Here is a 137286-nt window from a genome sequence, read left to right as displayed (position 1 = left end):
AGAGACTCAAACATGCGTGCACACGCACACACACACATACACACAGTAACATCAGATATCATCCCAGAGGGACAGGGGTTCCCAAAAGCTGAAAACCCAGGAGCTGGTAGAGTCAACGTACTAAGTGCAACATGTGTTTCCCTGGCCCGAGAACTCAGCCTGCATTGGGGGAGCCACATTCTGACCACTGTGCTTTCATGTGGAGGCCTCGGGGTCCCTTTGGTTCCTGCAGGATCTGACATAGAGGGGAAGAAACAGACTGAAATGTACCAGCCACTCACAGGTCACAACGTGCTGCCTGCTCAACACCCCTATTAAAACCTGAGGTCCACCCGAGTGTCCTCTGAGGGTCTCCCAGGTGGACCTGAAGGATGCTGTGTCTAGGTAACAACAGGGACCAGAGAGACAAGAAACAAAAGGTGTGATTTATCCCTCCGAGAAAGTTTCCCCTCTTTTAATTATACATGTGCAAGTGAGATTTAATTGTGCTCATTTGTTCTTTTCTAAAGAACATACTTGGGCTCTCCCCACATCAGTGAAGTCTGGATCAGTCGTTCTCAGCCAGGGGTGAAGATTCTGCCCCCAGGGGACAGGTGTCAATGTCTGGGGACATTTTTAGTTATTCACAACTGCAGGGGGTGCTCCTGGCATCTGGTGGGTAGAGGCCAGGGATGCTGCTCACCGGCCTACAGTGCACAGGACAGGCCCACAGCAGAGAAGGAACGGACCCAAATGTCCACAGTACCGAGGCTGAGAAACCCTGGGCTGAGAGACAGTGACCCAGACCCACGGCCAAGATTGCAAGGACCCGGATCGTCACTTAGTTAAAGGTTAGGAGAGATGGAATTGCTTTCTGACTGGGGCGGTGGGGAGGCACAATTTCTCCCTCCCAGATGCATTCGAACAGGAAAGGGGACTGCTGCTCTTTGAAGCAAGGGCTTTGAGGTTAGTCTTTATTTGGCACTAAATCATCTTAAATTGCATGGGGAAATGGAATACAATTCAAGTTATATTACTAATCAATCTTCCAGTGGAATAAATCATGTGGAATGATATTCTATTAAATCTGTAAGTAATTAAAGGTCATGTGGACTTTGTGGGGAAAATTCTGGACTTTCATCAAGTTTCCCTCACGCTCACCCCCTCCCAAAAAAAACACACCTGCTTCTATCACAGGGGACTGTCTGGAGGTAAACCATGCTTATTATGTGACATATTGATTTATTAATCACTTCCCTTTTGCTCCAAGAAGTCATGGGAAGGGGCTGATATCAGAGAACGTTGAACACAGAAGACGGTGAAACTTAGGATCCAAATCTCGAGATTTGAGTCTCGGCCCGGCCAGCTGTGTGACCTTGAGCTACCTGCCCCTGCTCCCCCGAACCCTGGGTTTTCTCATCTATAAAAGGGGAATAAAAATAATTCCTTTCTCCTAGGGTTCTTACCAAGATTAAAATGAGATCCCGGATGCAGGCTGCCCTGCGTACTCCCCAGCCCCTGGGAAGAGGTCAGGAGACGCTGGCTATCTTTCTGGTCCAGCTTTGTCCTTCTGCAGGTCCAGGGAAGCCTGGGGTAATGAGGTCCCCCCTGTATTCCTGGGGCACCCCCCACCTCTCTACATCCACGTGATTATAGTAGCCATTAGACACTTGGGACTTGGAATCTGCCTTCCCCTCGAGAATGTAAGCTGTATGTGAGCGGAGCAGGTCTGCCTCGGCGCCAGGCACAGGCACACAGCAAGCACTCCATCAATGCTTGTGAAATGAATGAACGGTGGACAACATTGGACCAATATCAAGAGCCTGGACCTCTAGTCCTCCCTCTGCAAGCTATTAGCTGTGGACTTGGAATAACAAACACAACAGCCTTCTCTTTCTCTCTCACACACCTAGTCTATCAGCAGGTGCTGTCCCCTCTAGCTTCAAGGTATATTCCCACTCCACCCACTTCTCACGCCTGCACCCAGACCCAGGCCACCGTCACCTCTGCCTGGATGGTGGCCCTGGCCTCCTCCAGAAGCCCAGGCCGCAGTTCATAGCTGCTCTGCCTTTCTGGCTGCCCTTACTGCTCTTGCTCCATTCCAGATGTCCCAGCCACCCTGGCCTCCTCCAATACCAGCACCCAGACCACCCATCAGAAGAGCCTCTTCTACCTGCAGTGTTACAAACTAAGGGTACTGCCCCTGAGTTAATCACTCTCAAAATTCATTTTAGTTAAGGTTCTTCAGGAATCTGATGACACTGATCCACAAAATGAGGCAACTCCTTCACACTATCCCCCTTGGTTTCAAAAGTTTCTTGACTCTTCCCTCCTCTCACATAGACTACTTTCTTGGTGACTAGAGGCCTTGGGGGTACTCTCTGTGGTCCCCACATAACTTTTCCTTTTATGGGTGGCTTTGAGGGTGGTAGCCAAGCGCAGACTGACTGAAATCTGAGCTTTGTCTTGCATCAAGGTCCAACCGAGCATTTTCTTTTAATTTCATTTTAGCTCTTACAGACAACAATAACCAAAGCACTGTATTGAATATATTTTGCTTTTTTTCTTATTAGTTTACATTTCCTGATGCATCCAGTGAACCAACTCCCTTGGAGTTGGATCCAACTCTGTTCCATGAGCAACTTTTATCTTTAGTAACTGACTGTAGCATTCCTGCTGTTCCACACCATGGGGGACCACGTGGCCACCCAGGAATCAAAAGTTCCTCATCCCCCACCCTTTCATCCTCTCTCTTCTCAAGCCACATGTTTCCATGAGCCAGGGCTGTTCTAACAAATCCCACTTCTGACACCAACTATATGCTCTGTTTCTACTCCCAACACTTCTGACACCAAATGTGTGTGTGGTTTTTTTCCTGCACCAACCAATTCTCCAACTCTCTGGATACCAATTGTGTATCCTACAATTCAATTCAATTCTGACACTAACGACCTGGAGTTAGACCCCACAGGTTAAGGGCTCAGTCCCAAAAGACTAACCTGACATTAGATATCAAACACAAGTCCTGGACCTCCTGCACTTCTGACCAACCAGCTATAAGCTGGGGGTTCCCATGACCCCTCTCCTCAGGTTCAGTAATTTGCTACAACTGTTCACAGAACTCAAGGACTACTTACATTTGCTGGTTTATTATAAAGGAGCTTCTGTCCCTGTGGAGTTGGACTGCTCCATCCTCCCAGCGTGTGGATGTGTTCGCTAACACAGAAGGTCCCTGAATATCATCATTCAGGGTTTTTTATGGAAGTTTCATCACATAAGCATGATCAACTATTAACTCAATCTCCAGCCCCTCAGCCTTCCCCTGAGATGGGGAGCGGGGGTAGGGCTGAAAGTCCCAAGCTTCTCATCAAGATCCAGTCTTTCCGGTGACCAGTCCCCATCATGAAGCTATTCAGGGATCTGCCCAGAGTCATCTCATTAGAGCAAAACATGTTCCTATCACAAAATTCCAAAGGCTTTAGGAGCTCTGTGTCAGGAACCAGAGCCAAACACCAAATACTATAACAAAAGATGCTCCTATCATCCCTATTACTCAGAAAATTCCAAAGGTTTTAAGAGTTTCCCATTATACGATAGCCTCTCCACCCCACCCCTTATCTTCCTTCCTGTTACTGCCAGCATCTGTAATACTTTTTACTCATCTGCTGTATGTTGTCTTTCTCTCTCATAGGAGCAGGGACTTTATCTTCCTTATCACTGTATTCCCAATGCCTAGAACAGTGCCTGGCCCATTTTTAAAACTCAATAAATATTTATTGAATGAATATAAAGATTTTTAAAAAAAATAACTGATGATTGATTAATTAATGATGAAGAGCTTGGGTTCGGAAGCCAGACTGCTCGAGTTCAAATTCTGGCTGCTCTACATTCCACTGAATGTCCTAGGGTATGTGATTCTGGACATAGGAGCCTCAGTTTCCTCATCCATAAAATGAGGAACAGTCGCATCCATCCCTGGGGTTGTCGCAGGATTAAGCGGGGTCCACACAGTACGTGCCGACTTAGCCCAGTGTTGGCATCTCAGAGACACTCAGCGACTACCTGTGGGATGACTTGATGACTGTATCAGTACAACACTTAACCACTTTCAAGACACTCCCATGCTCTTTCCTTTTTAACTGATTCAGGTAGAACCTTATGGAATTACTGATATTTGGCCATTTTTGACCTACCCAAAAAAAAAAAAAAAATGAGTTCAGTCTCAATACATAGGCAGAACAAGTATATTACTGATCCTGTTTTGCACGTAAGTAAAATCATAGTCAAGCAAAAGCCAGGGACCTTTCCCCAGGCCACATAACGGGGAAACGCTGGAGCCAGTCTGAATCCAGAACTTCTGCTCAGTGTTCTAACTGGGACCCCGTGCGCCTTTAGAAGAAGTTGGCATATGGTGCCAAAGGAACTTCAGAATCCCTTTGTTCTCTCCTGGGTGCAGGAAAGAGGCAACCGCCGAAACAGAGGTGCCGGCAAGGGGTGGGAGCAACAGGGGGAAGGCCTGGCAGGGACCACTTTCCAGCTGAGTGGGAAATGAGCTCATTCTGTGATAAGAAGAGATGTTCCCCCCACCCCCGCCCCGGGAGAGCCCCGTCCTCTAAAGCACATCTCACGGTTTCCTCTCTTCCCTCCCCCATCCCTCCTCCATCCCTCCTCCCTCCCTCTTTCCTTCCTTCCTCCCTCCCTCTTTCCTTCCTTCTTTCCCTCCTTCGTTTTTTAATTAAACAATGACGGGATTCCTTTCTAGCGGTTTCACAAGAGGTGAAATCACGTAGCAACCTTAATTATTTTCAACTTAATAACTTCCTGGGGTTGGGGGAGAGGCCAAGCCCCTGGTGGGTGAAATGCCTTGCTGGGTAAGCTGCTCAGAGGACGGCATTTGACCAAATACTTCTCATATTTTCCCTCTCCCCGGTAAGCGCCTTTGTTTGGAGTGAACCTTTTTTTCTCTTCGTGATAAACAGGAGTGACTACAGTTGACTACAATTTTTTCAGCTGGCTCTAGCTTCAAAGGTTTGCGGGTTTTGAATTCCAGGCTTTTAAATTACTTTTTTTTTTTTTTTTTCTCTCAGATACACCTATAGTAGATAGTAGAAATATGAATTTCATCTTCAAATAAAAGAGAAACAGGGAGGTGTGTTTTGGGGAGTTGTTATCAATGGGGTCAGATCGGCGTGAACAGTTTCTAGTGATGGAAACCCTGTAGATCGCTGTAACCCTCTGAGGAATGACGGGTGTGGGGACAGAGGGGGCCATGTTGCCGGAGTCCAGCCCGCCGCTGCCCAGTTATCACAGAAAACAAGTACTGAGCCCTGACCATGAGCCCCTCATGGAGATATAAAGTCATGGAGCCTCAAACCACCCTAGGAGGTAGGTGGCAGGATTACCAATCGAGAAGCTGAGGCACAGAGAGGTTAAGCAACTTATGCTGGGTCACACAGCTCCATAGTGAAGCTGAACCTGAAAGTGGTTTGCCCCAAAGCCGGCCTGCCTCCCCAAAGTCACTCCTTGTACCGAAGGACTAACACTCTATGAGCAAGCAGCTATAAATCAAGACTAATAGAATACCTACTTTGAAGTGCTGCCATAGTGATTCAATGAGATAAAGGGCATGAAATATTCTGATACGTGATTCTTTAAGAAACATTTGCCCATTTCCTCCCTCTCCCAGCTGGCAGGATACACTTTTAAATACCAAAGACAAAGATTCAGACAGATTAGGGTTCAAACTGGGCACCCATCCTCTCCTGGCCATGTGATTTTGGGTGTCACTTAACCCTTTCTGAGCCTCAACAATCCTCATCTGGAAAATGGAGCTGATGGCAGAGCAGACCTCATGGGGCTGGGGTGAGAATCAAGGGAGAAAGACGAGGTGGTATTGGATAAATGTCATCTGTATTTTTTTAAAAAACAGTAACAAGTTGGCAGAACTCCAGAGAAGGGCTGAACCTGGAGCGCACTGCCCAGATGGTATCTTTGATGAACCAGGAATTTCATGAAACAGCCTGAATATACCCCCAAAGATCCTTTATTCAGCATCCACTTGTGCCAGGCACTGTGCTATGCTCCACCCATGAACTGACCCAAGAGCTTTGCTATGATTCTTTCATTGAACCCTGGCAACAACCCTGGAACTAGGTCCAGGTGTCAGCTCCGTTTTACAGGCAAGGAAACTGAGGCTCAGAGAGAAGTGACTTCTTCAAGATCGCACAGTGAGGGCGGGACGGAGGGAGAGTTTAAACCCAGGCCAGTCCACAGCACCCCTCCCACTGCCCACCCCCAGCTCTTGGTCACTCCACTGTATCACTTTCTGCCACGTTTCTATTCATTAAAGGTTCATTAACTGGCATCAGACGGCACAGTCGTGACATCCTTACCCAACCCCTCTGCTGTTTAGAAATGATTCAGTAAGGAGCAGATTTGAGGGAAACTTCTGGGATTCTTTTTATAGCTACTTCCTTCCCAGTACAGCTTGCAGTGCCGCTGCCAGAGGTGAATGTGGGTCAGGGTTCTCAAAAAGACCCAAATCCCACAAAGCAGCTGGCCTTAAGCCTGGGCAGATATGCCCCACACCCCACCCCAAGCAGAGTCGAAGCAAATCCCTGAATTCCTGGAGCCCCCGCCCCACTCCCCGCCCCCAGAGCACAGGTCTGGTGGGATCTTCCAACCTCCTAGCTGGTGTCAGGAGACCAAGCCGTTCTTTGTCATGTTAATGAGTCATGTTAACAGGGTGTTTTAACAGAAACATTCATCACCTTTTGTGCAACAAGGCTTTCCTTTTTTGTTCGACTTAAATGGTTAAGTAGGTAATAAACGCCTATCAGCTCCACCACTGCAGGCTGGTAATCCCCCCAAACCATAAATCATCCGAAGATTATTATTGTCCTGATAAATCAGCACTTGGAGGAAACTGGTAAGTCCGGGTTGGAGGCTGTCTGTCCAAAGGAGCAAGGAAGAAAAGCTGGGTTTTCTCTGAGACGTTGATCTGCTGACCAGTGCGGGTCTGGGAAAAGGAGGCCCCAGCTCCCCCGCCCACTGAGGCTGCGATGCCAGCCCAGCGATGGTCACGTCTCTCTCCCTGCAAAGCCCGCTCCCTTCTGTCAGTTACCAAAGGCCCTGCAATGTGCCAGGCACTTTGCTAGGCCTGAGACAACAGAGAGAAGGAACCAGATGGCACGCTCGTCTGCCAGAACGAATGGTCTCCTGGGGAGCCGGCAAGGGTGCCCAGTGACCCAGCGCCACTTAACCATGCACGGCTGGCACCAGGAAAGGGCTGGGCAAGGGCCCGGCTCAGGGGTCCTGGAGGTGGCGACGTTCATCTAGGAGGCTGGGCGGCTCTGATACACGGCCGTGGCCAGTCTGGGACCTGTTTCCTGGAACTCCCTTCTCTGCGGTGCCTGGGTAGGGGGTTGCACTCACTTCCTAGAGCTGCTATAACAAAGCACCCAAAACGTAGATGGCTTAAAATGACAGGAACTTATTCTCTCAAAATTCTGGAGGCTAGAAGTCCAAAATCAAGGTATCAAATTAGGGCCAAAGCCTTTAGGGGAGGATCCTTCCTGGCCTCTCCCAGCTTCTGGCGGCTCCGGTGTTCTGGGCTTACGGCTGCACCCCTCCGATCTCTGCCTGCGTCTTTACGTCGTCTTCCTTCCATGTATCTGTGTCCACCTTGCCCTCTCCCTTCAAGGACACCAGCCTTACTGGATTGGGAGCCTACCCTACTCTAACAGGACTTCAGCTTATCACCGCATCTGATTACCAAATAGGATCTGCATCGACCCCATCTCCAAGTGAGGTCACGCGCTGAGACCCTGGGGGTTAGGACTTCAGCCTATCTTCTGGGGCGGACACGGTTCGACCCATAACAGGGGGCTGCCACTGGCCCCCCTCTCCTGGCTCTTCCTGCAGGTCCTCCAGCTCCTGGGCCAGGCGTGTGTTCAGCTCCTTGGTGAAGGTCCCGGCCGTAGCAAGACACCCCCATCACCATGGTCAGAGGGAACAAGAACCAACACAGGTTCCGGTCCATCCTCGTGGGCTCCAGCTCATGCTTGTGGGTTCTGGCAGGTTCCTCCCCCATTGAACCTCCATTTTCCTGGTCTCACTGTCTGCCCTGCAGATCCCAAGTGCCAGCGTCTGCCTGTGCCCCCTTGGATCCCCCTCTCTGCTTCTGTGCTCCCCTCCTGCAGCTGCTCCTGCTGGGTCACAGGCCCAGGGAGCCAAAGACACCTGGCTGTTGAGGTCCCAGCGGCCCTTAGCCAATGACCGAGAGTCCAGCCCCTGCCTCCAGGTAGGCTGAGCTCCGAGTGTCACTCACACCCTGGACAGAACTCCCACCAGGCGGGGTCCTGAGCTTGGCATTGGGCACGCCTGACAACCCCCCATGCTTGGCGTCTTCCCGCCCCGTCCAGCTGCCCTGGACACACATCCTCAGGAAGTCACGGGCATGTGAATCCACGTCTCAGTGTCTGCTTCAAGGGGACTCGGTCTAAGGCAGAGACATTTAGCAAAATGGTTTCAAACAGCAGGTTACAGGTCAAACTGACTGTGTTAAAGGTTTGAGAAGCCAAAACCAGAAGGATCAGTGAGCCAACGAGTGTGTGTTTTGAGCCATTTCTCCATCGGGCCATGCTCTGTATCGGTGGGGGCCACACGGGGCTGGAGGACGGACAAAGGAGAGACCCTGACCCACAGGTCCGATAGGTCCATTCACACAGGTTGCCCTGCCCTGGGGACAGGAAATCAAGCCCAGTAGCACAGAGGAAAGGGTGCCTTTTCTTGTTAACATTTTGTTTTGGAAGTAATTTTAGACTTGCAGCAAAGTTGCAAACACAGTACAGAGGGTTCGGCGCGCCCCTCACCCTGCTCCCCCTAACGCTAACATCCCACCTCATCGTGGTACAGGGGCGTCTCGTACAAATTCACACAAGGGTCCCCCTGGCTGGCAGGGACACTCTGCCCAGAGGGAGGGGTCACTCAAGGAAATTGCTGTTGCAGGAGGGGCTAACCCTACCCTGTCCCTGGGGCTGGGGTGAGGGGTGGTATTCTGGGAAGACAGACCAGCTTGTGCAAAGGTTCGGAGGAGAAAACATATGGTCAGTTGGGTGCAGCTGGAGGCTGGGGTGTGAGCGGAGGTGCGGGGATGCTCCAGGTGGAAGGACTGTCAGCCCCAGGTCCACCATACTGAGCAATCTGGGCTTGATCTTAGATAGGGGGACACCTGGCGGTCTCTCAGGGCATCACCCGCACCCCAGAGCTTGCTGTCTTCACTCCGAGACAGAAAGAAAGAAAGAAAGTGGGCAGGTGAAGATGTGCCAAAGAGGAGACACAAAGAATCCACTGAGAAGCTGGGTACACAGGACCCATTGCATGCGGTGGGGTCACATCCTAGCTGGGGCAGCCGTGGGCCTGCCTGACCAGTGCAGGAGTGACCTTGCCACCCTGAGGGTTTTGCCGGTCCCCTTGGGGCCCAAGCCATCCCCAGGCCTGGCACCTTCCTCCATCCGTCCACCCTCTCCGGTTAACTCTACCCTAATCTCCTCCCCACGAGTGGCCGGGAAACAGCCTTGCCCTCTTCCTCCTGGAATTCCTGAGGTGAGCTCTGGCTCCTCCCGTCAGCCTTGGGCTACCTTCCCTCAGAAATAAGTCTGTCTCCTCTCCTCCCATAAGCCCTCGGGGGAGGTTTGGGCGTCCAGGAGGCAAGGTGCTGATCTAATTAGCTGAGTAAAGCAATTGACACTCAGGTGTGAGCGACTTAGTGGCCTCACCCAGAGGTGGACGCCTGCGGGCCCCAGAGGAGTCAAGACCACTGTGTGTGCTGGGGTGGCGGGACAGCGGATGGGGAGGGGCACGGAGGTGGCCGCCCCAGGAGTGCTAGAAATTCCCACAAAGGACTCACGTGGTTGTTTCTGGAGGTGGAAGGTCACTCCCATCTACAACCTTTGCAGGGGTTCTCTGCCCCCACCCCATGCTCCTAACCCTGGGAAGAGTCTTGCCTTTTCATTCAGGAAACTCAGCCCAGCTCTGCACCCAAATCACTCCCAGCCGCCCCCAAAGACCTCCAAAGGCACTGTCACTGCCACAACCAATGACTCAAATCCACCAACGACGTGTGCAGGCAATGACTAGGGAGAGGGGTCACCTGGGGGGTCCAGGAAGCCCTTGGGTGGCCATGGATTTCTTAAGACCATTTGCACATAAATTGTCTTTAATTTGGAAATGAAACAGGCGTCATCATCCCCACTCCCCTTGTGCCAGCCGGTGACCTCCAGCAACCATGTAACCTCTGTGCCTTGTTCCCCCATCAGTAAAGTGGCGTCAGTTCCTGTTCCATGGGGTGCTTTTGAAGACTGCAGTGGGATGACACATAGAGCGCCGATGAAGCTCTGGGTAAATGTGAGCTCTGGTTCTCAGTTCCTGACAGCAAGGTATACTTGGAAACGATCTTTCTGGAGGTCAATATCGGAATATAGATAAAAATTTATATATTTTATTTTTTAAACTTATTTATTTTTATTTATTTATTTGGCTGCGTTGCATCTTCGTTCCTGCGTGCGGGCTTTCTCTAGTTGCAGTGGGCAGGGGCTACTCTTCGTTGCGGTGCACGGGCTTCTCACTGCAGTGGCTTCTCTTGTTTCGGAGCACGGGCTCTAGGCACGCGGACTTCAGTAGTTGCGGCACACGGGCTTAGTAGTTGTGGCTCGCGGGCTCTAGAGCACAGGCTCAGTAGTTGTGGCGCACGGGCTTAGTTGCTCCGCGGCATGTGGGATCTTCCCGGACCAGGGCTTGAACCCGTGTCCCCTGCACCGGCAGGCGGATTCTTAACAACTACACCACCAGGGAAGTCCCTAGATCAAAATTTAAAACACAGTTCTTACTAGCTATGATCTCATATATACTTAACCTCTCTGTGATTCAGTTTCCACACCTGTAAACGGGACTAATAGTGACTGTTTCAAAGATGGCTGTGAGGATTAAATTAATTAATAAACGGAAAGCACCTTAGACAATGCCTGGGACCTAGTAAGTGCTTGATTAACATTATCATGGTTATTTGACCTAGTGATTCTACTTTTCCGATTCGAATTCCAATTTTCAGTTTTATGATTCCTCAAGTGCCTCACAATACATGCACGAGGCTGTTTGTTGCAGCAGTATTTGTAACAGCGAAGAATTAGCAACCACCTAAATAGCTACCCATAGAGGAGGGAATAATATACTACAGATCATCCATACAACAGATTCTTTGCAGCTGTTAAAAAAGAATGTCTTGATTTAGACAGATGCCCAAGATGTCCCTAAAGTTAAAAAAAGGAGGTGATGAAATAATATGCAGAATGTTATCTCATTTTTGTTTAAAAAATATTGTTGGGATATGCAAAAAAAATTCTAAGAAAATTTTCACAGAATGCTGATTTCTTTGACATTCATGTTTCAATATTTTTACGATAAGACTATATGGCTTTTATAATCTAAAAATAGTAATATAATAATAAAGAGACATTGAAATGCAGACGGCCGTCATTGCCCTCCTCAAAGGAGGCAGAGGCTGAGCTTCTAGGAGGTGGTGGGAACGGACCAGGCAAGAGCCTCGCTCTGGAAAGGGGGAGAGCGGGGCTCCAGGGGTCAAATTCCACTGCAGTGACCTGGAAAGGGCTGTCGCATATTTTGCAAAAGGAACGTCAGCGCATCAAGTGTGACTTTGACCTCGGAGATCCGAGGGCCAGCCCAGGAGATACTTGCTATTCAGAGGTGCAGGAATGGGACATGCAGTGCCCTGTGTCAGCCAGCTCTGGCCACCTAGAGAGACCTCCGGGCTGCTCAGACCAGGGAGACCTTGGGCTTAGAACTGGCAGACCAGGTTCCTCCACTTTGGGATGTGGCTGCTTCAAGGTGGGAGAGGAAAGAGCAGACAGCAGGACAGAGGGACAAGGTGGTCACAGTCCTCCCTTCCTTCCCTCTCCCTCGGACAGTCCTTCCCCTGCAACCATTCAGAATCCACTAGACAGCACAGAGCTGTCCAGGTCATAGGCATAACTAGAGTGAGAGTTACTGTGGGCTTTCTGCGGGCAAGCACTGTGTGCTAAGCACTTTTCAAGGCTCATTTTATTTCCTCTCCTGAACAAGTCTGTGGGTTAGGTTATTATCTCCCTTGACACAGTCAAGAACCTGAGGCTCAGAGACTTTAATAATTTATCCCAAACCACACACATTGTAAACTGCGGAATTCACAAATTTGTAATGTGTGCGTCTATTTGTACATATTACAATTTTTACTACTTGTAAAAGCTGGAATTTAAACTCATATGTTGAAACCATCACACACACACACACACACACACATGATAAATCAACCAACCAATATCTAAGAATGTCATTGCTGGAAAGTTCTCTAGAGATTCATTTCATTGCCTGACGAATATCGATTGAGCATCTTCTACATACAATGCACTGCTCACCTGTTCTAGTCTTGAGATGCCTGCTAGTACTCTGAAGAGTTTCTGACTCCTAAAAGGACTTCAACCAGTGTTTTTGAATGAATGAAGGAGTGAAGGAGTGAATGAACAAATGTGAATGACAACTTTTACATAGACTTTTAACACTGAAAAGCTACCCTAAAACTCCTGGGTCAAAAATCTGGTAGATGTACCCTCTGGATGAGTAGGGAAAGAGATAGACTTGTCCTAGAAGACTATCACAACACATAGTCCAAAAATCTAAATGAATGAATAAAATAACTCTCCACTCTAGTCCTATAACACCTCAATGTATGAAACTTTAGCATTTATCTAAAAACTTTTCACAATAACTTTTAAAATTGGGCTGTCTTATACTAATGTCTGCGAGCAGGACAGGTAATGAGGAAAAGCAAGTTTAGTAAATGTTAGTTGTGGAACTTAGGCCACGGGGATACAGGCATTTGCTATCAACTTTTCTATAAAATCTATAAGATGTCAGTGGAAGTTGCTGGGTTCAGCGTCAGGAGAAACCTTTGAAGAGGACCAGCTGCCCTGGCTCCTGCCCCTCCTCCTCCTCCCTAAGGAGACTAAGGCTGGGATAATACTCCATGCTGGCCAGGCTCCCATATACGCTGCTGGTGGTACAATTCCTCTGGAGGGTCATCTGGGACTATCCATCAAAATTCCAAGTTCACATGCCCAGCCATGCCACTTCTAGAAACTAATCCTAGAGATCTCCCCTTGCACAGGAGCAAGACCATTTTTGTACATGGTTATTAAATGCAGTCCTCTTTGTAGCAGCAAAAGATCAATCACAATCTAAATATAGCCAACAAGGGAGGCTAGTTATGACACATCCGCAAAGTGAATTTCTTCATGTGTTAAAATCAAGAGCTCTTCAGAAGATGGTTAGAAGGAAAAAAGCAAGATGCAGAAAAGTGTGCATAATATTCTACCTTTTATGTTAAAATGGGGGGAATATATATTTGCATTGCCTTTTATCTATAAAAATATCTGGAAGGATAAACAATGAACTACTAATAGGGCTTTCCTGTTGGAATGGGAATTGCGTAGACAGAGAGTTGGGTGGGAGGAAGACTTTTCACTGTTTACGTTTACACAGGTTTTGAATTTTAAACTGTATGAATGTAGCTATTCAAAGTGTTAAACAATTTTTAGAATTAAAAAAAAAATTTGGCCACACCTCGCAGCATGCGGGATCTTAGTTCCCCGACCAGGGACTGAACCCGTGCCCCTGCTATGGAAGCGCGGAGTCCTAACCACTGGACCACCAGGGAAATCCCAAAGTGTTAAACAATTTTTAACTACTCTTGAAATTCTTTTAGGATAGCATAAAAACACCAAAAAACTTAAAATATCAAGTGTGGGGCTTCCCTGGTGGCGCAGTGGTTGAGAGTCCGCCTGCCGATGCAGGGGATACGGGTTCGTGCCCCGGTCTGGGAAGATCCCGCATGCCGCGGAGCGGCTGGGCTCGTGAGCCATGGCCGCTGAGCCTGTGCGTCCGGAACCTGTGCTCTGCAATGGGAGAGGCCACAACAGTGAGCGGCCCGTGTACCGCAAAAAAGAGAAAAAAAAAAAAATCAAGTGTGGGTGAGAATATGGAGCAACTGGAAAGCTCATGCATTGCTGGCCTGAAAGCACAGTAGGTTGTACATTTTGGAAAACTTTGGGCAGCAACTACTAGTGCTAAGCACATCCCTGCCCCACTCCGGGACCCAGCCACTCTCCCCGTGGCATGTGCAGGAGCATGTGTGTCTATCCCCACAAAAGATAAGCACAGGACTGCCTAAAGCAGCTTTGTTCCTAAGAGCCGAGAACTGGAAACAACCCAAATGTCCATCAGAAATAAAATGGATAAATTATGGCATGTTCACACAGTAGAATACTACACGGCAATAAAAAAATAAACCAGTACACAACACTGATGAATCCCACAGACATTATGCCGAGAAACAGAAGCCAGACACAGAAGAGAATGTGCTGTGCGAATCTATTTCCATAAAGTCCCAAAACTAATCTATGGTGAGAGTGCTGGGGGGACGAGGAGAGGTACTGCCAGGGAAGAGATCTGAGGAAGCACCTTGGGGGATGGAAGTGGTCCATATACGTGGAAAAATGTATCAAGCTGTGTACTAACAACGTGTGTAGTTAATATAAAAGTTGTAACTCAACTGAAATGAAAATCCCTCAGAACAGTTTGGCAGTTCCTCAAAAAGTTAAACATAGAGTTACCATATGACCCAGTGATTCCATTCCTAGGTATGGACACAAAATAACTGAAAACACATTCAATTCTGGACCCAAACAAACACTGGACACTAGTGTTCAGAGCAGCACTATTCACAATAGCCAAAAGGTGGAAACAACCCAAATGTCTATCAACTGATGGATGGATAAACAAATCGTGGAATATCCATACAATGGAATATTATTCAGCCACAAACAGGAATGAAGTACTGATACCTACTACAGCAGGGACGAACCTTGAGAATAATATGCTGAGTGAGAGAAGCCAGACACAAAAGATCATATGTTATATGATTCCAATTATATGAAATATCCAGAACTGGCAAATCTGTAGAGACAGAAAGTAGAGTTGTGGCTGCCAGAGGCTGAGGGAAGAGGGGAAATGGGGAGTGAGTGCCTAATGGGTGTGGGGTTTCTATCTGGAGTGACGAAATGTTCTGGAACTAAATAGTAGTGATGGATGCACAACACTGTGACTATGTTAAAGGCCACTGAATCGTTCACTTTAAAATAGTTACTTATGTTACATGAATTTCATCTCATTTTTTAAAAAAGTAAACAAGCAAAAAAAACTATGTAAAAAAAATCTCTCCAGAACATACACTGGTGACGACTCTGCATCTCCGGAGTCCAGTATAGCCAGATTTTCCCCTGGGGATGGACAAGACAGACACTACGTTGTCCAGAGAGCCCCAACTCACTAGGGGCCTGGCCTTAGGGCGCATGTTGTATGAAAGTTCCTCGTCTTCAGCCACAAGGAGCATGAGCACTGAGGGGACACATGGGAGATGCAGCCGATGGGCAGCGCGTCACATACGCTGCGTGTGGTCTCCTCTGGAGCTTACAGATCCCAGCTCTGCAGCTCTAGCTCGGTGATCAAGGGCAAGGTCCTTCCTTAGTCTCTCTAAGCCTCTTTCTCCCCTTCTGTAAAATGGGAGTAAGAACAACACTTACCTCACTGAGTCCAGGAGAATGCAGTGGGCTAGAACAAGTAAGGCACTTGGAACGGATTGGCCCATCCCGAGCTTGCCATAAATGGACCCAGGCTAGGTTAGTCAGCGTCAAGGCCACTCAGTGCTAAAGTTCCTGTTGGAACTCTTGTGAGATGCACTTCTTTCCACCGGAGTTGCTGAGAGCACCGGATCTAAGCCTGGGGCTGCTGACCACCGTCTTTCTTAGAGACCATCTGCCTAGAAAAGGAGACAACATAGAGAGAAGCATTGTTGGAGCACCCGGACACAGCCTTGCCTGAAGCTATCGACTGCACTTTTATGTTACGTGAGCTGATATTTATTTTTCGGTTAAGCTGGTTTGATGAGGTTTTCTGTCACTTGCAACCTAGAAAGTCCTGCTGATCCTGAGGCAGAACACACAGGATGGCTTTTGAAGTTGCTTCAGTGCCACACCTCCGTCATTTGCCCTGGGAGTTCCGTCGCCGGCTGCCAGCGGACACTCCTGCCCGACAGGCTCGGGCTCCTCTGGGAGGCTTGGGGCAAATCATCAAGGCCACCCAACCTCACTCCTTTACACCTGAACCCCTTTCTCCCCCTGATCCTCCTGTGCCCTCATTTCTTCTCCCGCTTCCCCTTCTCAGAGACTGTCTTCTTTCCTGCTTTCCTAAGAGGATGAATTAAGGACCAATTAAGGCTGAGTGTGGAACTTGGAATCATCCACCCCAGACATCAGAGATCAAGCACCAAGTAACCTCTGCTGAGATTATTTAACCTCTCTGAGACTTGCTTTGCTTTTCTGTAAAACGGGGATAATACTTCCTGTTCATGAGTCTTACAAATACGCCGTGCGCACCGTATGGCCCATAGGAAGTACTCATCCACATTGACGGCTATTATTAACCCTTACCTCCTCTCCCCAGTCCTTGGCCCATGAATGCCCATTGCCATAGGTGACCTTGAGGACTAAAGAGGAGACCAAGCCCCTGCCCATCTCCCGGGTGGTCTCCATGAAATCATCTGCAGACACTGTTAGCTGATGACTTAACTCTTCAAACGAGACGCACCCCAGTGAAACGCCTGCCTGCTCAGCCAGGTTTTAAGAATATAAATACCACCATCGGCAAGATTCAAAGCCCAGGGCCGGGTAATGACTACCCATCTTGGGCCTTAGTCTAAGGCAGGTTCCAGCCTGCTATGCAGGGCCTGGAGCTTCTCTTAGGTGAGGGTGTAGCAAACAGCCTCGCCTTGCATGGAGCATTTCACCTCCACTTAAGGAATAGGAAGCACGTGGGGACTCTGCTGCCAGTCCTCTCAGTCCCCAGGCTCAGCACTCTTACAGAAGAAATGGAACAGTCTGTGTATGAATGGACATTAGCTAGAGATGCTAGGAAACCCATAACTGAATTTAGCCTGTGAACGAACTGGAACAGTATGCCCACCTTAAACCATCACTGGGGATGCTCCTGGGCTGTGGTATCATTACTGGAGACATTTCCATTCACAGAGCACTCTTCAAGCATCCTGCTGCTTGTGTCAGATGCTTACCATCACGTGATGCTGAGGTCACACCCCAAGCGTCCTTGCATAACTGGGATTCTCTCGAAATGACACAGATCAGTCCAAGGCATTCTGGAAGTCATGTAATATAGTTTTGTGAGCTGGGTGTAGCCTCTGGAGCCAGTCCCTCTGTAAGGATTGGGAACTGAGTGGTGAAAATGAAGTACACTGTCTGCATTTGACTTTTTTAAGCGCAGTGCAATGCATAGCAGAGTTTTTTGTACCGTTGTCTCCTCCTCTACCCTACACTGCAAACCCTTGAGGGGCAGGGTGGGTCTCGTTTGGCTTTGTCTGCTAACAAGCTGGCTTAGTTTCCTATTCTGCTAAATGGGGATCCTAGTGGTGCCTGCTTAGTAGGGCTGCTGTAAGGATGAGTGACAGCTGCCTCTGCTGAGCCCGTATCCCGTGCAGGGCATGCTTCTAAGTGTGTTACAGGCATGACCTCATCTAATCTGGGCAACATCCCAATGAGACAGGTACTAGTGGCATCCCCAGATAAGAGGGATTTACAGATGAGGAAACTGACGCAGTGGGGGGCCTGAGGTCACAGACCTAGCAAGTGCTAGGGCCAGAACTGAACCCAGGCATTTGGACAGTGGAGCCCAGCTTTCTGACCACCAGCCCCACTGCTCCCTGGTTCAACACGATGATGGATGTGAAACACACACATGGCACAGCATCTGCACCCAGCTGTCCATAAACTGTACATCTGATTGTTATTCATGCCCTCCCCAGGACTCCACACACATTGTGGGACATCCACTAGTCAGTATTTAGTGAATGGATTAAAGCAATTGGTCATGAAATACCGGTTGAGCTCATGCCATGCCCAGGGTACTATTCTAGACACAGAGAATGGAGACTTGCAAGGCCCCTGACCTCCTGATGCTTCCATTCCCATGGGAGGGGACAGGCAGTGGCCTTAGAGTCAGCTAGAGTATCAGATATAGTATAATATCAGAGGGGATGTGAAGCAGCCCAAAGGGAAAGAGATAGACAGGAGCTGAAAGGGAAACAATTTATAGTTTGTCTGAAAATGTGGAATTTTAGAACCAGAGGGGCAGTGAGAAAAGTCCCAGAGGGGATGTATTTGTGACTCTGTCATGCTTTGGTCAAAGTAAATGCCACCACATAGCAGTGAAAGTTATACCAGGGGTTTTGAAATGGCAACAGAGAGGGATGGTTGATGAGGTCGACCTGGGGGTGGACTCGTTACACACACACCCCTGCCTGCCCCGGCTTTCAGAGCCCACGGCACAGTGTGAAGACAGGACCAGGCAGCCCCCAGCAGATGGCATCCACGCACGCGTCCCCTGCCGGCTTAGCTGACCTGGGAAGGGGCCTCCCGAATCCTGTATTTTGCCTTCTTTTGAGTGAGTGGCCAAAAGCTCAGCACAGTCTCAATTAGGACATCCTTCATCTGTGACCAGTACATAAGAACCAAGAACACCGGAATGGAATTTCAACGGGGTAAATAAAATGTAGATGCTAAACCCTGAGTTGCAGCAGCTGGACGAGTGAGAGGCTAGTGGAGATGGGGATTCACAGGTACAGGACAGTATGGCCGGCTTTCCTGGGTGCAAATCATGCAAAACGGGCTGGGTAGATTTGCAGAACACTGGACAAGGAGAAATAGAACTCAGGTCTGTGTGCAATTGTCCTCCGACGCCAAGTCTTGGGCCGCACAAGCGGCGTCCCCGAGGAGGCTGTGATCTGCAGGCTTCAGCCTCCCAGCTGCTCTCGCCCCTGAAGCCCCCCGGGGGCTCGGTGGTGACCTCATTAGCATGCAGTCCTGTGCTCCGGAGGGAATCCGCTGTGCAGGGTCCAGGTTGAAGCCGGCCAAGAAATCCTTGAAGAGAGCCAGGGGCGGAATTCAAAGCCAACAGAAACAGCAGTTTCTGACCCAGGGTTCCCCACGGTCTGTGGAATTCCATGAAGGAGGTGATGTTCAGATAGTCAAGGAAGACCACGGGGGGCTCCTACCCCAGATCAGCACCTCGCTGTCCCTGTCTTGGGCTGATCAGACCTCCAAAGGGGGTAGGGGTCACCACATCATGCCATGTCCCAGCAACGGAGCTCTTGCAAGCTGACATGGAGAGTGGCCTCAGAAGGAGGGGAGAAATGACAGAAACATGGGAGGAAAGCCCAAAGTTATCAAAATTATCAAAACTCCCCCAGTCAAGTTGGATCTGGAGTGCAAATAACAGGCCCCTCTTCTCACAGGCCCAGCCTGGCAGACAAAGTGTCAGCTGTGGTGACACATCGTGTTTGTCCTTTGCCTCTGGCAGCTGAGTACTGGCTTGCTTGGCCATCCGCAGAAGAAATCCATCTTGACAAGAACATTCTAATTCTATTAGGAGGCGTCTGAGCCAGGCATTTTTGGCTCTTCCCTGCCTCTCTGGGGAGCACGTCAGGACCAGCCATAACACAGGCAGGGGAAGAGAAAGGACCGGAGGCCCTGAGCCGGGATCTGCAGGAGCCGAAGGGCACTTCATTCTGCAGGGTTTGTTGATCGCACAAAAGTGCTTCCACATGGGACGGGAACCAGCAGGGCTCCTGTCCCAGGACAACCGGTCCAGCACTGTGGACAAGCTCCGGAGTTTGGGAGACAGGCCTGGATTCAAGTCCCAGCCCCACCACTTTCTTGCTGGGAGACTCAGCCTCAGTTGAGGCCCTGAGGCCTCTCTGAGCCTCAGTTTCCTGATCTGTAAAATGAACATAATAATAGCACCACCCGCAGATGATCTTTAGGAGGACTCGGTGAGATCATGCTCATCCAACACTCACCAGAGCTTTAAACGTTGTATGTGCTCCATGAGTGCCTCTGAGGCCCTGTTAGCTTAACTGCGGTTGCCACAGTGAAGGGCTTCTGTGCTCCAGTGGCTGTAGGGCTGCCCTTTGTCCAGTGCTCTCAGGCACCAGGGACCGTGCTAAGTGTTTTACAAACATCGTTACCTCACTAATTTTCCCAGCAAACCTATGACACTGGGACCATTGTTGCGTTAGTCAGAACACTTCTGATAGCAGGTCACAGGTCAGCCGATTCAAAGCGGATCAACAAGGGGGAAAGTGGGTTTTCTCCCAGCACTCCATGTCTGCTGGCAGGCTGTACCAGGCGGGATTGGTGTCCCTGTGAACTCTCCAAGGACCAGGCTCTTTCCATCTTCTTGCTCCCCCACCAACTGTAGACTGGCTTCTTCCCTCATGGTCACGGAATGCTGCTGCGGCTCCAGGTGTCCCACGCAGATGTGACAACAATCTGACGAGCGGCATTTGTCCTGTCCATCTCTACTAGGAAGGGAAGCCTTTGCCCTAAACCGAAGGCACGCAGGCCGTCGGGTGTCATCCGCCAGGACTGGGGCAGAACCCTCCACCTAGCCCCACCGTTCACTAGCAAGGAATTAGCCCGACTGCTCATCTCCCATGGTGGGAGGTGGGCTTTGCCAGCAAGGAGAAGGACTTGAGGGAGGGAGACAGTTGATAGTGTCTTCTCAAATGTTCACCCATCCTTGACGAGGAGAGTCAAGGTGAAGAAAGATGAAGCTGCGTGTCTGACATCACATTGCTGGCAGGTGGTGACTCCAGACCCACAGCCTGGCCACTAGTCTTCCTGACCTTTCCGACCTACAGCACTAAAGAAATCCTTCCCTACCCAAAGTCATGTGCTTTCTTTTTTGAAGTTTTGTTTTTCATACACAGGTCTTTTTTTTTTTTTTTTTGATGTGGACCACTTTTAAAGTCTTTATTGAATCTCTTACAATATTGCTTCTGTTTTATGTTTTGGTTTTTTAGCCCCAAGGCATGTGGGAGCTTAGCTCCCTGACCAGGGATCACACCCGCACCCCCTGCATTGGAAGTCTTAACCACTGGACCGCAGGGAATTCCCACACATAGGTCTTTAAACCACTTTGAAGTGAATTTTGAGTATGATACACAGTAGGAATCAAAAAAAAAATTTAACGTAGAAAAATGGTTCTCACAGCACTATTTTTTAAAGTAGCACATCCTTTACCCTTATCTTCAAGGTCACCTGAGTCATGGAACAAGTCTCCACTCATGGAACAAGTCATGGAACAAGTCTTTCACTCATCTACTTAGCCATCACTGTTTCAACATCAGCTTCTCTCAATAACTAGAGCTTTGTAACAAGTCTTATGTCTGGTAAGTTAAATCGGCCTAACTTCTTCTTCCAATTCATCTAAATTATTCTTGCCCCTTGTTTCTCCATACAAGTTTTAGAATTGATTTGTTAAGTCCATTGAGAATGCAAATTCCAAAAAGAATGATTGGAATTTCATGGGATCTAGGTTAATTTGGACACATTCTTCTTTTTATAATACTGAGTCTTACATCCACAAATATGGCATATGTCTCCATTTATTCTGGTCTTCTTTCATGACCTTAAATAACGTTTTATAATTTTCCCTGTAAAGGTTTCATCAATATTTTCTTAGTTATATTTCAAAAACCCACACTGGAGTGAAAAGGATCTTAGACGAGAAACCGAGTAGGCGGCCAGGTCTGCGTATAATATTCTATGTGAGGGCTTCCCTGGTGGCGCAGTGGTTGAGAGTCCGCCTGCCGATGCAGGGGACACGGGTTCGTGCCCCGGTCTGGGAAGATCCCACATGCTGTGGAGTGGCTGGGCCCGTGAGCCATGGCCGCTGAGCCTGCGTGTCTGGAGCCTGTGCTCCGCAACGGGAGAGGCCACAACAGTGAGAGGCCTGCGTACCGCAAAAAAAAAAAAAAGAAAAAAAAAGAAAAGCCACCAAATAAGGTAGCACCAAACTTTGTTTAAAGACAGGTGGGCTGAGCACCGGCACAGGACAAGTGAAGAGAAATGAGCGATGCCCTCATGGCGGATGGTAATCAAACCGACAAGACCCAGTTACTCCATATTCAGCAGCAAAACAAGTTCCAAAAAGCACCAGGAACAAGGATTTCTGCTTTAAGAACCCAAAACTCTTTGAAGCCAAGTCTGGGAAGGAAGGAGACCAAGTCACAGAAATACAAAGATCCTTGCTGACTGTGATTACACGAGACTCATGTCTCTTTCCCTTTTTCCTAAAGACAAAATAATCCCTATCTTATAAAATGGTTCAAACATTTCAGACATATAGAATACAGAAGATGAAGTCCCCCAAAATATAATGTACTCAAGTGGGATCATGTGACACAGCCAGCCTTTTCACCCAACGGGTAGCCAGGCAGTACACACTTTGTTCCTGTTATCGGCTTATAGAGTTTTCCACTGTGTATATGGAAAGCATTGCCTCAATCTTGCAGTGGAGAATATCTGAGGGTTTGCAAGTTTTCTGCATTTCCAAACAGTGAGGCAATGAAAAACACTGCCGATTTTTATAGACACCGAATGTTTTAGCAGAGAAATCTGATACCACCAGAGGCCTTCGAAGTAACGATTGCTTCCATTTATTGAGCACTTACTGTGTGTGTCCTAATAGTGTGAACGCATTTTATCCTCACAACCCTCTGAGACAGGTATGATGGTTACCCCGTGACAGATGAGCAAACTGAGGCTCAGAGAGGCTAAGAAACATGCTCAGAGTCAGAGGGCCAGTAAGGGGTGAGGCTAGGGACCGAAACCCTGCATGCACTTCAGCCGTATGATTATTGCAACCATGCGGCCACACAGGTGTGACAGAGGGTAAGGAAGGGGTGGGGGGTGGGGGATGGAGCCCAAGGTGAGGTGAGGCACCGATGGAGGCAGAAGTACAAGCATGTGTGGGAAGAAAACGTGAAAATTACTCTACTTCTCTGAGCTGGAAAGACAGAACTGCCCCTGCAAAGCAATAAGGCAACGTCCTGCATTAGACCTCTATCACGGGGCTTCGCAAAGTCGGGTGAGGAAAGCTGGTCCAGCTGACTGCTGAGGGGCTGCAGGTGGAAATAAACGCATCTTTCTCGATGTCCTGGTTGCACAGGTCGGCTGGGAAGCGGGACAGCCGTGAGGTCTCCAGCCTCCACGTCTGGATGACTGGGGCCAAAGTCCCACCGTCCCTTCGAGCGTAGCAGCACCCTGGAAAGTCCTAGCACCGCCTCAGTTTCCCCCTCTGCTCAGTGGGGATTTGAACACTTGCTCTTGTGATTTTTTTGAGCATGAAATAAGATGTGCCTCCCTGGTACCCACTAATCCGTGATACTTTTATTTCCTTTTAGCCATTGTCACTCTATCTTCTGCACGTGCGCCCAGTCCCCGTCCCCGCATGTGATGGACACTGAGTTGCTGTGCCTGGATGTTGTGACCCTGCTCCCTGGTCATAAGCAGCTGGGCCCAGCAGGACGTCTCAGATCAAGAGGCTGGCTCTGCCCACCAACTGTCTGTGTGACCTTCGGCAAGTGTCTCAACCTCTCTGAGCTTCAGTTTCTTGTATGGAAACTGGCAGTCATCATAGACCTACATCCCCCATAGGACTGAAATGAGGATCGCATGAGTTAATGCATGAACAGTGCCAGGCACACGGTAAGCACCTTAGCCATTAACAATTTGTGTTACTACTGATCCACTTAAATAACATTTATTTGAGAACCTTTTGTTTACCAGTCAGTGTTCTAAGTGCTGCAGGTACAGCAGTGAACAAAACCAGACAAACCCTGCCCTTACGGAGCTTAGATTCTAGGGGAAGACGCAAACAACTAAATATAATATAATGTCAGATAGGGAGCAGTGCAGGGAAGGGCATTAAGGCAGGGTGGGGTGAGCAGATGTAGGGTGATTAAGAAAAGGGGTAACACTGCGCTGTTCACCGAAAGCTTTTGGTTCTCCTTCTGGATACTTGTGACCGGCTTTGGCCACGAAACGTGAATGGAAGTGATAGGTGTCACTACCCGGTGGGACTGCAGGGCCACTGTGTGATTCTCCACACTCCCGTCCTGTGGCCACTGTGACCGTGAAAATATAAGTAGAGACGGAGCCTCAGTCAGCCTGGGCCTCTGAGTGACCACCAGAGCCCCCAAAGGATGACACCAGACATGCAGTGTGTGTGAGAGATGAGCATTGGCTGTGCCTGAACTTGGAGAACTGGGGCCTGTTTGTTACTGCAGCAAACTGAGCCTGATCTAAAAGTCCTTAAGGGGGCACTTGAGCAGAAGCCTAGGAGCAGAAGCCTAGAAGCAAGCCGCAGGACGATGTGTGATGTGTGGGGAGTGCTGCAGGCAGTGGGAACAGCAGGTGCAAAGGCCCGGAGACAGGAGTGGACTGGTGGGTTTCAGGAACAGCACAGAGGCTGGTGTGGCTGGACCAGCCCCAGCAGGGTCCGTGTGGAAGGGGAGAGGGGGCCTGGTGACGTCCTTGAGGTCACTGTAAGGCCAAGCACAATGATTACTGGTGTCTGGGAAGGGGAGGCTCTCCAAACCAACCAGCACACCTGTCCTCCCGGACCTGTTTCCAATCCTGCCTTTCAAAAGTCACAAAGAGGGCCTCCCTGGTGGTGCAGTGGTTAAGAATCTGCCTGCCAATGTAGGGGACACAGGTTCGAGCCCTGGTCCGGGAAGATCCCACGTGCCGCGGGGCAACTAAGCCCGTGAGCCACAACTACCGAGCCTGTGTGCCACAACTACTGAAGCCCGCGCACCTAGAGCCTGTGCTCCACAAGAGAAGCCACCGCAATGAGAAGCCCGCGCACTACAACGGAGAGTAGCCCCCGCTCGCCGCAAGTAGAGAAAGCCTGCGTGAAGCAACGAAGACCCAATGCGGCCAAAAATAAATAAGTAAATTAAAAAAAAAAAAAGTCACAAGGAGAAGATGCAGCCCTTGGTGCCCATCCCGACCCTCCACGCAGGCAATGGGTTGGAGCGTCCTGTTGGACCCTCCCCCGGCCCAGGGGCTCTCCTCCTCCCTGGCTAGGGACCTTCCAGCTGGCCTCACGTTTGGCTGTGGGTCCTCATCTGTTTGGGGCTTGGACGGACTTTCTGAGTTGCTCCTCTCAGTGCCTGTCTGTTTGTGACAGTGCCTCTCTATGGCATGAGCCTCCCAGGGCTGCTCCGTTGGTCCAAGCCTCTGCTCAGCTGAGTTTCTTTCTCTGGTTATTTCTCCCGTGAACAACCGGGGCAGAGGCAGGGTTCTGTGGTTTTCCTACGACTCCCAATACCTGCGCCAAGACCTAACAGGATGCAGAGATGATGAGGGGAGGCACGAGCGCCCTGTGATCTGAGCAGAGCACGTGCGAGGTTCTGGAATCTCCATGCGGAAGCTGCATCCTTGCTGCAGGCGCCCACAGTGCCCACGGCACCCAGAGGCATGGACGGAGCTGGCTGCTCTAGTGGACATCTGCTGGCTTTGCCCCCCAGCATCCAGACCCTTTTCTGCTGCTCACAGCACCCCAGCCAGCACCTAAAGGACCCCAAAGGACTCTCCCTCCCTTTCTCAGTTCAGGCCTGCATCCCCGTGCTCCCCTCCCCTCCCCTGTGCTCCACGTCCTAGAACAGGTACGTGGCAGAGGCCTGACCACTGAATTTCTTGTACCCACCCACCCCCGGCCTTTGTGACTGGCTCTGCGGTGGTCATGTGACCCAAGCTGGGCCAATGCTATCATCCCAGGACTCCTAGGGAACCATGCAGGAAAGATGGGATCACTCTGTGTGGGATAACACGGCAGGATGTGAGCTCACAGCTGCTGCTAACCGTGTCAGCCACCACGTGGGAAGAGCCTGCCTGAGAATGGAGACAGCAAAAGAAAGCAAAGCGGAGGGATGGAAAGATGCAGATTTCTGAAAGTATTCAATAGTATTTGAGCTCCTGCATCCAGCTAAGCCTGAAGTCCCTGGACTTGGGGGTTAGGTAGTTTGTGTTGCTTTCCTGTCACTCCCAATCAATAGCGCCCCAAATGATTCACACATCGGTAGAAGGACATCAGGAACTGGGGTGTGGTGGTGGAAGGAACACTGGGCAGGATGGAAAATGAGAGGAGACAAGCGTGGGAGCAGCGGGCGAGGAGGGCTGAGAGCTTCATGCTTGTGGTGGTTCTCTGTATCCCTCAGCACAGATGCCAAAGTCCTCACCACCACCTACACAGCCCTGTGGCATCTGGCCCGTCGTTACCTGTCGGGCCCCATCTCCTCTTTCGCCCCACCCCCGTCCTCCGTTCCAGCCACACGGCCTCTGTATCCATTTTCTCTGCTGTGTAACAAATCACCCCCAAAGTGAGCAGCTTAGAATAACACCAACGTATTAGCTCACAGTTCTGGAGGCTGGAAGTCCAGCAGGTCTGACTGGGCCCTTCACCCAGGCAGAAGTCAAGGTGTTGGCCAGCTGTGCTCTTGTCTGGAGCTGAGGGTTCTCCTCTGAGCTCCTGCCGGTAACTGTCAGAACTCCGTTCCTGTGGTTGTAGGACTGCAGTCCCCACCTCCTTCACAGTTTTCAGCTGGGGGCAGCTCTCAGGTCCTAGAGGCCACCTTGCACGTGCCTCCCTCCACCTTCAGCAAGCAACAGCACATGGCATCTTTCCTGTGCTTCAGTCCCCCTTGACTTCCCTGCCAGAGCCAGAGAGAGCTCTCTGCTCTTAAAGGGCTCAACTGATCAGACCTGACCCACCTGGCTCATCTCTGCATCTCAAGGTTAACTGACTTGGGACTTTAATTACCAATGTGGAGTCCCTTTACAGCAGTAGCTGGATTCGTGTTTGGTTGAATGACCACAGGCTGGAATCTTGGGGGGCTGCCTTTAGAATTCTGCTGACCACAGCTTCCTTGTTCCTCACACATCCCAACCAAGCCCCCGCCCCTCCAAGAAAGCTCTCCCTGCAGGTGCCACGTGGCCCGCCCCTCACTTCATTCAGGTCCCCGTACAAACGCCACCTCCTTCAGCAGCCTTCCCCACCTCCCATCAGAGTCATCGCCCCCGTCACTCGGCAGCCTCTTAACCCTGCTTCGTTTTTCTCCCTAGAGCTGAAGTGCTCTTACAGATTTATTTGCTGTCTCCCCCGCTGGACTCTAAGCCCTGGGGACAGGGACTTTACTTTGTTTGCAGCATCTGGCACAGAGTAGATGCTCAATAAATGTTTGTTGAATGAAAGGAAGAGCATGTTTCTTAAATTTCTTAGTGGTCTTAAGTAGTCACCCCGAGGTCATTCTCATGTTCGCCTGCCAGTCCTGGCTCCACGGGAAGCCGAGTGAAGCTACAGCTGAGAGCCCAGGCGGCAGAGCCAGACTGCCTGCCTCCATGTCATAAGGGCCGGCCCCCCCTTCATCTGCGGCACAGGGAGAATTTTCGTACCTGCCTCACAGGGTGTCTGTAGGTGCTAAATGAAGGAGTCCAGGTAAGGTGACTGGCACCCACATTAACACCCTAAGGTGGCATGGCTTCCTACCCTCAGATAGGCAAAAAGTAAAGAATGCTGACATGATCAAGGGTTGGCAAGGATGTGTGTGACAGGGGCTTCCACTGAGACTGCATGGCAACGCAATCACTTAGAGATTCATTTGGCAGAATCTAGTGGAAGTGAAGAGGAGGAGCCTGTCCTATTCCTCCTGGGAGGCAAGCACAGGACTCCTGGTAATGACACTGTTTGCAATCACATCTACCAATATATAATGCTTATACTGATACGATCTTACCAGCACACTCACAGATGCTGCTAGCAAGAGTATGGCTGCAGTTGATGGCCAGACATGAGAGTAAGGACGTTACATAAATAATCTCATTTCATCTGTATCTCCATTTTACAGATGAGAACATGGAGGCTCAGAGAAGTGTAAATTACTTGCTCAAGGCCACACACAGCTGGGGAGTGGCAAAGTTCTGACCCACGCCCTAGATGGTGGACAGGGTGGGAAGGGTAGGAGGGGCAGGAGGAGGAAGGAAAACAGCAGAGAAGACAAAATGACAGCATCCACACACTCTCTTCTGCCAATGCTAAACAGAGCTACCACACGACCCAGCCATTTCACTCCCACGTACACACCCAAAAGAAAGGAAAACACACACCCACACAAGGTTCATCCACAGGAATGTTCACAGCAGCATTAGTCATAAAAGTGGAAATGATGTAAGTCCCTCAACTAATAAATGAATATATTAAATGTGGTATGTCCATACAGTGGAATACTATTTGGCCATAAAAAGGGATGGAGCGGGCTTCCCTGGTGGCGCAGTGGTTGAGAGTCCACCTGCCAATGCAGGGAACGCGGGTTCGTGCCCCAGTCCGGGAAGATCCCACATGCCGTGGAGCGGCTGGGCCCGTGAGCCGTGGCCGCTGAGCCTGCACGTCCGGAGCCTGTGCTCCGCAACGGGAGAGGCCACAGCAGTGAGAGGCCTGCGTACCGCAAAAAAAAAAAAAAAAAAAGAATCCCGAAATATCTGCCTTCTCTCCAGCTTCAAGGCCGGCACCCTGGTCCAGGAGCACTTCCCTCCTGAGCAAGTGCAATTCCTTTCCCAGCCCCCCAGGGGCCTCCTGCTGCCTGTGCACCAGGGTTTCTCAACCGCGGCACCGTTAACCTTTGGGACTGGCTCACTCTGTGCCGGGGAGGCTGCCCTGTGCCTTGTAGGGGGCTTCACAGCATCCCTGGCCTCTCCCTGCTAGATGTCAATAGCATCTTCTCCTTAAGTTTGACAGCCAAAAATATCTCCCAACATTGCCAGATGCTGACAGGGACAAACTGCCCAGGTCGGAACTGCTACCTTAGAAGAAAGTCCCAATTCCTCACTGTGGCTGAGAAGCTCCTGATGGGCTGGCCTTGCCCACCTCCTCACCTACCACCTTCCGGTACCCACACCCCGCAGCATCGGGGGCCTGCCCTCTGACCTTCTAACTCTCCAAGCGCGGCCCTCCTCAGGCTCTTTGCATGTGTCCTTCCCTCCGCCCTTCCTCCTCATTATTCAGGTTTTCTCTGTCCACCTTCTTTGCTGTTTTCTACCCAGTCACTCACTCCCCTAATACTCGGATTTGTTTTCCCTGTAACCCACCATTATTTAATTTATGATATGTATTTAGTTTTTTCCTTATAACCTGCTCTCCCCACCAAAATACCAGCAACGTGTGTGCGGACGCCTGGTGACCTTGTTCGTTGAATCTCTGGTGCCAGGAAGAGCCTGGGTACCCGGCAGCCACTCGTCTCTGAGTGCTGGATGAATCATGAACCTGTCAACAGGTAAATTGGGAAGCCCTCCTGGCATGTGCCTGGGCACGGTCAAGACTGGCGATTGGAGGGGAAAACACCTGAGGAGTTTTATCAGTTTTATCACCGTGGCTGTGGGCATGGAACATGCCTTCTGGTCTTTTGTAAAAGGTCTCTTTCTTTCAAAATTGGTTGCCAAGAGGTCTTTAAAACGGAAAACACACAATACAAGAAGGAAAAAAACAGCAGAAGAGGAAGACAAGGATTACTTTAAAATTTTTCAAGTCTTCTTAAATGAAAGCAAGTCTCTGCTTAGTGTCGGCTGATTTTCCAAATAAAGCAGGGACTAGACATTGGAACGGGAATGGAAAGCAGTGGTGGGGTGTCTCTAGGTCACAGCTTCAGCAGTTCCGACAACAGGGGGTGGGTGGAGGAAAGTGATGAGAAGTCCACTTGGGGTGTGAGGAGGAAGGAAATACAAGGCAGAGAGGGTGAGTCAGCCTGGGCTGGGGCCACCCTGAGCACCAGCAGGCAGAGAGAGAGCCGGCTTGAGGAACCTTCCTGGCAAATCCACAGGATACCTCTATGCACTGGAAGGAACTTGCAGCTTCTAAAGCTCTCCCCAGATTTCCTCCTCTGGGGTGGTCTTCTGTGAAGGGATTTTGAACTTTGCAAGGATTTTGCTGCGCACAACTAAGCCTCCTGAGCTTGGCTTCTCCTTCTGTTAATGAGAGGCTCAGGCTTGCTTGGAATGTCTCGACCTGGAAGCCCCCGCCACAGTGGCCCTGGGAGGTTAGACTGGACGCCCTAAATATTTCCAACCACCTATTAAATATTTTTATAAAAAAAAAATCACGGGCTTCCCTGGTGGCGCAGTGGTTGAGAGTCCGCCTGCCGATGCAGGGGACAGAGGTTCATGCCCTGGTCCGGGAAGATCCCACATGCCGTGGAGCAGCTGGGCCCGTGAGCCATGGCTGCTGGGCCTGCGTGTCTGGAGCCTGTGCTCTGCAACGGGAGAGGCCACAACAGTGAGAGGCTCGCGTACCACAAAAAAAATAAAAAATAAAACCAGAAACAGTCAAGTCCCCAAGTCTAACCACCAATTTACAGGAACTACCAGGGATAGAAAAACATGTTAAATGACACCAGAGGGATGCAACCCACAAACTCTCAATTGCACAAAGCTCTCTGGGACAAATGACTAGCTGTCTCCAACAAATAAACTGCAAGGAAGGAAAAGAGGGAATCCTGTGGAATTAAGGAGTCTTAAGAGACACATCAACCGGGCCTCCCTGGTGGCGCAAGTGGTTGAGAGTCCGCCTGCCGATGCAGGGGATACGGGTTCGTGCCCCGGTCTGGGAGGATCCCATATGCCGCGGAGCGGCTGGGCCCGTGAGCCATGGCCGCTGAGCCTGCGCGTCCGGAGCCTGTGCTCCGCAACGGGGGAGGCCACAACAGTGAGAGGCCCGCATACCACAAAAAAAAAAAAAAAAAAAAAAAAAGAGACACATCAACCAACAGCCATGTATGGATGCACCTTGCTTGCATTATGAGAAGAACAAACTGTGAAAACAACTCATGAAATGGCTGGGGAAATTTCAACGGTGATGGGATAGTCAGTGATATTAAAGGATGACTGTGAATGCAAGTTTTGGTATGATAATGGGATCATGGTTATGTTTTAAAGAATCCTTATTTTTTAGAGATATTTGTTCACATACTTGTGGAAGAAATAATATGATGCCTGGGGTTTGTTTCTAAGTAATCTGGAATGAGGTGGGGGAAGGGGAGGATATAGATGGAGAAAGTTTGGCTGTTTGGCCGTGATTGACCAATCATGGCAGCTGCTGTTGGGTCTGTGGTAGTGGATTACATACCTCTCCCTAAAGACAAACAGACATGACTTCATCAGTCAGATGACCTACTAGCTTACAAACAGTTTGGTGCTCTTACTAAAATTCAGTTTAACTTTCTTTATTGCTCTGCGTTACATCATACATTCAGGCATATAATTCCTGGCTATGAAAAATGGGTGAATTCATTCATCAGTACTAAATTACCTTGACTTGGAGGCAATATCATAGAGTGGCTGAGAGGAGAGAAACTATTCCTGTCCGTGCTTTGTCATTTGCATCTCTAGGAAACCCAGTAAATATACTTCTCGGAGCCTCAACTTTCTCTCCTGTAAAATGGGAGGGAGTAAGTGAGATTTTGCATGTGGAGCACTTGGCCCAGTGTATGACTGTCAGAAAACTGCAGTGACTATTATGACCAGTGGCAGCAATACCAGAAGAATGCAGAGTAGGGTCTATTCATATAAAAAAGTATGCTTATTCAGGCATCTGCAGAAAGATGACTGGGATGAAATACTACAAAGAGATTACAGAGAGATAATCCCACAGAGAGTCATTCATTCATTCAACAAACACAACTGAGTAAGTACCTTCCATGTGCCAGGCACAGGGGAACTGGGGCCACTGCCTGAGCACAGCCCCTGCTCTCCTGGGAAGAGAAAGGAGGGCATGTTGAGACAAGGGGAAAACAGGGGTCCATACTTAGGGGCAGTGCAAGGAGAGGTCCAGACCAGATCTGAAGGACATAGGAGAATTAGCCAGGTTGGATTTAGGGAGGGAGGGCGAAGAGGTGGGAGAGAAAGAAGGACAAAGCATTCCAAGCTGTTAAGGGAAGAGCAAGTGCAAAGGCCCTCAGGGCAAGAAGGACTAATTCCAGGCTCAGAAGGATCAGAGTCCCAAGCAGGACAAATGGAGGTGGGGTAGTGCGTGGCTGCAGCTGGGCGAGAGTTTCTTTCATTTTTACTTCATACCTTCTGAATTACGTAAATATTTTATGGAAGTATGTGTCATTCTTATAATTTTTTAAAAGTTAAAAAAACACGTACAAAAGTAAAACACCTTATAAAGCCCCAAGAAGTAAAGAAATTATGATAGCATTTTCTCTACTCTTTTCCTCTCAAGAACTCTACAGTATGTTAAAATTCATTCACATTTGCTTAAAAAAAAAAAAAACACTTAAAAAAAAATCTAACAGGCACAGCATCCTCTCCCATCTGGCTTGCTGGAAGGGCCGCCCCATCCTTTCCCACCTCCTCTCCCTCTTTTGGTGCGTTAGACATGGAAACGATAATTGCACCTAATTTCAACGATGCTCTTTCCAACCCTCATGGAGGCTCTGGCCCTCAGACAAGTTTCTTTTTTTTTTTTTTTTTTTTTCCTTTTTGCGGTATGTGGGCCTCTCACTGTTGTGGCCTCTCCCGTTGCGGAGCACAGGCTCCGGATGCGCAGGCCCAGCGGCCATGGCTCACGGGCCCAGCCGCTCCGCGGCATATGGGATCTTCCCGGACCGGGGCACGAACCCGTATCCCCTGCATCGGCAGGCGGACTCTTAACCACTGCGCCACCAGGGAGGCCCTCAGACAAGTTTCTAAGTGACAGGCTGGGCTTGGAGGAAAGACCCACTAGTAAGGTTTGGGGAAAAGCTTTTCATTTTCCCAACGGAATGCAGTTTGAACACAACTTGGGGAGTCCCCCCACCCCCTGTCCCTGTGTGAACACAGCCGGCCAGTAGGAAGAAAGAACTTGGTACTGGGACTGCCCTGCAAAGTGGTATCTGCAAGTTTCCTCTGCAATCTGCTGCTACGGGTGGAATCTGTTTTTCTGGTTTCCTCTCAGCCCGGGGCTGGGCTTCACTTTGATGTGAAGGAGGTGCACGGTGTGCCTGTGAGTTACCTGAGTGGAGGTGGAGACCTGAGGGCAAGGCTGCAGCTGCCTGGGAGGAGGGCTAAGGCCTCCCCCTCTGGTCTGCGCAGTGGGAACCCCAGTGAGGCCCTTTCAAGTCTGCACCTTGCGGTTTCTCCCCACAGGAAGGCCAGCTTTATTATGGGTTTGTTCCCTTCACTGTTTTGATCCCCTCCCTGGGCCCCCGCCCAGCTCAGGACCTTGCATTTCATGTCAGGTTTAGTGAGGCCTCTGGCTCCTGGCTGAGTGCAGCGCTATGTGATACAGAAGGGTCTGCCCTCCCGAGAGACAGAGATCAGTGGTCAGATGGTTTCTGTCCCAGGAGAGAGGTGCCTCCCAGCAGACAAGCCTCAATGGTGTCATTGACTCAGCCTCTCCCTTCAAAGGCCTTTTATTTGTTTCTCATGGAGAACCCACCTGCTGCAATGCCTTCATCTGAAAGATGAAAAAGCTGAGGCCGGAGGGGTAATTCCACCACCAAAGAAACCCCCGCAAAATTATGATGCATTCCCGGCCAGACCCTCAGTGGTGCCTCATAATCTAGCGGTAAGAGCTCCACTGGGGAGTCAAGGTTTACCTTCCAGCTCCGTCGCCGACCACAATGCAATCTTGCCCAAACTGCTCAGCCTCTCCAAGCCTCAGTTTCTTCACCTGTGAAATGGGGAGAATCATTTTTACAGCTTAGGGTTGTTGATTTAAGTCACCCTGCCAATTTAATTATTTAAGTGTTCACCTATTTCTCCTCAATCCCCCCCTCCCCCTAGACTGTGAGTCCCTTAAAGGCAAGGACTCTGTCCACCTTGCTCACAGACGTGACCTCAATAACTACAACTGCCTAGTGCAGGGTAGGCGGTGAGGAAGTATTTGCGTTGATAATAACGAAGGCCCTCAGCACCGGGCTCAGCACAGACACTCATCATTATGAACAGAGGGAGTTTGTTATTTATGATGGGAAAGCAGGTTTTGTTTCAACACTATCAAATCACCAGGAACTGAGGGAACAAAACAGCTCTCTGGAGAGGGCCTGATGTCAGGTGGCTCTTCTGGGGCAAAGCCCCCAGGACCCCATCCATGAAGGACCTGCCTCCACAGGCTTCAGAGCCACCTTGCTCCAGGGCCTCTTCCCGCTGTCCTCTCTCTCACAAAGAAATTGTCCCCCAGAGGCAGGACTCGTCCCCGGGGCTTCAGAATTCCTATCTTCTGCTCTAGAAGAGAGCAGGGGTAAAGGCTCAGCTCACCAAGCCTGCAAGGGCAGGGCTGCTAGGTTAAAATACTGGACGACTAGTTAAATTCGAATTTCGGATGAATAATGAAATAATTTTTTAGTAAAAGTATGTCCCAAAGATTGCATGGAACCTGGTTATCCTTAAAAAAAAAGTATTCACTGTTTATCTGAAATTCAATTGTAACTGAGGGTCCGGTATTATAATTTGCTAAATCTGGCAAGCCAACAAAGTGATGGAGCTGGGATGTTAACCCAGGCCTGCCTGAGCTTGTGGACCTCACTTTCTCCTCTCCTGCAAAATCCCCATGATCATATTAGGAAACTCTTGGCGTGGTTATGAGAATTAAAAGAGAGAGGCTGAGTGAAATGGGCTTTTAAGCCCTCAACTACTTCACAAATGTTGGCAAGGGCAGGAATTTTGTTTGCCTTGATCCTGAGATGAACCCAGTGCCTAGAGCTGTATCTGACACACAGTTGGATAGCCATAACTATTTGTTTCAGTGAAAAATCGCTGGTAGTACTTTCCATAACTAGCCAAAAAAAAAAAAAAAAAAAAAGACATAAAACCATTTCAAGGTCCCAAATCTAGGTCCCACATTCCAAGCATACCCTTCTGGTCCCTTAGGCTGGCCCCTTATGCTGGTCCCCATACCTGCCAGACGGCGCCCAGGAAACGGTCCCTCAGTTTCACTCCCAGGTAGGATGGCGCCTGAGAGAGCCCCGAGCATGCACGCCTCACTCAGCGGAGGTGCTGTGCGCATGCGTTGGTCCAACTCTGCCTGGGGAGGGGGGTGAGGAGTGCACATGCGCAGTCAGCCCTCTCCAGAAACTGCGGGAAAGGAGCTCCATCTTTTCCTGGAAGTGCTCTGTGGGTGTGGGGAAGGGCGATATCCGGCCAAGTCAAGTTCCTGCTCTTGGACACTTTCACTGCCGGGCGGTCCTCATGGCCTTTGCACCCAGGGGTCCTGAGGCCTCGTTCTTCCAGGTTTTGGACCAGCACAGGGCTTCCCTGCTGGCCGCCCTGAGGAAAGGCAGCGGGGAGCCCGCTGGCGGGGGGACGCACCTGGCCACTAGGTATGAGGCCTCCTTCTGGGGCGTAGACACCGGGACTTAGCGAAAAGCTTCCTCAGCGCAGCCGGGCTTGAGGTGTTCTGTGGGGAAATGCTGGGCCCCCTTCCCGTCTCCCACTGTGGTAGCCACAGGGTGAAGCCTGTTGGGCCCGCCAACCCTGAACCCCGAGAAAGGCCCTTGTTTAGCGACCCCATTTCTCTGCTGTTAACTTATTTTGAACTCAGAAAGCCTGGTGACAGACCACCCTCCCCCCATGTCTTCTAGAATGTTCCCCTTCTAGAATGTTCCAGGAGCATCCCCACAGCTGGGTTCACGAGTTTCTTGAAATCCTAACAGATTGGGGGAGTTTAGGGCACAGTTTGGCCTTGTGTTTGTTTAAAAAAAAAAGTAAAAATTTAACTTTAGAAGTTTTCAGGCTTTTTTTTTTTGGAAGAGGGGAAAATCAATGTTGTGAGTTCTCAATAAGTGTGTTTTATCAAAATGAACAAGGAAGTCAACACATTTTAAATGGTTTCTAGTGAGACAATGGGATTTTTGACTTCGAAGTGAAGAGAATGTATACATCTTTAAATCGATTAAAGCAGTTAGAGGTTAGCTCAGAGTGCGGTGCTGATAAAATCAGTTATGCGATTCTCCAGCTGCCCAGCTTGGAGTTAACTACAGAAATTATGTTTACATTATTCACCACTTTTACTTAAAATGCTCTGTTGTTCTGCTTCCTTGATCTGCTTTTCCCATTTATCAGCAAACTTTTTCACTTAAACAAATTACTGCCTTTTACTTTTAAGCCCAAACCAACTATCAAAAAACCAAAAAGCTGGAAAAACCCACAAAAATTTTTTTACAAAAGGATTTAGTTTAAGAGAGAATTGAGAGTAAAGGAAAGAAAGGGATGGAAGTCCCATTTCAGATGTAAATCTGGTTGTTTTAAAGTTGGTCATAATGTTATCGTAACTTTTTTTTTCCAGGCTGGAAAAATGAGATATTTGAATCAGGTTTTGCGTCCTGCCATTAGAAAATATGGAATGTTTTAAAATTTATTTTCTGATACATGCATTTTCAATGAAAACTCTGATGTTTCTGTGGAAATTAGAACACTACATTTTGTGCATTTTCTAGATTTAATATGAGTTCCCTTCCTAGGCAATATTCTTACGGTGTTTATAACAGAATAACATTTTTTGAAGCTGATGGCTTGTGAAATTAAAAGTCAGCTGACAGAAAACTGGGCTAAGTCTTAATAATTTTCTGTGGTGTAGTAGTTGCCAAGTCCCTTTATGGTAGTGATTAAACTTTTTTCTTTTTGTGTCACTAAAATTCAAAAGGGCTGATTTATGGCATGAGATCAATTAAGGTAACGTGCTACAGCACGAAGGTTTTCTTTGGAAATATTTTCGCTTTGCATTTTGGGGAAATTAATTCAAAGCAAGTATTACATCAATTTTAATTAAAAGATTTATCAGTAGTATTTCAAGTCAATGAGTTTGTATTTAAAGTAGGTTGATACGAAGAGTAGATAAAAATATATTTATAAATTATATTGCCTAGTTATTAATTTAAAAGGGAGATATTACTTCAATTGGTAATTGAGAAGTAAAATTACAAGCAAATGAAATTTCTCTGTAATTCACCACTATAAATACAGTTGTTGTTTTAATGCATTACTGTTGTAAAAATTTAGTGGGAGAGAATATTATTGACATGTATCACCTAGTCTTAAAAAACAACCAATGAAACTAAAAATTACTTTAATATTGATCTGGGGAAATGTTACATACTGTAAAGGTCTAATTTAGAATTAAGACTGAATCATGGTGTATTTATTGTTTCAGTTCTGAGGTTCTTGCATCTATAGAAAATGTTATCCAAGACATAATCACAAGCTTGGCAAGAAATGAAGCACCTGCATTCACAATAGACAACAGATCAAGCTGGGAAAATATAAAGTGGGCATTTTGCATTTTTTACTTTTAAATGCAGTATGTGTGTCATTATTTGAGTTTGAGTTCGAGTTCTAGTTGGATTTAATTCTTTTTATTGCCTTTACCTTGCCAAAAAGATCTAAGGAAGTTTACAAAATACTTACCATACAGGCAGGTTTTATAAACTAGAAGTAGGTGTGAAAGATAAGGCAAAGGGAAAACAATGCTAGGAACAAAAAATGGAGCACCAAAAGGGGTTAGAATTCAAAATGCATATGATAAAGTCTCACAGTCCTGCTAAAAATAGGCTCCAGCCTTGGATCTAAGCTTTCTAGCACTCAAAAGGGCGAAATAGCGCCAGTGGAATTCTCATCTATACTGCAAAAGCAAACCACTTGCTCGGGGGAGCTACATCCAGTCCTGATACTGAGACCAAAATAAATGTATCCTGAACATAGAGCACATTTTGATGGCTCTTTCCCCTAGCAAATCTCCCCCTGCTGAGTCCTGTGTCCAAGAGGGTAAAATCAGCAAACAGCTTTATCAAAGTCCTGGAACCTAGTGACATAGTTTGCTTCTTTCAGATCGTCAACCTGTAGACACTTACCACTTAATAATGAAAAACACTACAAGAATAGTCTTCAATAAGAGTTACAGAAACAGAATTAAAGTAATTTTAAGGCTCTTTAGGCACCAAGTATTCTTTTATGATCAATGTAATTAATGTAACTGTAAACTTTTGAATCATATTTTGCAAGATGGATCTTGAAGAAGCTGTCATCTGGCCTATTTGCCTGGTGCCTTCTGCCACCTTTAGGACAGGCTTGGCAGTTCAATTTAACAGCCTAGTATAAATTGTTATTTCATTTACTGTAACTTGGGGGTAAATTAAAACATTTCAAAACTTATTATTAAATTGAGTAAAATTATTAAATAAACCAATCAATTAAATAAACCAATCAAGAAAATGAACAAAATGCTAATAAAATTGTGAAATATTTGGTAATAGTTCACATACCCTAAATATCTTCCTGAGAAAGAAATACGTACACACGCACACACATCATAATTAAAAGTATTTAATTCGTGTATTTTACACACTTGCTTTTAGTGCCTCTCTATGTTGCAAAGCTAATTACCTAATTACCACCTGGAATTATCTAAGCTTATAAACGAGGTTATCATAATATAATACATCAGTGCGTACATTGAGAAGAAATGGGGATTTAAATGATGTTCAGAAGAGGACATTAAGTGTATATTGTTTGGTGTTCAGAAGTTAATTCTTTTTTATTCTATCCCCTTGCTTTAAACAAAATGACAGGTTTGAAGATTCTGTGGGACTGCACATGGTATCTCATTGTACCACAAGAAAAATCAAAAGTGATTCAGCAAAATCAGTTAAAACTTTTGGTAAATTAATCTTTCTTAGCTTTCTGTAGTAAAATAAATAATTTTAGTTACCTTCTGGGTTATAGTTTTTCGTAGCTAAATAATTTTACGTGTTCTTTAATAGGCCACCCTGTACTTGAAATACATTTATAGAATTTTGCATTGTTAATAACCATGGAAGTAAAGTATTATTTCAAAAGAAATTTTCAAGATGCATGATTCAGTGGAAAAGTATTCTCTCAATTTTGCTGTACATAGAGCAATTAATTTTATCTGATTCTTCAGATAATTAACATTTAAATAATTAATATCTTCAGATAATAATTCTTCAGATAATTCAGATTCTTCAGGCAATTATTATTCTGTACTTAACACTTCTATTCTGGGAAGATAATTTTTGTAATATTGTGGAAAGTAACTGAGGACAGTTAAAATCCTTGATAGCAGTATGTTTTGAATTTGTAAGAAAAATGATGAGTAACTTGTTTATTGCATCTTATTTTCCAGCACTAATTCTTAAAATATTGTCCATGATTTATAAATTAGTACAGAGCAACACTTACGCAACCAAACGGTAAGTACATTGTTCTAATAAATTACTCTTTAAAATGCAGTGTGAGATTTAGTGGCATTAACTTTCGTTTTATGTTTTGAAAAGTTACATAAAACTAGGCTATGGGTAGTAAACTACTTTGCTTATATATTGCCTTCATCCAGTTAAAGCTTTCTTCAATTAATACTCCAATACTTATATTCAAAGAGAATATGGTTAATTAAAATATATATTTTTAAAATTTTCATAGAGACATATATTACACCGACAGCCAACTCTTTGGTAACCAGACTGTTGTGGACAATATTATCAATGATATTTCCTGTATGTTAAAAGTGCCGAGGAGAAGTCTGCATATAGTAAGTAGCATTTAATACAAAACATTTTAAGACAAAACATATAAAAATTGTAATAGAAGAATAAATGTAATCTGTGCCTTCTTTCCATATTTTTGATACTATGCTTTTCTCACTATGAATTTAAATAATCTATTCTCATTGTATTCTCTTGGATAAATGAACCAAAACAGATGAATTATCAAATATTTTTCATTGCTAAATGCTCTTACATATTTTCTCCTTTACTTCTTAAATTCCAGCCTGAGCCAAAATACATATAATTTAGCAGGTGAACATGAGAAGGGACTTAGAAGCATAAAGTAAACTCAAGAAAAAGGTTTCAGATATGTCTATTATTTTTTCAGTTATCTACATCAAAAGGTTTAATTGCCGGCAATTTAAGGTATATCGAGGAAGATGGCACCCAGGTGACTTGTGCATGTGCAACAGTAAGCATCAATGTTTTCACGTGTTTTAACTCCATTTCAGATCGTTTGTTTTTGAAATGCATTTTAGTTACTGCCTTGTTATGTAGTTTGGAGCTTAAGATTTTAAAATAAAATCGATGAATATGTATGTGCTGTACCGGGTTGTACATTACATCGTTTCAAAATATGCCACTTGTCAAATGTCATATTGAAAGAAACAAACATACACATTCCGTTTTAAAATGCACTGTTGTTTTCAGGTAGAGGGTGACCTGACCATTTTAGCATGGTTATTTATGTAATCTTCATAAAATTCTCTGGTTCTGAAATTAATGTTTGTTACTAAACTATTTGTTAGGCTTGGTACGTAGGAAGCCCACAGTACTGAACTAGCACAGAAGTTTGGAAAGGGCCAGCTCACCATTTTGGAAAGAGGAGAGTGACACCTATGAGATCCTGCATAAGGAAGTCTTTCCTTCATCAGTTTCTGCTTTTTAAGCCACATATCTATAAAATTTCCAAGAAATTCTCACCTTCTGGGAAGTAGTTTAGGTTATATGTCTGCTTTCTTACTGAAAAGTGAATCTGTGTCCTACTGTTTTCTTACTGAGGCATAGACCTCTGATAACAGGTGTATTTTTTTTAATGAAAATATAGGATTTTTGTGATAAATTTTTAAATGTCGTTAAACTTGCTATTTATTTAAAATAAAAACTGTCTTGTTTTGTTAACTTAGGCTGTTGCTGTGCCATCTAATATTCAAGGAATTCGGAGTATCCTTTGGGAAAACTATTTAAAACGTCTAGAATGTTCATTCATCCATGACTTTGATAAATCAAGCCTTCATAATGTGTAACCAGCAAGCCAAACCCTGTAGTGGTCAAGATGAGCACACCATGGTCCCTTTTTAAAGATCCTTTTAGGAGCTCACCATCTAGTAGGAGAGATAGATATCTAAATACTGTGTGTGAATAGATATCTGTTTACCTTCAAATATAACCGTTATTTAGTTAGTGGTTAAATTGAAATACTCGTGCCTTAAATTTATCAGCCTTAACTTCACAGATTTAATTACAGATGCAAAATTTCTATTAATTGTAGAAAAAGATGCGACATTTCAGCGGCTCCTAGATGACAATTTTTGCACCAAAATGTCTCCGTGCATCATGGTTACGGTATATTATCTACCTTTACCACAATTCCAAGACTAACATAACATAGTACATTGGTGATTGGTAAGACGGGTTTATAACATCATCCATAAGCTTGGACAGCATTCTGTTATCAATATGATGCATCCTTTGGGATTATAGAACAAGAGTTTCCAAGGTGTTTATTTAACCATCCTCAAATCTGACTGAAATCAAATAACGCCCCTCAGGAGGCATCCTGATGTAGTGTAAATATCAGGTGCTTACAAAAGTGGATTGGTGAGAAAGGAAATGACAAGGATTAGTGTGGCAGTATCATCTGTTAGACGGAGAAGAACATAACTGGATTTAGGGAGCCTGTCCAGAGGCTCTCAGGTGGTTGCCTGGGTGGAAGGATGCCAGGGGAATGATTAAGGAGAAAGGGCTTAAGCAAAGGGCATTTCCAAGGCAAATCCAAAAGGACGTGGTGACCATGGGATGAGGGGAAGGAGTCAAAATGACTCTGGTGTGTGGAACTTTACCATGATGTCACCATCGATACTACAGGACAACTGGCGGGAAGGCTCAGTTCTTCGTGGCAGAAAGATGTTGCATGTAGTTTTAGAAAAAAGAATTTGAGATGACAGCAGGGAATCCTAGTGGCCTCTGCCCAGTTTGAAGTGAGGGGAGAACAGTTGAGATGGAAAATGCAGACTGAGAGCTCATAAGTTAAAAAGGCACTACCTGAACCCCTGAAGTGATCTCTCAGTGGGGGTGTCCTGTGGCTCATGCTTTGGTCCAGTCCTTCTCTGCTTTCACACCTCCCTGGTGAGAGTGCATGCTTGCTGGGCTGATAGGAAGCCAAGCCACTACCGACAGAGAAAGCTGCCCGGGCCCCGGCCTCTGTTCAGCTGTTGGCGTTTGAATCACAGCTGGTATTAGCGCATCGGAGACGCAAGTAAAGCTCGGCCCTCTGTCACATTTCTTTTTCTACCTTGTCTTTCCTCTTGTAGGCTGCCTCCTAGTCCTTGCCTACCTACGCATTGGTGCTATCATGGTGTCCACTGATAATTGCTGTCATTGCTATGGTGAAACACCCACAAGCAGCTGATCTGTAGTAGCTGTCTCTGCAGAGGGGAGCTGAGAACCGAGGGCCAGGCTAGGAAGGAGCCTTTGGTACTCCTCTGTGGTCTCCTCTACCACATACATGTGTAGTCGTTCCCAAAGGAAAAAATTAAAATACACTAGCATTCACTAAGTGCTCATGATGTGCCAGGAGCTCTGCTGGGCACTGGATACAATAAGGGTTCCCATTTTAGTGCTGTTTTTCACATATCATCGTGTAAAGTCTCTCCAACCTTGTGAGGTAGGTATTATTATCATTCCCATTTTAACAGTAGGACAGTGGGACCCAGGAAGGTATTTTACCACAATCTTAAGGCTGGTCAAAACTAGGACTGGGTTTCAGGCAGTTCAGCTCCACATCACTCTAGTCCCATAACTGTGTGGCAGGCATATTTATCCCAATTTTATAAATAAAACCACAGCCTAAAGACACTAAGAAACCAACCCAACTTTACCCACTAATGATTGGCGGAGAGGGAGTTCAAACTCAGAGCGGTCGCGTGGAAAGCCCATTCTTCTCTCTGCTTGCTTCCTTCTCTGCTCCATGTTTCATTTGGTTTTCTGCTTTTTTCTCCGAACACCGTTGTAAAGCTCTTTAAATTACTTTTCCACATAATTATTGTTTTAATGACTTCATAATACTCTTCCACTACTTAGGTTTATTAAATTCTGAATGTAAGCCAGGTACTCTTTTAAATGCTTTATAATCATTAAATAATTTAATTCCTATAGTAATTTTATAAGGTGTTAAGAAGCCCCAACTTCAGAGAGTCTTCGTGACTCTTTCAGGTTCATGCTGCTAAGGAGTGGCAGGGTCAGATGCCAGCCCAGGCTGTCTGGCCCCAAAGCTGGTGCATATCAGCACCGTGCTCTGCAGCCTCTCCGTGTCCCTGTTGTGAGACATGTTGGCTATTTATCATAGTTTCTGTCCTGTTAAATAACCCTGCAGTGGACATCTTTATGTATGTCAGATTTTTCTTATCTCTGTTTCTGCTGAAATATTTCCTTAGGATTATTTTCTAGGACTGGGATAATTGTCAAAGGTATGAAGTTATGTGGGCTTTTTCACCCTGTTGTATATAGTGTACATTTTTTCACAGTCAAAACCAGTCTTCCATCACCTGAAATTTAAGGTGAGGGGATCTAACTTTTAAGTTATTAACAAAATAAGAATATAGTTTTATCAGTTTCATCCTACTAAATGACTTTAATACTTGCTTTTAGGGAAAGGGAGTACCTGATCTGAACACAAGACTTTTAGTCAAGAAGCTGTGGGATACATTTCACATTCCTATTTTCACTCTTGTAGATGCTGATCCACATGGTAATTTATTGTTGGGCTATTTGAAACAATAGTCATAATAAATCATATCTGTAGTTGTGTTTTTCTGCTCACTGAACACTTTCATAAAAGATTCTGGGACTTCCCTGACCATCCAGTGGTTAAGGCTCTGCACTTCCACTTCAGTGGGCACGGGTTCAATCCCTGATCGGGGAACTAAGATCCCACATGCTGTGCAGCATGGCCGAAAAAAAAATTTAAAAGAATATGATTAGTAGATTAAAATGAATGACTGTAATCATTTGGGGCAACTTATCGCTGTTTTTACTGTATTAAACTGAACCATAAATTTTCCATTGGTAATGTCCACAAAAATAAAAATTGCAGATGTTAAGTATAATTATCTAGCCTATAATATGCAAGAAGACTAATTTTAAAGTTAACTTTCTTTTAACAGGCATAGAAATAATGTGTATCTATAAGTATGGATCTATGGTAAGTATAGAAAAATATTTTTCCTTTTTCACTATTGAGATATTTTATATTCACTGAAGTGACTTCTGCATTTACTTATCAGCCCCTAGTAAGCTAAGGGCCCCCAAAATGTACCAGGGAAGCTACTGTCCTAGTCTAGGGCCAGTCTATTTCAGACCTGTGATTCCAGCTTCCAACATGACCAGTGTGACTGCCGATGACAGAGTGGGATTACCTGGGGGCAAGAGACATTAATTATCCTCCATTTTCCTGGCCTGCTGAAGTAACTGTGGGCCCTCAGCATAGCAACATTGATCACCAGTTATACCCTGAAAATTATATATAGCCTTGAATTCTGACTTTTCCAATTCCAACTATAAGGAGAAATGAGAAGATCACCAAACTTCACCACCAGAGACTGCAACTACCACACATCAATGGTTGTCAAAAATGTGGTCCTGGACATCAGCATCACCTGGGAACTTGTTAGAAATGCAAATCTCAATCCCCATCCAGACCTCCTGAGTCTGGATTTCCAAGGGTGGGCCCTCCAAGTGGTTCTGACACGTGGTGAAGTTTGGGAACCATTGGTGTACACCTTGAGTGTCCTGATGTATAAGTTTATAGCAGATGAAAAGGATGGTGGAGCAAGGTGTTAAGGTATGGGATCACGAACAACAGTAAATGCAGGTCAGAGGGGTCATCTGTAGTTTTACTTTATAGAAAACCAATACAGAAATACTACAGAGCAGTTTTAAAACCTCCACTGAAAGTCAAGTTTAGCTAAGCCCCTGGTGATTTTCTTCACTTCTGTGGTCTCTGGGGGTGTGAAGTCTTCAGCACTGGTCCTTCCTAATAAGTTAAAAAATTTGCTGCAAAAACCAGTATGCTAGTTCTCTGCATACCTTAGCTAATATACTTCTGCTCTTTATTTTAGGCTATGTCTTTTGAAGCCCATAATCTCACAGTTCCAGCTATTCGATGGCTTGGTCTCCTCCCATCTGATATCAAAAGGTTAGGCGTTTAGCAGAAGTAGGATATTTAAAATGATGATTCATTGTAATATGTAACACTCAGCCTAAAAAGTCACTACCAGGGAAAGCACTTAACGGTTTTTACTTCTTGTGTTCACAATGACTCGGGATTATATAATTATGAATTACATTTATCCATGTTTCTGTTTCAACTACTAAAATACTTAAATATATTTGGTTAATTGAACCTTTAGCTAGCTAGAAGACATTTTTTGTTTTACCTTTATGGTTAAAGTGTTTAGTAATTTTTTTTATACTTAGAAAGTATGAAGACATTGAATCTAGTTAAATGGTAATCATTGACAACACCATTTGCCATATGAATTAACTTTATCATAGATTTAAAATTTTAACTTCATTTAAAAATCTCATTTTAAGATTAAAGTTGGGAAATCTAAATTTTGTCATTTTTAATATATATATGTTCATTATAGCAAAAGTATCATTAAGTAACAAGATAAAAGTCACCTACAGATGAACAGCTTTACCCTTGTTGATTATTTGCTGTGCATTGCCATAACTTCTTCCAAAAGAATGGAGTCATACTCTATTTTGTAGTCTGCTTTTCTCACATAACACAATGTGATCGCTTTTCCTTATCAAGAAATACATTCCTAAGACCTCATTTGAATGTCTTCTTCTGCTGAGTTCCAATTCTGAGTGTTTATTCAGTCAGCCCCTTGCAGCTGAACGTTTAGGTGGTTTCCATGTCTCTGTTCCAATGGATAGTGCTTTGATGGGCCATCTTGTAACTAAATCTTTGCCCCGTATCCTTAATTAGTCCCATAGGCCGAATTCCCAGAATTGCTGGGTCAAAGGGTATGCACATTTTTAAGGCTTTGACTGCCCTCTGGATAGGTTAATTATTTTGTTTTCCCTGGAGAGTAAGAGCCCATCTGTCCTTCAGCATGAGACGTTATCACTTTATTCATCTCTGCTAATGTGATATTTTAAAATATTTTATTGTCTTAATTAGCCAGTGAGAATGAAATTAAATATTTATTGGATTTCTTTAAGCAGTGAGCAAACCGTGGTAACAGGTGCTTATTTTATAAATCTGGAATATGAACAGGTTTTGGGTAATCACTGCTTCTTACAAAATGAGGGCACCAGAGAAAACATTCAGTTTTTGATTTTTGAATGTTTACACTCTAATGAATCAAAGTTTTGTCAATTTAGTGTGTACGTCATGGTCAGAATCCCTTGGGGGTCATCTATTTGTAGGAATATCATTTCTAACACAACTTTAGGACAGAGGGTCTGATCATTGAGGTGGAAAACTTGAAGAAACTCTAGCTGCATCTCATAAGTTCCATCAGTTCCCTCAAAAGCCACTCTAAATAAATGTACAATCAAAGACAAAAGTGTGATAGCAACACAAACATGGCTTCAAGGGAAATCCTCTCGGCCCCCCTTTCAATCAAATTGTCATCCTACTCAGGAGCTGCCACTGGCAAATGGTCATAATTATGGGGACATTGAAAAAGACTGTTTGAAACTGGAGCTCTCCTGAGAAATCCAGGATTTGTGACTTCAAAAAGCAGTTTACAACATAAATCCTGGACCTCTCATGTTCTATTTTTAAAACACATACCAAGATAAAATTACAATCTACTTTTTAAAAGTGTAAAACTAAATAGATGTGTGCATGTCTGTGTGCATGCATGAATGCATAAGTGAAAATTGATAGACTAACTTCTTCGGCCCAGAAAATTCTCAATGAATTACGGAGAATTAAGTATTCAGTGGAACCTAAAATCCCACAGTGGATCTTGCTGCTGGCCACACATACTGGCGCTCACCGCTTCAAAACTGCGGTGCTCTGGGGGCTGCCTTGGTGTTGATACACATGATGTTAGTGTTCTTGGCATTTGTTTTATAACCAATGTCTGTCTTCCTGTCATCGTCCTGTGAGTGTGGCATGAAAGAAAACAACAACTTAAAACAGACTTCTGCTATGATCTTGAACATTTGCTGGTCTAAGACATGCCAGATCCCCCAAATTCTGTATTTAAAAGTGGATCTGTACTAATTTTCTCATCTTTTATTTCTGAGTCTCTTGAAATAGTATGATAAATAAAAATGAAATATATATGATCTTAAAGTTACAGGAGCACTTTGTTTTTACTGATTTTTTTCATCTATTTTTTTTTCCAGATTAAATATACCTAAAGGTACTTTAATTCCACTGACAAAACAGGACCAAATGAAACTTGACAGTATCCTGAAGAGACCTTATATTACTTGCCAACCATTTTGGAGAAAAGAAGTATGTTTCTTTTAAAAATTCAAATGTATGTTTTATTGCCTTTTACTTTAGCAGTGGCTATTTACATAATATTTTGGAACTATTCTTCTTGAATTTTTTTTTTTTTTTTTTTTTTTGCGGTACGCGGACCCCTCACTGCTGTGGCCTCTCCTGTTGCGGAGCACAGGCTCCGGACGCACAGGCTCAGGGGCCATGGCTCACGGGCCCAGCCGCTCCGCGGCACGTGGGATCCTCCCGGACCGGGGCACGAACCCGTGTCCCCTGCATCAGCAGGCGGACTCCCAACCACTGCGCCACCAGGGAAGCCCCTTCTTGCATTTTTATATAACCAACAACTAATGTGTGTGTTGTTCAGCCGTAAATGGTTGTAGAAACATTGAATTGTGAATGCTAATAGATAAGATCATCTGGGTGGAGCCGATCTAGTTTATCCTCATCATAGTTATATACCCATTGTCTATGGCTGTATCCTAGTTCATGGGGGAAAAAGGAGAGAAGGAAATTATAAAGCTCCCAGACCATTCCTAATTATTGAAGGAATCCATACTAATATTTGTAGCTGTAGCAGCTCCAGAATATTCTGGCTGACCTAAAGGTTATTGCCGACGGCTTTGGAGAATAAAACAAATCTAGATTTACCAGTTTGAGTTGACAGAACTGTAGCAAAGGACTCTGGTATGATTACATTTTACGTTTATTGACAGATGGAAATAATGGCAGACTCTAAAATGAAGGCAGAAATTCAAGCCTTGACCTTCCTATCATCCGATTATCTCTCCAGAGTGTACTTACCCAACAAATTAAAATTTGGAGGATGGATATAAAAACATATCAGCATATATCTTGTGATTGCAAGAGGCTTTTCATTAGTTTTGTTTTCAGCAGTGGATGCTATTGTGGAAAGAACATATGGTCTTAATAAAATAATTTCCGTCAATTGTATTTTTTGTCAAAAAAATGCTGCGCTCTAATTTTCTTCAGAAGGCTTTATTTTATCCTTCTCTGTAGAGACTAATTTCTATCCTATGTTCTAAAGTAAATCATAAAAGAATGTATGTTATTTTGACTTTTAAATTTTGTTTGGAAAAAAATGTTTACACATGTCATCAAAGTCTGCAGAAATATTTTATTTACCTTCTACAATACAAGTAATGTTAAAGCATGGAGTATCTTATTAGTAACAAAAATAATAATAACCTAACTTTGAGAGGTTGCAAATGAATGAGTGCCCAGCAGCTTCTTCTTAGTTATATTTCCTTTGTCTTCATAGTATAAGGGTCATACCTCATTCATCTACTGTGAAATTAGTAATGTTTATTATGAATAAATATTTAGATTGATGTAGTCCTCAGTGCTTTGTTTTGATTTTGAGCATACTTTTTAAAAATAATATACTTATTTGAAAAATTTCCCCAAGATTGTATCAGTTCTCACCCAAATTCAAGTCACCTGAATTCTTCTCTAGTCTAGGTTTAGAGAACAAAGAACTTGTTTTAAGATTAACAGAAACCTCAAGTTTTTTTTTTTTTTTTTTTTTTTGCGGTACGCGGGCCTCTCACTGTTGTGGCCTCTCCCGTTGCGGAGCACAGGCTCCGGACGCGCAGGCTCAGCAGCCATGGCTCATGGGCCCAGCCGCTCCGCGGCATGTGGGATCTTCCCAGACCGGGGCACGAACCCGTGTCCCCTGCATCGGCAGGCGGACTCCCAACCACCGCGCCACCAGGGAAGCCCCGCAACCTCAAGTTTTAATAAGGCCTTTCTATAACAGTAAAGATGTGATCTTTTCCTCTCATAAACTTATCTTAATTTTTCCAGAGATGAGTTTTATGATTTTATTCTGTACTTTTAATAAAGTTTTAACTGCACTGGAAAGCTTATTGTAATTGTAAGCAAGATTATGTATTTATAGGAGAAGTAAAGAAATGTTGGGTTAGCTTTTTTTTTCTTTTTTTTTTTTTTGCGGTACGCGGGCCTCTCTGCTGTGGCCTCTCCTGCTGCGGAGCACAGGATCCAGACGCGCAGGCTCGGCGGCCACGGCTCACGGGCCCAGCCGCTCTGCGACATGCGGGACCCTCCCGGACTGGGACACGAACCCGTATCCCCTGCATCGGCAGGCGGACTCCCAACCACTGCACCACCAGGGAAGCCCTGGGTTAGTTTTTTATTGAGATAAATATTAATAATAATAATGGATATTTCTGAGAACTTGTATGTGCCAATCACTGCTTACACCTTATCTTATTTAATTCTCCTGAGAAGAGCCTTGTCAGGTCAGTAGTTACACTTATAGTTTACAGGTGAGAACACTGAGGATGTTGCTTGTCCAAAGCCACACAGCCAGATGTAGCAGAATGGGGACAATAACACTATCTACCTCAAGAGCAGTGCCGGGTGCCGAATATTTGGGGCCCAGTGCAAAAGGTAAGTGTAGGGTCCCTTGTTCAAGAGTTATTAAGAATTTCAAGATGACAGCAGCCGAGAATTAAACCGAGCATGGGGCCCTTCTCAGCCTGGTGCCCAGTGTGACTGCACAGGTAGCACAGCCATGAAGCCAGCCCTGATCAAGAGGTAAATAAGGTCAAATATAATAATGAAAGAAAACACTTGTATAGCACTTATTATGTGCCAGGTATTTTTCTAGGTGCTTTACAAACATTAATTTCATTTTCACAGAAACCCTATGAGCTAGGCACCTTTCTTATCATCCCCATTTTACAGATGAAGAAACTAACATGCAGAGAGGTTAAGTAACTTTCCCAAGGTCACATAACTATCAAGCAGTGGAGCTGGGACCTAATCCCAGAGAGTCTGACTCCAGAGTTCATGCTGTAATCACGATACAGGTACATGTAAAGTGCTTCACGTTTGGCCGGGCAGGCACACCACTCAGGAGGGGTCTACAATTTCTATTGTTGGTGAGGTGTCAAATCAAGGCTCCCTGATATCAAGCCTGTGAGGTCAAGCTTGTTATGTTATATTCTCTAGTCACATCAGAACCAGGTATTTCATTCTGAGAACATTTTGGTAACTCTTAATTTGACTTACTTGCGAGACTATTGAAAATTCTAAAAACATTTTATAAGTCTCAAGTTTTTCTTTGAATTTATGCCATACTCCCTCCCTTACCAGCTAATAATCATTGAATTTTGACAAGTTTTGTAAAGGAGAAAAATACTAACTTAGAAATATATGGTTAAGCCACAAAATCTCTGGATTAGGATATACTGTCAAAATGGGAAAGAATTAAAAAATCTATAATAGTCATTAAAATTTGAAAATAAATTTGAAAAAGGCTTGCAGATACATTCAGTTTGGATAATTAAATTCATTTCAAGTTTGTATTTGGAAATTTACTTAAAATAATTTTCATTTATTTGGGAAACGAAAATGGGAGGAGAGCAAAATGCACTGAAGTTTGGCTTTGCTCCCCATCTTTATTAGATGCAGCTGAAAAGTTAATGTTAGTAGCTATTTGGGACCCAGCTAGAATTCTCATTCTTACGATTTGTTTCTAAAAAGTATTACTGTAAAATAGGCAGCTGTTTAAAATGGCAACCGACAACAGACATCCCCTCTACCATGTGTATTTATTATTTGTTTATTTTTTATAGCTCACTTTTATATTATTAGATTCAACACATAAAATAGTCAACTATAAAAGTTTCTAAATGCTTAATCTTATTTTCTGAATGTATCATGGACAGCTAACAATTTGAGGACAACACTGACTCCGTTAAATACACTTGGAGTAGCACTATTCTATGTCACATTTTGAGCCATTTCTTGAATGAGCTTTCTAAGAAGTCTCTCATAATGAGTTTTAACCTATATAGATCTCCCTTCCTCTGAATCTTTCTTTCTTTCTTTCGGCTACATTGGGTCTTCATTGCTGCGTGCGGGCTTTCTCTAGTTGCAACAAGCGGGGGCTACTCTCTGTTGCGGTGCTTGGGCTTCTCACTGCGGTGGCTTCTCTTGTTGCGGAGCACGGGCTCTAGGCGCGCGGGCTCAGTAGTTGTGGCTCGCGGGTTTAGTTGCTCCGTGGCACGTGGGATCTTCCTGGACCAGGGCTCGAACCTGTGTCCCCTGCATTGGCAGGCGGATTCTTAACCACTGCGCCACCAGGGAAGTCCCTGAATCTCTTCAGCATCTGCTAGTGTTGGAGGGTCTCCTGCAGAGGCGGGGGGTGGCTGTGTCTCACCGTGAGGACAAGGACACTGGCAGCAGAAGTTCTGGGAAGTACTCCTTGGCGTGAGCCCTCCCAGAGTCCACCATTAGCCCCACCAAAGAGCCCGGGTAGGCTCCAGTCTCTACCATCTGTATTTATTTTTAATATTTCCATAATTTTAGTCAAGAAAGAACATTTGGATTGGAGTCTGTTTATAATTAAAGTGAATAAAAACTGGTGCAACCAAAAGATGTTCAGAGAATCTTGGTTTTTTCCTTAAGGGCTCATAATCACCCTCGTAAAATAAAAGCTCTCGTAGTATCTCCAGGTTTCTGGGAAATGTAACCGTCATCACTGATGATGCTAATTGATTTCATAAGTCATGATTTCATGAAAAAAGAAACCCATATTGCACTTTCTACAAAATAGGCAAAAAACTCTCCAGGATTTCTATCTATAACTTCCCTTAATGAATGTCTCAGTTGAACTGTTTGATGTAGATACCTGTTCAGTGGTGCTGAAAAGAATAGATGCTGTAGAAGCTAAGCCACAAGTACATGTATACTAAACAGTATTTTCAACAGGATGTTTTTGTAGTAAACTATTGAGAAACATTACTTTTGTTTGGACTTCTGTTCACCATTTGAAGGTTATGTGTCCCAAGAAAATCTTGTAAAAACAAGCCAAGGTCTCCCTCTGCTGGCAGAAGCTCTACGTTCTCTCAAATCCTCCCACTGTTTTGGATGGACATTTCTTTAAAATATATTCGTCCCAAGAGGGAGGGGATATGGGGATATATGTATGCATATGGCTGATTCACTTTGTTGTACAACAGAAACTAACACAGTATTGTGAAGCAATTATACTCCAATAAAGATCTATTAAAAATATATATATATATTCAAGTCCTTGTTTTCAGGAATGGGGTAGAAGAGTCTGGGACACAACAAGAGGTTGGGGAAACCATGAGGATTTCTGTGTGAGTCTGAGCACTTCTAGACAGGAACCCATTTTGTATTACCATCTTTGGATGCCCCCAGTTCCTTGTAAAGCTACACTTAATGTGTGCTTTGTTGCAACCAAGCTATTTACAAAACCTTAAGACAACATATTAGGACTTTTTAATTAAAATAACAGAATTAAAGATCACTTCAAATGAAAAGGAACTGATACTAAAATTACAAACATTCAGTTTCTATTTACCTAGAAATGGAATATAAACTGTGTAGTCATTCATAAATACTCCCTTGTGTAAAAAACTGCAGAAGGGTATACTAATGTGAATAATAGCCATGACCAAAATTTAATTTAATTTTTTATTTTTAAAAATTTTCACCTAGACTTTTGGCTTAATAATCATACCCATGGATACAGATTGTTTTGATCCCCCTTTTTGTTTCTGAGGGAAAAAGTGAGGTGAAGCCACAGGCTGCCATCTCTAAAGTCATATTTTGAGGGGCAGACTGCTTGCATCCCAATTCCACTTCTACTCACTGCCTTTGTAGCTGGGAGAAGTTACAACCTGGCCTTCATTTCATCAACTGTAAAATGGGGATAATAGTGATAATACCTAACCTATATTTTATAACAGGGTCCCGCGGATCCTCAGGCTCCCTGAAGATGTCAAGGCTTTTGGTACGCAGCCCACGGTGAGTAGTAAAGGAGAAGGGTCAGTGTATGTACCACAACCTCAGAAGATCCCTTGCTCTTTTTTTTCCTTCAGACATTCTTAAAGGGGGAAAAAGCAACCAGCTGAAATATTCGGAGTTGGCACGTGTGCGTCGTAACAGTCCCTTAATATTCCTATGGAACCTTACACTTAGCAAAAGGCCTTCATGTGTGTTACTTTTACTTGAACCTAATTCAGAATAGCCCCGGAAGTTAGGCATCATTATCCCCATTTCACAGCTGGAAACTGAAGTCCAAAGAGACCAGATGGCTCAAGATACCCCAGTCGCAAATAGGGAGGCCAGGGCAGGAAACCAGGTAGCGCCCCATCAGCTTCTCAAAGGATGGCCTTGAGAACTGGCGGCAATCGTAATTTTTCTAGACTTGCCATTCACAGGAGAAAATTGTTAACTAACCTTCACCAGACGGGGCCGCGGATTTATAAGAGCAGTCGCTGGACAGCTGCGTCGGCTACCCCAACTTTCCACCAATCCGCAAACTGCTGGCACGAGGACTTCTTCTTGGCGTCAATAGTGCTTCTGCGCATGTGCAATTCCCTTAAGGGAGGAGGAGCCTTTTCCTTCCTTTCCCTGACTTCCGGACAATACAGGAAGTGGCTCGGAGACGCATGCGCAGTGTCTCCACGGTAATTAGGGCCGTTTCCTCGCCCGGCGTGAGAAGACCTCAGGCTCCCGGGATTCCTGTTCCTTCCACCTCGCTACCGCCTCCTCCGCGCCCGAGCGGGGTCGCAGGCTCCCGAGCTCCTTCCGCTCCCCGCCGCCGGCTTCCCTCCGCGGCGCAACTCTCAGGTAGGCCCCGTGCCGCTTCCCCCCGTTCCCCGCCGCCATGGCGCCGCAGAGGCCGGGTCCTCCCGGGCGAGTGCGGCCCGCCGCGAGGTGCTGGGGCACGAGCAGGACTGTTGGCGAACTCCATTAGTGGCCCCTGGGAGGGACGTCAGGGCTGCAGGGGGCCTTACGGGTCACCTCCGGTCTAAACCCCTCGTTTTTCTCGTGGGGAAACCGAGGTACCGGGAAGGGTCACAGAGTGGATGGCAGCCTCTTTCGCCTCTGCCCTTCCTCGTCACACGTCTGGCTTCTCATCAGACACAAGCCGCCACCTCGTTGACCTTCCCGGACCGTTCTTCTGCGGAAGGCCATCCCCCTTTAGTCTCCCCCATGGTAACCGGTTTCATCTCCTTTGTCGTATTTATCCGTCTCTGAAACTGGTTCTTTGTTTCTGTTTCCTCCGCCAAGTAGTCCAGTATCCACGTGCACACACTGTGCCCGGGCAGGTATCTGTGAAGTGCCAGGCGCTGTGCTGAGGGCCAGGTGTGTTTTGGGGGAGCGTCCAGGTTGCTCTTCGCCGTGGTGGAGCTGGCACTCTCCTGGGGAGGCGACTGACTGCCAACAAGTTCCAGATGGGGACAGGTGCTGTGAAGAAGACGGAGATGCGATGGAGGCTCCAGTATGTTACATTAGGAAGGCAGGGAAGCCTCTGGGAGGGGCCTTCCTTTAAGAAGATGCCTTTAACAGCTTCACTGAATGTCACTTACACACGATAATCCGTTTAAAGTGTACATTTTGATGATTTGGGGAAGTTTAATAGAGTCGTGTAAACATCATCACAGTGCGGTTTTAGACCGTTTCCATCACCCTCAAAAGTTCGCAGGAGGCCCCTTTTGAAGTGGGACCTGAAGATTCAAACTGAGACAGCTGGGGGTTTGGGGGAGGGCGGATCATCCCAGGCTGGAGGAACAGCTGGTAGGAATGCTCCAGGGCTGGGAGGAGCTTGCTTTGTTCACAGGCAGAGAGGAAGCCATCAGAGCTGGAGTGCAGCAAGGAGGGAAGGAGTGCGCGCTTGTCTTCCGAACTTCTAGAGGGTTCTCGGTGTCCTGCACAGCATGTGGCCCGCGTAGGCTGATTAATGCTCGATGGCCCTTGTTCTTCTCCCTTAGTTCATCCCTAATGGCAGAAATGCTCTCTCCCAACTTGCTGGTTGAACAGAGGAACGGACAGGCGTTTCAGGCACTGTGTGTCCAGCCTCACTTGGTTTTCGTAACTCTGTGAAGTGGATTTCAGGGTCTGTTTTTACAGATGAGAAAATCCAGGCTAAATAATGTGCCCCCAGTCATATATTTAGTTCCTGGACTTGACTGCAGAAGCCCTGTCATTCCTTTGTTTGCTTGTGCAGTTAACTGGTGTTTCAAATACATCTCCAACATTGGAGGCAGACGTGGTCAGCCAGCACCGCGGCCTCGCACGGGGTTGCTTTCTGAGATACTAACGCTTTCATAGGCCTACTAGGTCGACACTTGATTATTTTTCATAAAGCTCGGGAAATTCAAATACCTCCCCAGAATTCCTCACAGTTTTCCCATTCTGTGTTGTCTTCTTAAGAGACGCTACTCTTGTTATCTCCTGTCACATGAGCTGTATGTTATTGGGCTAGTCACTTTTGTCACTCAGCTGCTAGCCTCCTTTGGGAGAGGTTGCTGATATGGTAGGCCTCTGGGTGTCAAAATTTACTAACCAATGACAGAATTGAAAATGTGGCACCAATGTATGTGAGGCATCAGAGTTATAATACATAGACTTTCTCCTTGGAAGGAAAAAAGGGAAAGTTGTTTATGACCCACTATGCACTAGACACTGCACTTTCTTTCTTTTCTTTTTTTTTTTTTTTTTTGCGGTACGCGGGCCTCTCACTGTTGTGGCCTCTCCCGTTGCGGAGCACAGGCTCCGGACGCGCAGGCTCAGCGGCCATGGCTCACGGGCCCAGCCGCTCCGCGGCATGTAGGATCTTCCCGGACTGGGGCACGAACCCGTGTCCCCCGCATCGGCAGGCGGTCTCTCAACCATTGCGCCACCAGGGAAGCCCTGCACTTTCTACATAGATAATCTGATTTGATCCTCAGAGCAACCCTGGAGAAGGGGTTATATTCTCTATGTTTGCAGAATAGGGAAAATGAGGCTTGGTGAGATTAGGGTCCCAGCTCTGGTGAGTGGCAGAGGCATGGTTCTAACCCAGGAGGGCCTACTAGACTATGGTGCCCAGGATAAAACTCAAAGTGGGGGGATTCTTGCTGGGCAAATGTCGAAAACATAATGCCAAACCTTTTGCTACTTAAGCGGACCAAAATGGATTACTTTTTAAAACTCCTACGATCGCTGCCAGGGTTGGTTGCTTTTCTAAGTAACTTCATGCAGAGATACTGACCTAATCCAGAGTGCGGAAATTAGTACGAAGACAGTGAACTGTCACTAAGTGGGAAGCTGGAAGAATGGGGCCTTCTGCTGGTTTCCAGTTGTGTTCCTGGTGCTCAGCAGCGTGTCTCTAACTGTGTAAAAAGAAATGAGCGAATTTATTTTTTACCTGGTGACTGAAAAATACTCTGCTGTAATGTGTCAGTATTGGTGAATTAATTGTGACAAAGTTAAGAAGGAAACTGGATGTGGGGTGTTTGGGAACAATTCTTTTTTTTTTAAAAAAAATTATTTATTTATTTATTTTTGGCTGCATTGGGTCTTTGTTGCTGTGCGCGGGCTTTCTCTAGTTGCTGCAAGCGGGGGCTACTCTTGGTTGCAGTGCGCGGGCTTCTCATTGCGGTGGCTTCTCTTGTTGCGGAGCATGGGCTCTAGGCACGTGGGCTCAGCAGTTGTGGCTCGAGGGCTCTAGAGCACAGGCTCAGTAGTTGTGGCGCACAGGCGCTTCGTTGCTCCGTGGCATGTGGGATCTTCCCGGACCAGGGATTGATCCCGTGTCCCCTGCATTGGCAGGAGGCTTCTTAACCACTGCGCCACCGGAGAAGCCCAGGGAACTCTTTTGTCTTAAGAATTTTCCATTAAAAACTATTCTAAAATAGAAAGTTTATTTTTAAAAAGCACTCTGCTTATCGCATATTTAGATCTCTTCAGAAGAGAGAAGCCTGACATCAAGCCATTTATTTATTTACGCTCTATTTCCCTTCCATAACTTAATTATCTTTATCTTGCCTCTCAGTGATGTTTATTACTTAAGAGAGGACCTGTCCTTAACTTTTCCCATTATGTTTTAGGGCCAAGATGAGCCTGTTTGGAGCAGCCTCCGGGTTTGGCACTGGGGGAGCCAGCATGTTCGGCAGCGCCGCCGCAGATAATCACAACCCTATGAAGGTACCGCCTAAGGCTTCGTGGGTTCGTAGAGACACTGCAGGGGGCCCCACGCTGGTGACAGCGAGAGAAACCCAGATGGCTTGGGAGCCTCCTTTGGGGGTGAAAACTCTGAAATTTTGTCCAGGCTGTTTTCTCAAATACTGGAGCAGAGAAACTATGTGTCCCCTGGACCAGTGTCCTATTCCCCCTGACATTCCTGATCACTGGAATCACTCGAGATGCCTGTTAAAACTGCACGTTCCTAGGGCCCAGCCCACAACTGTTGACTCAGAATTTCTGTGGCGGAGGGAGGCAGGTGATGCTGTGATCGAGCACTTCGGGGCAGGAGTGACCGGGTGGGCCATGATCTGGGAAATGTGGTTGTGGGCCTGCCTTTGCGAGTGCTGCTTGTAGTCCAGCAGCACCAGTGTTTTCACTGGCTTAGTTACACTCCCCCTTTTTATCAAAGTAAGAAAGGTCTAATTCACTTAGCTCTTGACACAAGGGAAGGCCACCGTGAGGTGCTAGTGAGAAAGGAGGCAATTTTGAATTGAATTGTGACGATGTATACATTTTAACATGGACTTTTTCCACCCCAGGATATTGAAGTAACATCCTCTCCTGATGATAGCATTGGTTGTCTATCTTTTAGCCCACCAACCTTGCCAGGGAACTTCCTTATTGCAGGATCGTGGGCTAACGATGTAAGTGCTCCTTAAACGCATGTTCTCTCTGTCATATCTCTTTGTATGGGCACGGTTAGCTTTTTTTTTTTTTTTTTTTTTTTTGCTCCAAGTGAATGAGGCAGAGAGTTCAGGCTTATTCATGGCTTTTTGTAAGCACCGGGTTTAGAGTGTGAACCCGTCTGAATGGCAGGCATCCCTTCTTGTGCCGATTTTTGTTAAGAAAGCAGGATCATATGCGTCATTCAGAAATTCCTACTCTGGTTCAGTATCTTGAAGTATATTCCCAGATCTGTAGTATTCATTGAAAATAAAAGTTGTCCATGACGGTATATACAAATTTCCCTTCTAGGCATCCTGCAAATGTTCTTCAGGTTTATGTTAAAGTTTTTTCACCTTTAGATATAGCATAAATCCTGCACAGACACTATACTTACCAAAAAGAAATCATAGCATACGAAAAGAAAGATAAAAACTCTGGTAGAAAAATAGGCGAAGGGTGTTTAGCGGCACTTCACAAAGGAGTGCAAGGGGCCTGCTGGAGTGACCTTGACACACTCAACCGCACTCCTGATCAGATAAACACATAGTGGCTTTGCCACGCTCTTAGATACGGGACCTGGGCCAGTTATCTTCGTTAAGCCTCGTGTCCTGTTTCATGAGATGGAGATGACGGTAAGTTCACAGAGCTTTAGCTGTTGTAGAGATTAATTCAGATAACGCATGTAAAGTACATCATGGGAAATCCTCAAGTCCCAAAATAGTTGAGGCACAGGGTACAGACTTAAGGATTTCAGATAAATATCCTCCAGAAGAGCTGTAGCAATTTACACACCTACCAGTAGTACAAGTTTCAGCTTCTCCTTGCTGGCGCCAAGTATTATTCGTTTTATTTTTGTTCATTTGATAGGAAAAAAGTGTCTATAATGTAAATTTATGTTTATCTGATTATGGCTTGGAGCAAAGGGCTTAAAATGCATATAATGTATCATTAATTGGCTGTTTGTGTTAATTTGTTTTATTACTATAGGTTCGGTGCTGGGAAGTTCAAGACAGTGGACAGACTATTCCGAAAGCCCAGCAGATGCACACTGGGCCTGTGCTGGATGTCTGCTGGAGTGATGTAAGTTTCATTCAGTTTTTTCATGTTTTCAGAGTGTATATAAATGTACATATGTTTTTATATAACCTGAAACACAAATAGCAAGTATGTATACACATTGTAGAAGTGCTGTTTCTGAATTTAAGTATAGTTATTTATTGATACTCATAATGTAGTCAGTTAACTTTAGTCATGTTAACTTTAATCTCTCTGAAAGCTTTTCTTGCATTAAAAAATCCATTAATTTATTGACATATTTCCTTGAGCAAGGGATTAGACAATTTTTTAAAGCCTTTCCTACCTCTACATGTGCCATGAGCTTCTGTTGTTTTAAAATTAGAAATTACTGTACCAGAAAATAAGTCCTAGGGGAAAAATTAATCCTTTTCCATCATTAAACTTCTGAAATATTTCATTTTTTTTGAAGTCTTTTTCCTCCCAAATCCTGAATATCAGCAATGTAAGTAAATGTGTTCAAGTTTATTCAGCTCTGAGCTCTTCTTTCTTTTTCTTTTTGGGGGAGTGGATGGGTGATTGGGGAGTTTAATGAAGGTACCATTTACAAAGAAACCAGCAGGGATGGTGAAGTCACGCACAGCAAGAGCCGCAGCTGTGGAGGACCCACCCCTCCCTAAAGGAGGAGCCCAGGATTGACGGCCCAGCCTTTCTCTCCTCCCTTCTGCTGAGGGCTGAACCCTGCAGAAGTGAGAAAACAAAGGGGCCTGACTGAGAGTCTGGGCAGCTCTGCTGAGGAAGCTAAGCCTCAAGGTCCCTCCTCAGGCTCATGCAAATTTTTTTTTTATTAGATGGGATTTGCAAACAGTAAAATTGAACCTTTCTAGTGTATGATTCTGTGAGTTTTGAGAAATGCATAGAGTTGTGGTCAAAATATAGAAGAGATCCATCAGCCCAAGGATATCCTCCTGCCCTTTGTAGTCAAATCCTCCTCAGCCCCCAGTCCCTGGAAACCACTGATGTGTTTTCTGTCCCTGTGGTTCTGCCTTTACTAGAATGTCATAAACAGAAGCACTTTGAATCGGGCTGTTTTGAGCACACTGCGTTTGAGGTCCATCCAGGTGGTTGTGTCTGGCAGTAGTTTGTCTTCCTTATTGCTGAGTAGTAATCCATGGTGTGGATGTATCACTCTTTGTTCACCATCCACCAGCTAAAGGACATTTGGGTTGTTTCCCATTTTTGGAAATTACGAATAATGCTGCTATAAACATTTGTATATTGGATTTTCTGTGAATATAAGTTTTCATTCCTCTTGCATTAATATCTAATAGTGGGCTTGCTGGGTCATATGTAATATATGTTTAACTTTATGAGAAATATCAAACTTCTCACACCATTTATGTGATCTTACTTAGCTTTCAAATAGGAAATGATTCTACTATTCATAAATATTTTGAGATGGTTAAGGAGCCAGAGTTGCTCCCATTTTAATCATTAGTTCTGACAGCCTTCTCTAAAGCATTTTTGTTACCTGTAAAATGTATTTCTGACATGTCTGATTGGGTTATTATGAGACTAATAATAGTTTTAATTTACCTGTAGAAAAACAGCAACTTGAATCGATTTTAAATATTTCTAATTTATTTTGCCTGTCTTTCTTAACTGATCAGTTAACAGATCAGAATTGTAAGTTTCTTATCAAGTGTGGTAAGAAATAGAATTAACTGACACCGGAATTCTGTTGCTCAGATGGTACTGAGCAGGCTGTTGGCTTTTCCAGAGATGTGTACCGCCTATTTCCTTTCTCCATCGCCATTAGAGTTGTGCGCTATCTAGTAGAGGCATCGAGACATAGACATGAAGAGTTCCATTTCAGTGAGCTGAGTTCTGAGAGAGGCAGGATGCACTGTGCTGGGTGGACAGAACCCAGAAGGCAGCTGTAAAGTTTGGGAAGGGGGCTGTGAATGCTCCACAGAAGAGGCAAGAATTAAGCTGAATCTTAAAAGTAAACCATTTGCTTATATAGCTTTAGAGCATTGTCTCATCCATTCCAGGCCTGGGTTCAAATTTCGGCTATATCTCCACTTTTTGACTTTGCCAAGTTATTTAATCTCTGTGAGTATGTTTTTTCACTTATAAGATGACGGTAATAATAGTTTTACAACAGGTAATAACATTATTTAGTTCAAATAATTGTCAGGCACCTATTGTATGCTAAGCACTTGGGATATAGTGGAAGTCAGAGTAAGCGAGGTAGGCAAATCCTGTGCTTATGGAACTCATGGTCTCTTAAGACAGACGTAGAGGAACAGAGAAGGATTTCAGGTAGTGGAAATCAGTGACAGCTAGATTCAGCCACGTAAAGACTAGCGGGGCACCTGTGGGAAGGGGTTAAGAGACTTGTTTGAGGGAATATAGGGGGTGAAAGGCTGAGCCCAGACCTGGACCTTCCTGGCTTCAGAGCCCATGCACTTAACAGCCTCCCTCACAGGGGCTTACAGGAATAGGAGCTAGCCTGGGAGAGGAAGGCATGTGTGGAAAGGCACAGAAGCACAGAAGAGCCACAGTTAACGCTTGAGGCATAAAAGCCACCACTTGGTGAGGGTGATTCTCTGGCAGTCTGAGGACGGTCGGTCTGGCCACAGCAGGTGGACCTGAGAGGAGCTGAGTCAAGAGCACTTGGGAGTCTCGTTTCTGTGCCCCAGCCATTCGATAGACTGGCCTCTGTCGCAGTATGTCCACTGGGGCCTAGCGTCCTGCAGCTGGTAGGATTGGCATTTTATGAGATTAAGGGGCCAGTGTTTCACTCAGCCTCGGGGCATCCCGCTCCATACATCAGCATCTTTCCAAGGATTTGTGGAGTTGCCCTCATAGCTTCATTAATAGAGAAGAAGGTTTTCTCTCTTCTTTCACATGGGGAACTGGCGACTTCAAATGGGAAGAAGTTTTTGCTAGGGGAAGATAGTGGTAAATCTTTGAGCTGTGGAACCAGAAATGAAGTACTGTAGGGCAGGGGTCAGCAAATTATGGCCCATGGGCCAGATCTGACCCATTACCAGTTTTTGTGAATAACCTTTTCTTGAAACACAGCCACATCATTCATTTACATAATGTGTATGGCTGCTTTCAAGCTACAACAAGAGTTAAGGAGTTGCAACAGAGAACTTTTGACCTGCAAAGACTAAAATATTTACTGTATGGCCCTTTAAGAAAAAAAATTTGTTGACAGCTGGTCTAGAATTTTCAACTCAGTACTTCTTGTTTTTAAATTACCTGTGCTTCATGTTGACTAACCTACTTTATGAATTCTGTATGTATTTTAAAACCACTATACAGCAACTGCCAATTTTTTAAGCTATTCTGTAGTTTACATTGGACCAGTGACTATCATAAATTAGTGTAGTTTTATTGCGTGCCCTTTCGAATGCTATGAGATACTGAGCTGAAACGTAACCACGATTGTACGTGTGGTACAGAGTGGGAATGGGGGGGTAGAAAGAGATACAGTAGATGTGGCAGAGTGTTGACAGTTGGTGAATCTAGGTGGTAGGTTTATGCGTATTCATTGTATTATTCTTGGCAACTTTTGTGAAGGCTTGAAATTGATGAAAATAAGAAAAAAAACTTGAAGTGGCTCCTGGTAGGTAATACACATCGGTAGAGGTTGTACAAAGGCTGCTCCTGGAGGACATGCCAGTGGCCTTGGCTGCCTCTGAGCGGCGAGCTGGGCTCAGGAGAGACTTCGTTTTCACTCTGTAATTCTAAATGCTGTTCAAGTTTTTTTAACCTCTTTACATATTATCTCTTAGAAAAAATTAACAATTAAAAAGAGCAGAAAGTGTGTTTTGTATATGATACTGTAGCTTGCAATACTCTGGCCCGCAAATAATTGGAAAAATTAAAATTGCAAAATAAAACCTGCCTTGATATGTTCAGTCTGATATCTAGATGTTCATATAGAGGTTTTATTTTTCTTAGACTGTCACATGTTTTTCTTTTTTCTTTTAGGATGGGAGCAAAGTATTTACGGCATCATGTGATAAAACTGCCAAAATGTGGGACCTCAACAGTAACCAGGCGATACAGATAGCACAGGTAGTAAAAACTTACCCTCTGTAGGAAGGCTGGGCAAGGCTGGCGCCCAGGGTTGCGATGATTCCTTAATTACAATAATTCTCTGTTATAGGAAAGATGCAGTTTGACCATTCCAAATCGATTAGATTTAAATATACCAGAAACCTCTGTAGCACAAAAATGACACCAATTTTGTACACATTCTCGTTTTAACGAGTGTTTCATAAATTGTTCTGTCATGGGTCTTCTGCAGTGTGTGGGTGGGGAGGGCGTAATAAGGAGCTGGTGACATTAAAACCTGTAAATGGTACAGCTCACCCTCAACATTCTGACACCCGTGTGCGGCTTGCCTTGTACCGACTGCATTTGGTCACCCATTCATTCGACAAGTCTGTATTGAATGAATGCCTGTGGTACTCCAGGCACTGTCCTTAGGAGTAGAGATACAGCAGTGAGTAAGAGGGACCCTTCCACATGCCAGGAGCTTTTACAGTCTGCTCAGGACAGCAGGCAGGTTCTGTGTGAAGACTGCTAAGAAAAGCAGAAATGAGGAAGATGAGAGAACCTGGAACCAGAGGGTCCGGCCTGGTGAGGAAGAGCCTCTTGACACCGAGACATTTTTAGGAAGGTGTTGTGTACTGTGAGATCGCAGTACTGTGTGCTAGAAGCATCTCCTCAATCTCTTAATGCGTGTCATCTAAGTGATACAACTGTGGTGGAGTTCCCTACGAGTTATTCCTGACTATCTCCCCCTTTCACTCTCACATGCTAGTTAATTATGGTTAAAATCAAATTAAATTTTGTTAGAATGGAAGGTAGAGACATGCGCTCGATGTTACATTGAATGTTTTGGTCACGGGGAAGAGCTGAACTATCCTTTGGTTTTTGTTTGGTATGACCTCAATATTTAAGGTTCCTTCTCCTTGAATTTCCAGAACCAAAGCTGTGTAGCATATTATTACATTCACCTTGGTGTATTTTGGTTTTATCTTGAAAGCACGATGCTCCTGTTAAAACTATACATTGGATCAAAGCACCAAACTACAGCTGTGTGATGACCGGGAGCTGGGATAAGACTTTGAAGGTATAATATACTGTTGAGGGACTGCATGGCCTGACCAAGATTGGCATTTATTTTATTATTATTTTTAAAATTAATTAATTAATTATATTTTTGGCTGCGTTGGGTCTTCGTTGCGGTGCGTGGGCTTCTCATTGTGGTGGCTTCTTCTGTGGCGGACCACGGGCTTCGGTGGTTGTGGCACACGAGCTCAGTAGTTGTGGCGCACGGGCTTAGTTGCTCCGTGGCATGTGGGATCTTCCTGGACCAGGGATTGAACCCGTGTCCCCTGCACTGGTAGGAGGATTCTTAACCACTGCGCCACCAGGGAAGCCCGACATTTATTCTTGCACTATTTGGACTTTAGCTCTGAATAGTCACTTATTGGGTTTTTGTGGGGTTTGTTTTTGTTTTTTTTTTTTGTCTTTTAGTTTTGGGATACACGATCATCAAATCCTATGATGGTTTTACAACTCCCTGAAAGGTGTTACTGTGCTGACATGGTAAGGAGTTTTTAACTTAATAATAATTACTTCCTTTAAAAAAAAAAAAAAGGCACTTCTTAACTTATGATATCTTGCAATTAGAGGGTAATGTAAAAACCCTTCAAACTTTAATAATAGATGTGGGATGTAGTTTGGATTGCCTCAGTCATCTTAAATCTGTAGATTTTTGTGCTGCATATGTTCTAGAATTACAGAAAACTAGATGTCGCACGTTTTTAGTCACTTGTATGAACATACACAGATATCCACATGCCATGCTGTCCCCAGAATGACGTGCACTGTGTGGCTGTAGGAAGACTGGCAGTAACTTGGTGGTGTGGTGCTAGAGCTTTGGTGACTGTCTCTGAGTGAGCGGGATAGAAAGTAAAGAACTTTCTCTGTTGGTTTAGCAATAAGTTGAACTTTATACCAACTGCCCCAGTAATTCCACTTTTTGGAATTTATCATGAGAAAAGTAAAGATGCAAATGTTTTTTGTTCTCTATAATATAGTAAAACATGGGAAGTGACCCAGTGGGCCAACAAGACAGACACGGTTAAGTGAACCCTGTGGTGGGTTCATTTGAGGGAATGTTAGATACGTGGCCACTGCTAGTGTTCTCTGGAAAATGTGTGGGGCGGTGCTCACTAAACATGCTTTGAGTAAAGGATCAGCATTATACAGAAGCATACATATACACACCTGTATAATGTTCAGGAAAAAAGACGGGGGTTAACATACCATAATGCTAATAACAACAGTTATCATTTGATGGGGTGATAGAGGTGATGTTCATTTCTTCTCTATGTCTCAGTACATTTTCTAAATGTATGTTTTGTAGTTTTAAAAAACGAGTCTTTTAAAAAGATATGAATGTTCTTCTTTCAAATACGATTTCTCTAGGTTACCTTGAAATGTGATAATATCATTGAACTGTTAAACTTGAAAAAAAATTCAGACTTACTTTTTGCGACTCTAAAAAAAATTGATCTAATACGTTGGTATAAAAAAGAGTACAGTCCACTTTAAGCAGGTCTCTGCTTTCCTCTGTTTCCCAGATATATCCTATGGCTGTGGTGGCAACTGCAGAGAGGGGACTGATAGTCTATCAGTTAGAGAATCAACCTTCTGAATTCAGAAGGATAGAATCTCCGCTAAAACATCAGGTGAGTCACAAGTCAAATCAAGAAGCTCGTATTTAGCACTTGTCGCAGGCAATCTGGCCATGTGGCCACATATGGAAATCGTTGTACTTTCAGACATTCAAAAGGGGTGAATTTAAGGATATAAACACACATATTTAGTGAGTAAACGCCATCTTCTGCAAACACCCCCGGGGGCGCTGCATGCTGCTGAACGGGTGCACACCCTGGTGGATTGGTTCCGTTGTGAACACAGCTTCCGTCTTTAGCTTGGTCTTCACCTGCCACGGATTCTTAGATCTCCTTCACACTCTTCAGACCCCTGGACACTCCCTCCGAGAACAGAGAAGCTGATGGTTGGGAACTTCCCCATCTTCCTCCTGCTGAATCTAGAACTCTGGCTACACCTGCATCTTCCCTGCCTTTTCCCAGCTGTTAGGTGAGCCTTCTCAGGAGCCTTAGGTTGTCAACCACCTGACTCTCTCCTGTGTCTCATCTCCCCTCTTCCTGTACTTCATTGGCACTGAACCAGGCTCAAGTCCAATCCTAGGAAACAAGCCTCTTCTGACCCCCACATCCTCTGCCACCTCTGTCCCTTTTCCCCTTTGAAGTCAACTAAGTGTCTTACATGAGCTTCCTTGGTTCCCTTACCTCCCACTCATCTCTCACCCTCCTTTGAGACTTCTGCCCCCATTACTCCACTGAAACTGTTTCTGGCCTAGCCACTGATGGCTTTCTAATCAGTAGCTCCAGTGGATACTCACAACCGTCATCTTACCGTGGCCGCAGCATTCGCTGCTGTTCTTATTACATGTTCTTAAAACTCTGTCCTTGGTTTCTGTCATGCCAGCCTCTTACGTCCTGCCTCTGGTTGCTGCTTTGTCTTCCTTGCTGGTTCTTGCTGCATGTTGAGGTTCCCCAGGCGTCTGCCCTTGGCCCCTGCCTTCTCTACATCTGCCGGCCGTTGCTGTTGCTTAGGTACGCCTTGTGGGCTGGAGACCTGGATCCCCAGCAGGCCTTGCCTCTGTGCTCCTGACAAGGACACCCACAGTCTGACAGCTCCTTTGCAGCCTCCTCATGTTGCAGCCCAAGAGCATCCCGTGCCAAACCCAGGACCACTTTCTGCAGATCATGTTACCTCTTCTCAGGATCCTCCCTGATTATTCTCCCCAGGCTGTATGTATATAGATATGTGTGTGTGTCTTAATATATACGTACGTGTAGATTTTACTCATCTTGGTTTTTGGACCAGAGCGTAGACTCGGTGAGAGCAGGGATTTTGTGTTTGTCGCTGCCTCATTCCTGGCCCCTGGAGCCAGGCCCGAATAGAAGGCTTTCTGTGTTGGCCGAGTGAGCAGTCTTCACCTGCCCCTCCCCACCACCCAGCCTGCTCCTCCCCGTGTGCTCTGCATCTCACCAGATGGGACCCCCGCCCCTTAGTTGTGTCTAAGCCAGAAATCAGGAGTGTCCTTGATCCCCTCTCCCTCCTTTCCTCCTCTCCCATCTCATCAGCCACCCAGCTCACTTCTACCCTGCATGTGGTTTCAAATCTGTTCATTTCTGTCCTTCCCTCCGTCCACATTTAATGCACCTCTTCTTGAATGACAATAAGAATGTGGATCTGTGCTCCTTTGCCTCCGGAGGCTGGGCCGTGGGCTGTTTCTGTGGGATCTTCTGTGGAGTCCAGGAAACCCTCCTTTGGGCCCTCAAACTCAGTGTTGGATCGAGTGCAGTGTCTGGCTCTTGCATAGCTTATTCACGGTTTAGAAAGTTCTGGCCGTGTCCACTGTGTGCCTGACCCTTGGTCCCCCGTGCTCCACAGGCAGGCACTACTTCCCTTTTCCAGTTGGGGACGCAGAGGCTCTGGAACGTTGGGTGACTTGCTGGAGGGCACTCGCCTAGTCAGTGGTGGGCTGTGAATCAAAGTGACATGTTCTCCCGACGCACCAGGGGCCCAGCGCCAGAATAGGACCCGGTGGGGCTCTGAGGGCCGCGTGCCCCGCGTCACTGCAGCGGGGCCTTCAGGGTGGCAGAGGGAGGACGGTGCCTGGATGGAAGCACTGGGTCTGGGGTTTATTCGTAACATCGTGTGGCTGAGTGAAAAGAAAACGATGCTTACTGGAGGAATGGAAATGACCTTCTCTACCATATTTAGAAATTCTGTTTCTGGTTCTTTCAAAACCCCAAAATGGGGTAAAAGCTGTTTACAGTCACATTAGTTATGGAATGTTACAGCTTATGTTGTGATGATATACCTTTTTCCCCCCAACTGTAGCATCGATGTGTGGCTATTTTTAAAGACAAACAGAACAAGCCGACAGGTTTTGCCCTGGGAAGCATTGAGGGCAGAGTTGCCATTCACTACATCAACCCCCCAAATCCGTAAGTGAGGCCTGATCAGCTTGAAGATTTTCACTTGAGGCTTTTTTTAAAAAAGGAGAGCTAAGTTGGGCCTTTGTTTTTCAGAGCCAAGGATAACTTCACCTTTAAATGTCATCGATCTAACGGGACCAACACTTCAGCTCCTCAGGACATTTACGCGGTACGTTTTTAGGAACTGTAACCCTGAGAGTTTGTCTAGAAACTAGACTTGGAGGCGGGCAGCTGAATCATTATGGGGTCGGAAAAGATCGCTGTCACTGTGTGTGTTCGCGTGCAGAGGTAAATGGCTTACGTGAGAGATTTCAGTTTTCTGTTTTTATGAACGTGTTGACCGTCTTCGTTCTCTCTGTTTCTTTTTTTTTTTTTTTTTTTTCTTTTTGCGGTATGCGGGCCTCTCACTGTTGTGGCCTCTCCCGTCGCGGAGCACAGGCTCCGGATGCGCAGGCCCAGCGGCCATGGCTCACGGGCCCAGCCGCTCTGCGGCATATGGGATCCTCCCAGACCGGGGCACGAACCCGTATCCCCTGCATCGGCAGGCGGACTCTCAACCACTGCGCCACCAGGGAGGCCCGTTCTCTCTGTTTCTGAATGCAGGCTTAGGAGTTTTGGGGAGCGACTTCCACCTCTATGAGTGCTGGTAGACAGTTGATACACTTAGCTAAAACCGAGAAATTGCTGTTTGCTGAAAAAGAAAAAGGCATTTTCCTGAGGTTCGCTCCTTGGTGTCACTAGCTTACATACTTATTAACCTCTGCTGACTCGTGTTTTGAGCAAGAGACGAGATTCAGTCCTGGGCTGCCGATTGGTTCAGGAAGTGGGGCTAGTTTCTCCTGTCATCAGCGGGCCGCCAGCTCTGCTGAACTGACGGTCTGTTGCATTTTGTGTCCTGACTGAACCAGGAAGTCTGCATTGGCGGAAACCTGATTTCTCCTCCCTCCTCTGCCTCTGCTTCTCATTGTGCATCTCCATCATTTGTAGGTAAATGGAATTGCGTTCCATCCTGTCCATGGCACCCTTGCAACTGTGGGATCTGATGGTAGATTCAGCTTTTGGGACAAAGATGCCAGAACAAAACTAAAAACTTCGGAACAGTTAGATCAACCGATATCGGCTTGCTGCTTCAATCACAATGGAAACATATTTGCATATGCTTCCAGCTACGACTGGTCAAAGGTGAGAATTCCCAAACCTGCGTTGGGCCCCTTCGGGCAGCAGAGCCAGGCTCTGGAGTCGGAAGGCCTGGGCTTGAGTCGCGAGGCCTCCACAGACATGCTGTGTGTCTGCAAATGGCATGTCACCGTCACCTGACCGCAAAGGGAACAGCAGGGCCTCCCTCTCATCCTTTCTCTGAGAACGTGCCCACGTCAAGTGTTTGGTCACTGTAAACCCAGCGGCCGCCACTCGGGGGGGTCCAAGTCATCCAGTGATGCCAGGGGTTGTTGGGCGAGAGTGAAGAGGGCTCAGCAAGGCCGTGGGGCTTCCACCAGAGGCTTTGGCTCTTTGCTTGTTTGCTGTGTGGGGAGGAGGGAAGTTAGGGACTGACAGGGTCCTGGCTGTGTTTTGGGGTCATCCCAGTGTGATGGTAAAGAGAGCAGACCTGGGGACTTGGGTTCCAGAGCCGTGGTGCCTTTCTTGTTCACATCCACACGTGTCTGTCTTCACTGGCCCTGCCCCCTCCCTTCCCCGAGACACACAGCACACAACTCTCTCTGTCTCTCTCTGTCTCTCTCTGTCTCTCTCTCTCTCTCTGTCTCTCTCTGTCTCTCTCTCTGTCTCTCTCTGTCTCTCTCTCCGCTCCGCACTTCTTGTGGTGTCCCAGTCCCAACGGGATGTCCGCCCCTGGCTACCCCCTAAGCACCTTAACCTAGGAGATCAAAATCCGGTGGATTCCACCCCCCTGCTTTTTACCCTCCCGCTTGCTGCTTCTCCTGTGTTTGTTCCTCTTTGAGGCAGGCACCTCCTAGTCAGTGGGGTGTCGGTCTTGGAGTCGCCTTTGGTTCTCTTTCTCAGAAGAGCTGAGCAGTCACGGAGCTCTGTCCACTTCACCTGTGGTACATCTTGCCTGCTCAGCGCATTTTTGTGATGCCTTCTCAGGCCTGTGGGAGGCGCACTCTCTCTGAACATTTGCTTCTATGAGCTGTGTAGCTGCCTTATTTTTCCAGCAACTTTACTGAGTTGTAATTGAAAGGCAGTAAATTGCACACATTTAAAGTGTAGTTTGATCAGTTTCAGTATCTGTGTATATACCTAGGAAACCTTCACCACAGTCAAGATAACATACATTTTTATCTCCCCCAAAAGTTTCTCTGTGTATCATTGTAATGTTTTCCTTCATGCACACATTGATCAGCTTTTTGTCATTATAGGTGAATTTGCGTTTTCTAGAATTTTATATAGGTGGCCTCATATACTGTGTACTCTTTTTTGCTGTTGTGTCACTAGTTTGTTTTTAACTGTTGAGTAGTATTTCATGGTGTCTGGATGTATCACAGTTTGTTTATCCATTCACCTGTGGAAGCCATGCACTCAATTATGCAGAGTGTGCTTTTTTGGTTCTGCCTGGCTGGGGTTGGACCCAGATTGTGGCCTGAGGCCTCAGTTTCTCTGTGGGCCTCTTCGATGGATCTCCTCTTCTTCACCTGCTCAGCCTGCAGCTGCATTAAAACTCCGTGTTTACCTCACATCACACTCATGGCTCTGTGTGTTTCAGGAGTTGAAAAAATAATTGTAAATTGAAAGCAGTGCAAAATCAAAGCTCATCGCTTTGAATGCCACTCAGAATTAATTCATCTGAGCGATTAATGTCATCTTAACCGTGGAACACTTAAATTATAATCTTTTAACTTAAAAAAAAAGTTGCTTACGAGTTTTCCATTTTTCTTAGTTGAAGGACAGTTATCCCCACATATGATTAATATAATTAGCTTGTTGCTTGAGCGTAACTGTTCCGAAAAGCTGCACTTCGTGTATTACGATGAGACTTAATGGTCATTGGGTGAGCAGAACTTCTAGAACTATCTTGGCGTAACTGTCAAGGAGTGAGAATAAAGCATATCATTGCACTGCAGGCGGCAGAACGCATCCAGAGGCGCTTCCCACCTCCCTGTTCCAGGCTTTTTGGTTACCTCGGGTTTCCACTCATCTGTCTTACCCCCACCACTCTGCTGTCTTCCTGAAACATAAGTCCTGTCATTGTCACTTAGCTTTGTGGCTGCCATTCCTTTTCCCTGTGGGACAGTTTTCACAGGCCTCGGCTTGTTCCCAGCCCTTCCTAGCCTGGCCTGAGCTGGGTGCTTCCGACTCCCCCAGTGTCACACAGCCCCCCCCCCCCTCCTCAGCACAGGCGCAAGCAGACACGCTGACACCTGCACTTCACCTCCCTCCGCGTCTGGGATGGCGCATCCTGGGACTTGCCCCGCTCCCTGTGACGTCACAGGCCGGAAGTCTCCTGTGCTGAGAAACCTCCAGCTCATCCTCCGCCATCCTCCCCTCCCCAGGCTGTGCTCACTGAGGGGGAGTCATCTTGGCATTAAAGCGGTGGAAGGTTGACAAAAGTCTCAGTGCTGCAAAGATAAATATGTAGACGATCATCCTTCTAAGGGGAACATTGAAGGCATTTCCTCCAAGTCTTTAACCTTTACTCTGAGGATTAAAGTGTTTGTTTAACGTTTGACTTTTATTTCTCTCCATTTACCTGTTTTACTCCTCCAGAGAGATTACACATCATGCATGGAGCACAGGACTTGGCATGTTAAAAGTGCCCACAAAATGCTAACCTGATTTTTAATCAATTTTTAAGGTACTGTTTTTTTTCCCCTTTAGGGACATGAATTTTATAACCCCCAAAAGAAAAATTACATTTTCCTACGTAACGCAGCCGAAGAGCTAAAGCCCAGGAATAAGAAGTAGTGGCTGGAGACGTGTGGGTTGTCCAGAGTTGTCTTCTCTCCACTCTGCCTCGTCTCTGTACGAATTTGGGTCCCAGCTTTCGGTGGGTTGTCAGCCATGGATATGGATTCCAACCCCTGGAGAAAAGGATGTCACTGTTCAGCAGTCAGGAGCCTGGCGGCCGCGGTGACTCTCCGTCTCTCCATTCCACTGCCGGTTACAGGTTTCGTCTGTAACTCTAAGGGGATTAACATTATTATAGAAGTTCTTAGATTCATGTGGGCAACTGCCAGGTATTTTGCAGTGCTTCGTTCAGCAGTGTATGTATTAGAGAACATTGGGAAACATTCTACGAGCCCTGTACTGTATTTTGCAATAAAATATTTAGAAGATTGTCTACTAAGCTCCTTTGTCCATCTCTCCCCTTGCCCACCCCGTAAGCTCTGAAGTGGTTGCCCTGCTCAGCATCATCATTGGGTTTTGATGTGTGATTGCAGATGCCCTGTGGGAAATGCAGAAATTTTGCCCCTTAGGAGAGAGGAAATCCTGAGCTGGGAGTGTTTCTGCTGTGTGGATTGTCTAGCAGCAGTCTCTCCAAGCGTTGTTGGGCAGAGTTTGAGTGTGTTTTTCTTTTGCTTCCTTCATTCCTGTCTTGGACATTCCAGTGCTTTTCAGTTCTGCAGGGCAGATGTCCTGGTGACTGGAACAGGGGTGTTCCTGTTCTGAGTGACAGGCCTTTGTGGGCAAAGCCCAAGTGGGGGATGCATGTGTGGCCTTCAAGTTAGAACCCAAGTACCCTGCATGGGAAGTACTTGGAGCTGGTGCCCCCAGTAGCCATAGGTTTGGGGTGTTGCTTTTTTATTTCATGTAGTTCAAACTTCCTGATTGGAAAGTATCTGAAATGGGAGTCTGTTGTGTTTTTACCCTGCAATCCCATGTGCTTTTTCTGCTCCACTCTTTGGGGCTGGTGTGTAAATTAACTTCCTGAGTGTGGAGCTCTGGTATCGATAATACTGTAAGACATGTTTGCCTACTCTTAAAAGACAAAATAAAGTTTTCTACTGAAAGACATTGCCAGCGCTCAATGGTTTAAATTCTTTGGTAGTCAGATCACAGATGAATTCAGACCGTTAACTCTCCGGTTCTTTTGGTCTGAAAAGTTTTGTTTTGGGTTGGTTATTTTTTTCTTTTATTTTTTTGAGAGAGAAGGAAAGGCAAGTGCACTAGAAAAGTCTTAATATTCAGGTTAACTGTTTACAGCTCACTTTTTCCTTCCCTTTATGAATCAGCCCCGCAGCTCTGCGATCTGTGTGTATCGGCAGATACGGCGAGTAGGAAAGATTGCCGTGAGGAGAGCCAAGCTCTAGCCAAGCTCAGGCTATTTCAGTAGCTGACGTTCGTTGGAGGGGAGAATAGATGGATCACTTTTAGTTTAGCCGCGGTTTTGTTACTCTTTTTTTACAAGCTAGTGACTGGCTATGGTTGAAAATGACCACAAAACAGTGAATCTTAAGTCATGAGCCTTTTAGAGTGTTCTTTTCCAAGACTGGGCCTTGTCACATCACCAAGGGGATGGTTTTTCTGATTGGCAAATTTAAAACATTTGCTTAAGTCCGGGGTTGGACTTGGGGCTGCCAGAAACCAGGAGTAAAGTAAGCTCCCTGCTGGGAGATGGGCTCAGTTCTCTGTCGGCCTAGAACCCAGAACATAAAAGTCTGCTGTATTTTTTCTAATGATGAACCTGTAAATATTTGTTGAAGTCATTAAACTTCTTAAGATACTTGTTCTCATGTTTCCTAAAAGGTATGTGAAGTCTGAGGAACTCTCCATCTTCAACATCCTCATCCCTGTAGGCACCAGTACTGTATGCTGCATACAGTAGGTGGTCAATAGGTAGTCATAAATTTGGTGGCATCTTCTAGTTTGGGAAGATACAAGTGTAATCTTGACTGTGCTTTAATAAGCGTCAAGTCATTCTGCCATTAAAAATTTACACCCAGTTAAAAATAGGGTTCCTGCTTTTGCTGAAGGTGGAATATGTAAACCTCATGGAGAAGACAAGTTTTGTTTTCACTTATTTTTTTCCCAACATTTTTAAGGAAAACTTTCAGACATACAGAGGAGTTGGAGATTTATAGTGACCATATTTCTACCACCTAGATTCTACAGTTAACATTTTGCTTCCATTCAGTTTTGCACTTGGTTTTATTAGGCTTCTTCTCATCCCTATTTATAACATAACTTTCTTGGTTAACTGTGGACATGATCATATTAAGATGCTGCTCAGGACCTCCGTGGCGGTCCAGTGGTTAAGACTCTGCGCTTCCATTGCAGGGGGCGTGGGTTCGATCCTTGGTCGGGGAACTGAGATCCTGCATGCCTCATGGTGCAGCCAAAAAAAAAAAAAAAAAAAAAAAATGCTGGACAAGGTGTCCTTATGGGTTTTCCCAAACCTGAGTACAGGGAGGAGCATCTCTCTGATCCTGTTACGTTTGGTCTGACCCCAGGTTCAGAGGGGCAGATCCTGGAAATGGCAGGGCGCTGTGGTTCTCCGTGTGAGAGTGCAGGTCTACAGGCCCGCGTCTGAGCCTGCCTGGGAGAGTCCCGCTCAGGCAGGGGGGCCTTCCGAACCCTCCCTGCCCAAGGCTGCTTTACGGGCGGCTTCATCTGTCACCAGCCCTGGACAGGAGGATGCAGGGGTGGGGTAGGGTGGAACAATGTGTGTGCCCGACTCCCTGCAGGGAGGGATTGCTGTCCTTCCAGAGAAATGGCGGTTCCAGCAGGGGAGGAGCACCTCGGAGGCGGGGCCCTGCGCTGGGCGGCGGGCGTCAGTGCAGCTTCCCAGGCAGGCTGAGCCACCGCTTCCACTGGTATTTACTGATTTTTCTTTAAATCGATCCACTTCTTGAAAGCATAGTTACCTTTCAAAAATAAATTTGTTGTCATAAATTTAGAGAAAAAATTTCAGGATATGGAAAACTAATATCTCTTGCCCAAGGTATTGTAGAAAGTAACCATAAAAAATAATACAGTGAAAAGAAAGCAATGAAAATGAGACAGGAAATAATACAATGGAAGTTGAAACGTACACCTGAAAGTCGTCTTCAAGGTGTAAACATACCTCGCTGGAAAATTCCGCAAAGGTGACATTATTCCATGTGTTCTAGGCTACTTGGTAGAGTGGAGGGATACTTTTTTTTTTTATTCAAAACTTGAGTTTCCTTTTAAGGAGGGGCTCTGTAAGAAATGAACCTTGATGGGCCTCCCTGGTGGCGCAGTGGTTAAGAGTCCGCCTGCCGATGCAGGGGATACGGGTTCGTGCCCCGGTCTGGGAGGATCCCATATGCCGCGGAGCGGCTGGGCCCGTGAGCCATGGCCGCTGGGCCTGCGCATCCGGAGCCTGTGCTCCGCAACGGGAGAGGCCACAACAGTGAGAGGCCCGCATACCGCAAAAAAAAGAAAAAAAAAAAAAAAAAAAAAAAAAGAAATGAACCTTGAATGCATATAGGAACATCTAAGCTAGCATTTTCCAAATTAAATCATGACCCATTCATAGGTGGTACAATGACTGTAGTTGTAGCATTTTTTAAAATGGAGCCACAAAAGAGGACAGAACCCATTCCAGTACATTGCATACAGTAATGGTAAGTATTGTTGTGCTACCATTACATGTGTATATATGAATCTATGCATGTATGTATGATATATTTTAATAATATCGGAGATGGGCATTTTTCTCTGTCCCTGTTACTTTTTTTTTTTTTTTTTTTTTTGCGGTACGCGGGCCTCTCACTGTTGTGGCCTCTCCCGTTGTGGAGCACAGGCTCCGGACGCGCAGGCTGAGCGGCCATGGCTCACGGGCCCAGCCGCTCCGCGGCATGTGGGATCCTCCCGGACCGGGGCACGAACCCGTGTCCCCTGCATCGGCAGGCGGACTCTCAACCACTGCGCCACCAGGGAAGCCCTGTCCCTGTTACTTTTTATATGGTTTAGGGTGAGTTCTTGAGGTTCAGTAATAACCTCAAGTAGTATTGCATGAGTACCAGTCATAAGTATGTCCTTGCATTCTCTCCAAAATGGGAGGGGTAATTATAACAATTCTAATGTGATATTTGAAATGCCTGTACAACGTTATAGTTAAGAACATGCACTCAGAGTTGGATTGCCTGTCTTCACATCCCAGCTCTGTCACTTACCAACTCTGCGACCTTGAGCATGTGATTAAAACTTCTCTGAGCCTCAGTGACCTCATCTGTAAAATAGGAGACATTAAAAGTAGCTACCGCAAGAGGTGGGTGTGAGTATTTAAAGAGCTAATGCACGCCAAGGGCTCCTGTGGCTGGCACGTAATAAATGCTCCAATGTCAGCTGCTGCTATTGTACCCTCACGGGGATGGCGTCGGTGGGAAGTTTCCTATCCCACGGAGTCTGCTGGAACGAAAACGTCCCTAAGAGGATTGTCGCAGTGGGAGGCTGTGTTTCAGTGTGGCCAGCAGATGGCGCCAATGAGGCCCATGGCAGTATTGGGGGCAAGGTTCTGTATTCAGTTTCACCGACTTAGCTGACTAAAAGAAGTGGCATGTTTACTCTCCGTTTGCTACTGTTAGTAAGCTTGTCAAATAGTTGGAAAGTGGAGTCAAAGATTATTTATCCTGCTAGAAGACTATTCTTTAAAATAATACACTTTTATCTTTAGAAGATTGATGGCCTCCTTAGGAAATGCTGAAGGGGACAATTTTTCAGTGGTCAGATTCCTGACTTTTCTACTTAAAATTTAATGTCCCCATTGGTTTCCTCCTGGGACATTGAAGCCTTGTTGTGTGGGGTGCAGGGGGCTCTGAGCACCTGCTCACCCTTCAGCATCCCTGCCCTGGTTTGGGAAGGAAAGATTTGGAAAATCTCCATCCCAGATGGGTATTGGAGGCAAACAGCCCATTTTACAATGAGTTTTAGTAACTTTGGATGCTCTAGGCCTCTGCGTGACTAGTCAGAATTGAGATGTAAATGTAAAATTTGGCACAGAAGATTTCAAAAACAAAAAGCATGTAAATATCTCATTAACTTCTTATATCAATTATACGTTGAAATAATATTCTGGATGATAAAATTAATTTCACCTGATCATACTTTTGTACCTGTGGCTCCTAGAAATGCAAATCTACTGCTTGCAGTGTATTTCCCTGGGACATTTGGGGCCCCAGGCCCTCTGACTCTTTGTAGGTTTCCCCACTCATCACATCATATGTTAAAATACACCCACATCCCTCCTTAAATACACATTCTTGCTGCAAATTTTCTGTAAATTTTTGTTTCATGTGTTACTTCTGAAATTATTTGGCAGTCTTTCATTTACACTTGGCAATGATTTCTTAATGATCACCTTGAATACCAGGAAATTTCTCATACATGTTTTCTGACAAGTTTTTGGCACACTAAACCGTTTGATAGTATTACATTTGTAGACACAATGAAATGTTAATTTTGGGTTGTTGTTTTTATATTTTGAAGCCAATTTCCTCTCTTTCTCCCCCCTCTCCCCGTCTCCCCCTCTCTCCTCCCACCCCCAGACACTTTTGTAGGCCCTTGAACAAGCTGTATAGCCCCAATCATTGCGTCCACAGTGCCTGGTGGGAAATCTTCCGAGGCTGCAGTGTTCAGGAAAGGCAGTTTCAACACAAGCGTCCTATTTCCTTGAGAGGTGCTGCGTTGATACCCAGAGTTGGCCACTGTTTCATAGCTCTGCAGGATGTCCTGCTAAGTGAGGTTACCTGGGTTTCACAGATCTTGTTCAGCAGAAGGTGGGAGAAGGTGGCAAAACCATGCGGCTGCAGTTTTGAGAGCTTTTAATCACAAGAGGTGTTGTGTCACCAAAAGGCAAATGGAAGCAGAGTGAGTAATGTTGTAGCCTTTCGTATGTAAGTCTATTCTGAATTTTGCATTGATGTATGTTGAGAAATATTCTTTAAGGTGAGGGCCATTTCCAAAGCAAATAAGAAAAACCTATTACACACTTGCTGAAATAATAAGTCAGCCCCTAAAAAGCAACTGGTGTGCACTTTTTTGTTTTTTTCCCCCCAGGTGTGGGGCAGAGGCAGTGATGGGGAGAGGAACTGGACACAGTACTAAGGAGAAACTGTCAGTCCCCAGCATCCCATGGGTCCAAATCAGCACTGCCCTTTGGGTCATCATGGCCACTGGCCGTGCTGGGTCAGTTTCTCTTCCCTGTCGCTGGTCAGCAGTGAAGGTCTCTCCCTCTGCTTTTGAGTCTTGAATTTAGGTGTGGCCGGGAGCCCCTGGGTACAGTGTCAGCACCGCTCCAGGTGAGTTCATGGGCGTTGGTCACTCGCCGGATTTCACAAGGCTGCCTGGGGACTGGAAGGGACTGGCCGATGCTCCCTGTGACCCGGGCTTCCGGCCAGGACTCGCTGCTTGCAGTGGAGCCGGACGCCGGTTCCTCCTGACCCTGGGCGCCTCCTCGGCCACCGTATCTGCCATCATTTCTGCTCCCTCACGGATCTTTCTGACTCCTGGGTTGGCCCTTAAAACAGAAGTGCAGTGGAGGCCGATGCTCTTCTGAGAGTGGAGGGTACCCTCTGTTCTCAGATCAGTGCACGTCTCCTGGTGCCAGGGCCCAGGGACGCCCCCAAGGCTCTTCAGCTCTCAGACTTCATGTGCCATGAACCTGTTCCTTGGCCGCATGGGTGGGACTCCGCAGTGAGGGCCCTTGACCAGTGCGGAAGGCCCCAAGCGTGATTCTGGGTAACAACTCAGTCGCCTGCAGATGCAAAGGCGGTATTTGTCATGGGCTGAGTTGTGCCCCTCCATTGTATCTTGAAGTCCTAGCTCCCCAGTACCTCAGAATGTGACTGGATTTGGAGAAAGGATTTTTAAAGAGGTGATTAAATGGGGTCACTAGAATGGGCCCGAATCCAATATGACTGGTGTCCTTAAAAGAAGAGATTAGGACGCAGACACCACAGAGGCAAGACCATGTGATGACACAGGGAGAAGACGGCCGTCTGCAAGCCGTCTTGCAGAGAGAGAGGCCTCGCAAAAGCCAACCCTGCCCACACCTTGAACTTGGACTTCTGGCCTCCGGAACTGCGAGGAAATAAATTTTGGTGGTGCTTTGGCACAGCACCCTGAGCTAAGTGTTCCCAGGTAGCCATGGGAATTTCAGCTGTGTGACAAGGTGTCCCCCTTGGAATAGAGCCCATGTTCATGTTGCACCTACAGGAACCTTCACACACACTCCTGGGCTCCCAGAGCAGGTGGTTTGAGTCACCTGCCAGGCTGCATCTGCCGGGGCAGGGTCTCCCACCAGCGCTCACTGGGAAAGACCCCTGCCAGCAGGGAGGCGCCCTCCCTCCCACTGCAGGGACAGGCTGGCCCTCATCCCAGTGTTGGTTCTCGAGGACCACTCTCAGCCTGGGGATTAGCCACACACCATCCTGGGGAAGGGGGCTTCTGCTGGCAGGACAGGCTTCCCAGCACACCTGCTGGCCTGGAGAGCACCCAAAACTAAGACACACGTAGCCTTCCGGGTGGGCTGGCACTGCCTGTGTTTAGTCCACAGTTTCACACCAGCAGCGGCCGCTCTTCTAAGGCTGACGGAGGTGGTGTCCCAAGGTGTGCACTGACACACCATCATCAGTCCCCAAGGTGTCCCCTGCTTTCCATGCCACCTCACATGGTAAGAGGGACTTTGCAGATGTGACCAAGGCCCTGGGCCTTGATTGAGATGGGGAAATGATGCTGGATTATCCAGTGGCCCAGTGGAGTTGAAAGAGTCTTTAAAGTGGAAGAGGGGGGTAGAAGGGAGAGAGCGTCAGAGAGATGCTGTGGGAGAGACACGACTCTGAATGTGGAGGAGGAGGCCACGAGCTAGGGGTGCAGGCAGCTTCTAGAAGCCGGAAAAGGCCAGCAAACGGATTCCCTCCTGGAGCCGCCAGAAGGACCACCCCTGCCTACACCTTGACTTAAGCCCCGTGAGACCCGTTCTGGGCTCTGACCTCCAGAACTGTAAGAGAATAGATGTCTGCTGCTTTAAGCCATAAAGTGTGGGCACTCTGTGACAGCAACAACGGGAGCTAATGCACAGGGGTCCTTACCTGGGACCCATAGATCCCATATGTAGAGTTCGGGGTCCGTGAAATGGAAGGGGGAAGTGTTCATCTTCAGCAACCAGAGTCAGACTGAGGCACAAAGGAGCCACGAACTTGGCCGGGGCCCCACCGCCAGCAGCAGCTGTGGCCCAACCACGGAGGCTGTAACGCACCGTGTCTCTGATACCCTGACACAGCCGTCTTGCTCATCAGGCCTTCAAAACTACAGACTCACTAGCTGGATCTTATCGCTTAATGCACTAGTAAAGGAGCACATGCTTGCTTTTAACTGTTTTAATAGCTGTGCTGTAGTATGATTGTTTTCCTAGGCATTTTATTAAGTGTCTAAGACCATCCGTCTGAGGAGGCTCCTTCAGTCTCAGCAGACTGCCCAGGGCTCCGTGGCCTACACAGAGCTGTGGGCCCCTGGGAGGGGACATGACTGGAGGAGGCTGGGCCCTTTGGCTCTGGTTTGGAGAGCAGGGAAGGCATCTTGAACAAAGGGATCTGGGACTCTGCCCCAGGGCACTGGGGAGCCACCAAAGCAGCACACGTGGGAGGGCTGCCAGGGTCCCTGTAAACTGATGCGTGCCTGGTGAAAAAACCAAAACTGCAGGAGTTCGCATTTACCAAGCTCCCATTCAGTATGAGAATGAGCTCAGCACTCTGTGTATGAACTCACTTCAGCCTCACCGAAGCTCTAGGAGGAAGTCACTGTCGTTATGCCCATTTTATAGCTGAGAAAACTGAGGCCCAGAGAGGCGTTGGCTAGCAAGCACGTGATGCGTGCAGCACACAAGTGTGGCCTGCCCTCTGCCCGAAAAGAAGGGGGAGGGACTTCACTACCTGACGGTGATGATCAGAGAGGAGCCCAGGGGTCAGGTTACTCGGAAGCTGAAACAGCAGAGCCCAATCCATGCCCGGCTGGCGCGCAAAAGTCTCTCGCGCTTCCTCTTTTGGTTCGCCGTGTCGGTTGTTTTATTTCAAGGCTCCTCGGGCCTCTGCCGTTTTGGGTGGAGGTGGGTGCAGGTAGCCTGCACGGCCCCAGCTGCAGCCCAGGTCTGGGATGCAGAGGGGGCTGCCCAGGCTTGACTCCACAGGAACACTGCGTCGCCTGCGTCTCTGTTACGATAAACAGGCTTTGGGGATCCCTCCATGTTCCCAGTCTCAGTCTTCTGGAATGCGTTCATTCACGCATTTGTTCCTTCACTCAGCACATCTTTACTGAGCGCTTTCCATTTGCGAGGCCCTGGGTACACGGCAGTGAACAAAGCAGCCAGCAGCCCGTCCTCCCGGAGCTGGCCTCTCATGGGGAGGCGGTCCACACAGAAACAAACAGATGTATAAAGCAGGGTCGGGCAGGGACACGAGCTTTTGAGGGATGCTGGACGAGAGGCCTGGATGGAGTCCGAGTCCCAGGCCCTGGGAGCATCCAGATCAGCGACAGCAGATCCAAACACCAGGCCAGCTGCCTTCCAGGACAGGCTGGGAACTGAGGCTCTGCGTCGTTCCTGGGGCTGCAGCCAGATGCTGCCTCTGAGATGCAGGTGGGGATGGACGGTGGGGTCTCAGCCTGGCTACTCGCTGAGTGAAAGGGTCCAGACTCAGGAGACGGCCAGGAGGGGGGGCAGGGAAGGTGGGCGCGGGTTCCATTCCCAGCGGGGGTTGGGAGGGAAGGATGGGACCGAACAATAAACTGGGGATGTTTTAAGTGAAAGGATACTTAGTTGGACCCCCACTTTCCCAAGCTGAGCAGCTGAAGCCCAGAGAGGTACAGGGGTGCTTCCCAGTCCTGGAATGACCCCGGGGAGTCCCAGGACCGTCACGTGGCTCTGAAGCCCGTTCCAAACCATGAGTTTGACAGCCGTGATTCCACCCGCTCAGGGCTCTGGCTTCCTCTCCCCTCCGGCCGTGCTAGTCTTCTGGGGCTGCTGCAGCATCTGACCATGAACTGGAAGACTTAAGACAACAGAAATTTACTCGCTCACAGCTCTGGAGGCCAGAAGGCCAAAGTCAAGGCGTCGGCAGGGCCGTGCTCCCCGCGAAGGCCCTAAGAGGGAAGACTGTCCCCCGTATGCCTTTCGGTGCTGGCTTCCGGGGTTGCCAGCCATCACGGCGTTCCTCGGCTTGAAGGCGCATCCCTCCAACCTCTGCCTCTGTTGTCACATGGCCTCCTCCTTGTGTGTCTGTGTCTTCACATGGCCTTCTTATAAGGACAAAAGTCATTGGATTAGGCCCTATACTGCTCCAATATGACCTCATCTTAAATGGATGATAGTACAAAAATCCTATTTCCAAGCAAGGTCATATTCACGGGTACCAGAGACTTGAATATATTCTTGGGGGACACAATCCAACCCATAGCGAATGCCCACATCCAGGCACAGTCTCAGAGCAGGGTCCTGAGTCCAGGCTCCCCTCGTGGAGACAGTGACAAAGCCTGTAAGGGGGGACTTCATACTCAGCCATCTCCTGAGTGAGCTGTGTCAGGCGAGGGTAGGCAGTGGGCAGGGGGACGGGGCTTTATCCACTTGCCACATTCAGAGCTGTGAGCCTGGGAAAGTGTCCTCAGGGGAGAAGAGGCAGCCTGTGTGCTGGGCAGCAGCGGACAGACCCTCACCCCGACCAGCCTGGCCTAAATCGTCACTCCTGTGTCTTTCCATTTGGCTTCCCAACCCCCCTTCCCTTCTGCTGGTGATGCAGAGACCGAAGGGGACAGGATGAATGAGTCAATGATTCAAACCTGGCTGTCCTTGAGACACCGATGCTCCCCCTGTCCCCTTCCTGGCTGGGCCCGAGTGCAAGGTGCATGCAGTGAGCCCACCCACCCGGGGGCTGACCAGTGTCCCGCCCGTGTCCTGCTTTGTCCCCTTGTAATGAAGGGCTTGGAACTTTAGAGAGAGGAGCATCGGCCCAAAGGCCCAAAGCACTGGGACCAAGATCAACCTCTGGGCTGACCTCCCAACCCCCCATGTGATGGACACCAAAGGAAGCAGGACAAATGACCCCTGTCCAGCCATGCTGGCCCCTTCAGTAGAAATTATCAAACCGCATCTGCTTCATTTGGGAACGCTTTCGGTTGTCATCATGGAAAACCCAGCTACAGTGGCTTAAACATGTTGGGATCTATTCTTCTTACCCAACAAGGAGCCTGGCTGTTGGCCTTGGTTTAGCCCAAGTTTTGTCAGTTTCAGCACGGCTGACATTTTGGGCTGGATAATTCTTTGTTGTGGGTGCTGTCCTGTGCAGTATAGAATATTTAGCAGCTTCCCTGGCCCCCACATTCTAGATGCCAGTAGCATTCTTCCCTCAAGTTGTGACCACCAAAAATGTCTCCAGACATTTGCCAAATGTCCCCTGGGTTTAGTGGTATTAGGACTGGTGTCTGTGAGTCTCTTGCACTTTGCCTCAAGGTCGTAAGTCAGCTGCCACAGCTCCGAACATCCCAACCATGTTCAGAGCAGAAATAACAATAAGGGGCTGGTACCAGCTACCACTGTTTCTTTGAGCAGAAGGCTGGAAGCCAAACAGATTTCTAATTGGTTCTCACTTCACTCGACCTCTCTGAGGTCTCACCTGCCCAGCCCTCAAAGCAGGGAGACAAGGCCTTCTCTAAAGGCTGTGGGAGGACAAAATGGGATCATGGATTGGCCATTTACTGCTCTGGGTGGCCTTGGGGAAGTCACTCTGAGCTTCAGTTCCCTCCCTCTTAAAACTGGGCTAATAGTAGCTACCTGAGAAAAAAAGGTGTTTTGAGGTTAAATCACCTAATATATATAAGTCACCCAGTTCAGGGCTGGACTCAAAACAGGCACTAAAACAACTGACCTTTATTATTATTAGTGGTGTGGGAGGATTAGCCACTAATTAAAGTGCCCGGCACTCAAAAGTCATTCCGTTAGTGATGGTGGCTGGATCTCCTGTCTCCAAGCTTTTGCATTCTGTTACCTGTGCTGTTCCCTATGCGCCAATGGCTCTGGCTCTCACCACTTGCTCTCACCAATTCCCAGAGGCCTTACCTGACTCTAAAGAACACCTGTCACTTTTCTTTGCTCCCATCTCAGGACCTGCCTGGAAAAATTTAAATGTAAATATAATATTCATTCACTCATTTTCTCTCTATTCCTCCTAGAATGTAAGCTCGTGTGTGTGTGCGTGCGTGTGTGTGTGTGTGTGTGTGTGTATTGGGGGTGGGGTACGTCATTAGTTTCCTACTTGCAGTCTTCCCGGGGTCTAGAACCCTGGCCTGGCACCTAATGGATCATTAATAAGGATGTGTTGGGTGAATAGCTGATTCTCAGGCAGAAGTTGGTGACACGTGGGCACGTGGGGCCATCCGACGGGCGGAGAGATTCGTGACGCAGAAACTTAAGGGCCGGAGAATGAACACGTGAAAAAACCATAGCGGGCGCATCCGCCTTTTAAGACACTGACGCCCCCTGCCCTCTTCCGGGCCGGGCGGGAGCGCGAGATGCACGCAACGCGCCTGCCCATCCCGGGGCGGAGAACGCCCTGCCCGGGTCCTGCGCGTTTCCCTTTTCTGACCCCGTGTCCCCGTCCCGGGCGCCAGCCGCCCGGGTCGAGACCCTTCGGACCACGCAGCGCCAGCACGTGCTCCGCAGACGCTCGCCGGCCGGCGCGCAGCCGCACTCCCCCCGGCGCCCCTCACCGCGCGGCCGCTCCGCCGGGAGGGGCGCGGGTGGGCGGGGCGGGGCCGGTCCGGGCGGCTCTGGGACTTGTAGGCCTGGAGCCTCGCCGCCCGCGCCCCGCCTGCCCCCGCCCCTAGAGGCCCTGTCTGTCACGGAAGGGGAAACTGAGGCCCGGTGATGGGACCCAGTGTGCCCAAGATCGAGCGGCCGCACGGTGGCCGCCTCCCCTGGCCCAACAAGTGGAGGTCACACTTTCGCAAAGTTTTCCAAGGGCGCGCTGAGTGTCCCTTGTCTGGTCGAGAGCTCTCCTCGGCTTCTTCCTTCCATTGTGCATTCACTCAACAAACATTCCCCGGGGGCCCTCTGCTTGCCGGGCCGCACAGCTTGAGCAAACCATCCAAGGGCCCACCTCGCAGGGGAGAGAGACCTTAAACCCGTGAATAGGTAACCAGGGCTTGGGGAGCTGAGTACACTGAAGGAAGAGAAGATCAGAATAAAGGGCGAGCGATGAGGCCCAGCCCCGAGGCAGGAGTGGCCCTGGGGAGTTGGAGGAAACAGGGAGCGACAAGACCAGGGAGGAATGAGGGGAGACTGAAAAGTGTGTCCCCGGAGGACTCGGGGTTCCATTCCCAGCGTGAGGGGGCTGGGGCGGGGGTTTGCGGGGGGGAAGGAAGGGCCAGACCAATGGTTGCCGGGTGGCGTGCGGGGTCAGGGAGTCCAGGGCCTTGAGGCAAAGCTGGTCTGGGCCTGGAATCAAACGCAGCCTGACAGAAGAAGGTGCCTGATAAACACCTGAAAGACTAGGGAACGCTTCACCTGCCTCCCTGTACCCCTCAGTCCGCCAGGAGCTGGGGTCACCAGGAGCGACCCCACTCAGAGCAGTGGTAACTTAAAAAAAAAAGCACAACCTAAAAGTTAAGAATTATGTTTTATTTGGCGGACTTTCTGAGGACTCGAACCCTTGAAGCAGCTCTCAGGGACTGCTCCAAAGAGGTCAGGGAGGAGCCAGGATATAGAGGAGTTTCTGCAACAAAAACCGAAATGTGGGAACATCAAAAGATCACTGTTAATTAAAGAAAAACCAGACATCTCAAGTTAATGAATTTAGTGCTTTTCTATGTATGCGAAGATGCAAGATTCTGGGTTCATTGAAATCATTCCTTTGATGTGCACCTTTAACCATCTAGGGCCAGTATCCTGTTTTTTTCCACCCTGAATCCCCTCAGGGTACACAGTTGGGGGTGGCTGCAGTGGCTGATGGCCGCAACATCCTATGTTTACTGACATGGCAGGTGACATTTTTCGTCCACAGCAGAGTCCCGACTGCACAGGACATCACAATGCTGGTGCCTGGACATGTGGAGGGTTTCAGATCCTCAGGGCCTGGCTCTGCACGGCCATGTGACCCACTGGTGGGGGGGTGCTGGTGCCAGGGCCTCGGGTTCAGTGCTCTTGTCAGACATAAAATTCCTAAGAACTTTGGACAAGGTGCCCTGACAATTCTGTAGCGGGTCCTGCTACAGAGATCCAGGAGTGGGCCTGTTTCTAGGGCTGGAGAAGGGAACAGAGGGAACAGGGCCACCGTCTGCTTGCTTTCCCCCAAGGATGGCCCATAGAGATGGAGGGATCCTTGGCACAGGGATGGACTTTTGAGGAGGCCAGAACTACTGCCCCTGCCCAGTCACCTTCTCACAGGGGCCTCCGGGACCACTCTGGCCACTCCTGGATGGCAGCACCCTGATTCATTTCTTAATGGATAGTACATTGTGTATTTACCTGTTTGTCTTGTTCATAGAAGCTCTGCGGGGTAGAGTGTGTTGCGTGCATTTCTGCATCCCCCACGCCCTGATAAATATTCGTCGAACGAATTACATTTACATATAAAAACAAAGGCTGTTTCACCTTTAATATAAGTTCCTGTACCGTAAGCTGCACTGGGGAAACGATTCAGACTCACTAAACATGGTCTGAATCGTTTACATCTGATTCGCTAGACGGTGCGCTCCTCGAGAGCAGGAGCCAGGAACCCAGTGAGCACGTATTGGTCCCCCCAAAACACCCGGATGCGCCCCCTACCCTCTTGCGCGCCCTGCCCCTGGGCTTCACCGGGGCACGTGGGGCGTGGCGTGGCGGGGCCGGACTACGCTTCCCGGCGGCCCCCGCGCGCCCGGGCGGGGATGAGGGGGCGGGGCCGGATGCCCGGGGCGGGGACTAGGCGGGACGGGGGCGGGGCCGACTACAAAGCCAGGGTGGGCGACGGGGCGCAGAGTTCCCGCAGCGCCGGTAGGAACGCGACGCTGCGCAGTGCTGCGCGTAGAGCGGGAGCGACCCGCGAGTGGACGGGCCCGGCGGCTGGGCCGGCGCCCCTGCTGCCCCGCTCGCTTCCCGCCGCCCCCAATGAGCGCAGCCCCACGCGGCCCGGGTCCGTAGGCGGCGGGGCGCCCCCCATGCTGCTGCAGCCCGCGCCGTGCGCCCCGAGCGCGGGCTTCCCGCGGCCCCCGGCCGCCCTCGGCGCCATGCACGGCTCGCAGAAGGACACCACGTTCACCAAGATATTCGTGGGCGGCCTGCCCTACCACACCACCGACGCCTCTCTCAGGAAGTACTTCGAGGGCTTCGGGGACATCGAGGAGGCAGTGGTCATCACCGACCGCCAGACGGGCAAGTCCCGCGGCTACGGCTTCGTAAGTAGCCCCGCGGCCGGGCGCTCCCCGCCCCGCACTTATCGCGGTCGGGCCGCTGAGTCAGCCGGCGGGCGCACGCCAGCCCCGGGCGCCTCCCGCCGGCTCGGCACCTGCTGCCCCCTCTCGGGCTCCAGCCGGTCCTGCCCCCGCCCCCCAGGCCCGGTCTCCCTGCCCCCTCCCCACGCCCGGTTTAAAGGGAGAGCCGCTGTGTTCAATTAGGACTCCGAAGTTTGTGGAGAGCTTCTCGACACTTCCTGGAGCAACAAGCGAGCGAGAAGCCGGGCTTCAGCCCCGGGCGCTCAGGAGCGCTGAAGCAACCCCCATTTTATTTTCCAGCAGCCCCCTCAGACACCTCACACAACCTAAGTAAAAATCGGCCTGAAGACACCTCTTTTACTCCCTTTCTAACTAGGGGGTCCCCAAACCACTCCCATGAGGAGGTTTGTGGTTCCCACTGGCCGGGACCCCTGCCTCCCTTCGGGGTGGCCGTGTCTTCCCCTGGTGGTTGTTTCCGTCCTTGAGGGCAGCGTTTCCTAGCACTTGAACTCGGGGGGGGGGGGGTGGGGGTGGGGGGGGGGAGGAGCCGGGGCCCAGGGGCAGCTTTGGGAGGGCCCCAGGCTGGGGTCAAAGGGGACTGGGCTGGGCGCCTTGGGTAATGGGCACCCGGGGCGTGGGGAAACGAGGGCCCCGTGCCAGGGCTCTAGAGCCCTCTCTCTGCTCCCCCGCCGGCAAGGGAAGCCCCTGATGCGTCTGTGCTCCTCCAGGTGACCATGGCTGACCGGGCGGCAGCTGAGAGGGCTTGCAAAGACCCTAACCCCAACATTGACGGCCGCAAGGCCAACGTGAACCTGGCCTATCTGGGTGCCAAGCCGCGGAGCCTCCAGACGGGTGAGAGCCCTGTTTTCCTTCTCTGGCACTTCTGGTTTCTATATTCAGCGTTGGTATCTGTCGGGTGGAAAAGGCACCCGCCCGCCCCCCCACACACACACCAGGGGTGGCAGTCGGCTGTCATGTGCTCCCAGAGAGCCATCACGGAGCAGTCGTCTCCCAGCTTGGAAGCTGAACCCCTTCCTCTAGCTGTGTGTGCCGGTGGGACAGGGAGGAGGGCGCGTCACCCAGTTGTCAGCTGTCCTCACCGGAGGGAGGAAGTTGGTCCCTGGGGCTGGAGGTTGGGAGGACAGACTCCCCGAGGCTGCTGCTTCTCGGGCCCCTTGGCCTCCTTCGGCTGGGAGTTTTGGGGTTCATGTGGAGGTGGCCTGGGAGGGGAAAGGAAGCTGATGAACGCTTCGGGCTAGAGGTGGATGGTTGTGAGGTTCTTTCCTGTGTCAGGCCGGGCCCCTAACTGGTCCCTCGTTTTAGGCTTTGCCATCGGCATGCAGCAGCTGCACCCCACCTTGATCCAGCGGACTTACGGGTGAGTGGACAGGGCTGGCTGGGATGGGGGGCGGTAAACAGGCCTTGGAAGCCAGGCCAGGGGGCTGCGAGCTTCCTGGGTCTTTCAGTGCAGGCGCCCATCGGTCTGAGGGAGCTTCTTACCCTGGGACTGCCGACCCCACGGTGGTCGGTTGCGCTGTTTGCAGCCACCTTTCTGTGTCTGAGAACCGACCTCTGCTCCAGCCTTTCAGAAGCGTGATTGTGTTTTGGGAGTGGGAGGGAGACAAGCTGGGAGAAGGCAGGTTGCATTTCTCTGCCCTCCGGAAAAGGCCACCTCACAGAGAGGCGGGGAGCATGGGCTCTGGAGCCTGTGGCCTGGGTTCAGATCCCGGTTTCCCCTTGCTGGGTGCGTGACCTCTGCTCACGCAGACACCAGTGCCTCAGGTTCCTCCCCTGTGCTGTGGGATGGTGACAGCACCTCTGAGTCCTGTGGGTGGAGGCCTGGCATAGACCCCATGCAGGTTAGGTAAGTATGCTGGAAAGGTTAGCCGACTAGGAACCGGGCCAGGCTCTTTGAGGGCGCCCCCCTGACCTGCTCCAGTGCCCGACAGATGGCGGCAGCAGGTCACTGCCAACTGGTCCAGTGTTTGCGAAGCTGCAACAGGTGAGCCGGGATCAGGGCCAGATGTCCCCGCCCGCGTGGGCCCGGCCTGTGGGCTTTTCGTCGGATGTGCTTTAGAGCAGTGTGTCCCAGTCTCCATCCAAAAAGGGCCTTCGTCGTCGTCTTTTTTTTTTTTTTTTTTTTTTTTTAACATCTAATAAGGTCTAGCAGCTGCTTGGGAAAGAACAGAAACTAGGGGCACAAAGGAGCCTGCCGTGCCGGCTGACTTCCCAGCCCTGTGATTGATGTCGGCTGTGTGCCCCAGTGCAGGGAGCGTGCTGATGGGGATGGGGGTTTGTTCTGGGGGGGCACTTACAGAACAGGCAGCACCTTTTAGAATGTTAGAACTTCTTAAGCTATCAGAGACTGAATCCCAGGCCCTGCGTTTTGTGCTGAAAGTTGCAAGTGTGTACGTGTGTGTGTGTGTGTGTGTACCTGCCCCAGAGGCTCGGTTTAAGGGGCCACCTGGCTCACTGGGGCAGCGTGAACCAGGCACTGGAGCAGGTTGGGAGTTGGGCTTGGGTGGACTGGGCAGGTCAACCATGATTCGGGGCTGCTTACCCTGAGAGGCAGCCTCTGTGGCGGCACAGTGGCCCCCACGTGAACTGGAGGAAGTGTGTGAGCCCAGGTCCCGGTCTGTCCTCCTGAGAGGAAGCCTGGAGGGCGGCAGGGAGCAGGGGGTTCTGGTTTCCTTCTCGCCCTGGGATCTGCTTCACCTGTGTCTGCAGCCATCTTGGAAGGTGTTTGGGGACACCCCCGTCTTCCTGCCGTCACCCAGGTTCTTCCTGTTTGGGTTCAGGCCATACGAGGAGGGTGTTCCTCACTTTCCACAGCCCTGGCTCTGTTCCCCAGGGCAGGGGCTGGGCCAGGGGCTGGCACGGAGATCCGGGCGTGGGCCTCGAGCACATGCGGCTCTTTCCTGCCTGAAATGTGACCATAGCTTCCCGCTCGAGCCTGGGCTCCCTTCTGATCTGTGACAGCTGCCCCTGGGACTTGGTGACCGTCAGCACTTGGCCTCTGGAGCCTGCAGACCTGGGTTCAAATCCTGACTTGGTCACTTACCAGTGGGTCCATCTTGGCAAGAGGTGTTCTCTTCCTGAGTCTCTACTTTCCTCATTTGGAAAATGGGAGTAATAACCACCTGGGGCCGTGCTGGCACGTGGGGCCAGGGGCTCCGGCCTGTCTGCATCCTCTCCTGCCCTCACGGCAGCTCTCTAAGGTTGGGACCCATATTACTCTTGCTTCTTAGGTGGGGAGACTGGGGCAAAGAAAGGTTAAAAAGGCGAACAACCTGTCCAGGGTGGCTGAAGTGACCGGATCGGAACCCACGCGGGCTGGCTCTGGAACCCACGCTCTCGACCGCTGCTCTGTGGGGCGGGCGGGTGGGAAGGGTGCTCCGGTGGTTTCCCTGGTGGCCCTCAGAGCACCACCCACGGGAGGGTGGTCAGGCGTCGGTCCCCGAGTTTACTGCCACGTGCTCCCCACTGCGGGCGACAGTGTTTTGTAAGTGAACCTGCTGGCTGGCCATTGAACACCTGTGACAGTGAAGAAGCCTCTGGCCCTATTTGTTGGTTACCAAGGGGGTGGAGACCCAAACAGGGACAAGGATCAGAGGGAGAGTCCAGCTCTGCATTTCCAGCAGCTGGTGGACTGCAGCCTTTCAGAGCCGTGCCGCCTCCCACCAGGCCTTGCTGAGACCCCAGGGGGCAGGAGGGCTGCCGGGCCGGGCTCTTGGGGTCAGCTGTCTCCTCCCAGCGCCCGCCCGCCTGGCTGGAGAGTTGGGCCGTCGGCGTCCCTTTTGATTTTGCAAACAACGGGCCTGGGCCCGGCCGGGCCTGACTCAGCGGTCAGTGGTGTTGGCTCTGGGTTGGCAGCAAGGCCCGGGCAGCCCAGGGTTTGCAAACCCGTTAACCCTTTCCTGCCCGGCGGAACTTTCCCCGACTTTCCGGCCCCGACCGTGTGCCTGGGACAGCTCTAAAGATTCCACAGCTCGCTTTTGGGCAAGGCCACTGCGGAATCCTCATCTGGCTGGGTCGTAAATGTCAGCATGGAAAGATTTGCCAAAGAACTTTTACCCTCTCTGCTTTTTGCTTGGATTCCCTGCCCGCAGTTTTTCTTTTCTTCAAGAACGGGATTTTTCAGGACCTAACGCGACCGGGACACTTCCGTCATGTTAACTACGTGGGGCCGAGGGTTCGAGTTAGGGTTAGGGTTTGGAGAAGGCTTCTTTGGCAGGTGGCAGGTGGCTTGATCCCGGGGGGCGACGGCGGCCATAGACCACCCAGCCGACTGGTCCTTTGCTGATGGCTCGGGACAGTCAGCAGACTGCAGGCACAGGTCCAGGCAGGGTGTTGGGTCTGGCCTGGAAGGGGCCTCCCAGTGTCAGGGCTATCTGTCCAGGCCTGAGCCCGAGGCTTGTAGGAGCTGAGGTTTGTCCCAGGCCTGGCTGCACTGGGAGCCTCTCCTCGGGTTAGTTTTGAAGGGCCAGCTGCTTCTCTGGGCTCATCTCCCCACCCCAGTTTCTTAAGGGTGCCTTGTTGTGGGCTCCACAGCCGTCCACCGCGAGCCGCCCCGCTCAGGGCCGGGTTCGGGCCAGTCCCTAGGTCCCAGATGGCAGGACAGGGTTCCGGGGCTGTTGGGTGTCAGGCAGGCCTCGTGCTGGAGCGAGGCCCCGGGCTCGAGGCCGGCCCAGCCCCTTCTCTCCGGGCTCATCTCCCCGTCTGCGGGGTGGGGACTGTGTCGGTGCCACGTCCCAGGGCCGACTGGGGATGGGACCCTCTCCCTGGCACGTACACACGCCGTTCGGCCTACAGTTTCAGGGCCCCTACACCCTCTTTGTGAAGGGCCCTGGTGCCCAGATGGAGACCCGCTGCCCTTGCTGTGACCAGGCCGTGGGTGTGTGCCTGCCCAGGGGGTCTGAGCAGAGTGTCTGGGTCCCCAGGGCGGGAGAGGGGCCAGAGAGTGACAGGAAGATGTCACGGAGCACAGTGGGCTGGGCAGAAGGCCGAGAGCTGTTCCCAGAATCCTTCCTTCATCCGGTATTTGTTGAGCACCTGCTGGATACTTTGAATAAAAAAGATGTGGTTGGTTCTCCATCTCGCTTTCTGGCGGGGAAGCCAGGCCATTAGACATCCGCGTGGGCACGTGAGGGCCGAGGCGGTGACGGGGACAGCTGAACAGGGCAGCTGGCCGGCGGAGGGCCTCGTGGGCTGGGACAGGCCTGTGTCGAGATTGTAACGGTGGGTGGGTGATTGTGCGTGCGATACAGAATCATGGACTTACACCCGAGGACACCCCCGAACTGGTGGAATCCGAGCAAGGCCCGGAGCCGAGCTCAGAGCGATGTGCCGGTGTGCGCCTCCTGGGTTTGGTAGCGTGTTGGGTTATGAGACGTCACCTCTGGGGACACCACGGGAGGGCCCGTGGGGCCTCTCTCTACTGTGTTTGCGCTTTCCGGAGAGTCTCTCGTGATTTCATGATACGAAGTAAATAAAGCCGGGGGGAGTCGCAGCGCCTTGAACAAGGTGCCCGCGCCTTGGAGGTGTGGCAGGAAGTGAGATCACAGCCGGAGGGTAGGGGGCAGAGAGGAAGCTGGTGCCCTCCCGTGGGGCATCACGTGGCTTGTTTTTACTTTCAGGGTGTCTGGGGTGGCCGTGCCCCTCCCCAGCCCGTCGCTTCCTGTTTGGCCCTCGCTGGAGCGAGGAGTGGGCCGGCGCGTGGCCCTCCCTGGCGGGCGGCCCGCGCACACCTGTTGTTTGTCCCCGTCTGCTGTAACAGACACTGGCTTCAGGGGCGGTTCTCGGGCTCCCGTCCAAGGATGAGCTCTTCGCCGGCCCCAGTGGCCCTGGCGGGAGGGGCCCCCGTACTGAGGCCTCGTCAGGAAGCCTCCGGCCGAAGGGAGCGGCCTGACCACACGCAGGCTGACGTGGGCGTCTCACTCGGCCTCACGGGTGTGTCCCCGAGCAGGGACCCGGGTGGGGGGCTCCCAAGTGTCCCGGGCCGCCCCTTCTCACTGCAGCGGGAGGAGGCTGTGTGAGGAGCCTGGAAGCCCCACGACTCGTCCGTGTGACCCTTTGTTCTCGCGACGAGTTCTTGTCCCTGAGCCTCGGTTTCCCCGTCTGCCATGTGGACGTGATGCATGCCCTGCAGCGTGCTGACGGGGGGCGGGGTGCATCTGGATCATTCTCCTGACCCCTCCCACGTGGCTGAAAGGAGGAAGCTGTGCTGTCATCCAGCCAGTTTGTGGCAGGTTGGGGACTTCGTGGAGACGGAGGGAGCCCTGGCCCTGCTCGTGATTACAGAGCTTCCTTTGGCAGAGCGGTGGCGGCTCGGGTGGTGACAGGCGCTCTGGGGGGAGAGGGGCAGCTGGGCAGGGGAGGCTGGTGTGAGTGGTGGGAGATTGGTGGGGTCGGAGGCCCAGCAGGGTGGCCTCAGCTCACGTCGGGCCTCGGTGGCCCAGGGGAGCATTTGGATTTGCCTGAGTGCCGGGGTGGGGGGGCGCTGTGGGCCCTGAGCACATGAGGGCCGGGTCACTTGCGTCTTATAGCGTCTCTTCAGCTGCTGGGTAGGCCTGAACCACCGAGGCCGGGATTGGGGCGCCACTAGGGGACCTCGCAGTGATCCAGTCCACACGCGAGGCCGTGGTGGCTGCCTGGGAGTCAGGAACTGTGGGATTCTGAGCACATTTAAAGAACGTGTGAAAGAAAGTCCGAGAAGATTCCAGAACTTTGGGCCTGAGCTAATGGCGGGTCAGTTGGCCTTGGCAGTGAGGGGAGGCTGCCGTTTGGGGGAAGAGCGGGCGTCTGGGTTTGGACAGGTTCCGGTGGAGATGCCGGGCCAGGGTCTGCACTGCCCCGCGGGAGACGCATTTTACCTGCTTTGTGGTCTGACGGCCCCAGGGAGCCTGCATGTCCCCCCTCCGGAGAGCCCTGCGAGGCCCCTCCCTGGCCTGAGGATCCTGAGTTGTGCCCCAGCGGCTGCCAGCTTCTCTGACTGATCAGGCCAAACCTCCAGAGAGCAGAGAAAGTGAAATGGGCTCATTTGCCTTTTTTATTTTTATTTTTGGGGGTAGCTGTGCATTCACAAAATGAGTGCTTGGGGCTGCAGCGGATCCTTTTCGCTGAGAGTTTTGCTCTGAGTGTGTGGGCGGCGTGCCCGTCTGTCTCCCAGGCGCCGGCTGCCTCGGTCCCCTCACCTGCCCCGGCGTCCCTGGACGCTCCTGCTCAGACCTCAAGACCTCTGCCTTCAGGGCTCCAGGGGAGGCTCTGTCGGACTCTGTAGTTTACAGAGTCCTCAGTTTACACGTGGGGAAACGCGGCCAGAGAGGGCCGACGGACTTGGACAGGCACAGCCAGGACCCAGACTCGGTTCTCGCCCGCCGCCCTGGTCTCCATCGGCCGAGGCAGCTGGCTGTCTCCTGGCTGTGTGCCGCTCGCCCTGGGTGCGTGGGTCCGGGCAGAGATCTCGGCCATCACCCTTTCAGCAGGGGGTGCTCAGCCTGAGCGTGTGCCCCCCCAGGATGGTCTGGCCTTTTGAACCTGGCCGGCTGCAGCCCTCTTCCCAATCTGGGGGTTTGGGGGTTTGCTTTGCCCAGGCCCTGGGCATCAGGTCAACTGACTTTTAGGTTCTGACCCCAAACCTGACCGTCCTGCTAGCTGGTTTGTTTTTCCCTCCCGGGCCCTGGGCTGCCCTCCATAGGGCTGGGCTGGGAGGGCCTTTGGTCCGTCCTGGCTGGGTGGGGGCTGATCTTGCCCTCCCTCAGGCTTGAGGAGGGGGTCTCTGGGGTGTGGAGAGGGGGCAGTCCCAGCCCCCGGGTCGAGGCCAAGGCTGGCAGGTGAAGAGCCAGAGTTGAACTGAGGCTGCGGGTTCTGCTTCCCCAGGCTCCCCGGCTGTGCCGGCTGGGCTACTTCCTCTGCCTGCCCAGGGCCGTGACTCCCGGCCCAGGAAGTGGCAGCAGCCCCGGAGGGGCCCCTTTGCCACCGGGTGCCCGCAGGGCCCTTGGCATTCGGCAGGGGCTGGCTAGGCGCTTGGGACCCAGCAGTCCAGCCGGGTTCCCGCCCTCGTGGGGCTTGCGTTCTCGTGGGGAAGACAGCGGCACAGAAGGTGGATGACAGGGTGGTCTGGGGTTGTAGGAAGGAAGGAAGGCCGGCGGGGGGGCGTGGTCGGGGAAGGCCTCTGAGGAGGTGAGGTTTGAGCTGTGGGAAGGAGCCTGCCAGCAGCGGGAGCAGCAGGTGCAAAGGCTGTGTCCTCGGAGAAGCATGTGCAGTCTGGGGGACAAAAAGGAGCTCTGGGTGGCCGGAGTGGGGACAGTGGGCTGGAGGTAAGCTGGGGAGGTAGGCTGAGGGAGGCCCTGGGGGTGGGGAGCAGTCAGGGTTTGGCTCTGGGCGAAGGGGAGGCCCCTGTGGGGACGTGCCCGAGTGGCCTGGTCTCCCGGACTGTTTTTAAGACGACCCCTGGCCGCAGGGTAGGGGGCGGTGCAGCAGGCCTGCCAGGTCTGGGTGGATGCAGGCTTGTTGCTGGGGGACCGGGGGGAACGGGGGGAATTGGGGGACCTGGGGTGGGGTGGACGTAGGCAGGGGAGTCCCCGAGGACAGAGCATGCCAGGCCTGTGCCCTTTTCAGAAGCCTGCAGAGCAAGCACGCGGAGGCCGGCGGCACCCTGACCTTTCTGGGGAGTAGGTGGGGTGCTGAGGAACCCTCTGGACGCACACCCTGTTCCCTGGTGCCAGGCGCGTGGGACCTCCCCCGTTGTGGTGTGCAGGCCTGGGAAGGGGGCGCAGGGGCTGTGCTCAGACGGGGCCAGCCGGTGGTTTGGCTGGGGTTTCCTTCTCACCAAAGAGTCCAGTGGGTTCCCGTGGTGGGTGTGTGTGTGTATGCACCAGCTCAGTCCCTTGGTCCCTGCCTGGCCTCTTCCCAGCCCTCTGCATGGGTGTCCGTGGTCATGACAAGGGTATTTGCCTTTTTCTTTGCAGTTTATAGCAGCGTCTCGACCTTGCCATGATGCTGGAGGATTCTTCGTGGTCGGTGGGGGGGGCCCTCTTGTGCGCTGTGGGATGTTGGTAGCGTCCCCAGCCTCCACCCGCTGGCTGCCACCGGCACACCCCCAACCCCCAGTGTGACAATCAGGAATGTCCCAGACACAGCTGAGTGTCCCCTGGGGGCAGAGCTGCTGTGGCTGAGAAATGCTGTTCCGGTGGAGGGTCTCGGTTCTCAAGCCCTGACATCAGCCTCTGCCAGACCCGTTTTACAGATGGGAAAACTGAGACTCACAGAAGCTCTGTAACTTGAGTGCAGAGCTGAGGGCCCCGGTCCCCTTCCTGGGGGCGGGGCGGGGAGCTTCGCAGCTTCCTCTCCCCTTGACTCAGCAGTGCTTAACCCAGTGGCAGAACCCACACCGGCCGTTGTCCCTCTGGCTGTGTGACTGCCAGTCCCTCGGCCTCTCTGAGCCTTGGTTTCCCTCTCTGGGAAATAGGGTAAGAGCAGCACCTATTTTATGGCTGTGAAATGCTTCATAAGTCATCTTGAGCTTTTCACCAACAGAGTGGGGAGTGGGGACAGGGTGCTTGAGGGAAACAGGTGAACAGATACAGACACGCAGTGTCCCCGCAGGCCAGGAAACAAGGGAGTCCCCCTTCCTCTCACGCTGAAGCTTATTCGCCCACACTGTGTCTGAGCGTCCCCCAGCAGGGCAGCTCTGTGGTGGCCAGAGCAGAGCTTAGTCCTGACGACACTGAGTGTCAGAAACCTGGTAAACGTGACAGCTGCCTTGGCTGGCAGCCTTGAGGCAGGTGTGGGCAGAAACCTGTCATTTCAGAGCCCCGGGTGCTTCTGCCGTGGGGACGGTGTGTGCCTGGTCCAGGTAGTGGTTCTGCAGTGCCAGTGTGTGTCCGAATTCCCGGGGGCCTGTCCGATGCAGATTCCCGGACCCCATCTGCCTTGGCAGTCTGCGAGGATCCACATCTTTAGCAAATGCCGTCGAGGCTGTGGTACGTCTGCCCGTGTTGGGAGAAGTTCTGGGCTCAAAGCTTCCAGAGCTTCCCACTAAGGAGTGTTCTAGGGTTCCGGGAGCCGCGTGGGGCTCACGTGGTGGGGGCATCGATGATGCCCAGGACGGCACAGTGGGCGTCGCACCAAGACACGCTCCATCGTGTCTCCACTGGCTCCTTTTCAGAGAGGCATCTGGGTGGCTGGGGCCCCTTGTCTTTCTCGGAGAGGTCTGTGCCCGCCGGCTGTTCGTGAGCACTGCGTGTCCAGCCCCTCCCGTGGCCAGGCCCTGGGCGAGGCACCCCCTGCTCCTGTGAGGTCCGGGGGGGGGGGATGGGCCAGGAACTCGGGCTCTGAGCAGCCGCCCCCTCCTCCGAGAAGCCTCTCCCGACCACTCCCAGCTCTGGTTCGCGGGTTGGTGTGTCTGTGTGCCTCTGGAATCCAAGCACTGAGAGGCCAGGGGCTGGGTCGTCTGTCTGCTCCCCGCTGCATCCTTGCCCAGAGCATGCCCGCGGACACGTGAGAAGGCTGGTTGCAGCTTGGGAGGCCAAGGCGGGATTCGAACCCAGGCCCCCCCTCTGTTCAGGGCTCTTGTTCCCACCAGGGAGGCAGGAGGTGGTGGGCAGTAGAAACTCCTAATAGGGCGGAGAGGGAGAGTGGGTGCCGCGGCCTGGGCCGTGGCGCAGGGTTCCTGGCCAAAGCTGCCTGGCTTCCAGACAAGCAGCGCTGCGTGGCCTTGGCGACCACAGAGGTGCTGCCACCAGGAGGGCAAGGAGGGGGCCCGGTGTAGGAACTCCCTGGCCGGGGGGAGCTGGGACCCCTCCGGGACAGGCCAGGTGTGCCCAGGCTCTCGCCCCCAGGGGTTTGCTGCTGGATCCATGGGGCCGTGGTGCCCATCGCCACCCCAGCTCTTTCCTCGCTGGGTCATTCACCCCTCGCTCAGGGTTTGCCCCTTACATTTGTGCGTTTATTGTGGTAAGGTACACGTAATCTCCAATCTGCTGTTCTAGGGCATGAAATACATTCACAGAGTCGTGCGGCCATCACCACTGTCTGATTCAGAACTTTCTCGGCGCCCGGAAGGAGACCCATAGCACTCACTCCCTCCCCTGCTTTCCGAAGCCCCTGCAGTGTAACCACTTTATTTCTGGGTTTGCTGTTGTGGAGATTTCACGTGAACGGAATCATTCAGTCCGTGGCCTTTTGTGTCTGGCCTCTTTCACTCAGCATCATGTCCTCAAGGTTCATCCACACAGTGGCGTGTGTCAGCGCGTTATTCTTTTTTATGGTGCAATAATACTCCTTGGCGTGGATCCACTGCAATCTGGAAATCCATTCATCAGTGGATGGATGCTTGGACGGATGCTTGGACAGATGCTTGGACGGGTGCTTGGATGGAAGCTTGGATGGATGCTTGGATGGACGCTTGCTTTTCCTTTTCGGCTGTTGCGAGGAGTGCTTCTTATTCCCCTTTGTGCCTGTGAATCCATTTGCCTTTTAGAGATGCTCAGACCCACATGCGACCCTTACGCAGCCTCCTTCCAGGCCTTTTCTTTGCGTTCAAAACATTGCCCCACATAAAGTTGCCCTCGGTCAACTCTTGGACCCGTGAAATTGGCAGTTTCGTACAATGGCACCTCACCCACCCTTAGCGCGGATATAAATACACATCGGATTTGTTTTAGCATGAGCATTATCACCATTCAGTATAAATATCACAGTTTTGCATAAACAGTCTCTCTGCTCTGTGGCTTGGCTTTCTCTCCCGGCAGCGTGGAGGGGAGTGGCTTGGGGCTGAGCATGGACCTCGTCCTGCTGCCGCGTGGGGCGGTCTGGGGGCACTGGACGCTGCTCCGTCCCCGTGGACGACACTCGGGTTTCTCTGCTTTTTCGCTGTTCCCAGGGGTGCCGCCGGGCCCCACTGAGCCCCTGTGCTTGTTCGGGAGGGAGGGCTGCTGGACGCTGAGGGGCCTGGCGGGGGCAGGGAGCCCAGCCTCCAGGGCCCGGCTTCCTGTCCACTTGCTCTCCCAGAGCTGCCCCAGTTTCTGCCCCGGCCAGGCCTGCGGGAGCGCCGGGAGGGAACGTTTCCCTTTTTCTTTCAAAGCAGCTTCTCTTCGGAATGGAAGGGGGGCAGGTCAGGGGTCCGGGGCCTGTCTCACAGGCGTGGAGGGAAGCTGGGGCGGCCCCCAGGTGTGTAACCATGTCAGCCCCATCCTGTGTGACTTGTGCGGGCCTGAGAGGAGGAGGAGGGGCCGATGCTGGAGGCCACGGCGTCGGCCCCGCCGAGGCCGCTGTGTGCCCACCGCTGCCGTGGGGCCCGGCGCTGGCTGCCAGAGCGGGCACCTGCTGGTACTGCCTTCCCGAGCCTCGGTTTCTCCGTCTGCGGCGTGTGGGGTCGCCCCTATGGTGGAGGGCTGCACGCACGGAGCCCGCGGTGGGCAGCCTGCAGGGAGGGACGAGTGCGGGGTGCAGCTCTCAGCTCCCAGGCTGATGCCCGGGGGGCCTTGGGCGAGGCACCTCCAAGACCAGTTTTTCTGTTGTAAAATGAGACGGTTACCTGAAGGCCGACCTGGGGGAAGTTTCAGCGTGTGAGTTACTGCATGTGAGGCATGGCCACCGACCTGCGGGCCTTGTCCCTGAGGCTCTGGCCGTCGTCTGTGCTCGTAGCACCGTCATTGCGGCCACACTTGTACTACATCGTTCACTCAGCAAGTGAGCCCCTGCCTGGGCCAGGGTCTATGTTGTCAGTTCATGGGTGGCTGACGTTGTAGTCAGGGCAGACAGATGTGGGAACCAAGTAAATCGTGCAGGGTGTCGCTGGTGGGGTGGCAGGTGCTGGGAAGATGAACCCAGGGAAGTGGGGGGACAGGACTGGCTTCATGGACATGTGACCTGGGTGATCACACAGGGACCTGTGCTCAGAAGGGCTTGCGCTGGATTTGATGCTGACATTGTTCATCTTTTTTTTTTCTTTCTTTTTTTTGCGGTATGCGGGCCTCTCACTGTTGCGGCCTCTCCCGTTGCGGAGCACAGGCTCCGGACGTGCAGGCTCCGCAGCCATGGCTCACGGGCCCAGCCGCTCCGCGGCATGTGGGGTGTTCCCAGACCAGGGCACGAACCCGTGTCCCCTGCATCGGCAGGCGGACTCTCAACCACTGCGCCACCAGGGAAGCCCTGTTCATCATTTTTAAACTCCCCACCCCTGCCCCCAAATCGTGTCGTGTTGCTCCTGTGGGGGATGGGTGGTGTTTGGGGTGTAGGGTGGGATGGGGGAGGCTGCCTGGAGGGGTTCACCGAGGAGATAGTTGAGTGCAGACTTGAAGAAGGGAGGTGGGAGCCCTGTGGGTCGCTGGGGAAAGTGCTGTGCAGGTTGTGGGCATGGCCAGTGCAAAGGCCCTGTGGTAGGAGCACCATTATTGTTGTAATTGCACCCATTTTACAGATGAGGAAGTAGAGATGCCAGAGGGGGGACACGGCATCACCCGGCTCTTCCGGCACCTCCACTCCACCTGAACCAGCTGTGTTTCCCCTCTCTGTCGCCCGACCCTGACCCTGACCCTCTCTGCTTGGCCCCACAGGCTGACCCCCCACTACATCTACCCACAAGCCATCGTCCAGCCCAGCGTGGTGATCCCGGCGGCCCCAGTCCCGTCACTGTCCTCGCCCTACATTGAGTACACACCGGCCAGCCCGGCCTACGCCCAGTACCCACCGGCCACCTACGACCAGTACCCGTATGCCGCTTCGCCCGCCACAGCCGCCAGCTTTGTGAGCTACGGCTACCCGGCCGCCGTGCCCCAGGCCCTCTCGGCCGCGGCCCCCGCGGGCACTGCCTTCGTGCAGTACCAGCCTCAGCAGCTGCAGCCCGACAGGATGCAGTGAGGGCCGTTTCTGCCCCTGCAACTGCGGCCCCATCACCACGTGCTGGGCGGGTGCCAGCCGAGCCCAGGGGTGCACACCGCACCTGTGCCTCGGGAGACCCTGCGGGACCCCGCCTGCACCCCGGGCGGCCCAGAGACCACTTCTCTTTACACCCAGGACCGTCGCGCCTCGAGGGAGGACTTTGAGAGAAGAGTGACCAAGAGCCATTTGAAGATCAGCCTGAATGTCGCACACGCACTGTCCCCGTCCTCCCGCACCCCTGGAGCCCAGCATCCTGTGGGGCCTTTGGGCCCTCCACAGGCCCCGGTGGCCCCGCTCCGAGAGGCCTCACTCCAGGGCAGCCCAGGATCGCGAAGCGTGTTCCCTGCTGTCGCTCCGTCTGCACAGCTGTGAACCGTGCACGGGGGGATCACCGGCCCCCTGAATTCCCGTTTTCTAAATGCTGGCCCCCGGGCACTCCCCCTCCCCCCGGTCCCCGAACGCCCAGGTGCGGCAGGGCCACCGGTGACCAGCGACGGGGCAGCTGGCCGTGGTCCTTTACGTCGAAGCACTGCGACTTTTTTTTCTTATCGTCATTGTTTTGCTACTAAGGTGATTTCAGAGTTTCAGTCTATTTTTTCAGCAGAGACTCCCACCACCAAGAATCCAAAACCTGTTTTTGACTTTGAAAGACTCGCTTTTGTCGATGGCTCTACAGCCGAGGAGCCAGTGACAGTATTTCTGTGATAAGGTGTCTGCTGGCCCGGGTGCCCGAGCCCCTCAGAGGGTGGGCGTCTCCAGACAGTAAGTTGTCTTAAGCTTGTCCCCCTCCCTACGGCCGTGACGGGGTTGCGGGCTGAGGGGCTGGACCGCAGCGTCCTGGCCGGCAGGGTGGGGGCTCAGAGTGCCCCCCGCTTCCCCCCCGCGGTGTCGCCTGCTGTGTACGTACCAGCCCAAGCAGCTGCGAGATTGAGCTGAGACACATCTGCTTGCCTTGGGGGCTCGGGGACGGGGGAGGTGACAGTTCCCACAGCCCTCGATGGGGCTCCTGGAGGGGGAGGGGAGAGTGAGATGAGGGGGACAGGCCCGAGGGGGTGGGGCGTGCGGGCTGCTCCTGCAGACCTACCTCAGGGAAGTGGGAGGCCTCGGGGCTGCTGCACACGGGCAGGCGCTTCCCTGCACGCCAGGGCAGAGTCAAGGCCCAGAAAGCAAAGTAGCTAAGATTCTAATAATATTTTTATTAGAATGTTCTGATTATAAAAATAAAACTTGTTTTCTTTAAAGAAAAAGTGGGTCTGTAGTTTTTCCCTCGGAGTGGGCGCCTCTGAGCCCCATAGCCACCGGGCTCAGTCTCTGATGTGCTCAGAGCAGGGCCCTGGGGGCAGAGCCTGGTGGAACAGGGGCGGCTCCTTGAAGGCAGGGCACTGCTGGCAGGCCCCGGGCAGGAGCTGCTGAGAAGGCGTAGGAGCAGGTGCCCAGGCCCCTGCCCTCAGGGAGCTGGCAGCCGGGCGCGGCGCAAGTCAGGAAGGGACGTCTGGGTGTGGGGGAGAGGGGCTCCATCCCGGGATGGTCCCAGCCTCTCCCACCGTCCGGCTGGAGCCCCGACTCAGCACTGGGGGAATCCCGGGGGCCTCCTGGACAGGGTGTGAAGGCTGGAAAGGAGGTTCATTCACTCATTGCCTCACTTTCTCCCTCATTCATTCATTCTGAGAAATGGCGTGTGCCGGGTCACATGCAAAGCACTGGGGGTAGTCATAAAACACACAGTCCTGCCCACTGGGTTTTATAATCTACTGGGGGCACACAGCAAGCATGCAAACTAGTGGGGGAGATGAAGCAAACGCAGATGGGACAATTTCACTGGGGGTGATGGAGAAGGAGCGGGTTCTAGGCAGGAGGAACAGCAGGTGCAAAGGCCCTGGACAAGGAGGCCAGTGTGGCTGGGGAGGCACAGTGAGGCGAAAGTCAGTGGGAGGTGAGCTTCGGAGGTGGTGGGGCTGGGCCGGCAGCAGAGACCCGGTGGACGGATGTGCCGTGAGCGCAGTCTGGGGAGCGGGGGTAGCAGTGCACAGACACGGCCTGGCCAGCTCAGCACAGTGTGGTCGATGCCATGGGCGAGGGGAGGACTGCACAGGGGCGAGGGGCCATCGGGGGGCAGCTGGGCCGTGCAGGATGGAGGGGCCCCTGGTGATCTGGGGGAGTGGAGTGGGTGCTCCCGGTGGGGAGGCCAGTCAGGGCAGAGCTCGGAGGTCGCGGCTTGGCCTCCTTTGGGACGGTCACTCTCGGGACACCAGGCTTGTCCTCCCCGCGACCACCGCCCCAGCCCTGCAGAGCAGAGCTCGGCCTCACAACACAACACGTGCATCTGTCCCTCCTCCCACGTTCACCTACCGCGCACGGCGGGCGAGCCAGGCTCCCTCCGGCCACTCTGAACCCCTCCCTCGACCTCACAGCCGACTCCTGCTGAGCCTGTCTCACGTCTGCCCCCCTCTTCCCCTCCTCGCCCCCTCCCCTGCTTCCAGCCCCAGTCCAGGACCGCCCCCGTCTCCCCTGGACCCTTGCAGTGGCCCCTTCACGGCTTCCGCCCCATCCTTCTTCCGTCCACACTCCACATGCAGTTAGAGGGTCCTGTTCAATGTGCAGCTAGAGGGTCACGGCTCCTCCAGCTCCCCTCTGTGGCTCCCCATCATCCTTGAGGAAAAAGCCAAAGCTGTCACTGTGGTCTGTGAGGCCCCTGCCCACACTGGGCACAGCTCACCCACCACAGGACCTTTGCACCTGCTGTTGAATCCTCCAGCTTTTACCTGCCGGCCTCCTTCAGCTCTCAACACGGAAGTGTCTTTGTCCCAGCGGTCTCCTCCGACCCCAGTCTCGGTCCAGGCAGCTGAACTGTGTCTCCCTTCATCTGCGTCCTCACCTGTCTCTGTCCCACCCCCTTTAGAACACTGATGCCAGGGGGGCAGGGGCTGTCGGCCTTGTGTCCCCCACACCTAGTGTTGTGCCAGGCACAGCAGGGAAACTGAGGCCTGCCAGCACTCAGAACTTGATTCTGGCGGAGGACACCAGCGGGAGTTTTGGGACCATCCATCCCAGCTGGAGTGTGCTGGGCAGATCTGAGGCTGGGGCCAGGGAAGGGGGGGCGGGCAGAGGTCAGAGCTGCTGCAGGGAATGGGGCGGAGGGGATGCATGGGGAGCACAGCACCTGCACGGAGCTGGGCAGCTGGGTCTGACCCCAGAGTCCAGTGACAGCTCCACATGGTCAGCCCTTGGCTTTGAAGTGAGATGGGTCACCCTGATTCGGGAGGTGGCTGGGGGTGACCGGGAGCCACCTTCTCTGCTCTGTCCTAGCGTCCCTGTGGGATCTCCTCGGGCCTTTTCCAATCCCTTTGATTCTGAGATTTGCAAATTCCCCCTTTCTGTAGTCCAGGCCCCCAGCCTCTGCCCAGGGAAGGGTCAGGGTTCCCAGGGTCAAGTCAGGTGGGATCCTTCCGGGCAGGGTCCCCTTTTCCTACCTGGAACCGCTGATGCCCCTCCCTGCCTGCCCCTGCCACCTGCCCGTCTCCCTCCAGCTGGGTCTTAGTTTGCAAACACTGGCAAGGGGTCAGGGAGGTCACCATGGGGCTCCCCGCTCAGAGGAGACATTGCTGCAGCTGATAAGGGCCGTGGGGCCATGGAGAGGTTTACAGGTGCTGCCAGGGTTATCGGGAGGGCCACTTGTGGCCACAGCCCGTTTCCTGTCACTATCGGCCAGTGGCAGTCTCTGGGACAGACCTCGAGGACTCAAAAACATCCTCCTGGAGCCCGGGATTGAGGGCTCTGGACGGTGGCAAACCCAGGAGAGACAAGGCTTGCAGAGTCAGGGCACTGAGTGCAGAGCAGGGGCGAGCTGAGGGCGGCAGGGCCGTGGTCTGTGCCCGCTGGGGATGCAGTGACGATGATTATAAATGATGATGGTGAACACTGCTCACAACGTCCGCGGTGCGGACTCGGCTCAGGTGCTGTGTAAGCGCTTTTCACGGGTGGTCGGTTACCCACGAGGTGAACGCTCAGAGTGGCCCCCTTGCACAGATGGGGAAACTGAGACACAGGAGTGGAGCCACCACTGCCCAGGCCCCCGAGGAGCGGCGGTGGGAGGTGCTCTGCCGTGGAGCTGAAGGGCGTGGGCCTGACCCGCGGCCCTGGTCCCCCCCACCCCAGGCCAGCAGGGTGAGCTCGGCCAGGCCTCCACCTCCCTGAGCCTCGCTGGGAATGGGGCCATGCCTGTCCTCCGAGGCCGGGGCTCTGTCCCTTGTCTGCTGCGTCCCCAGCAGACAGTGTAGTGAGAGTGGCCCCAGTGATTGGTTCAGGGATAGGCCTATGACCCAGTCTGGGTCAGTGAGTCAGTCCTGGATTTCTGCTGGCACTCCTGGGGGAAGGAAGCTGTCTTTCTGCTGGGGAAGCCAATCTGGGAGCAGATAAGCCTGGAGCTGCCGGGGTGGGGGTAGGGTGTGGGGGTGGTGGTGAAGGGGTGGGGTTGAGAGGTGGGACTATTTGTGCTCATGGAGAGACTGTCTGAGAAGGAAGCCAGAACTAGGGAAAGTAGAGCTGAGGAGTGTAGATAGGGTCTTAGTGACATCTTTGGGGCCCCTTGATCCAGCTATGCCTGAGTTAGACACTGGACTTTTCCATTACAAGAGCTAATAAATTTCCTTTTTCACTTAAGCCGATTTATTTATTTATTTTTTCTGTTCCTTGCAATCAAGACTCTGGATATATACAGTCTCAAAGGGGCTGCATTACTTAAAAAATTAGGCTGAGTGACATACAATAAAAAACCCAAAATAACAGTGGTTTTTAGCAAGTTACAAGTTTTTTTTTCTCATGTAAAAGAAATCTGAAGCAGAAGGTCCAGTGTTTAAATGAGAGCTCCAGTTATCAGAATCAGGCTCCTTCTGACTTCCCATGGCACTATTTTAGTGCATGGTTTACTTTCTCAAGACCATCTCATAGAACAAGATGGCTGCCGGAACTCCAGCCATCACATCTGAGTTCCAGGCAGCAGAAGGAAGAAGGAGGAAAGTGAAAGGAATACCTCCAGCTGGGAGTTTCCAAGGAGGCTTCTCAGAAATTGCACATTCCTCTTCCATTTCACTGGCCAGAACTTAGTCACGTGGCCACACCTAACTGTTGAGGGCTGGGTGGGTAATGCAGGGGTTTAGCTGAGTATATTGCTGGAGTATAGAGAGCCTTTGGTTACTAAGGAAGAAGGTGGGAACGTCCATCGTGCAGTTTCTGTCTCAGGCTCTCGCAGCAGTTAGCTGTGAGTGCAGGATACTGATGTCTCGTTCACAGGGGCTTTGTGGAGATTGGTACTGACTCAGTCTCTCTTTCGACCTTCACACCAGCGAGGTGAGCTGGGTCTATCATCATTATGCCCATTTCCCACATGCAGAAATCGGGGCTCAGAGTGCTCACAGAATTTGCCTGGGGTCACCTGGCTCCCCAGGGGCAGTTCTGAGATGGCAGCTGAAGCTTCTCCCTCATGGTGTGTTCAGGTCTGGTGAACAGTCATCACGGGGCATCTCACCCTTGCGCAGGACTTGCAGCCCGAGGTGCTTTCACATTTAGGGTCCTCGAGTGGGGTGCTGGGTCTGCTGCTGCCAGGGGGGAACTGCTTGATGTTTTCCGGTGTACTGGCTCTTTTCCTCCTGGTCAGAGCCCTCCCACAGGGAGTGGGCTAATAGTCCCATTTTACAGAGGGGAAGACTGGGGCTCAGAGGGGCTACGTGGTTGAACGTAGCTGGTCCAGGCTTGGGTTTGTCTGTCTGACTCCAAAGCCTGTGTTGTTGGCTCTGTGTCCTCCGGGAGCTTGAGGTGGAACATCTTGGCCCGGGCTCCCACCCCTCCCCTCGGCCCTGCACGCCGCCTCCAGGCAAGCAGACCCCATCGGGCCAACATGGTGCAGTTGCCAAGGGCCAGATGCTTGGGCACCTCTGGCTCTGGCTCTGGGCAATAACTGGGTCGTGGTTACATCACCTGCACGTGGGGTAATCCCCACGGTCGCCCTCCCTGGGCCACCACTGGGATGAAAGGGGGTGACTTAGGCAAAGTGCTCAGTGATAGCCCCCTGTGGGGTAGGCACCCAGCTCCCGGAGCCCCCAGCCCCCATGCCGGTGGGAAAGCTGAGCAAGCAGTGGAGGGTGGAGGTGAGAAAACCACCCTAATTCCTGTGAAAGCCGCCGGCTGCCTCTCAGAGTCCTGCCTGTGGATGAAGGACCCCATGTTTCCAGTCAAATGAGGCAGCTCTCACCTTGTGTTACCCTCAGCTCTGGAGCTAAGGCTGTCCTCAGAGTCCCAGAACTCATGAAAACTGCCATTCATTAACTACTTCCTATGGCTTTACGTCTATTCTTTCTCTGAACCCTCCCAGCAACCCGTGGGAGGTTGACTGTGCCCAGCTCACAGATGGGAAAACCAAGGCTGGGGAGATTCAGCTGCTTGCCCGAGGCTAGAGAGCTGGTGTGGCTGAGCCAGGATTTGTACACAAGAATCCTGAATCAGGAGGGCACATGCTGCCCTTTGCAGAGGGCCGGGCTCTGGCCTCCCCATCCCCGCCCCGTTCTCCTCTCCTTCGTCACCCCGCCCCCCCAGCATGTCCCTGCCCTGACTGCTGAGTCACACTTGTGCTTGTCCCCAGAGATGTAAACGCTGAACCAGACGCCCCCTGGGTTTGGGGACCATCCAGATACAGCGAGAGTAACAGGGGCAGGTGTCCAGCGTGCCCTGGGGCTGGGTGTCTGCACAGGGCATGGTGTGGGGTGGGCACCTGGCCCTCCAGATACCTCCTGGGCCTCCTGCTGGGGCTGATAAGTGCGCGGCCTTGCTTATCAGCCCTGTCTGCTCACCCCAAGCCTTGTGTACACATCGGGGTGCCCAGCAGCCTGGAGATCAAGGATGGGGCAACCCCACCCCCGGAAGCCCAGCCCACCAGACAGCTGAACTTGGTGCATTAAAGGCAACCCAAGAGTTCCTGGTGCCTCCTGCTGGCTTCTTGACCCCGTGATAGGGACATTTTTAGAGAAGTTAAAGTTTTTTAACAAATAAATTATAACGTTAGAACTGTTGGGGAAAAATTCCAAAATAAAGGAAATTTATTAAAATAATCTACACATGTGTATAAAAACGGGAGGAAGGAAATAGACTAGATGTTAATGGTACTAGGGCTACAGGAGAGTTTTACTTTTTTCTTAACACAGTTCTGTACGATTCACAACTGAGCAAGGAAAATTGGAGAATGAAGTTTGGCATTTGGTTGATGTTACATCCGTGTGCACATACCCCAAATACTAACAGGGTGGGGTCATTTTGGTGCCCGCCGGCTTGCTTATATTGCTCTTCTGCGTGTCTCTGATGAGCCAGAGCTGGGTGGGGTCCACAGCTGTCCCTGCCTCCACCCGCCTCTTGCCTATGGGGACCCACTCGATCTTCTAAAAAGGTAACTCAGAGCATGCTGTTCCCTGGCATAGAAGCCCCTGCGGCTCCCCACTGGCCTGGAAGACAATCTCAGTTCCTTGCCACGGCTGAACTGGCCCTGCCACTTCTCAGATGCCTTTCTCAAGAGCCACTCTCCCGCCAGGTGTCCTGTGCCGGCTCCTTTTTGTCCCTCAGCCTGCGTTCAAAAGTCACCAAGTCTCAGCTCAGATGTCATCCCCACTCCCCACCTGCTCGATGCCTTCCCAGACCTTCTTGTCGAAGCTCTTGCCTCTACCCTGCCCCCCGTCCTTGTTCTCTCTGATTTTTCTTTTGGGGCAGTGGTCTCTCTTTCTGTCGCCATCATCTGGGACAAGAGCCTGGACCTGGCCTCAGAGCATCATCGCAGTGAGGCTGGGCGGCCTCTTGCTCCCCCCCTGTTCCTACTTGGGGCTGACCGGGTCCTCTGGGCTGCGTTCTCCCGACAACCCCACTCCTGCCTGGCCCGAGGCCTCCCACCATCCCTGCCCACCAGTGCTCAGCACGCCCGGGACTGCCCACCCCTGTGCGGTGTGGACCTGGGCTCTGTCCCGTTGGCATACACGAGCTCTCCTGACCCAGGGAGAGGTGAGCATCCCAAGAGTCTGCTTGGCTCCCTTGGGCCCAGGATGAGGGAAGGGCTTGTGAAAAAGGCCATAATCCTGAGTCTGGAGCTGTGGTTTAATAAGAGTCTCCAAGGTCACAGGGGGTGTGGGAGCGCCGTGTTCCTCCTCGTGGGGAAGGAAGGACAGAGAATCCTGCACTGACTGAGCACCTAGCTTCTGCCGGGCCCCGCGCCCACCACTCAGCCGTGTCAGCTCACAGCAACCCCGTGCAAGATGCATGTACACTGTCCCCATTTTGAAGATGCAGAAACTGAGGCTCAAAGTAGTTAGGGAGCTGGCAGAGCTGGGGCCCAAACCCCAGAGGGCCTGACACCAAAGCCCGCCCCCCCAACCTGCTGCTGGCTTCTCCTCTGGAGGGAACGGCAACATGAAATACAGTGCAGCCATGCAGAAGTACATTTATGACATGGAGAGATGTTCACGGAGCGCTGTGGAAAGGAGAGAGCAGCCACAGACAGAAGCTTCTCTGGCAACACTGGGCCCACAGTCCCGCAGAGCAATGGTTAAACACGTGCTTTCCCCCTTTTCCACAGTCCCCACCAGTCCTTATATTGTGCCTCTCACCAAGCTCTGGTGGGCTTTTTAGTTTGCCAGCTAGGAACCATGGGAGAGAGACAAGGGCGGGGAGAAAGCAGGGGCCACATCAGATACACATAGGTTTTACCCACCTCGGTGTCTAACTAGAGGACATTCATGGGGTTAAGCCTTGATGGATGGATGGAGGGAGGGACGGATGAATGAATGAATGGAAGAAAGTATGGACAGAGAGAGAGAGTGAGAGAAGGAGGGATGGAGAGAGAGAAGGAAGGACTGACGGGTGGAGGGATGGGTGGAGGCGTAGCGAGATGGAGAGACATGGATGAAGGGATGGATGGAAGGATGATGGTAGGTTAGACAGACTGCGACCCCCCATCCCCACTCCAGCAAAGTCAGCACAAGGGTCCAGTGCAAGGGTTTGGAATCAGACAGGCTTGAGTTTGAATGTGAGTTTCTTTCCTTACAAGCTGTGTGACCCTAGGTGAGTCACTCACCCTCTCTGATCCTCAGTTATCTCATCAGTGCCTCCTAGGACACCCATGGAAAAAGCAGTGAGGGCCAGGTTTGAGGGAGAAGCTCGAGGAGTGCCAGCCCTTTATTACAGTCAGTGCTTCTGTCCTGCTCGGTCCTGAGGAAACGGGTCGGTTCCTGGGGAGACTCGGCATTTCTCCTCTCCAGTTCTGAGGATCTTGGGATCTCGCTGCATCACTGCCAATGCCGAGAGCACCCTTTGCTCACTGGCTCTAACCGCAGCTGGACGGATGTAACCCACCCAATATACAAACAGTCTGCTGTGAACAGGGGGAGGGTCCTTGCAGCATCCCCCCGACCCTGACCCCAGTCCTGGCTGCACTGCAGAACCTGCCTCCACAGGGCTTCCCAAAACGACACTGCATGGGCCCCACCGGGACCAGCTGAAGCCCAGTCTCTGGGAGGAGGGCCTGGGCATGGGTATTTTTTAAAGAGCGTCTAGATGGTTCTAAAGTGAAGCTTGGCCTAAGAACCACTGTGTTTAGTACCTTTCAATCTTTTATATGTTTCCCCCTGTCTGTTTTTCCTTTGTTTTTCTCTCTCATTTCTTCAGGCGTCAAAAAGGACTCTGCCTTCCGTAGCTGGAGAAAGAATTCAAATTTGTTTCCTTTTTAGGGTTTTGATAGTTCACTTTAAAAAATATTTTTTTTGTGAATCCCCTTGGAGTACAGCTGGTTAGAGCAGGAGAGACGGGAGCCCATCTCTTTCCTTCATGTGGCTCTAAGACCCTCCATGAATGTAGCATGGGCTTTTATTATAACTTAGACTGGTTTAAAAGGATAACGCTAAATGCAATCAAAGCAAAAAAGTGAGATGCCACTTCACAGCCCCTAGGATGGCTAGCAGGAAAATCCAGGAAAGAACCCATGTTGGCGGGGTGGGAGGGATTGGGACTCTCTCACCGTGCTGGCGGGAATGTGAACGGAGGGCAGTCTGGCAGTTTTCAAATGATTCAATGTGGAGTTACCCTATGACCCAGACATTGCCCGCCTGGGTATATACCAAGACAAATAAAAACATACATCCACGCAGAACCTTGTCCATGGATGTTCTAGCAGCCCTATTCACAGTAGCCCCAAAGTGGAAACAACCTCAATGTCCACCATTGAAAAATGGATAAACAAAGTATGGTATCCCATCCAAAGAATATTATTTGGTCATAAAGGGAACCAATGAAAAGGGAATGAAATTCTTTTTTTTAAATTAATTTTTATTGGAGAATAGTTGATTTACAATGTTGTGTTAGTTTCAGGTGTACAGCAAAGTGGATCAGTTATACATATACATGGATCTATTCTTTTTTTAGATTCTATTCCCATATAGGTCATTACAGGGTACTGAGTAGAGCTCCCTGTGCTATACAGTAAGTTCTTATTACCTATTTTATATCTAGTAGGGTGTATATGTCAATCCCAATCTCCCAGTTTAACCCTGCCCCGCTTTCCCCCTTGGTAACCATAAGTTTGTTTTCTACATATGAAATTCTGATGTGGGCTACAACACAGGTGAACCTTGAAAACAGGATGACGACTGACAGAAGACAGTCACAAACGACCGCATCTTGTATGATTCCATTCATACGAAATGTCCAGAAAGGGCAAATCCATAGAGATAGAAAGTAAGTCAGTGCTTGCAGGGGCTGGGGGGCGGGGGTGGCCTGTCACACACCAGGCACACCTCACCAGGCAGGTCTTAGGAAACCAGCAAGGCAGTGGCTCTGAAAAAATGAGAAAAGACAATGAAAGAATATTTCAAAAGAGCAATGGAAGTCACCACGGGAAAAGGCAGAACTCGGGGCCCTCCCCACACTTAGTTATCGTTGAATAGCACTTCTATTTTGGATGATGCATGCGATGGCCACCCAATCCGTCTTTTTTTTTTTTTTTTTTTTTTTTTTTTTTTTTGTGGTACGCGGGCCTCTCACTGCTGTGGCCTCTCCCATTGCGGAGCACAGGCTCCCGACGCGCAGGCTCAGCGGCCATGGCTCACGGGCCCAGCTGCTCCGCGGCATGTGGGATCTTGCCGGACCGGGGCACGAACCCGTGTCCCCTGCATCGGCAGGTGGACTCTCAACCACTGCGCCACCAGGGAAGCCCACCCAATCCTTCTTGATGTTTGTACTCAGGGTATCTGCTTGACTGGAACCATGGGGTCAAGGCTGCAACCAGGGCCAGGCCCAGCCCAAGTAGGGAGTCGTCCCTGTGCTGGGCTGTGTCTCTAGCACACAAGGGGAGGGGAGGCTCTGGGCTTAACCAAGCTGGGGAGGAGGCCCAGACCTCTCTGAGGCCTGCACCCACACTCGCCTGACCCTGGGCCTCCACCTCTATGGTCTGAGGGTGGACATGGGGGCATCAGGTATAACCTGGGGGGCAGGGGCTCTGATGAAAGGGGCATTCATGGACTTCAGGGCGGGTTGAGGGGTGCTGTCTGGCGAATGTGGATTTTACTTTCTACTCTATACGTATCTTTGTTTGAATGTGGTGCCACATTCATGTATTGCTTCTGTGATTATAAAAAACAAAAAGAGTGAAAAGAAATACAATCTCAAGAGTAAAACATTGGATGGCTATAGAGTTCTGTAAAGTACAAAGGAATATTCCCTCCAACCCCAGATAACATTTGTGTTTGTTTCTCCAGATTTCTCTGTAGCAAGGCAGTGACCTAGTCATAAATATTTTTAAATGAGACCTCCCTATTTTTCAACGTGCTTGTCCACTCGCCTTCATAGCTCACAGCCCCCTTGTCGTTTCTGCATTCCGTGAACTCTGCGAACTTGTATTAGTGCCTACTGTGCACAGACTCTCTTCTAGGCCCTGTGGAGACAGGGAACAAAGCAGACAAATCCCCGCTCTCACAGGGCTTTCAGTTTACTGGGAGAATAGACAAGGAAATAGACAAGGAAACAGGTAAGTAAGATCCTTATGGAATCAGCAGGCGCTGGGGAGGAAATTAGCTGGTGATCACAGGGCCTTTGCATGAGCTGTTCCTGCTGCCTGTGCCCGTCCCACAGATGTTCATGCAGTGCCCATCCTTGGCCGACTCCTTGCCACCTTCCCACTCTGCACTCTGCTTGCCTGCCTCCTCTGGAGAACTTATCAGGGTTTGTGCTTCTCAGTGCATTTTATTTGCTCATTTAATATCTGTCTCCCATCCTGGACTGTAAGCTGGGAGGGGCAGGAGCAGGCCAGAAACATCCATGCTGGTACCAGCCTGTGCGCCCACGGCCGGGCACATAGAAGGGGGCTTATAATACGTGCTGGCCCTATGAATGCTAAATAATTTAAATTAAATGATCTTCTAAGTTGAGGAGAGGCGACCTGAGGCAGTGGGGAGTGCATCTTCAGGAGAGGATGCACAGGGGAGTGGGTACCTGAGGCAGTGGGGAGTGCATCTTCAGGAGAGGATGCACAGGGGAGTGGGTACCCTGCCTGTGGGCTCTGGACCCAGCCAGGACCTGACCTGGGAAGGGCCAGCAGAGTTCAGGCCCGGGGCAAGGAGGGATCGCCTGGTCTGGGTGTGAGGCAGGGATGAGCAGAAGTTGCGCAGTCGTACACCTCCCTCCCCACCCAAGTCTTCTGGGAAGGATCAAGGATGCCCGCAGGAGTGTGGGGTGTGGACGCCTCCCGTGGTCTCCTCTGGGGATAGCCTCGGTCTCTTCTGAGGGCTGCATGATTCAGTTTTGACCATATTTGCCTCAGAACCAAGTGGCCACCCTGTGGGGCCATGGTATAAATATCGGTTTGTTTACTCTGTGTCCCAGTTGAGCATCCTTCTGAGGAACGCAAGGCTTCCCTGTTGTTTAGCCCGTGAGTTTGGAAACCGGGTCCTGGGGGTGGGAGTTGTCCAGAGGTTCTGAGTCACATTTGCTGGGGCGGCTTGGGGCTCCTCGGCCCAGGCCACCCTGCATGGTGCTCATCTCCAGAAAGTAAAACAGGCAAATTCTCTGTGCGATCTCAAGCCCCCTTGTGTGGTGGCTTCTGTGGCCCTCTGCCCTCTAACTGTGCCCGAGTGTCCCCCTGGGAACTAGCCGTTCCCTACATCTGTCCCTGAGTCTCAGGTGGCTCCAGATCCACCCCTAACCCCGTTGAGATGGGCACGTGACCCAGACCTGGCCAAAAAGAATGTTGCATGGCACTGGCCTTAGTGACTGACTCGGGAGTAGGCACATGGTCCAGCTACAGGCAAGGAGAGTCAGTGAGACTTATGGTGGGACAGCTGGGAGAGGCAGGCCCCCTTTCCTGTGGATTTAACCTGGGCGATGGGAGCCTGGAGCTGCCGGGGTGACCCATGGAGCCTGAGCATGAACCAGCTTAGGAGGCAGCAGAGAAATTAAATCCCGAGCACAGTGTTTAAACTGCTGGATCCAGCCATTCCTGAAGTCAGGCTGAGAGAGCCTGCCAATTCTCTTTTTTCATTAAACCAGTGTATTCGTTTTCTATCAAATCGTCACAAACTTAGTGGCTTAAAACAACACATAATAGATGATTATGTCCTACTTTTGTGGGTCAGAGCTCCAGATGCAGCATGACCCAGATTGGTCTTCAGCTTGGGGTGGCAGAAGTCAAGGTACCTGCAGAGCTGTGATCCTTACTGGGGGCTCTGGGGAAGAATCCTCTTCCAGCCTCATTCAGTTTGCGGGCTGAATTCAGTTCCTTGTGGCTGTGGGACTGTGGTCCTCATTTCCTGCTAGCTGACAGCAGGGGTAGGTCTTTGCTTCTAGAGGCTGCCCACATTCCTTCTCGTGTTTTCCACATGGCTCCCTTCAGCCACCGTGGGTCAAGTCCCTCCTGGTGTTCAAATCTCTCCAACTTCCTCTTCTGCTGCTCCTCTCTGCCTCCTGCTAGAGAAAGTTCTCTGCTTTTAATGACTTACGTGATTAGATGGACCCCACCTGGATAACCCAGGATACTTTCCCTCTTTTTTTCTTTTTTTTTCTTTTTTTTTTTTTTACTTTTGGCTGCATTGGGTCTTCGTTGCTGGGCGCAGGTTTTTCTCTGGTTGTGGTGAGCGGGGGTTACTCTTCTTTGCGGTGTGCGGGCTTCTCATTGTGGTGGCTTCCCTTGTTGCGGAGCACGGGCTCTAGGCGCACAGGCTCAGTAGTTGTGGCGCACAGGCTTAGTTGTTCCGCGGCATGTGGAATCTTCCCAGACCAGGGCTCGAACCCATGTCTCCTGCATTGGCAGGCGGATTCTTAACCACTGTGACACCAGGGAAGCCCTACTCTCCCTCTTTTAAGATCTATAACTTTAATCACATCTGCAAAGTCCCTTTTGCCATGTAACAATATATTCAAACTTAATATAGTCACAATTTCCCGGGATTAGGACACAAATGTCTTGGAGGGAGGGGCATTATTCTGCCCACCACAGCAGTCTGACTTGGGTTTTCTGTCATTTGCAAAGAAAAGAATCTTGAATGATTTGCCCTCCTTCTGGAGAATGATTAGTTGGACATGACTGGCTTATGCAGCTGAATTTCTGGCTTCAGGAATGGCTGGATCCAGCAGCTCAAGCACTGCTATAAGGATCCAAGTTCTCTTTATTTCTCAGCCTATGTTGGTTTCATGTTGGAGTACATGGCCCCTGGCTCCCACCCTCTGGGTTACTCCACAGGAAAGAAAATGTGTCTCCTTCCTGCTGGTCCTTAACCTTAGCCAAGCCCATCACAAATCAACCTCCTTTATCTTGAAGGGCAGTCTAAGTTTTTGCTCTAAAATCCCCCACCTCGGTTAGACTCTGGCTCTCCCTTTGACTAGCCTCAGAACAACTGAATGTTTTCCCCCAAGTGACGGTGCATTCTGCCCCAAAGATTCTTACTTTGTTCCTTCTATAAATGTCCGAGCTTCTTCTCTGTGCTAGGCACTGGAGGTGCGACAGTAAAAAAAAAAAAAAAAAAAAAAAAGTGGGTGTGGCTACTGCCCTGACAAGGGCATAAGCAAAAGAAAAAAAAAAAAAAAATCACTGCCTTACAAATTTGTGAAGGAAACAAGCAGGTGAGGTAATGGAGAAGAACCGGGAGAGTCCAGGTGAGAGGTGGGTCCAGCAAAAGTCACTGGAGGGCTTCCCTGTTGGCGCAGTGGTTAAGAATCTGCCTGCCAATGCAAGGGACACGGGTTCGAGCCCTGGCCTGGGAAGATCCCACATGCTGCAGAGCAACTAAGCCCGTGCGCCACAACTACTGAGCCTGAGCTCTAGAGCCCACAAGCCACAACTACTGAGCCCACGTGCCACAACTACTGAAGCCTGTGAGCCTAGAGCCCGTGCTCTGCAACAAGAGGAGCCACCACAATGAGAAGCCCGCACACTGCAACGAAGACCCAACACAGCCAAAAATAAATAAATAAATACATTTATTTAAAAAAAAAAAGTCACTGGAGAAAAGTCATGGAAGGGGGCAAGACGGTAGAGCGTTCCAGAGGCGGTCACAGCCTGTGCAAACGTCCTGAGGTCGGGTGCGCTGGGCCAGGTTGAGGAACTGTGGGGAGGCCAGGAGGGCAAGAGTGTGGTCGGGGGAAGGCGGTTGAGCCTGGCAGAGTGGAGAGGGAACTGGGTGGGGATAAAATGCATTAACCTACCCCCGCTTCCTACAAAACAGAAACTGGCTTGGGTTTGGACTAGCAGCTTCCGGGGGTGGGGGGTGGGAGCGCCCCCTGACATCTTCCTCCCCTCCCCGGGGCACGGGGGCACCCCCCCCCAGCACCTCCGCCCGTGCAGTGACGGAGCCAGGAGCCAGAGACCATCGCCAGCACGACTTCCGCCCCTGCTTCCGCCGGCCTCTCAGAATAGCGTTTGGCACCTCACTGAGGTTTCCACCTGCCGCCCTGGCCCCGCAGGCTGTCTCCACCCGCCCTTCCTCTAAGAGGAGGGGAAGCACTATTGTTCCTCGGGTGGTTGACTTAGTGAGAAAGGGGAACAGACAGGTCCGGCCCGAGGGGGTGTGCCCAGCATCCCCGCCCCCTCTGCCCCCTGCCTGGTAGTTTCTCCCACCTCCAGATGCCCGTAGTCACGTTCCTGCTCCTAAGAGCGGTGGCATTTTTATTCAGGATAATTGCACAGCTTCCATTCACCAGTGTATTGACTGGGCATTGAGGGGCGAGTGGGGGGCGGTTTGTGGGATGGGAAAGTCCCTCCCATCCCCCACCCGGTTCTCTTCCCTCCAGGCATCCAGGGCCTCCAGTTTCAACACATTGCATTTTACGCTTCTGTGTGTCTGTTCCCAAGTCAGCACGCACCATTCGCTCTGTGAGGCGCTTTGCTCCTTTCCCCTAAATACATCTTGAAGATTCCCCGCTGAGCCCACACGGAGCTTGCTCTCACCCGGTTGTCGGCTGCCTAGTATTCCACGTGTGCGTGGGCGTGCTCTACTGCCCGCCCCCTGGGATGGAGGTGGAAGTCGTTTCCAGCCTTTTTGCTCATTCAGGCAGAAGTAGAATGAATGACCTTGAGCAGAGTTGCTGGTGCGCCTGCCGATGTCCGGTGCGTGCACACCTGCTGTGTGCCGGGCTTTCACCTGCAGGCTCTTTCTCAGCCCTCACACGGCACTGCCGGGAGGTCACACCAGAGGAGATAACTATTCAGGGCCACGCTTTTAAAGTTCATTTCCCAAACTCAGTGGCCTGGCTAGAACTTGACCCCTGACATGGTGTCACTGTTCTTTCTGGGGCATCTGAAGAGGAATCACATATGCCCCAAACCAAGCTCGGAGATCGTGGGGTCTTCCTGTTTTTCTTTTACTGCTTTGTCCTCACCATGCCTGCTGCCCCCTCACCCCTGGAAAAGGCTGCCTGGTGCCCTCATCCCCAGACACCGGTGCCAGGCCCGGGTCCCTGCCTTGCAGGTGCCTGCAGAGCTCTGCCCTGTGAGCCGACCTAGTGCCCTGGGGTGGGGGCTTCATTACAACTCCACCAGCACCAACCCCCTCCTCCCAAAGAAATAAATACATTCTGTTCCCTTACTGTACTTACTGAACTTATTGTACTTAATGAACAACTACCAGATACAAAGTCCTAGTGAGGAAGACAAAAAATTCGTAAGTCATCACTGGAATAATTATTTAATTTCAGTCTGATAAACACTACAGTGAAGTGCCAAGCCCTCCCAGGTGTTCCTCTGCCTCAGGGCCTTTGCACATGCTCTTCCCATTACCTGGACCACTCATCTTCAGGTATCCACACGGCTCACCTCTTACCTTGTTGCATTCAAACTCATAGCCCCCTACTCACCGTGCTCCCTCTCTCTTGCCTGTTCATTTTTCTCTGTAGCTCTTATCACGCCTCAAACCTACTTTTACTTTATGTATCACTTATTATTGCTTATTCATCTATCTATGACCTGTACCCCTGGTGGACTGTCAGTTCATAACAGCAGGCATTCTTGTTTGCCTTGTTCACTGCTCTATCCGAGGTGCCTAGAAAAGTGCCTGATACAGAGTAGCTTCTCAGTAAATATTTGTTGAATGAACGAATGACCTAACAGGGGATGTGACCTACTCATCTCTTCGGGGACCAGGAAGGACGGTGTCAGGGGATGTTTTCCTACCACTGGTGACAGACCCAGGTTTCATGGGGCCTGAAGTTTATACAATTTGGGGCACTGTCTTTAAGAAAAAGAGTATATAGTTACATGTACAGAGTAAGGGCCAGAGATTGAAAAAAGACTGGCATTGACGAAGGGAAAGACATTCCAGGCAGAGGGAACAGCTTGTGAAAAAGCCAAGTGTGGCCAAGAGCCAGGGAAGGAGAGAAGGTTTGTGTGGCCGCAGCTTTGCGAGGGACCCCGGAGGGGCTGGAGATCCAGTGGGGGCCAGCTTGGAAGTGACAGGGTGTGACATGCGGGGCCCTGGTTTCTGCGGGATCCCGGGAGAAAGCCCGAAGAGGACCTCCGGGTTCTGCAGGACGGAGCCCTGCCAGCCGAAGGCTTTCCCACTCACCCTACTGGCCAAGCAGGGGTGGCCCAGCCCTTCCACCCCAGTCAGCCTCCAGGAATGCATCTCCGTGCCTTAGGGTCCCTGCTCACCCCTACCCCACCCAGAGAGGTCCCTCGAGGCTGTCTGGGGAGGCTCTGCTCAGAATAAAAGCTTGGGGCCCTGGCTGGGGACCCTGTGCTCTGGCCCGAAGCCACTGCCTGCCATTTGCATCACAAATGAGGCTGGGTCAGGCTGTTGGGCCCTGGCCAGCCTGCCTGGTGCTGCCCTCGGTGACTTAAGGACACAAGCCACTATCCAGCTGCTGCACATTCTGCTCCCTCCCCCTTCTGCCTAAACTGCACCCCTGGGGGAGGATGCCCGGTCCCAGGTCCCGCACAGGCCTGGGATCCTCCTGATCAGCCAGCCCTCCCACCAGCTGGGAAGAACAATTATGGCTGACAAACTGAGCTCCTGTCCTGTCTCTGAATGTCGGAGGTGGGGCGGGGAGGGGAGGGGGGCTCAGCATGTGGCATTCTGGCCTGTGGCTCTCACAGCAGCCCACTCTACAGAGGAGGAGACTGAGGCTCAGAGAGGGTGAGCAACTTGCCCAAGGCTGCTCAGATAATAGCTGGCAGAGCTGGGACTTGAATCCATGCCATTCTGCTCTAGAAACTGTGCTGTGAACAGGGGCCATCCCCTTGAGGGTCATCTGTGTTTGTCCACCATATGCAGTGGGCCCTGATAGCTGCTGGATGAATAAATGGCCATCTGAGCTTTAGCCTTTCTCCCCAGCATGGTCGGGGTGAGTAGGTGGGCTGCTTTTCTTTCTAGACTCTGAGCCCGTGAGGTCAGGGCGCTGCCCATGCCTGTTTGTGGTCCTGGTATACAGCAGGCACTTAATCAGTGTTCCTGGAATAAATAATGGAATAAATCAACACACAGACTCTTTCTGAGCCTGGGTTGTGCTTTTCTGCTGCAGGTACCTTTCAAGGCAGAGGTGGGTTGTACCCAGCTCAGGGTCCCCAGGGCTGAGCATGTGGCCTGGTCCTGGAAAGTTCTCAGAGGTTCAGCCATGACTTATTCTCCACAAGCCTCGCTCCGGGCTGGCTGGGGCTCCTGCCCCAGAGCCTGGGGGCCTGACCTGGGGAGGAATTCAGGGCTCCCTCTAAGGAAGCCTGGGCACAGGGAGGCCCCTGTCTCTGTCTCCTGCCTCTCCCTAGCTTGGCCCTGGAGTTCTCTCCTGCCCCAGGGCCTTTGCTCCTGCTGCCCTCCTGCCTGGCCCTCTCCCAGCAGCTCTTCCAGGGCTGGCTGCTTCGTCACCTCCTCAGAGAGGTCCCTGTCTAGCTGCAGCCCTTAGATATTTCCTATCCTCACCCCGTCTGTCTCCAGAGCTCTGTGGATGCCTTATCATTCCTCTTGGGTTTTGCCGGTGTCTCCTTTAGAATGAAAGAGGGAGAAAGATGCACACACTACATAGAGCAAAACAGGTCGAGAAGGGAGAAAATAGAGGGAGAGAGTCAGATGGAGAGAGAGACAGGGAGAGACTGATGTAGAGAAACACAGAAATAGAAACGAATGTGAGAGAGAGAGCAACTCAGAGGCAGAGACACAAAGAGAAACCGAAAGAAAACAGGACCAGCGTCCTGGAGAGAAATGGAGCCGGGCTAAGAGGGAGGGGACAAGAGAAAGTACTGTGCGGTGGACAAAAAGGGATATGGGGGCCCTGGGCTTCCTTCTGGGGCGATGGGAAGGCTCTGGAATTAGATCGTGGTGACGGTTGCACAACTCTGTGTATATGAAAAGCCACATAATTGTACGCTTTACAAGGTTGCATTTTATGGAACATGAATTTTGTCTCATTTGAAAACATGAGAGGACATCCGAGAAACCCAAATTGAAGTACAATCTACAAAACACCTGCCTGATACTCTGCAAATCCAGCAAGATCAGGAAGGACAAGAAAAGAGCGAGGACCATCCCTGGGCCTGCAGGAGACGAAGGAGACGAGATGACTAAATTCAGTGCAGGACCCGGAACAGAGAGAGGACACTGGGGGAAAATGCGAATAAAGTCCACAGTTTAGTTAATGGTACTGCATCAAAGTGAATTTCTTAGTTTGGATCATTGTACTATTATGTAAGAGATTCATATTAGGGGAAGCAAGGTGAAGGGGACGTGGTGACTATCTTTGCACCTTTTCTCTAAGTCTAAAATTACTTCAAAATTAAAAACTTAAAACAAACAAAGGAGACAGAAATGACCAGAGAGCAGCCCTGGGACAGAGGGACTGCCTGTGCTCCTGACCCCGAAGGCACCACCAGCCAAGGCCCCTTCGGGATAAAGCCCTGGGCTGTGGGGGCCTGGTGTCTAGTCCTCTGCCCATTACTGACAAAGAGGCTGCTGATGCCCCGGAGCAGGCTCTAGTTCCAGCTGAGGTACTTCCATGCCCGAGGCTGCAGACCCTGAGGCTCGCCAGCAGAGGCTGCTGACAATTCGTGACTCTCCTGTTGTTCATCTAAGGGTCTCAGCAGTGTTTGGGGCAGCCCCGGGCGCTCCCCTGCACCCATGACCGTGCCTACTGAGGTCCCTCTGTTCCGCCTTCCCTCTGCCCCTGCCACCCCAACACACAGCCCTTGGTGCCTGCCAGCTGACTCCCGCAAGGCTCCTGGCATCCTCCTGCAAGAGGGAAAAAAACACCCCAGATCCTGCTTTCCTGTGAAAATAGCCAAGTGGCAGCCCCATGCTGGGGTTGGGGATCACTTCATGTGGGTCCCCACACAGGACAGGCCAGCCCCCCCGTGTTGACCTCTGGGTTCCCGGAAGGAAAATGCTCATTTTTATTTCCCTAGAACCCAGCCCTGGACCAGGCATGTAGTAGGTGCTCAATGTAACACTTGTGTGTCTCCCAGACACCTTACTCCCAGGACCTCAGCCAAAGGCAGCTCTTTCCTCACCCAATGCTTTCAAACTTTTGAAAGTGGTGAAATCTACCTTTTAAAAATGAAAATATTCAGAGAATAATAAACCCCTACCACCACTACCCAGAATTAAACATGACACAATGAGACACGAAGATTTTGTCACATTTGTCACTAATCCTTTTTCTTTTTTTTTTTTTTTTTGCTGTACACGGGCCTCTCACTGTTGTGGCCTCTCCCGTTGCGGAGCACAGGCTCTGGACGCGCAGGCTCAGCGGCCATGGCTCACGGGCCCAGCCGCTCCGCAGCATGTGGGATCTTCCCGGACCGGGGCACGAACCCGTGTCCCCTGCATCAGCAGGCAGACTCTCAACCACTGCGCCACCAGGGAAGCCCCCAATCCTTTTTCTTTTAAAGAAATAAAATGTTACCGATACAGCTCAGCTTTGCTGTAACTCCCATCACCCTCCCCCCACAGCCAACCTCAGTGGGAGTGGGGGCTGCAGCCTTATGCCCAGGTTTCTACCTACATGTTTATGGTGACGGTCAATTTTCCGTATTGCTCTGTGTGCACCGTTTAAACAGCTTGCACGTGAACAGCCTCCTACAGCGTGCAGAGCTCTGATTTTGTGTGTTCCAATCAACTACACGTTGAGGTCCCCTCATGACGGTGGTGGAGAGGGATCCATCCTTTTAAGGAGCCGTTCCCCACCCCCTCCCCGACCCCTGCATCTGCCCCAGCTCATGCGCCTGCAGCCCTGGCAGCCACACAGGGCTCAGAGGGCCCCACGCCAGGCTCAACGCTCTGCTATCTCCGTCTTGAAATTCTTCGTAACTTCTGCACGAGGGGCCCGCATTTTCGTTTTGACTGGAGCCCACTAATCGTGTTGATGTTCTGACAATGTGGAACACCTAACTGAGCCCCTGTCCTGTGCCGGGCCCTGGCCCAGGCTGGCCGGCAGCACAGACCACCTCAGCGCATCCTCCAAAGGCTCTGTGAAAGGCGCAGTTCCAGTCAACCCCATTCTGCAGATGGGGACACTGAGGCTCAGACAGCTCCTGACTTGGGAGCCTCCCCTGAAACAAGAGACCCACTTTGAAGATCGAATCTGGTCCAGCCCCCTTTCTTTTACAGCCAGGGTCCAGAGAGTTGAAGGCTGCCTCAGCAGACCTGGCCCCTGGGCCACAGAGCCGGTTCCCCGCCATCCCTGCGGCCATGAACCAGAGCCGCCTGGCTTGTCCGTGCTGCCCCGGCCCCGAGGCTGAATTCATTTCACCACACTTCCTCTCCCCGTGGGGACTGTCTCAATGTGGGGTGAACCAACCCGGGGGTTAATCGGAGTGCCACTTCCTCTTCCCAGAGAGGACCTCTCACAGCCTGCCTTCTATAATTAGACCCCGGCCTGCCTTCCCGGGCTGGGCGTGGTCGGGCCTGAGGCTGCTTCTGGCTCTACAGAGGGGTTTCCACGCGGTTTCCCAAGAACCCCAGGAGCCTGTGGGGCAGGGGGCGTGGGGGGGGGATGCTCAGGCCGCGAGGCCCGGGATGGGGCCTCCTCCGGCTTCCTGGCGGGCTCTCCCTGCCACTACCCCTGCAGTCATGCGGGTGGACCAGATCCGTTTCTAGGATGCGGGAGACCGGTTTTGCCATAGTCTAGAGCAGCGGTTTTCCACTGGGGGGGCATTGGGCAATGTCTGGGGGCACTTGCGGTTGTCACAGCTGGGGAGGGGATGCTCCTGGAATCTAGGGGGAAGAGGCCAAGGAAGCTGCCACACAGCCCAGGGTGGCCGGCTCCACAACAGAGAAAGGCCCGGCCCCAAATGTCAACGGTGCTGAGTTTGGAGGAAGACGTAGTTTTGACCGTGAGGACAGCGGAGGAGAGGAGGTGGCTGGGATTCGAGGTATATTCTGAAGGTAGAGCGGACAGGACAGGGTGACGTCTGATGGTGGCAAGTGCCATTGTTGAGAAGGAGCGTGATGGGGACACCCGAGAGGGAAGGTGAGACCAGCTTGTGGGAAGAGGTGACAGCAAAAGCTTGAATGATGAGGGGCCTCCCGGGAAGAATTCGGGGAGAGCCGTAGGGAGAGGAAGACAGGTGCAAAGGCAGGTGGGAAAGGATTCTGAATCTGGGTGAGGAAGTGAGAGGAAGCCAGGAAGGAAGGCGGGGGTCACATCCTGCAGAGTCTCATGGGCCAAGAAGAAGGAGTTTCACTGCCAGCCTCTAAATACAAAGGTGCTGAGAGCACAGGACGGGGGGCCCGGAGACTGGATTTCAGCTTGAATTGGGTACTAACTGGCCAGGTGACTTTGGGAGAATTACTCTTCTGGGGCTCCAGTTTCTTCTCTGTCAAAGTAGGGGCAAGGGGCCTTCCTGGTGGCGCAAGTGGTTGAGAGTCCGCCTGCCGATGCAGGGGATACGGGTTCGTGCCCCGGTCTGGGAGGATCCCATATGCCGCGGAGCGGCTGGGCCCGTGGGCCATGGCCGCTGAGCCTGCGCGTCCGGAGCCTGCGCGTCCGGAGCCTGTGCTCCGCAACGGGGGAGGCCACAACAGTGAGAGGCCCGCATACCGCAAAAAAAAAAAAAAAAAAAAAAAAAAAAGTAGGGGCAAGGCTACCATCTGGTCCCCCCAGGAGGCTTCTGTACAGTCAGTGAGGTGCTGGGTATCGGGACACAGGATGGGGAGGTGACACCCCATTCTAATCTGAGTGTTTAAGAGCGACCCACAAGAGCTGTAAACTCGAGTCCCAAGTGTGGCGGACCTCCAAGACCCAGGCCAGGGTCCAACCAGCTCGGGCATCCCTGCAAAGTGGACAAGCGTCCACAGGACTCTTGGAGAGCCATCTTCAACAGCGACCCCATGTGGTGGTAAGACGCCATGACAGCAGTGAAGTTTAGTGAGGAACAGGCCTCACGCCCACCTGTGGGTTGAAGACGACCTTGGGTGCCCTGGACCCTTCAAGGTGTGGGAGGACCCGAGAAGGAGGTTCTGGGCATCTTGTTAATACAGCGTCTGGAAGCCTGAGTGATTAAGGAACAAAGAGATCTAGTCATCCCGATACCATAAGTTGGAGGAATTTATTCCCATGTCCTTAGTTTGGAAGGAAAGTCTCCTGATACTCGGGGACTCCGGGAGGGCTGGGGGTGAGCAGGGGTGGTCGCCGGGGTCCCTGCCTCAGTGGGCTGGCTTGTTGCTCCAAGAATGCAATCAGTTCCTCTGGTCCCTCCTTGCTTCCTCTCCAGCCCGGGTGCCTGCGATCCCATCCCAGGGAAGGAGTTCCTCGGTTGGGGAAACTCTGAAGACACTCAGGTGAAGGGAAGGCAGGAGATGGGGCGGCTGGGGGCGGAGGCTGTCACCGCCTTTTCAGGCTGAAACCTCTCCCATCTCCCTTCCTGCTCAGAAGACATTTCCCACATGGATCCACCAAAGAATGTCACAGAAACCACCCAAGAAACGTTCAAACGGGGTGAACAAATCATTTATCCCCGAGAAAATATAGACAGTTGTTACGTGGAAGAAGGCACAGCCTTGCAGGCAAAGAAAGAAATGCAAATAAAAACCCCACTATATGCTGATTCAATTAGAAAACAATTTTACAATGATAAAGCCCAGTGCTGGCAGGGATGCGGGGAAAGCAACACATCAGCTTAGCTATAAATGGATTCTGATTTTTTTTTCTTTCTTTTTTGGCCACGCCATGCGGCATGACATGTGGAATCTTAGTTCCCCAACCAGGGGTTAAACCCGTGCCCCCTGCATTAGAAGCACGAAGTCTTAACCACTGGACCGCCAGGGAAGTCCCCAGATTCAGATTTTGAAGATCGATCTGTCTGCATGAAATAAACACTGAGAAACTGCACATACCCTCTCACCTAGTATTTTGTCTTTTGGCAAAGTGTGGCCTTATTTAAGAGTGGGAAATGAAAAAAAAAAAAAAGCCAAAAACCCCAGATGCCCTGTGTTAACTTCTGTGGAGTACTCACAGTATTTGAAACGCTGAACACGTATTACCTCTTTAACCTTACAGCTGCTCGGCGAGGTGTGTGTTTTCTGAACTCTCATTTCAGAGATGAGGACCTGGAGGACCCTGGAGTCCAGCCCTCCCACCGTGGTCACGCAGGTGGTAAGTGGCAGAGCTGAGGTTTGAACCCAGGCTGCCCCACCGGAAACTTGGGGGGGGTCCTCACCCCACACTACTATCGCTCTGTACTGTGAAAGCAGAGTCGTCCACCAAAGAGATGCTGCAGCCGCTATGTGTGTGTACGCTGTCACCAGGATGCGACCAGAGGCAAAAGAGCTTCTTTCTGCTTCCTCCTGGTGGTAAATGCGTGCCTGCTGCCCGGCAGGCATGCCCCAGCCTGTGGTTCTGGAATGCAGGTGAGCCGCTACCCCGGAGACCTGCTGTTGGTGGCCGGTGTTGGTGGCCCGGCCCAGGCCACAGACCCAGGCGGCAGACACGCTCTGTGTTTGTCCAAGGAATCAAGCCAGCGCCCTTCGTGCTGCCCTGATGGGAGTTGAGCAGTTGAACCGATGCCCAGAACCCTCGTGTCTCCCGCTCGGGCAGAAATGCCGGTGGCCTCGCGGCTGGAAGGATAGTGACAGCTCTAGGCACCTGAGGCTTCAAGGAGGGCATCACATTTTGGAGATGATCTTGGCGCAGGCCAGAGCTTGGATCCTCTGCCTCCCGAGAAGGGGATAGGAGGGGACACGTCCCCGCGGCATGTCCGAGGCTGGTGTGAGTGTTGACGTGCTGCGAACACTCAGAGAACAGCGGCTTGTGCTCCTGGGGTCTCCCCTCCCCATCTCTAAAGAGCAGGGTTGGCCCATGTGAGTTTGCTGAAAGTACGGGGCCCAGGCTGCCACGGCCACGGGATGCTCTGCGTGGGGCCGACGTGGGGCACGGGCGCGAAGCCCGTCCCTTTGCAACAATTTTTCTGTCCTTCCCAGTTCAGCTTGGTGCTCCCGTGTCTTGACGGCCGGCCACCCCCTGCCTGACCCCCTGTAGGCCTCCGGCTCAGAGCCATGGGCAGGCAACAGTATTTTAATAACATGATTTGTCTTCACCGTGCTCACTTTCAGAGTTATCTTCTGTGAGTGACAGGTGGTCCTGGTTTTCCGTTTACATTGGTGACAGAGAATTTCCTTTTAAGATAAACTTAAGTAAAACTAAAAGGCGAGTCATCCTAAATAAAAATGTGAGGCAACTGATAGATCAGATGGAGAGGGTCCGTCATAGAAGTGACGCCTGAAAGTCTGAAGTTTGGGACCCAAAGCTAAGGGCCTCCTTGGTCCTCCCTGACGAGATGGCACTGGACGGTGTGGGTCTTGCCGGCCTCTCCCCTCCTGGCTCGTCAGGCCTCTGTGTCTAGGTGGCCAGGTTTTTTTTTTTTTTTTTTTTTTCCAGCCGCGCCACATGGCCTGCGGGATCTTAGTTCCCCGACCAGGGATCAACCCCGTGCCTTCAGCAGTGAAAGTGCAGAGTCCTAACCACTGGACTGCCAGGGAAATCCCAGTGTCCAGTTCTCGAGTCTCTGGGACCTCTGGCCTCCCGTTCCCTTCTCCTCTCCCTTCTTCCCTCCTTCTCCCTCCTGCCAAGTCAAGGCCAGGAAGGATCACCGTGCAACCCCCTGCCATTGCCGTGTTGGTTTGAGGGTTTCCGTATGGGGAGGGTGGCTGGGCTGACCTGGGTGTCGGCTCTCCCTTCCCCAACTATTCCTCTCCCCCTGCGTTAGTTAGGCCAGTGCACCAGTTCTCACCTTGCCTGCTCATTAGAGAGGCTTTACAGGGTGAGGTGCAGCTCAGAGGAGAAAGCGTCACGTTTAATACTGATGATGAGAGCTCACGGTCACTGAGCAGTTACTGCACGCAGGGCCTTTGCACTGGCTGTTCCCGCAGCCGCAAAATGCCCTCCCCACAGTATCTGCCCAGTATCTGCACGACTTGCTCCTTCACTTCATTCAGGCTCTGCTCAAGTGTCCCCCTCTTTGAACAGCCCGCTGTGCCCCCTCATCAAAGGGGACCCCCTTCACTCTCTATTCCCTCCCCCGACATATTTATAGATATATATATAAAAAATATATATATTTTTGTATATATATAAACAAATATATATTTGTTTATATGTATATGTATATTTTTATATTTTTATATATTTTTATATTATATATATATTTATATATATAAACAACTATATTTATACATTTTTATATATAAACAAATATATATATATATGTTTGTTTGTGTCCCCCCACCCAGAATATAAGTTGTAGGCAGGGATTTTTGTCTGTTTTGTTCTCTGCTGTACCTTCAACATCTAGGACAGTGTCTGGCATAGTGTAGATGCCTAATACAAATCTGTGGTATACATGACCAGCCCTAGGAGATGGGGGCCATTGTTATCCCTACTTTGTAGGTGGAAAACAGGCCCAGAAAGGTGCAGCCACTTGCCCAGGGTCACAGGGGTCTACAGGGTGGGATTCCCCGGAGCCCTTGCACTCCACCCCTGTGGACCGGGTGAGGGTCTGAAGCAGACGGTTCTAGGCTCAAATCCTTGCTGTACAGTTACCAGCTGTGTGCCCCAGGGTGGCTGTCTCACCCTCTCTGGGCTTTGCTCCTTGTCTGCACAGAGTCCACAGCCTTTCCTTCCAAGTGTGCCCCAAGCCTTCCAGGAGTGATAATTGGTACAGCTGTTAACACAGGGCCTGGCATCCAGCAAACCTCTGGCGATTGGCCCTCTCCCATTTTATAGATGAGGCGACTGAGGCCTAGAAGATGCTCAAGATCACAGAGCCTCTGGATTCAAAGGCAGGCCTGTGTGACTCTGGGTCTTCGCCTGGTGGATGAGCTCTCCCCACTTGGCCAGTTCCCGGGCCTGCTCCTGCCGTCCGCTTCCCTGGCGGCAGCCTCGCCCTCCCTTTGTTCTGCTGTCGCTGGCTGTCCAGGAGCAGGTGGCGTTGCCCTGGCGCCAAGGGGAGGCTGAGGCAGCCCCACACAGGTTGCTATTTGCTTTCCTCTCCACGGCCCTTCCTGGCCTGGGCGGAGGTGGGCGTGAGCTCAGGTGTGCAGGTGCGGAGGATTTGCAGTCCGCTCCTCCCTCTCTGAGCTCCTGGTGGTGCCTGGAGGTCTTGGCTGGGCCACCTGCAGGGTGAGTGACCAACCGTCCTGGTCTGCCCAGGACAGAGGGGTTTCCCAGGAAGCAGGACTTTCAGTGCTAAAACCAGGAAGGTCCTGGTGACCCACCCTGTGTGGCGGTGCGGTGGGCTGGATAGCACGTGAGAAGGAGAGAGGATCAGCTACCCCGAGTACACCGCTCTGCGCCCCTCTGGCCCTGCCGCCTGCGGGGCTCTGTACTGGGCCTGGCTTTGGCGTCAGACAGAGCTGAGTGAGGAATCCCTGTCCCATCCCATAGCAGTCACTTGGGCAAGTCCTTTCAGCTCTTGCCGCCTCAGCTGCCTCGTTTGTAAAACGGGGATAAGAGTCCACACTCCTCATAGGGATGCCAAGGAATCAAATGAGAACACAAGCATATACAGCATTTAGCAGAGTGTGGACATCTGATACAGGAGAGCATGTCTGATTATATTATTAGATGTCTGCTTAAAACCCAGCTTCCCAGCACTCTTAGAATAAAACCATGGACCTTTGAAGCTCCTGGGATCTGCCCCTGTGACCTCTGGCTGCATCTCCTGCTCTTCTCTGCTCACTCTGCTCTAGTCATACTGGTCTCCTGGCTGACCTACACCTAACCCGCCCTCTCCCTGCCTCAGGGCCTTTGCATGTGCTGTTTTCTTTGCCCCCCCCACCCCTACCCACTTCCTGGGACTGGCTTCTTCTCATCTTGGGCCTTGGTTTAAAAGTCATCTGCACAGAGAGCCCTTCCCTTTCTACCAAATTTGAAGGTATATTTATCTTCTTGGGAACAGAATGTTTCTTAGACGGTTCACTGCTGCTGCCTTAGGCCCTAGGATGATGCCTTGCCCAGAGCAGAGCTCAGGACATGTTCGTCAAGAGGATGAATGAATGAACGTTGGCCTGTGAAGGTCCCCAGCAGGCTGGAGAAATAGCCCAGAGTCTTAGATGTCTTTCCTTCTCCGAGCCTCAGTTTCCTCATCAGTCCACAGGGGTGACAGGGGCATCCAGCTCCTTGGGGTTTGTGAGGCATGGATGGGGGTACAAAGATGGACCAGTCTGGACTTCCCTGGTGGCGCAGTGGCTAAGAATCCACCTGCTAATGCAGGGGACACGGGTTCGATCCCTGGGCCGGGAAGATCCCACATGGCTTGGAGCACCTAAGCCCGTGCGCTACAACTACAGAGCCTGCGCTCTATAGCCCGCGAGCCACAACTACTGAGCCCACGTGCCTAGAGCCCGTGCTCCGCAACAAGAGAAGCCACCGCAATGAGAAGCCCGCGCACTGCAACAAAGAGTAGCCCCCGCTTGCCGCAACTAGAGAAAGCCCACGCGCAGCAACGAAGACCCAACGCAGCCAAAAATAAATAAATAAATAAATAAAATGTATTAAAAGAAAAAAAAGATGGACCAGTCCTTTCACCATGGCCGCACATAGTGGGACACAGGGACTGGCTGTCCTGCCCACGGGGACCTCACATGCACCTCCACACCCACCCTCTCCCTGCGTCCGCAGCGGCACCACCGCACACACTACACACAGATCAGGAAACTGTGTCCCAGAAGGAGTCGTCCCTGTCTGGTTGCCCCGAGCTGGGCAGCCTCCTCCCGAACGTGGCTGCCTGGCCCGGCCTCGCCTCCCTCCTGCCTGCCAGGGCTGGGCAGGCAGCTGACGCGTCACATGCTCTCGGCTCCCCACGGAGACTCCAGCACGCTGTCTAAGCTGTCAAACAATGTCCCTGCCAGGTTTTTACAAGAATCCAAGGCCTCACTGCCCAATGCCAAACACCCTCTTAAGACAATAGCTCTGGGGCCTGCAGGCCCATCCGGAGCGCACCGCCTCTGCTCGGCCACATATAGGCAAAAGCCTCCCTCTCCCATCACCGGATGGGCATCCGAGGGCGGCTGCCCCAGCCTTGGCCTGACTCCTGGCATCTCTCACCTCCACGTCCGCCAGCCTCTGGCCCAGGGGCCGGGTGAGGAGGCCAGGTGGGCCAGCGCGGGCTGCCAGGCCGGGCAGACACAGGGCCGGTTCAGGGGCTTCCCAGTGTCCTGTCTGCTCGCAGCCCAAGTGGCTGGCAGCGCAGGCTCTTCTTACCAAATAAGGCCTGGGCCGCAGTGCCTGGACCGGCTCAAGCGCCTGCAGAGCCGCGGGCGGCGGCGGGCCTGCAGGGTCACCTCTTCCTCCTCAAGCTCGGAGCCAGCTGGTCCTGCAGAGTGCCGTCCCCGAGGTTCAGGGAGCCCCACCTCAAGAAGCCCCGGGGGACTGTCCAGCATCCCCGGGAGAGGCCTCCACTGAGCACTGTTGGAATGTTCCATATGGAACCTTCGGAAAGCTCTATTTAGGATCTGAGATAAGTCAAGGTGCAGAAAGATCCCTGGCATTCCTGCTGTGGCCTCGGGAGCCCCAAACTAGGCCAAAGGGATGAACTGCCCCCGACCAAGTGCACACACCCGCACCTGCTGCCACGCCCCCAGGGCTGTTCTGCTGTTGGGTGTGATCTGTGGGTCACCAGTTACACCCGTCAGCTCCTTCCCGGTGCCTGGTCTGTGGCATCAAAGGGCAAGGCTGGCCAAGGGGCTAGGTCAGGCGCACAGCGTCTCTAGAGAAAACGGAGGACCCCTGGGCACTGACCTGTCCCCAACCTGTGCCTGTAGTGGGGAGGGGGCGTGAGCACTGGCTGAACTGGGAGGACCCCATCCCTATGAACCAGCCTGAGCCGCACCTGGGGGAGAGCATCCTGCAGGTGGGGAACGGGAAGAGGGAGGGGCAAGCCCACTGTGGGTGATGGGGGGCTTCGGAGGCTTGTCACGTCTCAGGAGCCACTGTGGGGCATGGAGCTCCCCCATCTGCCTGCCTTGGTTCCAGAAAGCAGCTTCACTTCTTGGAGCCTAAGTTTTGCCATCCTTTTTTTTTTTTTTTTTTTTTAACATTTTTATTGGCGTATAATTGCTTTACATGCCATCCTTAAAATGGGTATAATACAAACTCTACCGTAAGGGTGACTGTGGGAATTCAACGGGATAAGGCGTGTGGAGGGGCTCTGGAGAGAACTGTCTGAGGTTTAAGTGGGATGCTGGAGATAGGGGGAGACAGGGGCCCTCCCTCTGTTCCCGATGCCACCCCCACCCAGTTTTTCACTGCCTTCCCTGCTTTCTCAATAGCCTAGGGGAGCTGGGGTGGCATTTTGAGCCACTCCCAGAGCAGAAAGCACGTGGCTGGGGGTGACACGGAAGTTCACATGTGAACACGCATGAGTGTGTTTGAACGTGTAGGGCCCCCATGAGCTGCCATGAGCAGAGCTGTGTGATCGTGAACGTACGCTAGAGTGTGGACGCTCGGACCCCTGGCCTGGGCACGAAGATGTGGTTTCTGCTGATTTCCATTTCCGAAGCCTTTTCATGAGGTCTGGGAATCTCTGGGTGATGGGGCCCCTCTCCTGGGATTGGTTATGGAATTAGGGGCCCAGTGCACAATGAAAATGTGCAAAACCCCTTGTTCAAACCGAATCAAGACGTTCACGGTGGCAGCGGCACAGCCTTAAGCCAAGCGTGGGGACCCCGTGTGACGGCCTCGGCCCTGTCCCCTCCCTCTCCCTGGCAGCGTGAGCGTGTGCGAGCTGGGCTGGGCTGTGGTCACGCGATCAGCAGGAAGGGTCTTTGACGTCTGTAAAAGTGACCTCCCAGCCCCCAGTCATGGAAGCAGCCAGGAGCCAGGTCGGGACATGGAGCCCCTGATAAAAGCACTCTCCCAGCTGTTCTCCTTAAGTCCAAGTGAGCTTTGTTCCCTTGGACCAGAGGCCAGCGAGTGTGCGCAGCTCCTGCTTTTAGCCAGCCTGGCGGGACGCTGTGGGTGAGGCTGTCTGCGAACGGGACACCCATCAGGGGGCCAGGATTGGCTCAGCTGGACGGGCAGCAGGGGCAGAGCTGGTGAGCCCTGGAGGCAGAGGCCAGGGCCGAGGGGCAGGATGTCCTGAGAGCCCAGAGCCCCTCCCTGGCACGAGAACCGGATGCTTCCATCTGGGGGCTCCTCCAAGGGGCTTGGGGCTGCCCTGACGGCTGCCACTTGACACCGGCCCTAGGGTTACACTCTGCTGGAAAAGGGTGTTTTCCCCCCTTCTCTGCAAAGTTCTCTGTGATCTCCAGAAACCACCCACTCAGTGCTTGAACATGCCCACTGGGAACCTCGGGGATTCTTCCCAGAACCTTCCGGGTCCCCCCCCCAGCTCTGAGGTCCCTCAGGGAGGGGACTGGGCTTGGCTTGTTCGCTGGGGTCTCCCAGAGCCTGGCACAGCGCCGCGTGGGAGGGACGAAGAGACTTTGCGTGGACGGGAGCACAGCAGGCCCCTGTGTAGCCCACGCCAGGAGAGCCAGGGGCTGGTGTTCATCAGAATCCTCCTCTGAGGCTGGGGTCACAGAAAACGTGTTATCTAGTCCTTTGACATTTTATTTTAATGGAAAGCCTGATGATTCACGTGCATTGGCTTATTTTTTGATGTAGGACAAAGTCTTTTCTCCAAGGGTCTGAGGGGTCTGCCAACAGCTCACGTCTTTCTTGCATAAACCACACGCCTAAATCATCTCCTGCTTTTTGCAGTTTCTCTTTCTTTAAAGTGGAGAGAGAAGGAATATGTTCACAGAGGCAACCAACCAGAGAGGTTCTGGGCAGACTTCAGTGCTCTAAAGTAAACTTGTCCTTTCAGTTAATTAATCAACAGAGATTTATTTGGCATGACTGCACGCTGGAGCCGGCCGCTAGATGCTGAGAAATCAGAGGAGAAATGAGCTGAGGGAAATTCTGCCTGAGTGCAGCGAGGTTGGCTTTCTGTTTTATAAATGCAGAAACCAAGGCTCAGAGAGGTTGTGTGAGTTGCCTAAGACCACACAGCATGTGCATGGCAGGCTCTGGCCTGCAAGGAAGCTGAGTGCAGAAGTTGGCTAGAAGAGATGGGAAAATGGGGTATCATCTGGTGGTTAAGATTCAGGCTTTGGTGCCAGTGGAGTTGGGTTCACATTCTGCCTCTGGGACCTTGGGCAGGAACTTTCCCTTCCAAACCTGGGTTCCCTCATCCTCTGAGGCTTGTACTTTGCTACGTGCCAGCTGACCTTTTGGAGCCTCACCTGTAAGATGGGGACAGAAAGAGTACCACTTCAGCCACTCTGCAGATATTTACTGAGCACCTACTATGTACCACGTACCATTTTAGGAGGTGGGATGCAGCCATGAACCAAGCAGCCCCCACAAGTTATTGTGAGAGTTGATGGGGGATGTGGGCTGCGTGCCCGGCCCCAGCTCCCTCCCCAGCTCTGAGATTCCATCATCTGTCCTCAGCCTGCCAGGCCAGGTCAGGCGCCCTAGGGAAGCAGGGAGAGGACTGGGGGCCAGAAGATGGGAGAAGGACTGGGAAGAGGAGTTGGGGAGTGGGGTCGTCACCACCGTCGCCCTTCTCTGGGGTAGAAGCGAGTGGTCAGGCGCTTGCTGACGGGCAGGTCTGTCTGTCAGCTCTTCACTGCCCTGTCCTGTGGACCCGCAGGACCACCCAGTGGGGCGGGGGCCCCAGTTGACAGATGAGGACACTGAGGCACAGGGGGTGAAGTCACTTGCTTACCATCACCCAGCTCGTGGTGTGGAGTCAGGGAAGTGTCCCTCCGCAGCCCGATCTTTTAATTATAAGGTATTGAGAGAGGAGAGAGATGGGGAGAGGATGGGAGAGAGAAAGAGACTTGACTACGGGAAGACGATGCCCTGCTTCGGGGGGCTTTCTGGACCCCCCTCGCTTGCCCTCCAGCCGTGCCTCTCTGAGGGGCTGAGGCTCAGCCCATCTCTTGGGCAAGCTTTTGGGCCCGGACCCGTGGAAGCTGTTACTCTTCTCTGAAGACGGTGCCCCCTCTTTGGGCTTGGGTTTTCCTTCCCAGCCAGGGACCTGGCATCTCTGGAAGCCTGGGAGGCTATTTTAAAACCTTACAGCTGGTTTTTATCGAGGCTGCTGATACGTGTGGAAACCTTGGGTTCGTTCTGCCAACACTGAACGAACTTTGCAAATGAGCGGGGATGGTGCTGATCAGAGCGGAGGCTGGGCGGGGGGCGTGCAAGGCTGCAGCCAGTGCTGTACCCATCTGGACTCTGGGAGGAACGGGTCGCCCACCGGGTCTCCGTGCGACCCCGAGCAAGTCCCTTCCCGTCTCTGGGCCCCAGTCTCCCAACAATGATGACGGGGCAGCCAGGACTGGTTGAGCATGCCTGGCCCGCTCTCGTCTTTCAGGAGGGAAAGCGAGGCTCAGAGCGGGGCTGCTGCCTGCCCAGGTCGCCCAGGAGTAGCCAGAAGACGTGGAGTTTGAACCCAGCTGTGGTCTGACTGTCGAGCGCAGCCGCTCCGCTCCTTCACTGCACGGCTCCCAGGCCCACCTCACCCTCGCAGCGAGGAAATGCTCCTATAGTCCCGTCTCACAGTGGAGGAAACTGGGGCGCAGAGTGCGGTGACGTCACCAGGGGTCTGCCCTCCTGTCACTTGTGCCGGGTTTCCTCCTGCTTCTGTTCCCTCTGTCTCCCCTCTCACTCCAAGCGCTGCTTCTTCAGGAGACCTCCTCTGACCTCCAAACTAGACTCCACGCTCCTTTGGGGCGCTTACTATATAGTTTTTCTGTTTGCTGCTGTAACCCATCACCACAGACGTAGTGGCCGAAAACGACAGCCTTTATTAGCGCAGTTTGCGTGGGTCAGAAGCGCCGTGGGCCCCACCTGCTCGCTGTTTTGGGGTCTCCCAAGGTGGTGGCAGGCTGCACTCCTTTCTGGAGGCCCCGGGGAGCGCCTGTTTCCTGCTCGTTTGGGTCGCTGGCAGAATTCAGAGGCTTGGCTCACGGCCCCACCTCCAGCAGCCTCCAGGCCAAGTCTTTCTCCTCTGCCGTCTCTCTGATTCTCTCCTTCAATTCTCTTCCACTTTTTCTCTTGAGGTGTGATTGACATATAGCATTATATATCTGTATATGTTATCTTCCACTTTTAAGGCTCTTTGTGATGACATTGGACCTGGATAATCCAGGATAAACCTTCATCTCAAGCTCAGCTGTTTATTTTTATTTTTTAATTAATTAGTTTATTTATTTTGGGCTGCTCCTTGCAGCTTGTGGGATCTCAGTTCCCTGACCAGGGATCGAACCTGCGCCCTTGGCAGTGAAAGCGTGGAGTCCTAACCATTGGACCACCAGGGAATTCCCAAAGTCAGCTATTTAGATAAATAAATCATGGGGATGTAATGCACAGCACAGTGACTGTACTTCATAACACCATATTGCATATTTAAAAGTTGCTGAGAGGGTAGATTAACTTGAAGTCCTCACCAGCAGAAAAAAAAAAGGAAAACATTTCGTGACTGTGCATGGGGATGGATGCTATAGCTATTGTGGTGATCATTTCTCAATGTACACAAATATTGGGTCCTTATGTTGTACACCTGAAATGAATATAATGTATGTCAATTATACCTCAGTTAAAAATTAACTAATAAAAAATTTAAAAAGATTTTCTCAATGTAACCTGAAATATAAAATGAAATGAGTAGAAATTTAAAAGAATATATTTATTTTATTTATTTGGTTGCACCAGGTCTTGCCTGTGGCAGGCGTGCTCCTTAGTTGTGGCCAGCGGGCTCCTTAGTTGCAGCAGGCAGTCTCCTTAGTTGCGGCATGTGAACTCTCAGTTGTGGCATGCATGTGGGATCTAGTTCCCTGACCAGGGATCGAACCCGGGCCCCCTGCCTTGGGAGCACGGAGAGTCAACCACTGTGCCACCAGGGAAGTCCCTAAAATGAG

The 137286-nt window shown here is 50.7% G+C and overlaps 3 protein-coding genes and 1 long non-coding RNA gene across 5 annotated transcripts; 3 read left to right on the top strand and 1 right to left on the bottom strand.

The window, feature by feature from the left end:
• Positions 1 to 15677: 15677 nt before the first annotated feature.
• On the bottom strand, positions 15678 to 35006 carry LOC132477037 (uncharacterized). Its single transcript, XR_009530175.1, has 3 exons — positions 34932 to 35006; positions 33632 to 33705; positions 15678 to 15907 (listed from the first exon to the last, which is right to left on the bottom strand). It is a non-coding gene; the product is annotated as an uncharacterized LOC132477037 (long non-coding RNA).
• Positions 35007 to 35222: 216 nt separating this feature from the next.
• SPO11 (SPO11 initiator of meiotic double strand breaks) lies at positions 35223 to 48121 on the top strand. Of its 2 annotated transcripts, XM_060078783.1 has the most exons (13): positions 35223 to 35353; positions 37183 to 37296; positions 38597 to 38685; positions 39172 to 39238; positions 39468 to 39576; positions 39921 to 40004; positions 40720 to 40756; positions 41049 to 41158; positions 43463 to 43562; positions 43978 to 44015; positions 44932 to 45008; positions 47186 to 47297; positions 48002 to 48121. In XM_060078783.1, exons 1-13 carry the CDS (start codon positions 35223 to 35225, stop codon positions 48119 to 48121), a joined length of 1188 nt encoding a protein of 395 aa, XP_059934766.1. The 2 variants fall into 2 exon arrangements, with proteins under 2 accessions (XP_059934766.1, XP_059934767.1); XM_060078784.1 differs by lacking the exon at positions 37183 to 37296.
• Positions 48122 to 53770: 5649 nt separating this feature from the next.
• On the top strand, positions 53771 to 72428 carry RAE1 (ribonucleic acid export 1). Its single transcript, XM_060078511.1, has 12 exons — positions 53771 to 53939; positions 57185 to 57281; positions 57860 to 57964; positions 58974 to 59066; positions 63009 to 63095; positions 64072 to 64158; positions 64566 to 64637; positions 65678 to 65785; positions 68037 to 68143; positions 68228 to 68303; positions 69122 to 69316; positions 71966 to 72428. The coding sequence occupies exons 2-12, from the start codon at positions 57192 to 57194 to the stop codon at positions 72050 to 72052; spliced, it is 1107 nt and encodes a 368-aa protein (XP_059934494.1). The 5' UTR covers positions 53771 to 53939; positions 57185 to 57191; the 3' UTR covers positions 72053 to 72428.
• A 14607-nt stretch (positions 72429 to 87035) lies between these two features.
• RBM38 (RNA binding motif protein 38) lies at positions 87036 to 102370 on the top strand. The gene is made up of 4 exons (XM_060077889.1): positions 87036 to 87469; positions 88234 to 88357; positions 88829 to 88883; positions 101065 to 102370. The coding sequence occupies exons 1-4, from the start codon at positions 87233 to 87235 to the stop codon at positions 101366 to 101368; spliced, it is 720 nt and encodes a 239-aa protein (XP_059933872.1). The 5' UTR covers positions 87036 to 87232; the 3' UTR covers positions 101369 to 102370.
• Positions 102371 to 137286: the final 34916 nt, after the last annotated feature.

This window comes from Mesoplodon densirostris, chromosome 16 (assembly GCF_025265405.1).
Source record: "Mesoplodon densirostris isolate mMesDen1 chromosome 16, mMesDen1 primary haplotype, whole genome shotgun sequence".
In the NCBI taxonomy this organism is placed as follows: Eukaryota; Metazoa; Chordata; class Mammalia; order Artiodactyla; family Ziphiidae; genus Mesoplodon; species Mesoplodon densirostris.
The sequence above is the reverse complement of the archived record's forward strand: the minus strand, read 5'-3'. Positions and strand labels throughout refer to the sequence as shown.

Bases quoted from the DNA above. Each gene is read 5' to 3' on its own strand.
- SPO11 (XM_060078783.1), top strand. From the start codon at position 35,223: ATGGCCTTTGCACCCAGGGGTCCTGAGGCCTCGTTCTTCCAGGTTTTG. The intron at 40,005-40,719 runs GTAAGCATCAAT...TTGTTAACTTAG, and splicing joins TGACTTGTGCATGTGCAACA to GCTGTTGCTGTGCCATCTAA. The intron at 40,757-41,048 runs GTATCCTTTGGG...TTAACTTCACAG, and splicing joins TAATATTCAAGGAATTCGGA to ATTTAATTACAGATGCAAAA.
- RAE1 (XM_060078511.1), top strand. From the start codon at position 57,192: ATGAGCCTGTTTGGAGCAGCCTCCGGGTTTGGCACTGGGGGAGCCAGC. The intron at 57,965-58,973 runs GTAAGTGCTCCT...TTATTACTATAG, and splicing joins CAGGATCGTGGGCTAACGAT to GTTCGGTGCTGGGAAGTTCA. The intron at 63,096-64,071 runs GTAGTAAAAACT...TTATCTTGAAAG, and splicing joins AGGCGATACAGATAGCACAG to CACGATGCTCCTGTTAAAAC.
- RBM38 (XM_060077889.1), top strand. From the start codon at position 87,233: ATGCTGCTGCAGCCCGCGCCGTGCGCCCCGAGCGCGGGCTTCCCGCGG. The intron at 87,470-88,233 runs GTAAGTAGCCCC...GTGCTCCTCCAG, and splicing joins AGTCCCGCGGCTACGGCTTC to GTGACCATGGCTGACCGGGC. The intron at 88,358-88,828 runs GTGAGAGCCCTG...CCCTCGTTTTAG, and splicing joins GCCGCGGAGCCTCCAGACGG to GCTTTGCCATCGGCATGCAG.